Source organism: Ranitomeya imitator, chromosome 3, assembly GCF_032444005.1.
Source record: "Ranitomeya imitator isolate aRanImi1 chromosome 3, aRanImi1.pri, whole genome shotgun sequence".
NCBI lineage: Eukaryota > Metazoa > Chordata > Amphibia > Anura > Dendrobatidae > Ranitomeya > Ranitomeya imitator.
The window spans coordinates 693,217,811-693,361,989 of record NC_091284.1 but is presented as its reverse complement, the minus strand read 5'-3'; the positions used below and the strand labels follow the sequence as shown (position 1 = coordinate 693,361,989).

Here is a 144,179-nt window from a genome sequence, read left to right as displayed (position 1 = left end):
TCTACCTCAGTGTACTGAGCATACAGATGGAGTGGCCTATATCTTAGCAAACAGCAGGGCACAGCTATGATTGTTCTATATACAGCAGTTAATAAATTCATCTACGACAGTCGTGCCTCAGGAGATCTACACTTCAAGCTCGACTACATTTATCCAGTTAGTGCGACGCACCCCGCTGATTGCTGATGGACCTATTATCAGCATTTAGCCATATCTTCTCGCCTTTGCATTAAAACTACATTTCTTAGCAGTCACTGAGCTCTAGTAAACAGAACACGTCTTCTGTCCTGTGCTGAAAATCGTAATTTATCTTATGTATTTTACCCTCAGCTCAACATATAGATTTCCAGTAATAAATCCATCTCACTCCACACTGTAATCTATGCATGTATTTGTCAGTGTCACATATCCCCAAATGTATAACACAGGAATATGGTAATGCTTCTCTCCTCTGTAGTTCCTCGATACAGTACTGCCAGCAATAATGCTTAGAATATACATTCATGTCAGCAATGTATTTCAGCTTGGCCTGATACAGCTGATTATTGTTTACAGGCAAATCCAATGGAAATAAGTTGTATTCCGGTATCAGAAAAAAAATGTATGACTCTTTCTCTATCACAAAAATTAACTTCAGTCCAAAGCAAGAAATTACAGATTATCACTATGGTTACACGGTTCAATTAGATTCAATCTTTTATTTGGCAGATCTAATTATCACATTTTACTGGCCTCTGTACAGTGTGTATTAGGTTCTCTGAGTACAAAACAACAGCATTTACCATGTATAGAGCCCTAGACAAACAACTATGCCTCCATGGGAGAGGTTGTGGGATGAGTGGAAGATTGTATCTCAAATATAGACTAAGAGGATGAGTTAATGCCATCCGTGCAGCCAGTTCTGGTGCCCACAGAGGTCCATGTGAGGAGGGTGACCAGTAACCAATATACCAAGATACCAATGTAACCAGCATTTGCCTGCCCAGCTTATCTCTGCTCCATACGATTACTGGGCACACCACTGGCTACCACGGAAGGACATTGTGGGTAGGGATCTCTGTCTACTTCCATATATTTCATGATTCTCATCTTTTCCTTATTGCTGGAATTCAATCTCAGCTCAGTACCTGTGGTACAGAAGATGAAAGCCAGAAACTCTTAACAGTGAGCAACGGGCTGCAATATTCTTCAATAAAAATGGATACCGTAATTGTTATTTCTTTTCTGCATTTATCTAATAATAAATGTTAATATAAATGAAATGATTATATTAAAATGGCACCTAAAATACTACAGCTTTTCTCACAAAAAAAGACCTCACATACTCATGCTTGCATAAAAATAAAACAGTAATGGCTATGAAGGTGGGCATATGGAAACAAAAAAATTCTTCCGAACAAGAGCATCATCAATATTTCCATCAGTAAAAATAAGCTCAAAATTGTTAAACTAACTAAACCTGATGTCTTTTGATATTTCATTGCTCTTATAATCATGAACAAAGTGGTAGGGTCTGGGTCCAGAGACCCTAACTGGTCGCTCAAAGCCTTTCCTCGTCCTCAAGAGGTGCAGCTGCTTCAAAAGTGCACGTACAATACAGACGTATAGACGTACTCCGAAATAACAAAAAGATTCTAAAGCAAGTCTAGTGTTTTTGAAATTTCATTTCTCTTCTAATTACAAGCAAGGCGGAGCAGGTACAGGTCCTGAGACCCTGACAAAGCCTAGACTTACTATTTACTCCATACCCGTCAGCTTCATAGAGCTTTCTAAGCAACTGGTGGGGTCTCAGGACCTTCTTGTAATTATAAGAGCAATGAAATATCAAAACATTATAAACTAAACTTAATGTTTTTTTGATATTTCATTGCTTTTGTAATTGAAAACCAAGTGTTGAGGGTCAGAGTCCTGAGAGCCCTCCAGTCACTCAAAACCCTGCCGAAGCCTATGCTTTCTATTGAACCAGTACCCCGCTATGTGTGCTCAGCCAGGAGCTGTGTGTTCCAGTCTCCTGATCTGTGCACCTCTTGGAGGTTGATAAGCAATCGGTGAGATTCTCAGGGCCTGGACCCTCACCACTCTGCTTGTAATTATATGAACTTTGAAATACCAAGAACATTATAAAGTTAAGTTAACCTAACTCAAAATTTCTTAAAATGATATGTGATAGTGGGTTTTCTAACCTTGACCACCCCTTAGACTCCTGTCCTGACAGCATTGTGCCTCCAGCAAGAACTTCCAGACTAGTTAGTATCATTGATCTCTGCTGGAAAGCCCATGAAAGAATTATATCAGATACCTTCTAAAACATATGACACCTCCACAAAGTGTCTTCTCTACTCCAAGTCTCCTGTTAGATTTGCTAGCTTTGCCTTCCCTTATATACAGTAGATATATGTGTGTGATGTCCATAATACAATGCAATTGCCATATCTAAATATTATTTAAATAGGTTTTATACATATTTTTATTTCATATTGTATCATGGTATTGTACGTTGTTTCCTATGCAAAATTCTTAAAAAGTCATGCTTTCCAGAACCAGAAGACAACCATTAACAAGATTGTGTCCATAAATAGTGCCAACCAGAATGTACCCCCATAACAGTCCCAAAAGTTACCAATTATCGGTGTTAATGTGCTTTTACTAATATTAACTATGAAAAAAATATTTAAATTACAAAAAAAGGATCTCAGGGTTTAATGATTGTTTTCATGTATGGCTCATTTTTTTCAGTGATGAGTAAAACAGTCCTAGTTTCATCAGAGATTTTGTTCACAGATTGATCAGATTTTAATCAGTGTCATCTGGTCAGTTTTTCTTGGATGAGGAAAAAAATGTTTTTCTACCTTATTCAATCTAAAAGTCTGTGAAAAACACAGCTCAATATTGGACATTTCATTGGTCGGCGAAAAAATTTAGATATGTGAACAGTCCCATAGACTATCTTAGGTACGAGTTGTATCTGTTAAAAAAAACGGATAGAATTCATACATGAAAAATGGACGCCTGAATGAGCTCTTAATCTCTTCAAATTTTTGGATCCGTATGATCCTCATGACGCAGAATACCTTCCGTTGAGTGCAAAACACTTCAATATGGTACATAGCTAGGACGAGACCCCTAAACATAACTTAGTGAGATATTCTCTCTGCCATTTCATGGATAGGTGTAATGAAGGGTTAATCTAAAAGACTACATTATTTTCAGTCACATCTTTTTGCCACAACGTTATATTTTCATCAAGTTATTTTTCATTTCCAGGGTACAGAACCTGCTCAGATCAGCATTTTTTAGTAACTGGATTACTGCTGTCTCTCCCTAGAGAGAACGCACTGCTTGTTCTGTATTGACCAGGGAATATTACTGCAGGCTCATTTCACAAACATTGTTTTCTGCTAATACCATTTAAAATTAGATTTATCAATATGTTTAAAAGCATATATATCTTTGTGTACTTTTTTTTTTTTTTTACAAAGGCAGACCAAAAGTTTTTAGCACTATCGCAATGTGATATCCTTGAATATCGAAATGAAATTGCAGGATGCAATTAATCAAAACCACAGAAAGAAAATGTAATGTTACTATCACCAATGAACCTTTCTGCACAATTACATGTCACATTTTGGAATTGAATGTAAATCTTGGCAAAAATTTTCATTTTTCCTTCAATCTTCTCTTTTCTATAAGACCTGTTCCTGGTTTGGATAAAAAAAAAAGTGGAATAAAATTCATATGATTTATAACATTGTGATTGCAATATTTTCATTGAAGCAACTTTAAAATCACATAAATGAAAGCTTTGTTCACGCTGCGTAATTTTAAAATGTGCTTTTTGGGTTAATTTTTTTAAGGAAAATTAGGATAGCAAAGAGTTGACAAATTAAAAGAAAATACTTGGTTCTAGTCCGAGGTTTAGCAAAAGTAATATATATATATATATATATATATATACATTTTTCTAGTATATATTTTTACAGTGGATAAAACTCCTATGTTTCTTTCACACGTGTGAATGTTTACGATTATTCTTTGAGCTTATAGTTACATGCACATATACAGTTGTGCTCAAAAGTTGACATACCCTGGCAGAATTTTGCTTTCTTGCCCTTTTTTTCACAGAATATGGAATGATAACACAAAAACTTTTTTCTCCACTCATGGTTAGTGGTTGGGTGAAGCCATTTATTGTCAAACTACTCTGTTTTCGCTTTTTAAATCATAATGACAACCCAAAACATCCAAATGACCCTGATCAAAAGTTCACATACCCTGGTGATTTTGGCCTGATAACATGCACAGAAGTTGACACAAATGGGTTTGAATGGCTACTAAAGGTAACATCCTCACCTGTGACCTGTTTGCTTGTAATCAGTGTGTGTGCATAAAAGCTGAATGAGTTTCTGGGATCCAGACAGATTCTTGCATCTTTCATCCAGCCGCTGATGTTTCTGGATTGTGAGTCATGCGGAAAGCAAAAGAATTGTTAACAGATCTACGGGAAAAGGCAGTTGAACTGTATAAAACAGGAAAGGAATACAAAAAGATATCAAAGGAATTGATAATGCCAGTCAGCAGCGTTCAAACTGTGATTAACAAATGGAAAATCAGGGACTCTGTGAAAAGAAAATCATGGTCAGGTGGACCAACAAAAATGTCATCAACAACTGCCAGGAAAATTGTTCGGGATGCAAAGAAAAACCCACAAATAACATCAGCTGAAATACAGGACTCTCTGAAAACTAGCAATGCGGCTGTTTCAAGATGCACAATAAGGAGGCACATGAAGAAAAATGGGCTGCATGGTCGAGTCACCAGAAGAAAATCATTACTGCGCAAATGACACAAATTACCTTGCCTACAATACGCAAAACAGCACAGAGACAAGCCTCAAAACTTCTGGAACAAGGTAATTTGGAGTGATGAGACCAAAATTGAACTTTTTGGCCACAACCATAAACGTTACATTTGAAGAGAGGTCAACAATAGTGTTGAGCATTCCGATACCGCAAGTATCGGCCGATACTTGCGGTATCGGAATTCCGATACCGAATTCCGATACTTCCCGCGTATCGGATACCGGAATCGGAAGTTCCCAGAATTCAAAGTGAACGCAGCAGCCAATGAGGAATGAATGGAAGTGTGGGCACATCCTGTTTAGCATGGTGGGCATGTAAGTACTGGCAAGCCTGTGATTGGCTGCTGAAATGATGTCACTCTGCACTATAAAAAACGCTGCCGCCATTTTGCGCTCACTCTGCTGTGATTTCAGTTAGGGACAGGACGCTGTGTTCTAACTGAGGGCCAGTTGAGATAGCTAATTGCTTTATTTTGCTTTTCCAAGGCTAATTTAGCAAACGCTGTGTTCACTGTTCAGTTCACCTTGCTCTTGCCTTGCAGCGCTGTTTTAACAGCATTTTGCAAGGTCTCTGTGTGTGTGTGTGTGCAGCTCACTCTGTAGTCTGTGTGCAGCCATATACCAGGTTGTATTCAGCTCAGGGGGGGTTCACACTGCCTCACACAGTTCTATCCATTGTCCTTTTTTGCTCATAGTGCAGCCTGCTGCACATTTTTTCTAAAATTTCCTATTAGTGTCTTTCCACCCGTCTCCAGCCAAATAGTGGAAAAACACTACATAGGATAACCTAGAGGGGGGTTTTTGGGCCTTGCAGCACCGTTTACGGCTGTCTGCACAGTCTCCGTGTGAGCGCAGCTCGCCCTGTAGTCTGTGTGCAGCAACAGCCCGTTGTATTCAGCTCAGGGTTTGTCACTGCCTCATACTGTAAAATAACTTGTCCTTTTTTCAAATAGTGCAGCCTGTTGAAATTTTTTTTTAAAATTTCCTATTAGTGTCTTTCCACCCGTCTCCAGCAAAATAGTGGAAAAACACTAGATAGGATAACCTAGAGGAGGGTTTTGGGCCTTGCAGCGCCGTTTACGGCTGTCTGCACGGTCTCCATGTGAGCGCAGCTCGCCCTGTAGTCTGTGTGCAGCAACAGCCCGTTGTATTCAGCTCAGGGTTTGTCACTGCCTCATATCGTTAAATAACTTATCCTTTTTTTTTCAACTAGTGCAGCCTGTTGAAAATTTTGTAAACAATTTCCTATTAGTGTCTTTCCACCTGTCTCCAGCAAAATAGTGGAAAAACACTAGATAGGATAACCTAGAGGAGGGTTTTTGGGCCTTGCAGCGCCGTTTACGGCTGTCTGCACGGTCCCCGTGTGAGTTAAACTCGCTCTGTAGCCCGATCTGCACAAAAAAAAACCAGTAAAGTTCACCAAACACCACTTAACACTTGTGTAGGCCACATTTTATCAATAATAAAGTCTAGTCCACACTTTACAACATTAGTGTTTCTTACACCTGTTAAGAGGAGCATTTCAGGAATAAGCACACTAAGGCCTTAGTACTTTTCTGCTTATCTTTATCTGTCAACCAAGATGAAGAGGGCAGGGAGTAAGGGTCGTGGGCGTGGGCGTGGAGCAGGGAGAGGAGCAGGGAGAGGACGTGGTGATTCTGTGCCTGCTGCGGGCACCGGTGACTCATCATCACCCAGTTTCAGCAGGGAACAGTCCTTCATGCGCAGCTTTGTCGGAGAGCGCCGTGCACCGCTGCTGCGTGAAGATCAAATTGAAGCCGTTGTCAGATGGATGGCAGCTAACGCATCGACTTCAATGAGTGCCACATCCTCTCAGACACAGACCACTGGAGAGCAGCCATCTGTCTCTTCACCACCTGCCAAATTGGCCAGGCAGTCAGAGAGCCCAGGACAGGAGCCGTCTCTACTTCTGTTCTCTGAATCTCTTGGCTTGGAAACAGGGGGCCAGCCAAGCAGTATTGGAGAAATGGAAGAAGAGGCAGTGTGCAATGATGCCCAACAGCTTTGTCTCTCTGACTCTGAAGAGGCGGGTGGGTCAGTGCCTGCGGTGACCACAGCGCAGTACGCATCTGATGATGAAACTCAGGTGCCGCTTTCTGGTGCGTACTGTGCTGCCGAGACTACCCAGGAGGAGCAGTTGGTGGCAGAGAGTAGTGGAGATGATGAGGTCCTTGACCCATCGTGGCGTGAGGAACAGGAAGGTGGTGGGAGCAGCTCAGAGGAAGAGATTCCCCTAACGGGCCAAAGAGGGAGAGGGAGGGGGAAGACTGCGGAGCCTGTAGCCTCCACTTTGGCACCAGTTAGGAGCCTGTATCTTTCAAAAGCCAAAAAGGGTGCTCCCAAGACTTGCAGTGCCTGGTCCTTTTTTGACACAGTTGCAGATGACATTTGTTTTGTCAAATGCAAGCTGTGTCATCAGAAAGTAAAAAGAGGTAAAAGTGTCAGCAACCTCAATACCACAAATATGTGGAAAAATGTGCAGACCAGGCACACGGTGGAGTTCCAAAAACACACTGAAGACCTAGGCCAACCAACAGCGGCAGCTACCACCTCTTCAGCTCGTGTTGCTTCTTCCTCCAGCTCACGCACAGCTGGTTCGGCTTCCTCCTTGGATCACCATGGAAGAACCTCTGGCACTGTTGTCCAGAGACCTAGTGTAATTCCACCCACAGCACCACATTCCCAGTCATCCTCACACTCCCAGCCTAGTCTACAGCCATCGGTAGTACAGGCATGGGAGAAAAGGCGGGCATTCTCGGCAAACCACCCCCGAGCACAGGCTCTGAATGCAGACATTGCCAAACTTCTGTCGCTGGAAATGCTCTCATTCAGGCTGGTGGAGACTGACAGCTTCCGTGACTTGATGGCATTGGCAGTCCCACAGTACAAGGTGCCCAGCCGCTTTTACTTCAGCAGGCAAGCCGTCCCTGCCCTGCACAAGCATGTGGAGGGACAAATAAAACACGCGCTACTGAACGTCATCAGTAGCAAGGTCCACCTCACCACCGATGCGTGGACCAGTCAACATGGACAGGGGCGATACCTTTCCGTCACTGCCCATTGGGTTAATGTTGTTGAGCCGGGTACAGACCGTGCGAGTGGCGCAGGACGTGTCCTGCCCACTCCAAGGATTGCAGGAATCTAGTCTGTACGCATTGACTCCTCCTCTTACACCAGTTCCTCAGATTCATCGCTGCAGGATCCGTCACAGTACACCTCCACATGGACCCGTGAACGTTTACCTATGACCGACATGAGCACAGCCGTGGCCAAACGTCAGCAGGCCGTCTTGAAATTAGTTTCTTTGGGGAATCGAAGCCACACAGCACAGGAGCTCTGGAATGCCATAAAGCAGGAGAGCGATGTGTGGTTTGTGCCAGCGAATCTCCAGCCAGGCATGGTAGTGTGTGACAATGGCCGAAATCTGGTGGCAGCTTTAGGCCTTGGCAACCTCACTCACATCCCATGTCTGGCACATGTGCTCAATTTGGTTGTGCAGAGTTTTCTGAGGGACTATCCGGATCTTGATGCACTTCTGCACAAGGCCCGCCTAGAGTGTGCTCACTTGCGGCGTTCCAGCTTGGCAAGATCCCGCATTGCTGCTCTGCAGCGTCGGTTTCGCCTTCCTGAACATCGCATCATATGTGACCTACCTACCAGGTGGAATTCCACGTTACATATGTTGGAGCGGTTGTGTGAGCAGCAGCAAGCAGTAATGGAGTACCAGCTGCATCAGGCACAAAAAAGTCACAGTCAGCGCCGCTCAGACTTCACAACCACAGAGTGGGCCACTATGAAGGACGTCTGCCAGGTTTTGCGTCCTTTCGATTATTCCACGCGGATGGCAAGTGCAGATGATGCACTAGTCAGCATGACTGTCCCCCTTATATGCTTGCTTCAAGAAACCCTGCAAGGGATAAGGGATGATGTGGAAGAGGTGGAGGATGAGGAGTCACCTTTTCCATCAGCTTCTGGGCAGTCAGCGCCACGTGGTTCCTCACAAAGGGGTCGGCAGGGGACCCTTTGTGAGGAGGATGAGGAGGAGTCAATGGACGAGGAAGAGCTACGTCCAGAGGAGGCAGTTACACCATTGTCCAGAGGTCAGTGTATACAGCGAGGGTGGGGTGATGATGAGCGGGCAGAGATCATGTCTCAAGCAGGGGACAGCGTTTCTGGGCCAGTTGGCAGTCTGCAGCACATGATTGATTTCATGTTGCAGTGCCTGAGAAACGACCGCCGCATCGACCACATTCTCAACGTGCCTGATTATTGGGTGTACGCCCTCCTCGATCCTCGCTACCGTGACAATGTCCAAAACCTCATCCCGGCGTTGACATGGGAGTGTAAAATGCGGGAGTACCACGACACACTGGTGAATTCCATCATCTTCTCCAGTCCAACTGAGAGGAGTGCTGCTAGTGCTTTACAAAGCAGCTCAGTGCGTCGAGGCAGTGGAGGAGGAGGCTCTGCACAAAGAGGGAGCAGAAGCAGTGCCTCTGCCCAAGGCAAGCCCAGTATGGCACAACTGTGGAAAACTTTTGTGTGCCCGCCCCAAATGTCTACACCATCACCGGCGGCTCCAGTCAGCAGGAGGCAACGGTTCCGTCAGATGGTGACAGACTACATGGCTTGCCCTCTTAGTGTACTCCCAGACGGCTCTTCCCCGTTCAAGTTTTGGGTCTCTAAGCTGGATACATGGCCAGAGCTAAGCCAGTATGCATTGGAGGTGCTGGCTTGCCCCGCGGCTAGTGTCTTATCGGAACGTGTCTTTAGTGCCGCAGGTGGTGTACTAACAGACCGTCGCATGCGAATATCCTCCGATAACGTTGCTTACTTTCCTGAAAATGAACCAGGCCTGGATCTCGCAGGAATTTGCCACTCCTCTGCCTGATTAAGTAATTGGGTGTCATCCAGGTCTCCTGATGTGTTCATCTTTCTACCACCTGAACTGCTATTCCTGGGCTCCAACACCGCCAGTTGCGGCTCAGAAGTGCAGGCTGCACAGTCAAAACATACGACCCAGTGTTATTGGGTTTCAGTAACATCAGCTGATCCCCAGCTGTGTAGCCGGCAATGTGTCCTGCGACCGCCACGCTGGCACAACAACCTAAATGTAAGGGAACCTGTCCCCCCCCCCTCGGCGTTTGTTACTGAAAGATCCATCTTGTGCAGCAGTAATGTTGCACAAGGAAAAGGTAGCTCTTTTAGTTTAGCTCCTTGCACACGCAGAACTTAACACTTATAAAATGTGTTCACTGATACCGTTATACCGTCCCGGAGCTGGGACTTTCCTTCATAATGTGACGCAGCACAGGCGTCATTCCTACCCCCTTGGTGCCATGTGCTGCCTCCTCAGCGTTGTTTTAAGCTGTCACGGAGCCTGCGCTGTTCTGTTATCCCTTGGCCATGGCCAGTTTGCGCTGTCTGTCTTCTGACATAATTTGGTGTCAGGATGGCTGCGCCTGTGCGCCCGCGCTGCACGAGAACCCGCCTCGCAGTGTCTTCTTATTGAATCACACTGCGAGCCTGGGATCCATGGGCATGCGCAGTGCATATCTTCACCTCGGGCTCTCGCCCATCTCCCTCCGCCTTCTTTAGACTGTGCGCCGTCAGCTGATCCCTAATAGCATGCCACGGCCGTGATGCCGCACAGTCTGAAGAAGAGGGAAGGAGGGGAGTGAGAGTCGAGGATATGCACTGTGCATGCCCATGGATCCAAGGCCCGCAGTGGGATTACATTAGACGACACTGCGAGGTGAGATCTGGAGCAGCGTGGACGCAGAGGCACTGACAGCCTGACACCAAATTATGTCAGAAGACAGGCAGCGCTAATTGGGCATGGCCAAGGGATAACAGAACAGCGCAGGCTCCGTGACAGCTTAAAACAACGCTGAGGAGGCAGCGCAAGGCATCAAGGGGATAGGAATGACAGCTGTGCTGCGTCCCATTACGAAGGAAATTCCCACCTCCGGGACGGTTTTACGGTATTACGTGACACATTTTTTGTGTTAACTTCTGTGTTTGCAAGGAGCATAATTAAAAGAGCAACCTTTTCCTTTTGCATCCTTAGTGCTGCACAAGATGGCTCTTTCAGCTACAAACGTCTTGGGGGGGGGTTAAAGGTTCCCTTTCATCTTGCCCCAATCAGGCTTCGGCCTACACTCTGTTCCTCTGCTCCTCCTGCTGTCCCTGGGCTCTAACACCGCCAGTTGGTGCCTGGAAGTGCTGTCTGCACAGTCAACAGTCGCTCCTCTGTTATTGGGGTTCAGTAACGTCAGCTGATCCCCAGCTGTGTGTGCGGCAATACCTCCAATCTGCTCCTCCTGCTGTCCCTGGGCTCTAACACCGCCAGTTGGTGAATGGAAGTGCTGTCTGCACAGTCAACAGTCGCTCCTCTGTTATTGGGGTTCAGTAACGTCAGCTGATCCCCAGCTGTGTGTGCGGCAATACCTCCAATCTGCTCTTCCTGCTGTCCCTGGGCTCTAACACCGCCAGTTGGTGCCTGGAAGTGCTGTCTGCACAGTCAACAGTCGCTCCTCTGTTATTGGGGTTCAGTAATGTCAGCTGATCCCCAGCTGTGTATCCGGCAACGTGTCATGCGACCGCCACGCTGGCACAACTAACATGTAAGGGGACCTGTCCCCCCCCCCCCAGGCGTTTGTTACTGAAAGAGCCACCTTGTGCAGCACTAATACTGCACAAGGAAAAGGTCACTCTTGAAATTATGCTCCTTGTAAACGCTGAACTACACACTCATGTAATGTGTCCCCTCACACCGTCCAACCGACCCGGAGGTGGGACTTTCCTTTGTAATGTGACGCAGCACAGCCGTCATTCCTACCCCCTTGGCACCGTGCGCTGCCTCCTTAGCGTTGTTTGATTCCGTCATGGACCCTGCGCTGTTATATTATCCCTTGGCCATGCACAGTTTGCGCTGCCCGTCCTCTGACATCATTTGCTGTCGTCCTGGCTGCGCCTGTGCGTCCACGCTGCCCAAAATGCCACCTCGCAGTGTCGTCTAATGTGATCCCACAGTGGGCCTGGTATCCATGGCCATGCGCAGTGCATATACTTGCCTCTCACTCCCCTTCTTCACGCTTCTTCAGACTAGGCGGCGTCAGCTGATCCCTAATAGCGTGCCACGGCCTTGACGCCGCACAGTCTGAAGAAGCAGGAAGGAGGTGAGTGAGAGGCGATGATATGCACTGCGCATGCTCATGGATCCCTGACCCGCAGTGGGATTACATTAGATAACACTGCGAGGTTGTATCTCGGGCAGCTTTGACGCACAGGCACTGCCAGCCTGACACCTAAATGATGTCAGAAGACGGGCACCGCTAACTGTGCATGGCCAAGGGATAAAATTACAGCGCGGGCTCCGTGACAAAACCAAACAACATTGAGGAGGTGGCGCACGGCACCAAGGGGGTTGGAATGATGGCTGTGCTGTGTCACATTATAAAGGAAAGTCCCACTTCCGTGACGGTTTGATGGTGTGAGGGGACACATTATATGAGTGTGTACTTCAGCGTTTGCAAGGAGCATAATTTTAGGAGCCACCATTTTCCATGTGCAGTATTACTGCTGTACAAGATGGCTCTTTCAGCAACAAATGCCTGGGGGGGGGTTTAAAGGTTCCCTTTCAACTTGCTGCACTGCAGGCTTCGGCCTACACTCTGCTCCTCATTGATTCCCTGGGTTTCAACACTACCAGTTGCCACATGGAAGTGTTGTCTACACAGAAAAAACACAAGCTGATGTGTCAGTGGGGTTCAGCACCGCCAGCTGTTCCCCTGCTGTGTAGTCGGCAACGTGTCCAGCACAAGCCACGCTGGCACAACAGAACAAAAGCTGCCACCAGTGCAGGCTTCGGCCTACACTCTGCTCCTCTCCTCCTCCTGCTGACCCTGGGCTCTAACACCGCCAGTATTTGCCCTGAACTGCTAGCTGCACAGAGAAAAACACCAGCCAATGTGTTAGTGGGGTTCAGCACCGCCAGCTGTTCCCCTGCTGTGTAGCCGGCAACGTGACCTGCAAACGCCACGCAGGCACATGAACTGAAATTAAAGGGACCCTGCCACCCACCCCAAGGTGTTTCTATGTATAACAGCCACCTTGTACAGCAGTAATGTTGCATTTGAACAAGGTGGCAGATTTTTTCTCCTTGTCCACGTGGAACTCAACACGTACAAAATGTGTCTCATTGATACCATTACACTGTCCCTGAGGTGTGACTTTCCTTTCTAATGGTACGCAGCACCACCCTTGGTAGCGCTGCCCGTCTTCTGACATCATTGGTAGGCTGCCTGTGCCTGTGCGTCCGCCCTGCATCACACAACCCCCCTCGTTGTCTTATATATTTTCGCTGTGAGGGTGTGATTGATGGGCATGTGCAGTGCATATGTTCGCCTATCTTAACTCATCTCCTTCCGCCTTTTTCAGACTGTGAGGCCTCATGGCCGTGATAGGCGATAAGGGATCAGCTGAGGCCGCACAGTCTGAAGCAGGTGTAAGGACATGTGTGAGCGGCAAACATATTTACTGCACAAGGCCACGAATCCCAGCCACGCAGTGTGAATTTTTGAAAACACACTGCGGGTCTGGGTTTCATGGCCATTGCTAACCGCACCGGCCAACATGAAATGAGGTGAGAAGACAGGCAGCGCTCACAGCGCATGGCCAAGGGATCACAATAGCGCAGACTCCTGTACAGCAAATAATGCTCAGGAGGCTGCGCCCAGCACCAAGGCGTTATGTATGCTGACTGCATGCTCGCAAACGCCAGAAGCCTGACAAACAAGATGGAAGAACTAGAAGCAGAAATATCTACAGGTAACTTTGACATAGTGGGAATAACCGAGACATGGTTAGATGAAAGCTATGACTGGGCAGTTAACTTACAGGGTTACAGTCTGTTTAGAAAGGATCGTAAAAATCGGAGAGGAGGAGGGGTTTGTCTCTATGTAAAGTCTTGTCTAAAGTCCACTTTAAGGGAGGATATTAGCGAAGGGAATGAGGATGTCGAGTCCATATGGGTCGAAATTCATGGAGGGAAAAATGGTAACAAAATTCTCATTGGGGTCTGTTACAAACCCCCAAATATAACAGAAACCATGGAAAGTCTACTTCTAAAGCAGATAGATGAAGCTGCAACCCATAATGAGGTCCTGGTTATGGGGGACTTTAACTACCCGGATATTAACTGGGAAACAGAAACCTGTGAAACCCATAAAGGCAACAGGTTTCTGCTAATAACCAAGAAAAATTATCTTTCACAATTGGTGCAGAATCCAACCAGAGGAGCAGCACTTTTAGACCTAATACTATCTAATAGACCTGACAGAATAACAAATCTGCAGGTGGTCGGGCATCTAGGAAATAGCGACCACAATATTGTACAGTTTCACCTGTCTTTCACTAGGGGGACTTGTCAGGGAGTCACAAAAACATTGAACTTTAGGAAGGCAAAGTTTGAACAGCTTAGAGATGCCCTTAATCTGGTAGACTGGGACAATATCCTCAGAAATGAGAATACAGATAATAAATGGGAAATGTTTAAGAACATCCTAAATAGGCAGTGTAAGCGGTTTATACCTTGTGGGAATAAAAGGACTAGAAATAGGAAAAACCCAATGTGGCTAAACAAAGAAGTAAGACAGGCAATTAACAGTAAAAAGAAAGCATTTGCACTACTAAAGCAGGATGGCACCATTGAAGCTCTAAAAAACTATAGGGAGAAAAATACTTTATCTAAAAAACTAATTAAAGCTGCCAAAAAGGAAACAGAGAAGCACATTGCTAAGGAGAGTAAAACTAATCATAGTAACATAGTAACATAGTAACATAGTTAGTAAGGCCGAAAAAAGACATTTGTCCATCCAGTTCAGCCTATATTCCATCATAATAAATCCCCAGATCTACGTCCTTCTACAGAACCTAATAATTGTATGATACAATATTGTTCTGCTCCAGGAAGACATCCAGGCCTCTCTTGAACCCAAACTGTTCTTCAACTATATCAATAGTAAAAGAATAAAAACTGAAAATGTAGGCCCCTTAAAAAATAGTGAGGAAAGAATGGTTGTAGATGACGAGGAAAAAGCTAACATATTAAACACCTTCTTCTCCACGGTATTCACGGTGGAAAATGAAATGCTAGGTGAAATCCCAAGAAACAATGAAAACCCTATATTAAGGGTCACCAATCTAACCCAAGAAGAGGTGCGAAACCGGCTAAATAAGATTAAAATAGATAAATCTCCGGGTCCGGATGGCATACACCCACGAGTACTAAGAGAACTAAGTAATGTAATAGATAAACCATTATTTCTTATTTTTAGTGACTCTATAGCGACAGGGTCTGTTCCGCAGGACTGGCGCATAGCAAATGTGGTGCCAATATTCAAAAAGGGCTCTAAAAGTGAACCTGGAAATTATAGGCCAGTAAGTCTAACCTCTATTGTTGGTAAAATATTTGAAGGGTTTCTGAGGGATGTTATTCTGGATTATCTCAATGAGAATAACTGTTTAACTCCATATCAGCATGGGTTTATGAGAAATCGCTCCTGTCAAACCAATCTAATCAGTTTTTATGAAGAGGTAAGCTATAGACTGGACCACGGTGAGTCATTGGACGTGGTATATCTCGATTTTTCCAAAGCGTTTGATACCGTGCCGCACAAGAGGTTGGTACACAAAATGAGAATGCTTGGTCTGGGGGAAAATGTGTGTAAATGGGTTAGTAACTGGCTTAGTGATAGAAAGCAGAGGGTGGTTATAAATGGTATAGTCTCTAACTGGGTCGCTGTGACCAGTGGGGTACCGCAGGGGTCAGTATTGGGACCTGTTCTCTTCAACATATTCATTAATGATCTGGTAGAAGGTTTACACAGTAAAATATCGATATTTGCAGATGATACAAAACTATGTAAAGCAGTTAATACAAGAGAAGATAGTATTCTGCTACAGATGGATCTGGATAAGTTGGAAACTTGGGCTGAAAGGTGGCAGATGAGGTTTAACAATGATAAATGTAAGGTTATACACATGGGAAGAGGGAATCAATATCACCATTACACACTGAACGGGAAACCACTGGGTAAATCTGACAGGGAGAAGGACTTGGGGATCCTAGTTAATGATAAACTTACCTGGAGCAGCCAGTGCCAGGCAGCAGCTGCCAAGGCAAACAGGATCATGGGGTGCATTAAAAGAGGTCTGGATACACATGATGAGAGCATTATACTGCCTCTGTACAAATCCCTAGTTAGACCGCACATGGAGTACTGTGTCCAGTTTTGGGCACCGGTGCTCAGGAAGGATATAATGGAACTAGAGAGAGTACAAAGGAGGGCAACAAAATTAATAAAGGGGATGGGAGAACTACAATACCCAGATAGATTAGCGAAATTAGGATTATTTAGTCTAGAAAAAAGACGACTGAGGGGCGATCTAATAACCATGTATAAGTATATAAGGGGACAATACAAATATCTCGCTGAGGATCTGTTTATACCAAGGAAGGTGACGGGCACAAGGGGGCATTCTTTGCGTCTGGAGGAGAGAAGGTTTTTCCACCAACATAGAAGAGGATTCTTTACTGTTAGGGCAGTGAGAATCTGGAATTGCTTGCCTGAGGAGGTGGTGATGGCGAACTCAGTCGAGGGGTTCAAGAGAGGCCTGGATGTCTTCCTGGAGCAGAACAATATTGTATCATACAATTATTAGGTTCTGTAGAAGGACGTAGATCTGGGGATTTATTATGATGGAATATAGGCTGAACTGGATGGACAAATGTCTTTTTTCGGCCTTACTAACTATGTTACTATGTTACTATGTTACTATGTATGTGCACCTGTGCTGCGTCTCGTTAAAAAGACAAGTCACGCCTCCAATACAGTTCTACTGTTCAATGGGCTAAATTGTGTACGTCTTTCATTCTGCGTGTGCAATGAGCAAAACTTAAAGAGCAACCTTTAACTTGTGGAGCTTTACTGCTGCACAAGGTGTGGCTCTTCAACATTGTAACACCTGAGGGTGGGTTAAAGGTTACCTTTGAAATTGGTTCAATTAGGCTTCGGCCTAAACTCTGCTCCTCCTGCAGACCCTGGGCTCTAACTACGCCAGTTGGGGCCCGGAAGTGCTGGCTGCACAGAGAAAAACACTCACCATTGTGTCAGTGGGGTTCAGCACCGCCATCTGTTCCCCTGCTGTGTATCCGGCATCGTGTCCAGCACAAGCCACGCTGGCACAACAGACCAAAAGCTGCCACCAGTGCAGGCTTCGGCCTACACTCTGCTCCTCTCCTCCTCCTGCTGACCCTGGGCTCTAACACCGCCAGTTTTTGCCCGGAACTACTAGCTGCACAGAGAAAAACACCAGCCAATGTGTTAGTTGGGTTCAGCACCGCCAGCTGTTCCCCTGCTGTGTAGTCGGCATCATGTCAAGCACAAGCCACGCTGGCACAACAGACCAAAAGCTGCCACCAGTGCAGGCTTCGGCCTACACTCTGCTCCTCTCCTCCTCATGCTGACCCTGGGCTCTAACACCGCCAGTTTTTGCCCGGACGTGCTAGCTGCACAGAGAAAAACACGAGTCAATGTGTCAGTGGGGTTCAGCACCGCCAGCTGTTCCCCTGCTGTGTAGCTGGCTATGTGTCCTGCAAACGCCATGCAGGCACATGAACTGAAATTGAAGGGAACCAGCCCCCACCCCCCCAGGTGTTTCTATGTATAACAGCCACCTTGTACAGCAGTACTGCTACATTTGTACAAGGAGGCAGACTTTTTCTCCTTGCCCACGGTGAATTAAACACGTACAAAATGTGTCTCATTGAGACCATTCCACTGTCCCAGAGGTGTGACTTTCCATTCTAATGATGAATCTAAGCGATTAGGGCGCACAGCCGTATAGACCAAATAAAGAATACTGAGGGTGCAAAACAACATCCCCTGACGAAGCCCGGTTCGCCGGGCGATACGCGTGGGGCATCACGTCACCAGGTGGTATACATTTGGGAGGTTTCTCCTGCTTACACGTTGTGTCTCAGTTGTACCATTTTGTATAGGCTGCCCTGTATATGTCCTTTTTTGGCTGGTTGCTGCCTTTTGTTCTGGACGTTGTTGTGCGTTTGTTATTTATTATTTATTATTTTTTGCTCGTTTTGGTCTGTGGTTTCGGCCATACGAGCTTTATTCCAGCACTGTTCTTCTGGCACTATAGATTTTTGCGCAACACCCCATGAGCCAACGGTCCTTGTTGGGTTAGTTGATTATACTGAGTCACTATATGCATTTCCTGTGTGTTCATGATGTTGTTTTCATGTTTTTAATTATGTTTTTATTATTTATGTTGTATGTCCTGATCCGTGAATAAAATCAGTCTATGTTTATCTTTTGTTATTTACTTATTTGATGGTGTGCAGCTCCTGTGCAGTAATACTTTTTCTTCTTGGTTTACTTTTCCATTCTAATGATGCGCAGCACCACCCTTGATAGCGCTGCCCGTCTTTTGACATCATTGGTTGACTGGCTGCGCCTGTGCGTCCGCCCTGCTCGACACAACGCCCCTCGGTGTCTTACTGATTTTGACAGCGAGGGTGTGACTGATGGGCATGTGCAGTGCATATGTTCGCCTGTCTTCACTAATCTCCTTCCGCCTTCTTCAGACTGGGCGGCCTCATGGCCAAGGCATGCGATAAGGGATCAGCTGAGGCTGCCCAGTCTGAAGCAGGTGTAAGGACATGTGTGAGCGGCGAGAATATTTACTGCACAAGGCCATGAATCCCAGCACCGCAGTGTGATTTTTTGAAAACACACTGTGTGTCTGGGATTCATGTCCATCGCTAACCGCACCGGCCAACATGAAATGAGGTCATAAGACGGGCAGCGCTAACAGGGCATTGCCAAGTGATAACACAAGAGCGCAGACTCCTGTACAGCAAATAACAACGCTCAGGAAGCTGCGCCAAGCACCAAGGCGTTATTTGGGACACCTGTGCTGCGTCTCCTTAAAAATACAAGTCACGCCTCCACTACAGTTAGACTGTAGAATGGGCTAAATTGTGTACGTCTTTCATTCAGCGTGTGCAAGTAGACAAATTAATAGAGCAACCTTTCACTTGTGCAGCATTAATGCTGCACAAGGTGTGGCTCTTGTACTTTGTAACACCTGAGGGGGGGTTAAAGGTTACCTTTGAAATTGGTTCAACTAGGCTTCGGCCTACACTATGCTCCTCTCCTCCTCCTGCTGCCCCTGGGCTCTAACACCGCTAGTTTTTGCCCGGAAGTGCTAGCTGCACAGAGAAAAACACCCGCCATTGTGTCAGTGGGGTTCAGCAACGCCAGCTGTTCCCCCACTGTGTAGCCGGCAAAGTGTCCTGCAAACGCAACGCAGACACAAAGCTGACTCCAGTGCAGGCTTCGGCCTACACTCTGCTCCCCCTGCTTACCCTTTGCTCCAACACAGCTAGTTGGGGCTGTAGGAAGACAATCTTTAATAGGCAACGCATCCTGGTTCCAGCACCGCCAGCTGGTTCTCGGCAGTGTTTTTGTCACAGGTACTCCCTCGTGCCAAGCCTGGTTTCAGCACCGTCAGCTGTTTCCGGGTTGTGTCAAGCTCACTGAGACGCCTATGCTTGCCCCGTCGTGTTGCGGTCGGGTTAGCCAACTCCAGGGTGCCTCCAGTTTAGGAGCTTCCTATGTGGGCTGCGTGAATTGGTAGTCAAGGCTGGTTCTGTAGTGCCAGTAGGCCAAGCTCCCCCTGTAGGACTGTTGGGGTTCGGTAACTGCGGCTGCCTCGCGGCCTAGCTGTTCTCTCCTCTCCTGTGGGCCTTCGGGTCCACCACCTGGTTCCAGCACCGTCAGCTGGTTCCGGGCCGAGCCTTTGGCTTAGGTGCCTCCTCCTGGGTATCCGAGTTCCGCCAACGCCAGGCGGTCCTTGGTAGTGCTTTTAAGCGCGGGCACCTACAGCTTAGTAACCGGGTTCCAGCACCGTCAGCTGGTCCTCGGTCGTGCCATTGGCTCTTGCACACTGGGGCAACGCATCTCGGTTCCAGCACCGCCAGCTGGTTCTCAGCAGTGTTTTTGTCACGGGTACTCCCTCGTGCCCAGCCTGGTTCCAGCACCGTCAGCTGTTTCCGGGTAGTGTCAAGCTCACTGAGATGCCTATGCTTGCCCCGTCGTGTTGCGGTCGGGTTAGCCAACTCCAGGGTGCCTCCAGTTTAGGAGCTTCCTATGTGGGCTGCGTGAATTGGTAGTCAAGGCTGGTTCTGTAGTGCCAGTAGGCCAAGCTCCCCCTGTAGGACTGTTGGGGTTCGGTAACTGCGGCTGCCTTGCGGCCTAGCTGTTCTCTCCTCTCCTGTGGGCCTTCGGGTCCACCACCTGGTTCCAGCACCGTCAGCTGGTGCCGGGCCGAGCCTTTGGCTTAGGTGCCTCCTCCTTGGTATCCGAGTTCCGCCAACGCCAGGCGGTCCTTGGTAGTGCTTTTAAGCGCGGGCACCTACAGCTTAGTAACCGGGTTCCAGCACCGTCAGCTGGTCCTCGGTCGTGCCATTGGCTCTTGCACACTGGGGCAACGCATCCGGGTTCCAGCACCGCCAGCTGGTTCTCAGCAGTGTTTTTGTCACGGGTACTCCCTCGTGCCCAGCCTGGTTCCAGCACCGTCAGCTGTTTCCGGGTAGTGTCAAGCTCACTGAGACGCCTATGCTTGCCCCGTCGTGTTGCGGTCGGGTTAGCCAACTCCAGGGTGCCTCCAGTTTAGGAGCTAACTATGTGAGCTGCGTGAATTGGTAGTCAAGGCTGGTTCTGTAGTGCCAGTAGGCCAAGCTCCCCCTGTAGGACTGTTGGGGTTCGGTAACTGCGGCTGCCTCGCGGCCTAGCTGTTCTCTCCTCTCCTGTGGGCCTTCGGGTCCACCACCTGGTTCCAGCACCGTCAGCTGGTTCTTGGCAGTGTCTTTTGCTCTTGTACCTTCTGCTCCCCATCCTGGTTCCAGTACCGTCAGCTGGTTCCGGGCAGAGCCTTTGGCTTAGGTGCCTCCTTCTGGGTATCCAAGTTCCACCAACGTCAGGTGGTCCTTCGTAGTGCTTTCAGGCACGGGTACCTCCTGCTTAGTAACCGGGTTCCAGTAACGTCAGCTGGTCCTCGGTAGTTCCATTGGCTCTTGGACCTTCGGCTACCCATCCGGGTTCCAGTACCGTCAGCTGGTTCTCGGCAGTGTCTTTTGCTCTTGTACCTTCTGCTCCCCATCCTGGTTCCAGTACCGTCAGCTGGTTCCGGGCAGAGCCTTTGGCTTAGGTGCCTCCTTCTGGGTATCCGAGTTCCGCCAATGTCAGGCGGTCCTTGGTAGTGCTTTTTAGCACGGGTACTTCCTGCTTAGTAACCGGGTTCCAGTAACGTCAGCTGGTCCTCGGTAGTTCCATAGGCTCTTGAACCTTCGGGTAGCCATCCGAGTTCCAGTTCCATCAGCTGGTTCTCGGCATTTTCTCAGCCTTCTTGTACCTTCTGCTACATTTACAAGTTGAAGACCCTAAAGTCGACGACCCGGAAGACCACCCCTAAGATGACGACGACACCAGAGACGACAACCAGTGAGATGACGACGACCCTGGAGATGACGACCCTGAAGACCACCCCGATGACGACGACGGCGGAGACGACGACGGTGGAGACGACGACGGCGGAGACGACGACCCTGGAGACGACGACCCTGGAGACGACGACATGGAAGACCGAGAAGCAGAAGAACAAGAGGCTGCAGAACAAAGAGCAGAAGAACATTAAGCATAACACTTAATATCAGAGCAAAAGATATTATCTAAATTATATGCAGAAGAAGACTAAGCAGTGTATGGGGGTGAGTCCGTTCCTCCTCGTGGTGCCCCTGGATAAAGCCTGATGCTGCAGGCCAAACTGAACGCGGACAAATGTAACTTTTGTGACAGGCAGAACGGAAGGTGTAATCTTCAAACTTTTATAGATAACAACTACGGGAATGCCTGTCACAAATGTGAATATGATGAAGAAGTAGAATAGGAAGAATATTAACAGTTGAATAAAATGAATATGTAGAATATGAAGAATAATAATAGTTGAATAAAATGAATATGAAGAATGTAATAAAAAAAAATAGGTAGAAGATGAAGAAGAAAATGAATAAGGTGAAGAAGAAGTTGATGTCAAAGATGCTGATGATGACGAAGATGAAAGTGTGGGAAAAGTAAAAAAAAATAAGGTGAAGGGCGTGGAATAGTGAAATATCAATATCTGACAAAATAAAAAAAAATTTACATAGTCAATATCTTTGTCACTCCGAACGTCTTTAAAAAAAAAAAATCATGCTATTCTATTTGATTGGGCTAAACCTCTATGCCTTTAATGTCTCCGCCACCTCCCCAAATACATCCTGCATTATTCTTAGTTGTTTTCCTTCATGTAGAATGAACCTACAAGGAAAGAAAGGGTTTATTTTAATTCCGATATTTTGGTCCCATTGACTTGCATTGGGATCGGGAATTGGTATCGTCGATATCCGATATTTTTTGAATATCGGCCGATCCAATCCGATACCGATACTTTCCGATATCGGAAGGTATCGCTCAACACTAGTCAACAATGATGATGAAAAGGTTGTTCAGGCCAAGAAAGAAAAATTCTGCCTGGGTATGTGAACTTTTGAGCACAACTGTAGATCAAAGGGGTTATTCAATTTGGACAACTCCATATTAATTTATGAAATTAATGGGATAAACTGAAGCACTGCGGTCAGTCAGCAGCACTTTCATTTTGGCGAAACTCATTTTGTTCATGCTCAGCCTTCACATGGGACATGGAAATGAAGTTTAGGTAAAAACCATTCAAGGGCTTTATAGCACTTTCATAGTTAAAAAGTTACATATTTTCTAATAAGCCATTTTTGCACAAAAATGTGGAATTTCTTTTACTTTTCAGAGGGTTTCAATGTGAGGGGCATGGCCAACCAAGGTCAGACAGATTTACTATAGTTTTGGGCTGAAAGGTGGCAGATGAGGTTTAACAATGATAAATGTAAGGTTATACACATGGGAAGAAGGAATCAATATCACCATTACACACTGAATGGGAAACCACTGGGTAAATCTGACAGGGAGAAGGACTTGGGGATCCTAGTTAATGATAAACTTACCTGGAGCAGCCAGTGCCAGGCAGCAGCTGCCAAGGCAAACAGGATCATGGGGTGCATTAAAAGAGGTCTGGATGCACATGATGAGAGCATTATACTGCCTCTGTACAAATCCCTAGTTAGACCGCACATGGAGTACTGTGTCCAGTTTTGGGTACCGGTGCTCAGGAAGGATATAATGGAACTAGAGAGAGTACAAAGGAGGGCAACAAAATTAATAAAGGGGATGGGAGAACTACAATACCCAGATAGATTAGCGAAATTAGGATTATTTAGTCTAGAAAAAAGACGACTGAGGGGCGATCTAATAACCATGTATAAGTATATAAGGGGACAATACAAATATCTCGCTGAGGATCTGTTTATACCAAGGAAGGTGACGGGCACAAGGGGGCATTCTTTGCGTCTGGAGGAGAGAAGGTTTTTCCACCAACATAGAAGAGGATTCTTTACTGTTAGGGCAGTGAGAATCTGGAATTGCTTGCCTGAGGAGGTGGTGATGGCGAACTCAGTCGAGGGGTTCAAGAGAGGCCTGGATGTCTTCCTGGAGCAGAACAATATTGTATCATACAATTATTAGGTTCTGTAGAAGGACGTAGATCTGGGGATTTATTATGATGGAATATAGGCTGAACTGGATGGACAAATGTCTTTTTTCGGCCTTACTTACTAACTATGTTACTATGTTACTATAACACTGATGTCAGTAAGGGCTGTGCATCTTTTAATGAATTTGTTGCATCTTGCTCAACCTGAAATTGGCTTTAAAGTAGAACATAACAAGTTAGTTTAAAGGGAACCTGTCACCAGGCTTTCCCAATATCAATTACGGCCAACAATTTTAATGTCTCTTTTCCAGCAGTCTAGCAAGCTGTCTACAAGTTCCACACGTACTTTTGCATAGCCCAAAAATACTTTTTTATTATCCCCAATACAGCACAGTCTGGACCAATGGACATTGCTTCCGCTTCTCCTTTCTTCTCACACTCGCTCTCCTCCTGCCCTGCTTCACGTGGATGACGCATCATATGTGAGCCAAAGTGTCCTCAATTGCACTCTTGCTCAGACGTACTTTGCTCGGCCCCACCATATATGTATGGGAAAATTGCATAGAAAACATAATATAGACAATTACAATAATCGCCATGGATAAGCATAGAAATCAATTATATGGAGATTACATCCAAAGCAAAACAGATAGGCATGGATAAAAGCTACAAAATTTGTATCCATATAGGCATATTCTTTGGTATGGCCACGTCTATATCCAATACTATGCAGCAACTTTGTAGCTATTTCAGTGGTGTTACCAAGTACAAAGAGTACCTATAAGTAAATATATTTACTTCTAAGTAAATATATTTTTAAAAGTGCTCTTGACATGAAATTCTCACCAGATATCGGTAACAACTAACAACCCATCCAATCCACACAAGCAAAAAAATGAAACTATAGCTGTCCATAAATTAAATTATGTATAATTATATGAAATGACACAGGAAAAAGGTATTAAACACATGAAGCAAGGGAGGTGCAAAAACCCATGGAAAGTCAAGAAAGGGCCGGAACTGTACTTATTAGGCAGAGGCCCGCATGGATGTGATTGGGCCAGGAGGACAAAGGAATTTTTGAATTGCGGTTATGGGATTGGATCATTAGGGGGTAGAGGCAGTAAAAAGGGAGTATAAAAGGAAAACCTGTGGGAAAGGGGCGATTCTAGGGGATCCCGGAGACACGAGTGTATCCCCACAACCCCTTCCTTACCTCATTTATCAGAATAACATGGCTCCTCCTGGGCCAGGTGTGGGCTGCTGCAGGTGAGGCGTGGTTGGAGAAGCAATTGTCCAGACTGCTGGGAGATGTAGTGCCACTGCCTCTTACTGAGGAGTCCAGTCGGCAGCCGAGGAAGATGAGCCCTGACACGTCCCCTCGCTCCAGGCATCGGCTCTGGAACCCCTCCTGGGATCGCCCGAGCAGCAGGCACCTGAGCCCCCATCTGGAAGTCACCCGTGGCCTGAGAGTAATCTTTGTAGGCAGCTAGGGGCTGTGGGACAAAGCAGGTAGCAACACATGGCCTGCCTCTCCTGGGAAACCAGAAGTGCTTGGTACAGTGGCAGGCCCTGTTAGAGGCCAGGTATTCCCTACCGTGTGGGATGTATCGCAGGCGCTGTTTGTTGCTCTTGTCTCTCATTCAGGCCAGCCACTGGATCTTCTGCTTAGCGCAGATGTTGGTCTCAGCATCTTGCTCAGGCTCCTGTTAAACGTGTGGTTACTGCTGACTCTCCAGCTAAAGTCTATGGTAACCAGTGGTATACAGAGGCAGCCGCACTTTCTGGAGTATATGTCCAGAAATCACCTTACTGAGCATGTCAGTGATTTGGCAGCTTGTCATTGGTGATGCTTTCTGCTCTGGTGATGTGGCAGCTCTGGATTGGCCCACATGCGATGCCCCGTCCGACTGGGCGTGAGTGATTGGTGTGGAGCCTGGCACATAAAGGTCTTTCAGCTAAGCATGCAGGTGTGCTAGCATTACTTGTGTTTAGTGTATGTGTGGGTGGATACGCTACTGCTCTGTCTGTGCGTTTTGTACCGTATCAGCTACCATGGGACGTCATTGATCTGTGTCAGCAAGTGTTCAGGGTTGGCCCTGTGCCATTAGAATTATAGCACCTCCAGAGAGGAGATTGGCTATGTGAGTTCAGGGCTGGCATCAAGCCATTAGAATTCCGGCTCCTCCGGAGAGGAGGTTTGCTGCGTGTTCTTGCTGATTGTAAGCTTTTGCTACCTGTTTTCTGTCCCGTGTGTATGCTATACTTCCCTGTGGGGTTAACAGGGTATTGCACAACAGAGCAAGTTCAACCCAAGTGTTTTTTCGCAGTGGTTCTAATGGGGTATTGCACACTTCCTATTTTCCCTGTACCCCTTGGTGGTTAGCTGAGCTGGTACGTACTGTTCCTGTACCTCTCGGTGGTTAGCTGAGTTGGCACCCCTCTCCCTGTGCATCTCTGAGTAGTACCTGGGTTTTGGTTTTCTGTGTTCCATTCACACTGTGTGGAGTTAACTCTGTGTGTTTAAGGAGGAACATTCGCTAGTTTTTTATTGGCCATTATTAACAGTAGCAGCAGTTTTACATCTCTGCACGGTGGACTCCGGGTTGCGATTGCACATTTAATTTTATTTAGTGCAATTTTATTTAGTGTAATTCGCCAACCCTAACTGGCCCTGGGTTTGGATTATAAAGCGCTTTGGTGTACCTTTAACTGGGGAAAAAGTAGACGAGTATACCACGCAATTAAGTTATTTAGGCATTTTTATGTCGTTGAAGCAGGAGGCAGACAGGGCACAATGTTTGCATAAGTTGACATTGAGGGACTTGCAGTCATTATTGGGGAAAGTAATTTTGCCTGTAGATCTATGCCTATGGGCAGGCTTTTTTGTCAGAGGTCAGTAGTAGCAAGTGTGGAGGTATAAGCTCCACACCATTATGTGCGATTTAAAAAGGAACACAGGGATGACTTAGCTGTTTGGGGTACTATTTTGAGAAATTATAATGGTAAATCCATAATTCAGAATGAGGTGCAGGATAAATTAGATTTTGAGTTCTACACAGATGCTGCGGGTAGCTCAGGTTTGGGGGCAATGGTAGGGAGCAATGGTGAGCAGATGAGTGGCCTGATGAGTGGAAAGAGAAAGGTTTTTTAAAGAATTTGATGTTATGGGAGATAATATCGCTTGTAGTAGCGGTCTCCATTTGGGGAGAAAAATTTAAGAACTGCAGGATTAGGGTTCATTGCGATAACATGATGTTGGCAGCTATTATTGATAATCTCACCTCATCTCCTCCTGTGATAAGATTGCTTAATGGACTAGTCTTGTGTTGCCTGGAACAGAATACTTTATTTGTGGCAGTCAATGTTCCGGGAATATAGAATTCCATTGCCGATTATTTATCTCAATTTCAGTGGATTGCGTCCGCAACTTGGTCCCAGATAAAGATGAGCGCACCTTTCAAGATTTGGTTCTGTTAGGATGGCTGAACATCCCAATGTTTGCTGAACATCTTCGCAGGACAGTTCGGTGAACATATCTGAACCCTATTGAATTCAATAGGAGGCAAAACCAAACCCATAGACAAAATAAAAATATTCAGGGGGGCCAAAAAGCTGCCAAAATGTATGGGTCACGGCTTGGACCAGTATTTGTAACTTAAACATTGATCAGTAACAAGTAGATGAGTAACAGGCATAGGCCTGGTGATCTGAGAGCCGTGCCAAATTCAGGCAACAAAGATGAAGGAGATCAAACTTGGAGTCCAAACATTTCCAAAAATGATGGGCCGACACCAGGAAAAGTGGCATAAATTGACCCACAGTAGAAATTTGATAATAGCACAGCAGCAGTGATCCATGTGCCATGCATGAGGTATCAGGGTTTGGGCAAGCATTTACAGTTTTGAATTTAAGTTTAAATTAAGATGAGGTGGGTGAAGGACCAGTGTAGGCCTGCTGTGCTGGGAGCCCTGAAACCTTATGCAACAGCTCAAACTGCTTTTCTACTCAGCCACACTCAGATGCCACAAATAACAGCTTCGTAGACTACTATTGTAAGGTCTTATACTCATATGGACGAATGCAATCCGATAAAAAATCGAATTTGACTCTGACCAATATTAAGCTATGAGTCACAGCTTATGTGATTTTTTTCTCAGCTGAAATCAGACTGAAAAAAAAATCACAGCATACTGTGATGTTCCTCGTATCTCGGATGAGACTCACAAATGAAAGTCAATGGGTGAAAGAAAAACAATTGCACATCACTTCGACAATGCGAGTGCCATCTGATTTTTGCACACCGATGTCCTTTGAAGAGGCAACCATTCATCTGCTGCATACAGTAAATCCACAGGGTCACCAGACGAAATAAAATACCGTAGATAGAATAGATATCTACACATAAAATATATACAGTGGGTATGGAAAATTTTCAGACCCCTTTATATTTTTCACTCTTTGTTTCATTGCAGCTATTTGGTAAATTCAAAAAAGTTCATTTTTTCTCATTAAAGTACACTCTACCCCATCTTCACTGAAAAAAACAGAAATGTAGTAATTTTTGCAAATTTATTAAAAAAGAAAACTGAAATATCACATGGTCATAAGTATTCAGACCCTTTGCTCAGTATGGAGTAGAAGCACCCCTTTGAGCTAGTACAGGCATGAGTCTTCTGGGGAATGATGCAACAAGTTTTTCACACCTGGATTGGGGATCCTCTGTCATTCTTCCTTGCAGATCCTCTCCAGTTCCGTCAGGTTGGATGGTGAACATTGGTGGACAGCCATTTTCAGGTCTCTCCAGAGATGCTCAATTGGGTTTAGGTCAGGGCTCTGGCTGGGTCAATCAAGAATGGTCACAGAGTTTTTCTGAAGCAACTCCTTTGTTATTTTAGCTCTGTGCTTAGGGTCATTGTATTGTTGGAAGGTGAACCTTCGGCCTAGTCTGGGGTCCAGAGCTCTCTGGAAGAGGTTTTCATCCAGGATATCTCTGTACTTGGCCGCATTCATGTTTCCTTCAATGACAACCAGTCATCCTGTACCTGCAGCTGGAAAACACCCGATAGCATGATGCTACCACCACCATGTGTCATAATCTAGCCTCCATCCTAGTTAGGTCAGGGTTAATGTGAGCTGCCTCTTTCTGGTTTTGGGGCAGCTATTTAATTCTGGTGTTTCCTGGGTCTGGTGTTGGTGATACTTTCGTGTTCTCTGTTAGTGGTTGCTGACCCAGGTTACTCATCTGTAATCGTTGTGCCTCTGTGCGTGTGAGCTTTGTTGTGTATGATTCGGTTTTGCCCCCTGACTTCTGCCTCTGTTTTCTGCTCAGTACTGGTCTGTCCTTCCTGGTTCTTTGATTCCTGGCTCATCTCGGTTTACTCTTCTGTCTTGTCCCTGGTACCTCTCTCTAGTCTGGCTTTTGACCCCTGGCTCCCCTCTCACTATGTTATTGTTCGGTGCTCAGTGCTCCGCACTCCCAGCTGATTCCCCGTCCTCACGTGTGGTAGCTCCGCCGCTCTGCGGTCACGTGACTTTCTAGTCGCAGGTCCTGTGCTTACTTCATGCCTTAGCCTCAGATACTGTGTGCACAGCCTGCCCTGCTCCTTTCACTCTTGGCTCTCAGTCTCATGCCCACTGTTTGTGCCATCTGGGTTTTTCACAATGACACTATCTGTGTCATTACACCATGTTTCACTGTTGGGATTGTAATGGGCAAGTGATGAGCAGTGCCTGGTTTTCTCCACACATACCGCTTAGAATTATCACCAAAAAGGTCTATCTTTATCTCATCAGACCAGAGAATCTTATTTCTCATAGTCTGGGAGTCTTTCATTTGTTTTTTTAGCAAACTCTATGCAGGCTTTCATATGTCTTGCACTGAGGAGAGGTGTTATGACCTGGTGGTTAGGAGCACCCGGAATGACCTGATAGTTAAACCTCATACAGGACGAGCTCTGGGATGTGGGAGCTCTGCTGACCGCAATCCCTAATCCTATCACACACACTAGAAATAGCCGTGGAGCACTCCTGACCAGACCTAGGCGCCTCATCACAGCCTAAGAGCTATCTAGCCCTAGAGATGGAAAATAAAGATTACCTTGCCTCAGAGAAATTCCCCAAAGGTAAAGGAAGCCCCCCACATATATTGACTGTGAGTAAAGATGAAAGTCACAAACGCAGAAATGAAACAGGTTTCAGCAAAGGGAGGCCAGACTTACTAAATAGACAGAGGATAGGAAAGGTAACTTTGTGATCAGCACAAAAACCTACAAAAGACCACGCAGAGTGTGCAAAAAAGACCTCCGTACCGACTCACGGTGCGGAGGGGCCACTCTGCATCCCAGAGCTTCCAGCTAGCAAGACAAAATCATGATAACCAGCTGGACAAGAAAACAGTGAACAAATAATGACTATCAGGAACTTAGCTTCTGCAGGAGAAGGCAGGTCACCAGAGAGATCCAGGAGCGAACTGAACAAATGAAAAAACATTGACAGCTGGCATGGAGTAACGATCTGAGAGGAGTTAAATAGAGCAGCCAACCAAAGGATAAACCACGTCACCTGTGTAAGGAACCTCAGAAGCAGCAGCTTCACTCATAGCCACCAGAGGGAGCCCATAGACAGAACTCGCCGAAGTACCATTCACGACCACAGGAGGGAGTTCGACAACAGAATTCACAACAGAGAGGCTTCCGTTGGACCTCTCTGCCATAAAGGCCCAATTGGTGGATGGCTGCAGTGATAGTTGACTTTGTGGAACTTTCTCTCATCTCCCTTCTGCATCTCTGGAGCTCAGCCACCGTGATCTTGGGGTTCTTCTTTACCTCTCTCACCAAGGCTCTTCTCGCATGATTGCTCAGCGTGGCTGGACGGCCAGGTCTTGGAAGACTTCTGGCGGTCCCAAACTTCTTGCATTTAAGGATTATGGAGGCCACTGTGCTGTCATGAACCTTGAGTACTGCAGAAATTCTGTTGTAACCTTGCTGACACACCGTACATCAGACTGAAGCAATACAACACTGGCTGGCACCACCCTGAGGACACTAACAGATACGAATGCACCTCACATCACTATCAGGGCGACCCATCACCAATATACTCTGCTGACAACCGGTTCACGAAACGATTTGTCAAGTTCTTCACACGACGTGAACTGGTTGCCAAGGGACTCATGAAATTCACTGACCAAGCTGAAGGTTTCAGAGCTTGGAAAGCTTCCTTCCAAAATGTCACTAGAGACTTGGGGCTACAACACGGGGAAGAGATAGATCTGTTAGTCAAATACCTGGGAGAAGAGTCAGTCAAACACGCAGTAAGGATAAGAGACATTAATATAAACTGCCCTGTGACTGGCCTCAAAGAGATCTGGAAGAGGCTGAATGTGTGTTATGGCTTAACAGAGGTAATAGAAAGAGCCTTGTTCAAAAGAATCGATGACTTCCCTAAAATTTCTAACAGAGGTCTCCAGAAACTTAGAGAACTAAGCGACCTGCTAATGGAAGTCCAAGTTGCCAAATACAAGGACGACCTACAAGGACTTGCATTCTTCGACAGAGCCAGAGGTGTTAACCCTATAGTCCAGAAGTTGCCCTACAATCTACAGGAGAGATGGATCACACATGGTTCCACGTGCAAATACAAACACAGTGTTCCATTCCCTTCCTTCTCCATTTTTGTAGACTTTATACACCAACAAGCGAGAATTAGAAGCGATCCCAATTTTGACTTCGCAATTCCATATGCCACACCCTCACAACCTGCAAATCCACGCAGAACATCTGTGGCAGTACACAAGACTTATGTTTCTTCTCCAGGTTCTAATTACAGGTCTGATGGCTGCTCCCAATCAGAGACAAAGGAGCAGGACCCTGACAAGCAGTGCCCACTTCATCAGGAGCCTCATCCTCTCCTGAAATGCAGAGCCTTCAGAGGAAAATCTATGCCAGATCGCAGAAGCTTCCTGAAAGAAAACGGTATCTGCTACAAGTGCTGCTCGTCCACAACTCATCTCGCCAAGGATTGCAAGGTCAGTATAAAATGTACAGAATGTGGCACCACAGATCATAACACTGCTCTACACCCTGGCCCAGCTCCATGGAGTACACAAAACACGCCAGCTGACAGTGAGCATGGTGGGGAGGAAAGAAACACTGATACATCTACGCCAGAGATCACTTCACAATGTACAGAAGTCTGCAAAGGGACAATAGACAGTAGGTCCTGTTCAAAAATATGCCTAGTCAGAGTGTACTCAAAAGGCCATAGTAATCGATCCTTGGCTAGATCAACATTCTTTGACCTATTCAACATCAAAGGGCCAAGCATTCCCTACTCACTAAAGACGTGTGCAGGTACTGTGACAACAGCAGGCAGGAAAGCTAGTGACTACCAAATCGAGTCCTTAGATGGACAATTCTGCCTACCACTACCTACGATCATCGAATGTAACCAGATCCCAGACAACAGATCTGAAATCCCTATGCCAGATGTAGCAATCCATCACTCTTACTTGAAACGCATAGCACACCTTATACCCGAACTCGACCATCAGGCCCAGATAATTCTGCTTTTGGGGAGTGATATGCTGCAGGTTCATAAAGTGAGACATCATATCAATGGATTCCACAATGCTCCCTATGCCCAAAGTTAGACCTAGGATGGGTTATAATTGGTAACGTATGCTTGGTACGCATGCACGCCCCATCTTCTGTGACAAGCATGCTGACAAACACATTGGAGAAATATAATCGGAAAGCTTCTTCCAGCTCCATCTGGGAGGATATAGTGCAGGGGTCGCCTTCATCGTCAATCCACTTCAGTGTAATATGCTGCCCCTGGTGTAGGCTGAACATCTCCCTCACTTCGTCTGTTTCAACCTTGTAACAATGAGTTCCATGTCAGGGAACAGGGAACTGCCACACAGCATCCAACTGCCCAATCATTTAATAGACTTTACTCACGACAGCAGTATAGTGTCGGGAAGCTATGAGGATCAGTTAGGGTGCACAGAACTAAGCAGGACAACCAAGTGGCAATGTTGGTAGAGGACAAGTTGTTCGTAGAGATAATGGGCAAGGGACTTGTTAAAGATGAGACCAACAGCTGGGTCGCACCTCTTCCTTTCTTAACCCACAGACCACACCTACCGTACAACAGAAATCAGGCATTACAACGTTTCTCCTCTCTCAAACATAATCTTCAAAATAAACCAGAGATGAAAGATCACTTTTTCTCCTTCATTTCAAAGATTTTTGAAAACTGTCACACAGAACTAGCTCCCACTTTCAAAGACTCTGAAGAATTTCTGGTTCCTACCAATGTTTGGAGTATATCACCCTAAGAAATCAGGCCAGATTGGAGTTGTGTTTGATTCCAGTGCTAAGTTTCATGATGTCTCCCTGAAAGACGTTCTACTGACAGGACCAGACCTCAATAACAAACTGCTGGGAGTACTTATGCGCTTCCATAAGGATTCAATTGCCTTCATCGCTGACATCCAGCAAATGTTCCATTGTTTCCTTGTGAGAGAGAGAGACAGGAACTTCCTAAGATTCTTCTTTTACAGAGACAATGATCCTACTAAAGAAGTCACAAAGTATCACATGAGAGTGCACATCTTTGGCAACAGTCCTTCACCTGCAGTCGCCATTTACGGACTCAAAAGGTCAGCTCAGGAAGGAGAAGCAGAATACGGAGCAGATGTCAGACAATTCATAGAAAAAGACTTTTATGTTGATGACTGTCTGAAAGCCATGCCTTCAAATGAGACTGCCATCAGTCTTCTCGGGAGAGCCCTGGACATGCTTGCCTGCTCGAACCTTAGGCTTCATAAAATAGCCTCAAACAGCCAAGAACTCATGGAAGCATTCCCTTCTCAGGACTTATGTAATGGTCTCAGAGACCTGGACCTGGGATCAGACCCTACTCCAATGCAATGCAGCTTCGGGCTTCTCTGGAATCTACAGTCAGAAACTTTCACCTTTCAGGTCAGCCAGGAAGAAAGGCCTTTCGCATGTAGAGGCATCCTGTCTTCCACCAACAGTCTGTACGATCCCTTGGGTTTTGCAGCTCCTGTTACTATACAAGGCAAGGCCCTACTAAGAGACTTAACTAAGGAAACATCTGACTGGGATGCACCTCTGCCACCTGATAAGAGGATCCAGTGGGAGGGGTGGAAGAACTCGTTAGCAGCCCTCTCCAACCTGAACGTGCCAAGGCCATACACCCCTGTGCCATCTACAGAAATACAAAGCCAAAGACTGTACGTATTAGCAGATGCTTCTTTCAAAGCGATTGCCGCTGTTGCCTACCTCAAAACTGTAGACTCCAAATGTCAGTGTCACATTGGGTTCATTATGGGGAAGGCCAAACTCGCACCACAACCAGAGCACACTATACCCAGGTTAGAGCTTTGTGCCGCTGTCCTAGCTGTTGAGTTAGCGGAGTTCATCACATCCGAAATGGATATTGACCTGACACAAGTCACGTTCTACTCAGACAGCAAAGTAGTCCTGGTATATATCCACAAGAAAACCAGGTGATTCTATGTTTATGTCAATAACAGAGTGATACGAATCAGGAGATCAGTTCATCCGAAGCAGTGGCATTACATACCCACGGACCAGAATCCAACAGATCATGCAACTAGGGCAGTTGACACAAGTCGACTAGGAAAACACAACATGGCTCTCAGGACCAAAACTATTGTACATTGAGGAATGATTTCCACACACCTTTGAACTAGTAGGAGAGGACTCAGACGCTGAAATCCGCCCTCAGGTGTCTACACTTCATACAATGACCTCTGTTATCCAGCTTGGATCTTGCAGGTTAGACAGATTCTCAAGTTGGAAGTCACTTATTTGAGCCATTACCTGCCTGACTCATGTAGCTCGCTCATTCAGGACCACCAGAACTTGTGGCACAGAAAAATGTAAAGGTTAGCATCTTTGTAAAAATACCTATGTTACTTCCGACTTAGAATTCTTTAGAAATCACATCATCCTCACTGTTCAAAGAGAAACCTACCTTGCAGAAATCCAATGTCTTATTAACAAAGCTCCAATACCAGTGAGCAGCGTATTGAGAAAACTCGACCCATTCATCGATAACAGCGGCCTGCTGAGAGTAGGAGGCCTACTCAAAGAAGCTAAAATGGAGTTTGTGGAGAAATTCCCTCTTATACTTCGCTGAAAATGTCATGTTTCCTACCTAATCGTACAACACTACCATAATCTGGTCTAGCACCAAGGAAGACTATTTACAGAAGGAGCCATCAGAACTGCTGATGCGTGGATTGTCGGTGCAAAGAAACTCATCAGTAGTGTCATCTACAAATGTATTACCTGTTGTAAGCTTCATGGTTTGACTCAAACCCAAAAGATTGCTGACCTACCAGCAGATAGACTCAGCCCAGACCCTCCTTTTACCAGCGTTGGTCTCGATGTGTTTGGTCCTTGGTCAGTTGTTACACATCGTACGAGAGACAGCCAAGCCAATAGTAAACTTTGGGCAGTCATGTTCACTTGCATGTCAATCAGAGCCGTCCACATAGAGGTCATCGAGTCCCTTGACACGTCAAGTTTCATCAATGCTTTAAGACGTTTTATTGCCATCCGTGGTTCTATCAAGCACATACGTTCAGACAGAGGTACTAACTTCATCGGTGCAGCAAAGGAATTAGGAATACCTTCAAATCTAGACTATAAGATTCTTGAGAGGTCCTCAGTTACCAAAGTTGCACAAGGTCATTCAACCCACCTCACTCTTCACATATGGGAAGATCTTGGTAATGAATGATTGGTCTAGTACGGAGAATTCTTAACTCCACTCTTCTTCAAGAAGGAACAGCCAGGCTTACCCACGAAAGCCTAATAACCTTCATTGCAGAAGCTGCAGCTATAATCAACGCAAGACCCTCGGTTCCAATTCCTAACGACCCTGAAGAGCCCTTGTTTTTGACTCTGGCTACTCTCCTTACCCAGAAAATGGGCCTGTCCAGTGCCCCTCCAGGAGGATTTGACGCTAAGGACCTCTACAAGTGCTAATGGAGACAGGTACAAAGTCTTGCAAATACTTTCTAGGACAGGTGGCGCAAACAATACTTGTCTACCCTGCAGCCACAGACAAAGTCGCAAACTACTAAGCTTAATCTGAGCACAGGCGACCTTGTTCTTGTGAAAGACTGTCAAATTCATCGGAACCAGTGGCCACTTGGTCTAGTTACCGCAACATTCCCGAGCAAGGACGGCAACATCCGCAAAGTTGATCTAAGGATGACCAAACATAATGAACCTAAGACATTTTTCAGACCGGTATCTGAACTGGTCCTATTGTTGCCTTCAGAAGAAAGGAGTAGTGACATCCATTGATGCCAGACGGGGAGTGTTCTGTCTCCGCCATCTAATTTGATTATTTGTTTGCATAATTTGCAGTTTTCTCAGTAGCCAGTATACAGTAACTGATATATTCATACCTTTATTTGTCTGTAGTGTTTTGGCTCCCTCTAGCGGTCAGAGTCATGTTCAGTTTTTTTTTCTATTTTCCATGTCTGATTCTCCTCCCCTTTGCAAGCATTATGGAAGCTCAGCTTACATGTCCCTCCATTTTCTTTTCACTTTGTTCAGTCTGCTTTCAAGGAAAGACGCTTTCACTTCATCCCCCTTGCGATTGCATTGCCGGTATGTCTGTATTGTTTCTGTCGGTAATTTCTGTGCTAATATTAGCCTAGCTTAGTCAGTTGTACTCCAACTTCAGTTACTAGCCTTGTAAATGTTTTCATGCATAATGTACAACATGTTTAGTATTAATTTCTGCTATACCATGCACTGATTGTATGTATATGATTGTTTACAGTTTCACTGCATCAATATACTACTACATTCAATAAAGCACAGACTCAACCACAGCCTCCTTATTGGACTCCGGCATAGCGGTTTAGCTGCCTGTATAGCTACATATGAGCCTGCCTCATTTAGTGAGGACAGAACAATGAGTGTCTGAGCAAAGGGTCTGAATACTTATGACTATGTGATATTTCAGTTTTTCTTTTCTATTAAATTTGCAAAAATGTCTACATTTCTGATTTTTTCAGTCAAGATGGGGTGCAGAGTGTACATTAATGTGAAAAAATGAACTTTCTTGAATTTACCAAATGGCTGCAATGAAACAAAGTGTGAAAAATTTAAAGGAGTCTGAATACTTTCCGTACCCACTGTAGATATAAAGATGTCAGTCACATATATAATTAGTACAGTTCTTGTGTAGCTTACTGTACATGTATTTATTTTACATAATAAATTATTTTTGAAAAAAATGGAGTGGGATCCCCCGACATTTTCTAAAGTAGCAGAAGGAAAGCAGACAGCTGGGGGCAGATGTTTACAGCCTGGGAAGGGGGTAGTACCCATGGAGCTTCCCAGGCTATTAATATCAACTCACAGCTATATACTTAGCTTTTACTGGTTACTAAAATTTAAAAAATATAGTGTACAGTCACCTATAATTAATAACCAGCAGAGGCTAGGCACACAGCTGCATACTGATATTAATAGCCTAGGAAGTGGCTATGGATATTGTCCCCCTCTCAGAATAAAAATATCAGCTCTGAACCGATGAAAAAATGGTGCATCCATAAAAAGCTTCAAATCTGGCACTTAGCTTTGCTCTTCCCACTTGCCCTGGTGCGCTGACAAGTGGGGTGATAGTTCGGGGGTTGATGTCATCTTTGTATTGTCAGGAGACATCAAGGTCAGAGGTTAGTAATGAAGAGGCATCTATAAGACGCCCATTACTAACTCTATAGTGATATTGTATTAAAAACACATACACCCTAAATAAAGTCCTTTAGTTGAATTAATGACACAGACTCCTTTAATGAATCTAGATTAAACCATACTCCTGTCATCACCCAGTCCACTGAAGCCAATGTCTCTTGTAACAGAATTAAAATAATAAACAACAATATTCCTCGCCTGTCTACGGAGAAGATAACAATCTAAAATCTGTCCTGAGATGCATCTAGTTTTGCTACATCTAGATGGCAAGCAGCATTATTGTATGATGTGACTATACAGCTTGCCATCCAGCAGAGACATTGAGCTGTGTATGCTTCCTCAGCTCAATGCCTTACGGTGAACTCCGTTCACTAATGTCACCATGCAGTGTCTTAAAAAAGGTTCTGCAAGTTCACAACCAATGAACTCAATTCAACTCAGCGACATCAGCATGAATGTGGTAAGAGAAGTTATATCAGTGTTTGCGCTGACATCAGTGAGTTGAGCTGAGTTCATTGGCTGTGAACTCAGAGCACCTTTCTGACAAAACTGTGAGCATCTGAACTTTCTCACGCTTGTGGTGACGTCAGTCAGATGAAAGGAGTTTATCAACATGAGCTACCGAGCAGAGCTAGTGCATGCTGCCAAGTGTCTCTGCTGGATGAGCTAGAGGCATCATGGGACAATTGGATTATCTTCTCATCGGAGAGTTGAGGATTAGGTTGCATTATTATTTTATTTTTGTTACCAGGGATATTGGCTTCTGTGGACTGGGTGATGATGTGAGTATGGTTTAATTTGGATACACCTTTTCTAGGGTGGCTGAAAGCTGATGTTTTTAGTTTGGAAGGGGGCAAATATCGATGACCCCTTCCTAGGCAATTAATATCAGTCCACAGCTGTGTGCCTAACCTTTGCTGGTGTTAATTATAGGGGGACCCTATGTCATTTTTTAGAGTTCCACATTTTAATAACCAGTAAAGGCTAAGAAAAGAGCTGTGAGCTGATATTAATAGCCTGGGAAGCTCCATGGGTATTACACCCTTCCCAGGCTAAAAACATCTGCCCCAGCTGTCTGCTTTCCCTCTGCTGCCTTTTAAAATGTCAGATGAGTGAAAAGATTATCAGAAGAGTTGTCCAAGAGCCAATGACCACCTGTGGAGAGCTACAGAAAAACCTGGAATCAGCAGTTGCAAATATTTCAAAGAAAACAATAAGTAATGCACTCAATGTCATTGGCTTATATATAGGCTCACCACACAAAACTCCACTGCTGAACAAAAAGCATGTTCAAGTGCATTTAAACTTTGCTTAGCAACATTTAGACAAGCCTGTGAAATACAGGGAAAATATAGTCTGGTCAGAAGTGACCAAAATTTAACTCTTGGGATGTCATGTTAAACCATCATATCAACAGTGAAGTTTGGAGATGGAAACATCATGATTTGAGGCTGTTTTGCAGCATATGGCACTGGAGAACTCCATTTAATTGAAGGAGGGATGAATGGACAAATGTCAAATGTCAAGACATTCTTGATAAAAAAAAATTGCTTCCATCTACCAGGATGATGAAGATGAAAAAACGTGTACACATTTTAGCAAGTTAATGATCGCAAACACACAGCCAAGAAAATTCTCAATTGGTTTCATAGAAAGAAAAAGAAGCTGTTAGATTGGCCAGCCAATCACCTGACCTGATTCAAAAAGAAAATGTATGGAAGGAACTAAAACTCAAGAGTTCATAGAAGGAGCCCACAGTACCTTTAGAATTTGAAGAGTGTTTATGTGGAAGAATGGCCCAAAATCATATCTGAGCAATGCATGTAACTAGATTCTCTATACAGCATGCCAGATAGGGAAAATGCAATCAGTATACCATATATACTCGAGTATAAGCAAAGAATTTCAGCCCATTTTTTTAAGCTGAAATTGCCCCTCTCGGCTTATACTCGAGTCATACCCAGGGGTCGGCAGGGAAGGGGGAGTGGCAGCTGTCTAATAATACTCACCTGCTCCTGGCGCGGTCCCTGGTTCTCCGGACGCTGACAGCTTCTTCCTGTAGTGAGCAGTCACATGCAGGGCCGGCGTCAGCACCCGGCGTACCGGGGCAAATGCCGGGGCCCTGAACAAATGGGGGGGCCCACTCGTGGCCAGGATACCAGGGAGCCCGGGCTGCTCCCTCAGCAGCTTTGCCACTACTTGAGCTGAGCCGTCACTTAAATAAACATGGCCGCGCACACTGCACGCTGCTGCAGCGATGTCTCTGCTTCTGCTAGTAATGACGCGGCCGGGCGGACACACGAGCAAAGTTAAAGGCACAGTGTCTGCCTGACTGCATCATTAGTAACAGACACAGCTGCAGCGTGCACTGTGGGTGGCCATGTATGTTTAAGTGACGGCCATCGATCAAGCAGCGCTCCCTCCACAGCCACATGCCAGAGGAGGGGGGAGTCTGGAGTGATACGGGAGCAGTCTGCTGAACGATCATTTTCCTGGTGTGTCTGGACTCTGGATGGATAAAGCACTGACTGGAGATTTGGCCCATAATCAATAAATTAAGGTAGAGAACTGTGAATGTTCCCAGATAAGAAACGCTTCCATAGCAAAAGTCAAAAATGGAGCAAGAGGGTCGACCATCCCACAAGCTTTGGCAATATGTGTATATGTCTGCGTATTGTGTGTGTGTGTGTGCATGTCTGAGTGCTGCGTGTGTGTGCATGTCTGAGTACTGTATGTGTGTGCAGCATGTCTGCATACTGTATGTGTATGTCTGCGTATTGTGTGTGTGTGTATGTCTGCGTATTGTGTGTGTGTGTATGTCTGCGTATTGTGTGTGTGCATGTCTGAGTACTGTATGTGTGTGCAGCATAAACCTATAAATGACAGAGAGCATAATGCCCCATAGCAAATAAATATAATAGACAAAACTACCATAAAAATAAAGTCAATGGGGCTCTCGGTAGGACACGCCACATTGGGTATCCGCACATAATGGGTAAGCATTAGACAGGTTGCGGGTAATACTTTTTGCGGACACTGTATTCGGGCATGTGCAATATAGATCGGCGCCGCCAAGGCTGGGTTGTTAGTATCATGATAGTTATCCATGTCACATTAACTCTGACGCCTGGCTTTGTTGTGTAGTACATGTAGATGTATGCTACCTATGTCTCACTAGGGATGGGCGCCTGATTCTATAAGCCTCCCTTTTATTTTTAGGCTTTGGTTGTATAGTTTCCCTGCTATTTTATCATACTGTCTGTTATAGATGTACACACATTTGTGCTACATAGCCCTAGAATTGCACTCTGCATATATCATTCTGTATGGCACCCACTTTTCGTGCCTACATATATGTGCATATTCCTATGTGTGTGTCCTATTCTTTATCATTCACCGTACCCTCATATTTGTATGTTTCGTTCTATATTTTTGTTTAATAAAATTGACTTTATTTTTATGGTAGTTTTGTCTATTATATTTATTTGCTATGGGGCATTATGCTCTCTGTCATTTATAGGTTTATAGTACTGGGGAGTTTTGCCCCTGTTAATCCCCGGTGGAATGCAATGGGCATGTCCTATAGAAGGGATCGTTTCACTTCTGGTTACGTCCTTAGTGTCGGTTTTTGTTTTGATATTATATGTGTGTGCAGAATGCCTGCGTACTGTATGTGTATGTCTGCGTATTGTGTGTGTGTATGTCTGCGTATTGTGTGTGTGCATGTCTGCGTATTGTGTGTGTGTGTGCATGTCTGCGTATTTGTGTGTGTGCGTGTGTGTGTGTGTGTGCACATGTCTGCGTACTGTAGATGTGTGTGTGTGTGTGTCTGCGTATTGTGTGTGTGTGCATATCTGCCTATGTGAAGGATGAGGGGGAAGGCTAGGCCCTATGTAGTATATCTATATTTCTCCTGATCTGTGCATCATGAATCGTGGTATGTGGGCCCACTGAGACTCTTTTGCCCGGGGCCCACAAAATCCTGGAGCCGGCCCTGGTCACATGGTACCGTTCATTACAGTAATGAATATGGACTCCACTCCCATAGGGGTGGAGCCGCATATTCATTACTGTAATGAGCGGTACCGTGTGACCGCTCACTACAGGAAGAAGCTGCCGGCGCCAGGGAACAGACGTGCAGGGACCACGCCCTATGGAGCATCTTATGGGGTCATAATCTGCATTTGTGGAGCATTATAGGAGGCAAATTACAGGGAGAAGGACTTGGGGATCCTAGTTAATGATAAACTTACCTGGAGCAGCCAGTGCCAGGCAGCAGCTGCCAAGGCAAACAGGATCATGGGGTGCATTAAAAGAGGTCTGGATACACATGATGAGAGCATTATACTGCCTCTGTACAAATCCCTAGTTAGACCGCACATGGAGTACTGTGTCCAGTTTTGGGCACCGGTGCTCAGGAAGGATATAATGGAACTAGAGAGAGTACAAAGGAGGGCAACAAAATTAATAAAGGGGATGGGAGAACTACAATACCCAGATAGATTAGCGAAATTAGGATTATTTAGTCTAGAAAAAAGACAACTGAGGGGCGATCTAATAACCATGTATAAGTATATAAGGGGACAATACAAATATCTCGCTGAGGATCTGTTTATACCAAGGAAGGTGAGGGGCACAAGGGGGCATTCTTTGCGTCTGGAGGAGAGAAGGTTTTTCCACCAACATAGAAGAGGATTCTTTACTGTTAGGGCAGTGAGAATCTGGAATTGCTTGCCTGAGGAGGTGGTGATGGCGAACTCAGTCGAGGGGTTCAAGAGAGGCCTGGATGTCTTCCTGGAGCAGAACAATATTGTATCATACAATTATTAGGTTCTGTAGAAGGACGTAGATCTGGGGATTTATTATGATGGAATATAGGCCGGACTGGATGGACAAATGTATTTTTTCGGCCTTACTAACTATGTTACTATGTTACTATGTTACAAATGTGTCCATGGAGCATCTTATGGGGTCATAATCAACATTTGTGCAGCATTATATGGGGCATATTTTGTATGGAGCATCTTATGGGGCCATCATGAACTGTATGGAGCTTAATATGGGGCTCCTGATTCAATATGGATATTCAAAAACACTTAAACTACTGATGTCTCAATTAATTTTACTTTTATTGGTATCTATTTTTATTTTTGCATTTTACCAGTAGCTGATGCATTTTCCACCCTAGGCTTATACTCGAGTCATTAAGTTTTCCCATTTTTTGTGGCAAAATTAAGGGGGTCGGCTTCTACTCGGGTCGGCTTATACTCGAGTATAAACGGTATATCTTTTAAATGACTACATATTCCTAAAAAGCAAGATGGTTATAGATGAAGGAATCTTCAAAATGTTCCATGAAAATATTGGTGCTATATTGGAACCCATTGCTGTGCCCTCCTCTTGTTGGAAGAACTGATCTTCAAATACAAAGATGTTTCTTGTAAGGATAAGACACAATATGTCAATGCAAAAGTTCTTTTGTTCTCGAGAAAAGGTATGTGTATGTTTAATTCTTTGATAGCGTTGATACTGATAGAGTGAGCAATGCTGACTCTCGGCACCAAGATCTCAGGAGATGAGATCTCAGCGCTGAGATCTCATCTCTCAAGATCTTGGTGCTGAGATCTCCATCTGGGGCCCCCTGAAGAAGCCTACTCGAAACGCGCGTAGGGGCTGGCGGTTCCCCATCCACACTACGGCAAACATGGGTGAGGTTCATTCTCTTTAAAATCTTTATTATCTTTGAACGGTAGCTTTAGTTTCAGCGGCTATTTGTAACACTAATAGACATGGTGCTGCGAACTTAAACCTCTGGCCGGTACACATTATGTTTGTGTGGGTGTAGGAACACTCTTACCTGGATCCTTTTACAAATAATGAGAGACCCTCTTTTTTGTATAACTAACTTCTGTATTGATACACTGAGACTGTTTTTATGATTATGTACTTAATAAATGTTATATGCTTTTATTCATGAATGAGCTTTTCTGACTCCATTTGCTTTATTGTCTATAGACTACTGGGAGTTGCTCCGTATTAGGTTATATGTTGCTCTGATCTATATATTCATAGTACTGGATATGCATGTGACCATACCATAGAAAATACTGTTCTTACATGAATACAAATTTCATAGCTTTTATCCATGACAATCAGTTTTGCTTTGGATGTACTATCCATATAATTGATTTCAATGCTTATCCATGGCGATTATTGTAATTGTCTATATTACGTGCTGTATGTGATTTTCCTATATATATACATGTATTGTTAATACTTTATTTCTGGTTCTACCATCTGGAAACTACTATGCTAGTTTTTTCTATCTCTCTGTACCTAGATAAACCTTAATAACAGCTTTACATGGCCAAAATGTTGGTCTTTATTTCTGTTTTGCACGGGCTGAATTTAAGAATAAAATATCAAGAATATATTTTCATCATTTGTGTGCCAAAGTATTTTATTCTATTTGTTGCCATACCTCCCTATCCATCAGTGTACCTACCAAGCAATGTAGCGTTTAATAGTCAAATAATTTTTATGAAAGTGGGAGAGAAATTAAACAAAATATATACCGTATTTTCCGGTGTATAAGATGACTTTTTAACCCCTGAAAATCTTCTTAAAAGTCGGGGGTCGTCTTATACGCCGGGTGTCGTCTTGTACGCCGGGTGCAGACCAATGTGTATATGGTGGGTAGGGGGTAGTGGTCCCGATGACGAAAGGGGGCATCTCACAGGAAAGCGTGAGTGGAATATCCCCCTATTACCTCATTGTGGCAGCGTGGGTGCTGTGCTGGTGAGCGGCGGTGGCTCCTCTTTGTGCCGTGTGGGTGCTCTGTGCTGTGGGGCGGTGGCGGCGTATCTTCATGCAGAGTCAGGGCTCCTCCGGCATTTCCCAATTCCTCAAAGCCCGGAGGCACCGGCAGCTCCATTGCAGCTCCATTGCTGCGATGCGGTGGCCTCCGGGAAAATGGCCGCTGGGTGCGGCGCATGCTCAGATTCAGATCTCGTCCCGAGATCTCGGGAGACGAGATCTGAATCTGAGCATTCTCTGCCCCCAGCAGCCATTTTCCCAGAGGCCACCGCATCGCAGCAATGGCGCTGCCGGTGCCTCAGGGGTTTGAGGAAATGCTGGAGGAGCCCCGACATTGCATGAAGATACGCCGCTCCAAAGCACAGAGCCCTGACGCTGCACGAAGAGGAGCCGCCACCCCACAGCACAGCACCCACGCGGCACAAAGAGGAGCAGCCTCATTACAATGAGGAAATAGGGGGATACTCCACTCACAAGTACGTAGCATTTACTGATCGTCTGCACATACCCTTATATTTAGTAAGGTACTGTTGCTTTTTAGGGTCAGATAATTTTTGTCAAGGGGGGTGGGAGATTAAACAAGAAAGTGTACATATAAAATATCATAAAAGGTTAATATTTTGTATAAAAGCTTTACTAGTCCAATTTAATAACCGTACGTGCCCAAACAATACTGCTCGCTTTTGCTGTATCTTTTTTTCTATTCCCTTAAACTATTATTTTGCTGAAGTACTCTTTGAATTTTTGACAGCATTCAGTCTTTTTGGGTATAAGTCTATCAGCATAGCGCATCTACAACCCCTGGCAAAAATTATGGAATCACTGGCCTTGGAGGGTGTTCATTCAGTTGTTTAATTTTGTAGAAAAAAAGCAGATCACAGACATTGCACATAACTAAAGTAATTTCAAATGGCAACTTTCTGGCATTAAGAAACACTAAAAGAAATCAAGAACAAAAAATGTGGTAGTTAATAATGGTTACTTTTTTTAACCAAGCATAGGGAAAAAATTATGGAATCCATCAATTCTGAGGAAAAAATTATGGAATTACCCTGTAAATTTTCATACTGAAAAATAACACCTGCAACAAATTAGATCTGCTCCTTAGTCTGCATCTAAAAAAGAGTGATAACACATTGGAGAGCTGTTGCTCCAAGTGGACTGACATGAATCATGGCTCCACCATGAAAGATGTCAATTGAAACAAAGGAGAAGATTATCAAACTCTTAAAAGAGGGTAAATCATCACACAATGTTGCACAAGATGTTGGTTGTTCACAGTCAGCTGTGTCTAAAATCTGGACCAACTACAAACAACATGGGAAGGTTGTTAAAGGCAAACATACTGGTAGACCAAGGAAGACATCAAAGTGTCAAGACCACAAACTTAAAGCAATATGTCTCCAAAACAGGCAATGCACAACAAAACAAATAAGGAACAAATAGGAGCAAACTGTAGTCAACGTCTGTGACCGAACTGTAAGAAACTGCCTAAAGGAAATGGGATTTACATACAGAAAAGCTAAATGAAAGCCATCATTAACACCTAAACAGAAAAATACAAGGTTACAATGGGCTAAGGAAAAGCAATTGTGGACTGTGGATGACTGGATGAAAGTCATATTCAGTGATGAATCGCGAATCTGCATTGGGCAAGGTGATGATGCTGGAACTTTTGTTTGGTGCCATTCCAATAAGATTTATACAGATGATTGCCTGAAGAGAACATGCAAATTTCCACAGTCATTGATGATATGGGAATGCATGTCAGGTAAAGGCACTGGGGAGATGGCTGTCATTACATCTTCAATAAATGCACAAGTTTATGTTGATATTTTGGACACTTTTCTTATCCCATCAATTGAAAGGATGTTTGGGGATGATGAAATAATTTTCCAAGATGATAGTGCATCCTGCCATACAGCAAAAACTGTGAAAACATTCCTTGAAAAAAAGACACATAAGGTCAATGTTATGGCCTGCAAATAGTCCGGATCTCAATCCAATTGAAAATCTTTGGTGGAAGTTGAAGAAAATGGTCCATGACAAGGCTCCAACCTGCAAAGCTGATCTGGCAACAGCAATCGGAGAAAGTTGGAGCCAGATTGATGAAGAGTACTGTTTGACGCTCATTAAGTCTGTGCCCCAGAGACTGCAAGCTGTTATAAAAGCCAGAGGAGGTGCAACGAAATACTAGTGATGTTTTGGAGTTTTTTTTTGCTTGTTTGTTTTTCATGATTCCATAATTTTTTCCTCAGAATTGAGTGATTCCATATTGTTTTCCCTATGCTTGGTTAAAAAGTAACCATTACTGACTACCATATTTTGTGTTCTTGATTTCTTTTAGTGTTTCTTAAAGCCAGAAAGTTGCAATTTGAAATGACTTTAGTTTTGTGCCATGTCTGTGATCTGCTTTTTTTTCTACAAAATTAAAGAACTGAATGAATATCCTCCAAGGCCGTTGATTCCATAATTTTTGCCAGGGGTTGTAAAATTGGCAATCTTTGCCCAATTTTCCTTGCAGTTATGCTCCAAGTCTGTCAGATTGCGAAAGTGTTTCCTGTGTACAGCGCCCTCTTCAGGTCTACCCACATATTTTCAATTGTATATAAATCTGAGATCTGGCTGGGCCATTCCAAAACTTTGATCTTCTTCTGCTGAAGCCATTCTTTCATTAATTTGGAGTTATGCTTAGGGTGAAGTTTCTTTTCATCTGCAGCTCTGCAGCAGAGTTCTGGAGGTTTTTTTTTGTAAAAGTGATTAATATTTGGAATGATTCATAATTCCCTCCACCTTAACTAAAGCCAAATTACAGTTGCTAAAAACAGCACCGTCCAGTTCTAAGTATTGTAAATGTTATGCCAAATTTAAGCCTCTTCTAGGTGACTGTCCTCACAGTGTTCCATGGTGTATCTAATGGCTTGAAAAAATATTTGCACCCTTCAATTGACTAATAGCTTTAAAACAGTTGGATCTCTGCTGTGGGCCGAACATTGGTTTGGACGATTGTTTGGTCAGCAGTAGGGTTGAGCGACTTTTCATTTTTTGAGGTCGAGTCGGGTTTCACGAAACCCGACTTTCTCAAAAGTCGGGTCAAGTGAAATCGGCCGATCTTATTGAAAAGTCGAGGTCATTTGAGGACATCCAGCAGAGGGCGCATCACCGGGACTGAAGGTAACTATAGGTCATTGACCTACATTACCTTCATTCCCCAGGGTTTTACAGGCACGAGCACAGCTGCATTATAGCAGAGCTCCTGCCTGTAAAATATTTTAACCCCTTCAGATGGATTTACATCGTGGGACGTGACAGATCATCGGAAGGTATGTATATTGTTGTTTTTTTATTTTTCCTTTATTACAGAGCGAGGGTCTTCAGGTGGATTGAAAGTACAATAAAATATTACAAAAACCTGTGTGTTTATTTCATTGAAATACTTTTTAATAATGTGTGTGTGTTTTTTTTAACTCTTTCATACAATTGGATTAATAATGGATAGGTGTTAGAATTGACGCCTCTCCATTATTAATCTGGCTTAATGTCACCTTACAATAGCAAGGTGACATTAACCCTTCATTACCCCATATCCCACGGCTACATGGGAATGGGAAGAGAGTGGCCAAGTGCCAGAATAGGCGCATCTTACAGATGTGCCTTTTCTGGGGTGGCTGGGGGCAGATGTTTTTAGCCAGGGGGGGGCAATAACTATGGACCCTCTCCAGTCTATTAATATCTGCCCTCAGTCACTAGCTTTACTACTCTGACGGAGAAAATTGCGCGGGAGCCCACGCCAATTTTTTCCGCAATTTAACCCTTAAATTTAATAGCTAGAGCGCCAAAATTTTGCACATACACACTACTATCATTAGTAGTGTGTAATATGCAAAAAAAAAGGGGGATATGAGATGGTTTACTGTATGTAAATCATGTGTCATATCATGTCGGGTTTAGGCAGGAGAAATGAAAAGCCGGCAATTGAATTACTGGCTTTTCAACATTATCGCACTGAAGTAAATATAAATATAAATATATATATATATATATATATATATATCACGAAACCCGACTTTGCTAAAAGTCGGCGACTTTTGAAAATTGCCGATCTGTTTCGCTCAACCCTAGTCAGCAGCCATCCTGGCCACATCACCCATATGCAGGAGTGCTCACTCGGCCAACCACTCTTGTGTACTTTATGAGAAAGCAGCCAACAAATATGTCTGCTGGTGGCTTATCTCCAGGTGAATAAGACAGTCGGCAGTTTGAAATCGGACATGTCAAACTTCTTTCCCAACAATGAGTGTGTGTCGATATCAACGGGATAGACTAACATTAGGCCTTAAGAAATATGTTAGAGTCTGTGGCTTATTGTATGCAGTGGCATATCTTTCATGGAAAAAGGATCAGGCGTGATAAAGTCCAACATGCTGGACCATTTTTTGCTCCTCATTATCCGCTGTCCGGGCATAATTGGAACGTCTGCATTTACTATAGATGATTGGCGAGCCATGCAAAAATGAAGTTCCTAGAGAGACTTGTAGATTGGCCCACTCTGGCTGCCCATTCATTACAGGATACAATTCAAAGTAGTTGTTCTCACCCACAAAGCTCTCCGCAGTGGGGCACCCCCTTACATCTCCTCCCTCATTTCTGTCTATCGGCCTAACCGACCGCAAATGACTTTCGACTAACCTCTGCACTAATCCGTACCTCCCACTCCCGACTCCAAGACTTCTCCCGCGCTGCGCCAATCCTCTGGAATGCTCTACCCCAAGATATTAGGACCATCCACAATCTGCATAGTTTTAGGCGCTTGCTCAAAACACATTTGTTCAGACTTCAGAGCGGCCTATCACGTTCCCTAATCAGTCATTTTATGTTTGTGTGTGTAGCCCATTCACTATCTCCATCTATCCCCCACCCTCTGAAGATGGCTGGACCATCATTGTAAATACATAATTGTAAATACACTCCTGTGCTTTGTATCTCCCCCACCTCATTGTAGATTGTAAGCTCTCACGAGCAGGGTCGTTTTATCTTGCTTTATTTATTGTATTGTTAACGTTGTTACTTATGTCTGTTGTGTTTGATACTGTTAAAATGTAAAGCGCTGCAGAATATGTTGGCGCTATATAAATAAAGATTATTATTATTATTAATTCAATTGTAGTGCAGAGGATATATAAAAACAAAAGCCCATCCACCTATCTTGTCCATACACCTTCAATAGGGATTGATGGGTCACTTGTTTTTCCCAACACTTGATTCAGGAGAAAGCAAGAATCCAGTTCCAGATTTCAATGATTGCTTATTTCCCATGAGAGCAGAATATCAGATATGTTGAAATTCAACGTGGCTGATCTATTTGCCCCCAAACGTCTGCTGCCGGGGAAAGAGTCAGTAGATCTCCATCTATAATAAATTCAAGTCAGTCATATGAAAAATTGGTGAGTTCCACTGCATTTTAATGCCTCATGCAGACATCAGTAATTCGCCAGAGCCTGCATCTTTAATCAGCTGTCATGTGCCTTTAAAAGCCGCTTTAACAATCGGAGTCCCACCTTTGGATGTTAACCAGTTAAATACTGCTGTCAAGCTCTGACAAAGGGACTTAATATGCGCAGGAAATCCCGCTCATTTGCACCCCTTTCACATGATCTGGGGCCACCAATGGGTTCAAATCACTCCCATTTTGCCCCATTGCAAATAAAACAATTAAAAAAATCAGATATCTGGTATTGTTGAGTTCATAAATGTGTAGTCTATCAAAATATAAAATAGATTAACCCCTTAACGACCGCCAATATGCCTTTTAACGGTGGTAGTTAAGGGTACTTAAATCACCCCAGAGTTGGATTTTGTCTGGGGTCTTGGCTGCCGGGGGGAGCCAAGACCCCAGAGAACATGATTCGGGTCGGTTTTTACTGACCCCCGGGTTGCGATTGCCGGTAATTAACCGGTTACCGGCGTCCGCAAAAAACCCCCGCAATTTTCCATTTAACTTCTATATAAGGTCCCCCCCCCCGAAACTTACCAGTGTCCGTGGGTCCTTCTGCCTCCTCCCCCCATTGGCGCCGCCATCTTTACCCAAAAAAATGGCGGGCGCATGCGGTACTGAGAAGATCTCAGGGTCTCAAAAGTCCGATGTGCCATGTAATTTCTCTGTATTGACCGCTCACGTGACCGCTCACCTGACGCGACGTCATCGAAGGTCCTTCACTCACTACATTCTCAGGAACGGAGGTGGACGCTTGCAGCGGTGACAGCCAGGGTTCTTCGGAGGGGTGAGTGTATCCATATTTTTTATTTTTATTCTTTATTTTTTACATTAATATGGATCCCAAGGCCTGAAGGAGAGTCTCCTCTCCTCCAGACCCTTGGAACCATATGCACCGCACACTCCAATACCGATTTCCGATATCACAAAAATATCGGAACTCGGTATCGGAATTCTGATACAGCAAGTATCGGCCGATACCCGATACTTGCAGCATCGCAAAGCTCAACACTAGTGCTGATGTAAATATGACATGTGGGAAATGTTATTTATTCACTATTTTGTGTAATATACAGTACAGATCAAAAGTTTGGACACACCTTCTCTTTTAAAGATTTTTCTGTATTTTCATGACTATGAAAATTGTACTTTCACACTGAAGGCATCAAAACTATGAATGGACGCATGTGGAATTATATACTTAACAAAAAAGTGTGAAACAACTGAAAATATGTCTTATATTCTAGGTTCTTCAAAGTAGCTACCTTTTGCTTTGATGACTGCTTTGCACACTCTTGGCATTCTCTTAATGAGCTTCAATAGGTAGTCACCGGGAATGGTTTTCACTTCACAGGTGTGCCCTGTCATGTTTAATAAGTGGGATTTCTTGCCTTATAAATGGGTTTGGGACCATCAGTTGTGTTGTGCAGAAGTCTGGTGGATACACAGCTGATAGTCCTACTGAATAGACTGTTAGAATTTGTATTATGGCAAGAAAAAAGCAGCTAAGTAAAGAAAAACGAGTGGCCATCACTACTTTAAGAAATGAAGGTCAGTCAGTCCGAAAAATTGGGAAAACTTTGAAAGTGTCCCCAAGTGCAGTGGCAAAAACCATCAAGTGCTACAATGAAACTGGCTCACATGAGGACCGCCCCTGGAAAGGAAGACCAAGGGTCACCTCTGCTACTGAGAATAAGTTTATCCGAGTCAGGAGCCTCAGAAGTAGCAGGTTAACAGCAGCTCAGATAAGAGACAAGGTCAATACCACACAGAGTTCTAGCAGGAGACACATCTCTACAACAACTGTTAAGAGGAGACTTTGTGCAGCAGGCCTTCATGGTAAAATAGCTGCTAGGAAACCACTACTAAGGACAGGCAACTAGCCGAAGAGACTTATTTGGGAATAGACATTAGACCAGTGGAACTCTGTGGTTTGGTCTGATGAGTCCAAATATGAGATCTTTGGTTCCAACCACCGTGTCTTTGTGCGACGCAGAAAAGGTGAACGGATGGACTCTACATGCCTGGTTCCCACCATGAAGCATGGAGGAGGAGGTGTGATGGTGTGGGGGTGCTTTGCTGGTGACACTGTTGGGGATTTATTCAAAATTGAAGGCATACTGAACCAGCATGGCCACCACAGCATCTTGCAGCAGCATGCTATTCCATTCGGTTTGCGTTTATTTGGACCATCATATATTTTTCAACAGGACAATGACCCCGAACACACCTCCAGGCTGTGTAAGGGCTATTTGACCAAGAAGGAGAGTGATAGGGTGCTACGCCAGATGACCTGGCCTCCACAGTCACCAGACCTGAACCCTATCGAGATGGTTTGGGGTGAGCTGGACCGCAGAGTGAAAGCAAAAGGGCCAACAAGTGCTAAACATTTCTGGGAACGCCTTCAAGATTGTTGGAAGACCATTCCCGGTGACTACCTCTTGAAGCTCATCAAGAGAATGCCGAGAGTGTGCAAACCAGTCATGAAAGCAAAAGGTGGCTACTTTGAGGAACCTAGAATAAGACATCATTTCAATTGTTTCACACTTTTTTGTTAAGTATATAATTCCACATTTGTTAATTCATAGTTTTGATGCATTCAATGTGAATGTACAATTTTCATAGTCATGAAAATACAGAAAAATCTTTAAATGAGAAGGTGTGTCCAAACTTTTAGTCTGTACTGTATATCTCTGATTTAAGGCCATAAAAATTCAAAGTTTGAAAATTGCAAAATTGTAAATTTTTTTGCCATATTTAAATTTTTTTCATAAATAAACGCAAACAATATCAAAGAAATTTTACCACTGACATGAAGTACAATATGTCACGAAAAAACATTCTCAGAATTAGCGGGATCCGTTAAGTGTTTCAGAGTTATAACCTCATAAAGTGACAGTGGTCAGAATTGTAAAAATTGGCTTGGTCATTAAGTACCAAATTGTCTCTGTCACTAAGGGCAGTCCCACACGTCCAGATAATTCCGGTACCAGAAAAATCGGTACCGGAATTATCCGTGTCCGTGTGCCCCTGCATTTCTGTGGCACATCAGTGTGGCACACGTACGGCACACGTGTGCCGCCCGTGTGCCCACTGTGTACCACACGCACCATGCAGAAGACAGCGCTAAAGTTTAGCGCTGTCCCCTGCATCTGGTGCTGAAGCCCCATTCAGCACTCAACAAACAAAAAAAGGAATATTCATATCTTCTCTACAGCAAACGCTGCTGCAGGGAAGATATGAATGGTGGCTTCAGCACCAGTGGGGGGGACAGCGCTTACTGTAGCGCTGTCTCCTGCACGGCACATGGACTGCACACGGACAACGTCCATGTGCGGGACATGTTTTACACGGACCCATTGACTTTAATGGGTCCGTGTAATCCGTGCGCTCCCACGAACATTGACATGTCTCCGTGTTTGGCACACGGAGACACAGTCCGCAAAAAATCAATGACATCTGCACAGATGCATTGATTTCAATGTGTCTACGTGTGTCAGTGGCTCTGGTACGTGAGGAAACTGTCACCTCACGTACCGGAGCCACTGACGTGTGAACCTGGCCTAAGGGGTTAATCTAATCTGTAAACAGCGTAATGAGAAAAAAATCAAAAGGTGAGATTTTTGGGGCAATGAAAGGCGATAAAATATCATATCTACCCCAAATTAGTATCAATAATAATGTCAGTACAGAGCACAATAAATAAGCCATCACCCAGCTCCAGATCAAAAAAATGGTCTCGGAAAATGGCAACAAACGCATAAACTTTTTTCATACAAATTTGGGAATTTTTTTCAAATTAAAAAAATAAAATGTACATGTTTTGTATCTGCGTACTCGTACTGACCTGGAAAATCATATTGCCAGGTCAGTTTTACCATATAGTGAAAATGGTAAATAAAAAAAATAAATAAAAAACAATTGTTGAATTGCACTTATTTTTGCAATTTCACTGCACCAGTATTTTTTTCCCTGTTTTCCAATACATTATATTGTAAAAATCAAATACTAGACAAAAAAGGCGGAAATGGCAATAATGAATCGGACCCTTGGTTTTTCTAAAGAATAGAAAGGCTCAGTAAGATGCAACACTCATAATTAGGCATGATTAATTGAAGGCTGCATTTTAATTTATTTCCATTATTTTTCCACTGCTAATTGTCTTGTTTAAATCATTGAATGAAGTGTCACAAACATATGCCCTGAGAAAACGTAATGTCATTTACTACATCACTACATTCAATCATTTAAAGAAACTACACTAAAATAAATAATGGTCACTAAAAAAAGAAGAGATCAATAGAAACAGGAATACCAGGGGCAATGTACGCTATGCACCATGATGGAAATGAGAGAAATAATTCAATTACATCCTCTACAGCCTCATTACACAAAATTATGTTAAGAGGTATAGGAGTGGGTTTTACAGAGAGGCAAGCTGCAGATATACTGAGTACACCCACCCTCAACTGTCACCCCCTCCTTAAATAGGACTCTCTTGAGCAAAGACATATGCTGGGATGTGCAGAAGTTTGCAAACAAGACAGAAAACTTACTGGGACAGAATGTGGTCCAGGTTTTCAGCATTCTCAAAGCAGATGAAGAAGCATCCAGGAGTAAGTCCTGCACTTTTCTTACCTTTAAGTAATTTACCCGTTACCTTGTTAGTTAGTAGAGAAGGTTTTTGGAATATCTGTACATAGTGACAATTCTAAGTACTTGTTATTGATTCACAGTATATTACAGCAAATGCAGCTGCTGAGTTTTCTTGCACTTGTATGGAAGATTGTAACTGTCCTTTTCAACAGGTGTCCCATTTCAATAGGTGGCCCACTCTCTCGTTATACCGCCTACATGATACATGTTCTTTACATATTTCAATGTAATTTAGCAGATACCATGGAGTGGTCACATAGTAACCCCATTTCACAGGAAATTTTGCTTTATGTAGTAGATATAAAAGCACTGTACACAAGATGAATTGCCAAATGGTCTTATCCTACATTGATCATGACTCAGTTCAACTGGTGAACCTCCAATCTCTTGCACCACCAGAATGATAGGATGAATAATATGAACAGTGATCATTTTGATGAGACCACTATGGACCAGATGGAGAAATATCTAGTGATGTGATGCTATGAGCCATATCTCTTGAACAAGGGATGCCACATGATTGTTGGTATGACCCAAGGTTTTTGCTGAAGGCTTGAATGTACAGATGTAATCCCCAATGAAAAATAGTTTAGTAATAAAGATTTTTCTGGCTTGTGTTTCGTAATCCTGTGCCTACTCTTGTTTCAAGGATCTAGGTGTTAGGGCTCCTGCAGACGACCGTGTAACTCGGTCGAGTGCTAGCCATCCTTTTGACTGGTAGCACTCATCGCCCTGTTATTCTATGGGGTCATTCACAGGTCCTATTTTTTCCTTGGACGGAGTTAGTTCAGGGAAAAAATCACAGCATGCACTATTTGCCTCTGAGAATCGGATGGCAATCGCTCATTCAACTCAATGGGTCAATGGAAAAAAAAATCAGACTGTACTCAGATGACATTCGAGTGTGGTACGATTTTCATGAACTGACATTATAGATTAGGTGGATAAAATGTGTTTTTTCTCCACCTCTGATAAAATTGGATCACATTCAGATCAAACTCTTGATCAGAGCATGATTAGCACAATCGGACTGATTTTCTAAGATGTGGAGACAATGGATGTCTGCACCTGCCAATAATGAATACAAGTTAACATGCAATAACCTGAAGTGCAGCCTGACAACCAGAAACAAACTATTTAGTCACCCACTTTAAAGCCATATATCTATATTAGAGAACTACACAAATAACGCTTCTCTTGTGTGCTGTTTCCATAATTGGATTCCTCTGTTACAAACAAGATAATCCAGTAAAATTACCTGCAGATTTAGTAGCATTGAATGGCAGTGAATGGCAGAGAATGGGAATTACTTGAAGCACTATATTAAGTTTAGGGGATCCTAGTCATGCAGTTCTAACATATATATATTTTTTAAATTGCTTTAAAACAGATCTTCAAAAGGGGCATTCTTATTTGAAATACTGATGAATAGCCAAGGTCCCTTCTGCGACACCAATTAATCAGGAGAATGGGCATCCAATAGCCATAGGTCAAGTTCACACATTCAGTATTTCAGCTCGGTATTTGTAAGCCAAAATCAGTAGTGCAAGTTGTCTGTCCAGAGAGCAAGAGAACTAGAACTCTAGTGCTACCTATTGGAAGTAGCAATCCTAAAAGTTGATATCGACCCTCTAAGGAGCCTTGTCACATGACTTAGGATAAAAGCCAAAACCAAAATCTTAATTTGCAGACACTGTATTTTGGGGTACTGCCTCTTGTCAGTGCAAAGTCTAAGATTTGGTTTGGCTGAGTGAGAGGCGTAATCCAAGGGGTAATGTTTCTCTTTGTGGAGGGAGACATGTCAAGCTTGACATGCCAAGATGAGGAGACTAGGCAATGCTTCTCTGGGAAATATGGAAATTGTCTCTTCAGCGAGGACTAGAACTCTAGTGCCACCTATTTTAAGTAGCAATCCTAAAACTCAATATCGACCCTCTAACGATCCTTGTCACATGAATTAGGATAAAAGCCAAAAGCAAAATCTAAATTTGCAGGCACTGTGTTTCAGGGTACTGCCCTTCGTCAGTGCAAAGTGTGAAATCTTTTTACGTAAAAGAGCCACCTTCAGCAGCACTAAGGCTGCATTCTGTGAAAGTGGCTCTTATGTTTAGTATCCCTAGTAATGCTTAAATAATCACTGTTATAAATTGCCCGCCATACCTCTATTGTGTCCCGGAGGTATGTCTTCTCTCCCGACGTCAACCGCCTCCGTTGATCATCTCCCTCTTGGGTCTGTGCGCTGCCTCCTGTGTTTCTGTTGCATGCCCGGCGCCTGCGCTCTGCCAACATTTCTCGTCGGATGTAAGTTAAAGGGCAGAGTGCTCGGCGCATCCCCAAGAAATGTTGGCAGAGTGCAGGCGCCGGGCATGTAACAGAAACACAGGAGGCAGCGCACAGAGGCAAGAGGGAGATGATTGACGTCTCGGAGGCGGTTGACACCGGGGGAGAAGACATCCCTTTGTTACACAATAGAGGTATGGCGGGCAATTTATAAAAATAATTATTTCAGAATTCCTAGGAAAAATAAACATAAGAGCCACCTTCACAGAATGCAGCCTTAGTGCTGCTGAAGGAGGCTCTTTAACTTAAAAACGCCCTGGGGGGTGACAGGTTGCCTTTAAGTTAATTTTCAGCATCTAATAAAATGTTAGGTGAAAAATATTTTTTACTCCATTTCACCTTAACATTTTTTCAGTGACATACAGAAAATAGTAATTTTTGTAGAATTTTTCCCAAATTCAATACAAAGACTGATTGTTCCAGTGTAAAAATAATGTATAATGGGATTGTAAATGACCAATAGAATGACTAGATAAAGGAATAATTCAAAACAATCTTTCATTTACATCCCATGGTGTAGTGTATTGCTAGTTTTCCATCATTATTGTGTATGTGTATATCTTCCTTATAGATGAAAGCGAGTCTTTGTATGTGCTCTCATGTGCTTGGGATTGCTTATGTTTAACACCACAGGGCAAAAGGTCCATAATTTGGAAGATATCCAAAAGAAAAGTACACTTCCCAGGACCCCTTTTCCCCCTGGATACATCCCTGAGTATTCCAACTAATCTCTTCAAGAGCTTTTACTGAATAACTACCTCTTGTATCTTGTGATTGTCTCGGTGTGCGGAACTTAGTAGCATAATTCATCAATTCTCATCCAGGGAGGCATTACACCGTAACTGAAGTGCTGCAAAAAGGGGATCCTATGATCTCAGTTCTCCGGCGCTTTATTATAGTGTTCATTATGCTGAGTTTGCAGCTTGGTACAATGATTGAATTCATTAGATACTGCCATAATTTATGCATTTATTTTACTTATGTATATAGTGCCACATATTCTGCATCACATTACTGACATCATCATCACTGTCCCCATTAGGGCTCACAATCTAAATTCCCTATCAGTATGTCTTTGGAGTTTGGGAGGAAAGAGGAGTACCAGGAGGAAACCCACGCAAAAATGGGGAGAACATACAAAGTACTTCCATACAGCATATTGTTCTTGGTGCTAACCACTGAGCCACCAATAGATGCACACAGTGATGACAAGAAGTAGGGATAAGAAAATTAGTGCTGTCATAGCTAATACCTGAGAGTGTACCATAGTGATGTCTTGTAGGCCCTGAACTGTGTCAGGGAAGGGCTAATGTAACACCCCAGGAAGCCAGTTGTTACAGTGATGCTGCCTTCCTTTCGGGGAGGGTACTGCCATGCCTGGAAGTGAGGAGGATCCCTTTAACAGGTGGTACATACATGCAACATGTTCTGATTCCAGGCCAGAAGGGGGAGCTCTGAACCCGGTTACAGGGGAGCTTCCCTAGATATATGTTCTGGCTTGGAGGAGGAGTTAGGCTGTCTGTAGCAGACAGGGAGAGAGACAGTTGGAGGAGAGTGGGAGAAAAAGCTGGAGCCGTGCAGCCATGTGGTGCTGCAGCTTCAGGACAGAGAAAGGAGAAGCAGACAGCGTTGCATCTGTAGAACGTGCCAGAAGGAAGAAGCACAGGAAAATTAAGGAGCAGGAAGGAAGCTTCGACTGAGCTCCTTCCACGCTGAAGCGCTGGAGCCGGGCACCGGGAGCCCGAGGCTGTGTGGAACTGTATGTCCCATAGCAGAACCAGAGGGAAGAAGACTTCAGGTCGTCTGTCCGCATCCACACTCGAAGATACAGTGGATCGCCCCCAGACACAGGGCCACGAGTTCTCGGTACCGGGCCTCTCTGGTTCGGTTCTGAGGCTGTCACGGTGGCTAGACTCGGTCCGCGACCCTGCTAAGGGGCGTCCAATAAAGGTGATACAGTCTGTCAGGGATTCGTGACGCCACCTGTGGTGTTCGGTCAGGGTGACCGACGCTGCTGTGGGGTCCGCTGGGGTGATGGAATGGCAGCTGGATGGTATACCTTCCCACAGGTGAAGTACGTCCCCAGTGCTTCCCAGTAAGGTAGATGGTGACGGTGTGAGGTGCAGTCAATAATGAGGACACAAGGTTGCAGTCTCTTTACCTCTTTACTGTCGACTTCAGGATCCTCAATCCAGAGCACGTTTAACAGGGCTATATGAGACCGGCCGGTCCGATGGGCACATCCAGAGTTCCCTTTGCAGGTGGAAATCAGTGCCTACCACTAGCGACTGTGTGTTGTAGTGCTACCCTGCTGAGCATTCGGAATAGTCCTCACAACTGCTGTTCTCATTCGTTCGTTCTTTCTAATTCTCTCTCGCTTGTTCCAGATGTTACTAGTTTCTCGTCCCCCAGGTATGTTATGGCTAGGACGCACCCGTATGACGGGAAGGCTCATTGCTCTTGCGGCACCCTAGAGATGCCCCTCTCCACGCGTTGCCCCCTATGTCTTCATAGGAAATTTAAGGTAGACAGCCAACCTATAATTAACTGTCCTGCGGAGATCGAAGTAAGGCCTAGAGTCAGTTACTCCCGCGGTGTTCCGGCCTCCGCCTATGTGCCTCAGTAGGATGTTGCCTCGGTCTCACGGCACGACTCCTACTGGTTCTCCTTTGTGCTTGATCTCATTTCTCACTGTTCCACAATATCCTTCCCTTCGTGTCACTTTCTTAGGATACCGCCGCCGGGTGTGCAGGCGCGGTTCCGTAACGTTCTGCTCTGTTCGCTAGGCACCTGCCAGGTTCCCACGCCTGACAGGAACCCCCCTTTGTCTTCTCCCTGCAACACCCCCTGCCACGGGATGTTGCCTGAATCCAACCCAGTCAGCTTCTGACTAACTTCCTATCCAACCCCTAGTTTTACCAGTGTGAGGAGTGGCCCAATAAATAAAGCCTTTTTCTCCCCCTAGTGGCCGGAGTGTGAAGTGTAATGTGTGCTGGTGATACCTGGTCAGTAGAATTCCTTCAGTGCCATCAGACGTACCATCACTCCCCTTAGTGGCAGAGTGTCATACTGCAATGACCAGATCTCTGGGGCGCTGCAACAGCAACATACAGAGCCCGGAGTCGTCATGATAGAGACCCTGTAATAAGGCTGACATTGCCTACCATGCGGGTACTGTCTTAGGACAGGGGAAAAGAGGACCTTGTGTGGAGCCATAAGCAGCAAGGGACTTACCTTACAGAGCAAGAAGGAAGGCTCACAACTTCACCTGAAAGGGGGTTCCATAATCGCTTCCAGGCTGACCAGACCTCACCAACACCTGTTACCGGTACCCTGGACTGTGGCTGTGAATCACCAGTAAACAGGTAAAGAGACTTCAACCTTGTGTCATCTGATTATTTCTGACACCACACTATCCCTGCCAAATGAACCGGGAGCCCTGGGGACCCAGTTTCACCTGTGGGAAGCCATACCATCCTTGCTGCAGTACCATCACTCCCCAGAGGACCCCTTTAAGCAGTGTCAGTCACCCCTGAATGAAATACCACAGGTGGCGTCACAGACATTCTTATTTCTAATAACCCCTTTAAAGAACTTCCCTTTTATTTGGATGCCCACGGCCACAGACCGGGTCGCTGTCACTGTGACCACCCCTTAAATGACCACCGGACCCGGTACTGAGTAACCCCTAGGCCCAGGCGGGGCGCTCTACTAACAACTACCTGGGATTTTAGATTATTTAAATTGTTTGTGCAGGATGGAGCATTTACCATGGTTGTCACAGATGATGGTAAATTTGAAGTCTTTTAAGACCAGGAGCGGGGAACCTCCAGCACCAGGGCAGATTCCCAGGGACCACAGTGCTCAGGCCTGCAACTCTGTTGTGCAAACTCTTTAATTCCTTCTTGCACTGCAAGCACATACTCGCTGTGTTCACAACTGAATGCTGCGGTGCATGTATTGAAGGATTAAGTTCTGGCCAGTGTCAGTGTCTGGGCACACTTTGTGGAAGAAGTTGGCTCACAATGTACTCCTGTCCCACAGATGAAGACAGCAGCAGCCTCACTGTTTCCTATAATGTATATGTTCAAGCCCATGTCTCCTGTAATGTATATGCTCCAGCATCACTGTCTACTGTGATGTCTAAATTCCAACACCAGTGGCTTCCATTATATATAATCCAGCCCAAGCATTTCCCATATACTGGACATATTCAAGTGCCAGTATCTCATATGTAATGTATATATTTCAGCCCCAGTGTCTTGTATGTGATGTATAGGCTCCTGCTCCAGTATCTCATTTGTGATATGTATGCTCCTTCCCTAGTGACTATCAATGTGATAATGAGATACATATGCCCATGCCCCAGCATCTCCTATCTGATGTATAAGCTACAGCCCCAGTGCCTACTACACTGTGTGCAGAATTATTAGGCAAGTTGTATTTTAGAGGATTATTTATATTATTGATCAACAACTATGTTCCCAATCAACCCAAAAGACTCATAAATATCAAACCTTAACCCCTTCATGACCTTGGGATTTTTCGTTTTTCCGTGTTCGTTTTTCACTCCCCTCCTTCCCAGAGCCATAGCTTTTTTATTTTTCCGTGAATTTGGCCATGTGAGGGCTTATTTTTTGCGGGACGAGTTGTACTTTTGAACGACATCATTGGTTTTAGCATGTCGTGTACTAGAAAACGGGAAAAAAATTCCAAGTGCGGTGAAATTGCAAAAAAAGTGCAATCCCACACTTGTTTTTTGTTTGGCTTTTTTGCTAGGTTCACTAAATGCTAAAACTGACTTGACATTATGATTCTCCAGGTCAGTACGAGTTCATAGACACCTAACATGACTAGGTTATTTTTTATCTAAGTGGTGAAAAAAAATTCCAAAGTTTGCTAAAAAAAAAAAAAATTGCGCCATTTTCCGATACTCGTAGCGTCTCCATTTTTCGTGGTCTGGGGTCGGTTGAGGGCTTATTTTTTGCGTGCAGAGATGACGTTTTTAATGATAGCATTTTGGTGCAGATACGTTCTTTTGATCGCCCGTTATTGCATTTTAATGCAATGTCGCGGCAACCTAAAAAACGTAATTCTGGCGTTTCGAATTTTTTTCTCGCTACGCCGTTTAGCGATCAGGTTAATGCTTTTTTTTATTTGATAGATCGGGCGATTCTGAGCGCGGCGATACTAAATATGTGCAGATTTGATTTTTTTTTATTGATTTATTTTGATTGGGGCGAAAGGGGGGTGATTTAAACTTTTATATTTTTTTTATTTTTTTCACATTTTTTTTAACTTTTTTTTTTACTTTTGCCATGCTTCAATAGCCTCCATGGGAGGCTAGAAGCAGGCACAACGCGATCGGCTCTGCTACATAGCAGCGATCTGCTGATCGCTGCTATGTAGCAGAAATGGAGGTGTGCTGTGAGCGCCGACCACAGGGTGGCGCTCACAGCCACAGGTCATCAGTAACCATAGAGGTCTCAAGGACCTCTATGGTTACAATGGAGACGCATCGCCGACCCCCGATCATGTGACGGGGGTCGGCGATGACGTCATTTCCGGCCGCCCGGCTTTGTCTCATGTCCCGGCTTTGATGCGGGCTCACCACGGAGCCCTGCATCAAAGCAGGGGATCTGACCTCGGACGTACTATCCCGTCCGAGGTCAGAAAGGGGTTAATATTTTTGAAAGTTGGAGTGTTTTTTTTTTTAGATTTAGCTATCTTAGGAGGATATCTGTTTGAGCAGGTAACTATTAGGCCGGCGTCACACTTGCGAGTTTTACGGACGTAAGCTCCCTGGCTTTCTAGGTAATTTCCCACGATCTATGAACAGCCAGCAGAGGGCGCCTCACCGCAAATGAAGCTAAATATAGATCATTGATCTATTTTTAGCCTCATTCCCTGGGGTTTTGCAGCGAGGAGCAGCCTGCATTAGCACAGCTCCTTGCTGCAAAATGTTTTAACCCCTTCAGAAGGATTTACATCGTTGGACGTTACAGATCTGCGGAGGGTAAGTATATTGTTGGTTTATTATGTTTTTTTACTCACAGAACGAGGGTCTTCAGTGACTGGATTGGGCGTTGAATAAAATACTGCAACAACCATTGTTTTTATTTCATTAAAATAATTTTAAATAATGTGTTTGTGTTTTATTTAACCCTTCACTACAATTGGATTAATAATGGATAGGTGTCATAATTGACGCCTCTCCATTATTAATTAGGCTTAATGTCACCTTACAATAGCAAGGTGGCATTAACCCTTCATTACCCCATATCCCACCGCTACACAGGAATGGGAAGAGAGTGGCCAAGTGCCAGAATAGGCGCATCTTCCAGATGTGCCTTTTCTGGGGTGGCTGGGGGCAGATATTTTTAGCCAGGGGGGGGCCAATAACCGTGGACCCTCTCCAGGCTATTAATATCTGCCCTCAGTCACTGGCTTTACTACTCTGGCGGAGAAAATTGCGCGGGAGCCCACGCCAATTTTTTCCGCCATTTAACCCTTTATTTTAAGAGCTAGAACGGCCAAATTTTGCAGATACACACTACTGACATTAGTAGTGTGGAATCTGCAAAAAAAATGGAGAGAAGACATGGTTTACTGTATGTAAACCATGTCTCAAATCATGTCGGGTTTTAGGAAGGAGAAAGAAAAAGCCGGTAATTGAATTACCGGCTTTCAAGCTGTATAGCGCTGGAATAAATATTAATATATATACATATATGTGTCTCACTGACATATATATATATATATACCGTATATACTCGAGTATAAGCCGACCCGAGTATAAGCCGACCCCCCTAATTTTGCCACAAAAAACTGGGAAAACTTATTGACTCGAGTATAAGCCTAGGGTGGAAATGCAGCATTTACCGGTGAATTTCAAAAATAAAAATAGATCATTATTTCCCCATAGCTGTGCCATATAGTGTTCTGCACCGTTCATATTTCCCCATAGCTGTGCCCCATATAGTGCTCTGCACCGTTCATTGTGCCCCCTAGCTGTGCCATATACGGTGCTCTGCACCGTTCATTGTGCCCCATAGATGTGCTGTGCCATATACGGTGCTCTGCACCGTTCACTGTGCCCCATAGCTGTGCTGTGCCATATACGGTTCTCTGCACCGTTCACTGTGCCCCATAGCTGTGCTGTGCCATATACGGTGCTCTGCACCGTTCACTGTGCCCCATAGCTGTGCTGTGCCATATACGGTGCTCTGCACCGTTCACTGTGCCCCATAGCTGTGCTGTGCCATATACGGTGCTCTGCACCGTTCATTGTGCCCCCTAGCTGTGCCTTATACGGTGCTCTGCACCGTTCACTGTGCCCCATAGATGTTCCACATAAGTTTGTGCCGCCGCTGCCGCAATAAAGAAAAAAAAACACATACTCACCTCCCTTGATTGCAGCTCCCGGCGTCTCGTTCCGGCGCCTCCATCTTCCCGGCGTCTCTGCTCTGACTGATCAGGCAGAGGGCGCCGCGCACACTATATGCGTCATCGCGCCCTCTGCCTGAACAGTCAGAGAGCAGAGACGCCGGGAAGATGGAGGCGCCGGCCGGGAAGATGGATCGGCGCCCGGCGGCTGGAACGAGGACAGGTGAATATGCTATACTCACCTAGTCCTGGCGATCCTCGCGCTGTCCCCTCCTGTCTTCGGTGCCGCAGCTTCTTTCTCTATCAGCGGTCACCGGCACCGCTGATTAGAGAAATGAATAAGCGGCTCCGCCCCTATGGGAGGTGGAGCCGCTTATTCATTTCTGTAATGAGCGGTCCCACGTGACCGCTGAAGAGAGGAAGAAGCTGCAGCGCCGAAGCCCGTGGGACGGCAGGGACAGCGCGAGGATCGCTGGGACTAGGTAAGTATGCGTCAGCGCCCTCACCCCCTCACCCGCCGACCCCACCGCTACCGTGACTCGAGTATAAGCCGAGGGGGGCACTTTCAGCCCTAAAATTTGGGCTGAAAATCTCGGCTTATACTCGAGTATATACGGTACCTATTCTATGTGTACACATTTATTCTACCTATTCTACTGTAAGCTGTCAGTGTGATTTTACTGTACACCGCACTGAATTACCGGCTTTTCTCTCTAATATATGTGTCTACTGACATATATATATATATATATATATATATATATATATATAGACAGTATATATATATTTTCTTTTCTTTTTGGGACACATGGATCACTTCTATAGCGGTATGTTGGTTTTGCTAGCCTGCGAGAAAACCACGCAGTACGGATGCCATACGGATTACATACGGAGGATGCCATGCGCAAAAAACGCTGACACACCCTGCCTACGGAGGAGCTACGGACCACTTTTTTCGGGACTTTTCAGCGTATTACGGCCGTAATATACGGACCGTATTGTTTTACGCTGTGTGTGACGCCGGCCTTACTGTGCAGAATTATTAGGCAACTTAATAAAAACCAAATATATTCCCTTCTCACTTGTTTTTTTTTCACCAGGTAAACCAATATAACTGCACAAAATCTAGGCATAAACATTTCTGACATGCAAAAACAAAACCCCCCAAAATTAGTGACCAATATAGCCACCTTTCTTTATGCTGACACTCAGCAGCCTTCCATCCATAGATTCTGTCAGTTGCTTGATCTGTTTACGATCAACATTGCGTGCAGCAGCCACCACAGCCTCCCAGACACTGTTCCGAGAGGTGGACTGTTTTCCCTCCCTGTAGATCTCACATTTTATGAGGGACCACAGGTTCTCTATGGGGTTCAGATTAGGTGAACAAGAGGGCCGTGTCATTATTTTTTCTTCTTTGAGACCTTTACTGGCCAGCCACGCTGTGGAGTAGTTGGAGGCATGTGATGGAGCATTTTCCTGCATGAAAATCATGTTTTTCTTGAACGATATTGACTTCTTCCTGTACCACTGCTTGATGAAGTTGTCTTCCAGAAACTGGCAGTAGGTCTGGGAGTTGAGCTTCACTCCATCCTCAACCCGAAAAGGTCCCACAAGTTCATCTTTGATGATACCAGCCCATACCAGTACCCCACCTCCACCTTGCTGGCGTCTGAGTCGGAGTGGAGCTCTCTGCCCTTTACTGATTCAGCCTCTGGCCCATCCATCTGGCCCATCAAGAGTCACTCTCATTTCATCAGTCCATAAAACCTTTGAAAAGTCAGTCTTAAGATATTTCTTGGCCCAGTCTTGACTTTTATCTTATGTTTCCTCTTCAAAGGTGGTCGTTTTTCAGCCTTCCTTACCTTTGCCATGTCCCTGAGTATCGCACACCTTGTGCTTTTTGTTACTCCAGTAACGTTGCAGCTCTGAAATATGGCACAACTGGTGGCAAATGGCATCTTGGCAGCTTCACGCTTGATTTTCCTCAGTTCATGGGCAGTTATTTTGCCCCTTTTTTACCCAACACGCTTCTTGCGACCCTGTTGGCTATTTTCCATGAAACGCTTGATTGTTTGGTGATCACACTTCAAAAGTTTGGCAATTTCCAGATTGCTGCATCCCTCTGCAAGACATCTCATAATTTTAGACTTTTCAGAGCCTGTCAAATCTCTCTTCTGATCCATTTTGCCAAAAGAAATGAAGTTGCCTAATACCGTATATACTCATGGAACATTTTGAAGATTCCTTCATCTATAACCATCTTGCTTTTTAGGAATATGTAGTCATTTAAAAGATATACCGTATACTCGAGTATAAGCCGACCCGAGTAGAAGCTGACCCTCTTAATTTTGCCACAAAAAATGGGAAAACTTAATGACTCGAGTATAAGCCTAGGGTGGGAAATGCAGCAGCTACTGGTAAATTTCAAAAATAAAAATAGATACCAATAAAAGTAAAATTAATTGAGACATCAGTAGTTTAAGTGTTTTTGAATATCCATATTGAATCAGGAGCTCCATATAATGCTCCATAAAGTTTATGATGACCCCATAAGATGCTCCATATTAAAATATGCCCCATATAATCCTGCATAAAGGTTAATAATGGCCCCATAAGATGCTCCATAGACACATTTGCCCAATATAATGCTGCATAAATGTTGATTATGGCCCCATAAGATGCTCCATAAAGATATTTGCCCCATATAGTGCAGCACAAACCTTGATTATGGCCCTATAAGATGCTCCATACAGACACTTGCCCCATATAATGTTCCACAAACGTTAATTATGGCCCCATAAGATGCTCCATGAAGATATTTGCCCCATATAGTGCTGCACAAACGTTATGGCCCCATAAGATACTCCATACAGACATTTGCCCCATACAATGCTGCACAAACGTTAATTATGGCCCCATAAGATCTCCATAAAGATATTTGCCCCATATAATGCTGCACAAACGTTGATTATGGCCCCATAAGATGCTCCATACAGACACTTGCCCCATATAGTACTGCACAAACATTGATTATGACCCCATAAGATGCTCCATACAGACACTTGCCCCATGTGCTGTGGCTGCGATAAAAAAAAATCAGATACTCACTTCTCCGTCGCTCAGGCCCCCGGCACTTGCAATATTCACCTGACTTTGTTCCGGCGCTGCTCCATCTTCAGGGTCTTCTGCACTGACGTTCAGGCAGAGGGCGCGCACTAAGCACGTCATCGCGCCCTCTGACCTGAGCGTCACTGCAGCAGACGCTGGAGATGGAGCGGTGCCCGGAACGGGGAGTAGGTGTATATCGCGCTGCGCAGCGTTTCCCTCCCCGTAATACTCACCTGCTCCTGGCACGGTGCAGTCCCAGCTTCCCCGGTGCTGCAGCTTCTTCCTGTACTGATCGGTCACCGTTACCGCTCATTACAGTAATGAATATGTGGCTCCACCCCTATGGGAGGTGGAGCTGCATATTCATTACTGTAATGAGCGGTACCATGTGACTGCTCAGTACAGGAAGAAGCTGGGACGCCGGTGAGCTAGGGACCTGCAGGGACTGCGCCAGGAGCAGGTGAGTGTAATTAGACATCCCCCGCTCCCCCTCCCCTGCCGAGCCCTGGGTATCACTCGAGTATAAGCCGAGAGGGGGACTTTCAACCCCCAAAAATGGGCTGAAAATCTCGGCTTTTACTCGAGTATATACGGTAATTAAACACACCTTATATAGGGTTTTGATGTCATTGGACAACACCCCTCCTCATTACACAGATGCACATCACCTGATTTACTTAATTGGTAGTTGGCTCTCAAGCCTGAACAGCTTAGAGTAGGACAACATGTATAAAAAGTATCATGTGATCAAAATACAACTTGCCTAATAATTCTGCACACAGTGTATGTGATGTACAGTGCCTTGCGAAAGTATTCGGCTCCCTTTAACTTTTCAACCTTTTCCCACGTATCACACTTGCAGCTGTAATCACAGCAAAAGGTGGCACAGCAAAGTATTAAGTTAAAGGGGCTGAATAATATTGCATGCCCCACTTTTCAGTTTTTGAATTTCCACAAAAATGTAAAATAACCAATACATTTCATTCAACTTCACAATTGTGTTCCACTTGTTGATTCTTCACCAAAATTTTACATTTGGTATCTTTATGTTTGAAGCATGATAACTGGGAAAATGTTGAAAAGTTCCAGGGGGCTGAATACTTTAGCAAGGCACTGTATATACTCCAGCCCCAGTGTATCTTTTGTGATTTATATACAGCAGTATCTGTGTCTCCTATGTTATGTATATACAGCAGTTTCCTTTATGATGAATAATCTGAAGCCCCAGTGTCTCCTATGTGATGTATATGCTCCTGCCCCACCATGTCCTATTTGACACATGTATGAGTCTTAACATATACTTATAATAGATGGTAAAATCCGATTTATCAGAGAGAATGTATATATTCACCACCACATGTGTACACAGGACATAAAATGAGGCATATTGGCTAAGATAAATAGCAAAAAGAGAAAACAAAATTTGAAGCTCAAAGTGAGTGAAGAAAATACAACTTTATTAATTACAAGAAATACATTAAAATAAGGTGCAAGTGGTAACAAATAACCAGGAAAGAAACAGATGCAATACACAAGGGACAAGCTGAGATCACATGCTGGAGTTATATATTAGCAGCAGGGTGGATTACAATATCATAAATGGTAAATTATAAAAAGTACATATGTGCATGCTTAATAAAGCATATGAAAGGTTGCTGCAAGTTAATAGAGAACCAAGAGCCAACTGAAGATGTGTCAGAAGGTATAATTCAAGTAAGGTTTTTAAAGTGCATATGCATGTAATACCATATTAAGGCAATAGGACAGTCTGGTGTGTATCAAGGTAGTCACTATAGTAGTGTAGAGAAACAAATTGCTGCTGTATATACCAACTTGAATATTACCTGCTATGGAGTGAAAGCGGGGGTCATCAGCTGTCCCCTTGATTCGTCCACCCCGACACACGTTTTGACATCTGAATTCGTCAGTGGGTGTATGTAATCTCAGGTTGTCCCATGTGTAGTGTATCCATTTGTTCCCTGGTTATTTGTTCCCACTTACACCTTATTTTAATGTATTTCTTGTAATTAATAGAGTTGAATTTTCTTCACTCACTTTGGGCTTCAAAAAATTTGTTTGTGATGTATATGCTCCAGCCTCAGCGTCTCCTATCTGTTATATATGCTACATGCCCAGTGTATATTATGTAATGTATATGCTCCAGCCCCAGGGTATCCTTTGTGACTTATATACAGCAGTAGCTGTGTCTCTTATGTTATGTATCTTCAGCAGTTCCAGAATCTTTTTTATGATGTATATTCTGCAGCCCCAGCGTCTCCTGTGTGATGCATATGCTCCAGCCCTAGTGTCTACTATGTGGTGTATATATTCTTGCCCTACCATGCCCTATGTTACATACAGTGGGTATGAAAAATATTCAGAACCCTTTAAATTTTTCACTCTTTGTTTCATTGCAACCATTTGGTAAAATAAAAAAGTTAATTTTTTTTTCACATTAATGTACACTCTGCACCCCATCTTGACTGAAAAAAAAGAAATGTGGAAATTTTTGCAAATTTAATAAAAAAGAAAAATTGAAATATCACATGGTCATTAGTGATGAGCGAGTATACTTGTTACTCAGGTTTCCCCAAACATGCTCATGTGGTCTCCGAGTATTTTGGCGAGCTTGGAGATTTGGTTTTCGTTGCCACAGCTGCGTGATTTGTGACTGCTAGACAGCCTGAATACATGTGGATGTTGCCTGTTTGTTAGGGAATTCCCACATGTCTTCAGCATGTCTAACAGCCGCAAATCATGCAGCTGCGGCAACAAAAACTAAATCTCCAAGCACGCCAAAATACTCGGGGACCACCCGAGCATGCTCAGGGAAACCTGAGTAACGAGTATACTCGCTCATCACTAATGGTCATAAGTATTCAGAGTAGAGTTGAGCGACCTTGACCTTTTTAGAGTCGAGCAGGGTTTCGCGAAACCCGACTATCTCAAAAGTCGGGTTGAGTGAAATCGGCCGATTATGACGTAAAGTCGGGATCGACCGAAACACGAAACCCAATGCAAGTCAATGGGGCAGCATAGTCGGCAGTGAGTGGGGGCCAGGAAAACACCTAGAGTGCCCATTTTAATGTCAAAACCATCCATTCTTCTTAATGAAGCTTGTCAAGCGTAATTTACCTTATAATAATTGGAAGGCATTTGAAATTGGGGGTCATTTGGCTAAAGTTGTGGTGGGTAGGGCTGGTTCAAGTAATTAGTGGGCCCAGGAAATCTGGACCACGTCACGGCAGTGGAGCAGGGAGAGGTAAGTATTTCAACTTTGCAAGTGCTGTGAACCTGAGCAAGCAGGGGAGGCCCACTCGTTGGCATTGGCACTGGCACAGGGCCCCTCAAAGTACAGCGGTGTGTTTGCATGGCGGGGGCGCCTCCCACCGGCAGCAACACTTTTGCGTACCATGAGAGGCCCTGTGCCAGTGACGTCGCCAACTAGTATTCCTCCCCCCACCTGATGAAGGAACCTGCACTTTCATCTGCACCTTCCTGTTTGTCCCCGTGTAAGGTGGTATGGTATGCGGGAAGGGGGACCTGACTTTCAGCAGGGTCACAATCTTGCAGTGTAGCGTGCACGGGAAATGTTGCGTTATGGGTCAATGTACCAGCAGACTCATCTATCACTGGCTGGGCAATGGGCAGGATGAGGAGGAAACACAGATATAGGCCCAAAGAATAAAGTGGGCTAAATGCAGTTCAAAATTGGTAACACAGGACTAATCAGGGGGCATTGCAGTGGAGGACAACTGGAATGAGAGGCTGACACAGAGAGTAGGCCCAAATCAGTAAGTAGTCGAAATGCAGTTCAAAATTGGCAACAGTAGTAAACAGGCGGCACAGCTTTGCTCAGTGGAGGAGAACAGCAAGGAGTGGCAGACACCGATAGTAGGCCCCAACCCAACTAGTAGGCCAAATGCAGTCTAACATTAACAACTACTTAATGAGCGCCTGAAAACAGAATTTCAGGACAGGAAACCAGGAGAACAGCAAGGAGCGGCAGACACCGATAGTAGGCCCCAAACCAACTAGTACGCCAAATGCAGTTGTTCCGTTTAACCACAATTTAATGAGAGCCTGAAGATAGAAGTTCAGGAAAGGCAACCTGGAGAACACCTTGGAGTGGAACACACCATCTCTCTACACCCCATACCCAATTTGTAGGTCTAATGCAGCGTAGTTTCCAACAACTACTAAACGAGAGCATGATGATCGAAGCATTGGCGAGGAAACCTGGGGAACACCTTGGAGTGGAACACATCATCTCTCTACACCCCATACCCAATTTGTAGGCCTAATGCAGCGTAGTTTCCAACAACTACTAAACGAGAGCATGATGATCGAAGCATTGGCGAGGAAACCTGGGGAACACCTTGGAGTGGAACACACCATCTCTCTACAGTGGAACACACCATCTCTCTACACCCCATACCCAATTTGTAGGCCTAATGCAGCGTAGTTTCCAACAACTACTAAACGAGAGCCGGAAGATCGAAGCAATGGAGAGGAAACCTGGGGAACACCTTGGAGTGTAACACACCATCTCTCTACACCCCATACCCAATTTGTAGGCCTAATGCAGCATAGTTCCCAACAACTACTAAACGAGAGCCGGAAGATCGAAGCAATGGAGAGGAAACCTGGGGAACACCTTGGAGTGTAACACACCATCTCTCTACACCCCATACCCAATTTGTAGGCCTAATGCAGCGTAGTTTCCAACAACTACTAAACGAGAGCATGAAGATCGAAGCAATGGAGAGGAAACCTGGGGAACACCTTGGAGTGGAACACACCATCTCTCTACACCCCATACCCAATTTGTAGGCCTAATGCAGCGTAGTTTCCAACAACTACTAAACGAGAGCATGATGATCGAAGCATTGGCGAGGAAACCTGGGGAACACCTTGGAGTGGAACACACCATCTCTCTACAGTGGAACACACCATCTCTCTACACCCCATACCCAATTTTTAGGCCTAATGCAGCGTAGTTTCCAACAACTACTAAACGAGAGCCGGAAGATCGAAGCAATGGAGAGGAAACCTGGGGAACACCTTGGAGTGTAACACACCATCTCTCTACACCCCATACCCAATTTGTAGGCCTAATGCAGCGTAGTTTCCAACAACTACTAAACGAGAGCCGGAAGATCGAAGCAATGGAGAGGAAACCTGGGGAACACCTTGGAGTGTAACACACCATCTCTCTACACCCCATACCCAATTTGTAGGCCTAATGCAACGTAGTTTCCAACAACTACTAAACGAGAGCATGAAGATCAAAGCAATGGAGAGGAAACCTGGGGAACACCTTGGAGTGGAACACACCATCTCTCTACACCCCATACCCAATTTGTAGGCCTAATGCAGCGTAGTTTCCAACAACTACTAAACGAGAGCATGATGATCGAAGCATTGGCGAGGAAACCTGGGGAACACCTTGGAGTGGAACACACCATCTCTCTACAGTGGAACACACCATCTCTCTACACCCCATACCCAATTTGTAGGCCTAATGCAGCGTAGTTTCCAACAACTACTAAACGAGAGCCGGAAGATCGAAGCTCAGGAAAGGCAACCTGGGGAACACCTTGGAGTGGAACACACCATCTCTCTACACCCCATACCCAATTTGTAGGCCCAATGCAGCGTAGTTTCCAACAACTACTAAACGAGAGCCGGAAGATCGAAGCTCAGGAAAGGCAACCTGGGGAACACCTTGGAGTGTAACAAACCCTCTCTCTACACCACGGAAGGGCTGATTCTTAGGAAGGAAGGCTGTCGGAAAGAAGCAGGGCGCGTCCGAGGGTGATTATATTCTTATTAGGTATATACTCACCCTCGGACGCGCCCTGCTTCTTTATTTGTAATGAATGTTTATTTGCAATGTGGTTTTGACTTACTCTATTTTTTTGGTAAATAATGATTTTATTATTTTCATTGTTTTGCATCTTCTTGGCAATAATATAAAGAAGACGCGACAGGACAACACTCGGTGGATGCCATATCTGTGTTTAAAATTGAAAAAACCTTTCAGTTAACTACTTGCAGGAGAAAGTTATTGTAGCTGGTGGCCATTTTTAGTACTGTACCAGATTTTTGTTGTATGTGTTTGTTTTTAATGTTAAAATGTCTGCATTTGATATCTCTCCAGTATTTTCTTTTTTATAAGCAAAATACTTATTTTTATATTTTCTGATGTTGGTTCCAGGGGTACACGGGCAGCAGTGGTGTGGTCAGTGGAGGCCTAGTGGAAGGAGTGACCGCAGACAGGCATCGAAGGCCTAAAATAATAACACATGGCTGTAGGCAATTTTAAATTGGTTCCAGGGGTACACGGGCAGCAGTGGTGTGGTCAGTGGAGGCCTAGTGGAAGGAGTGACCGCAGACAGGCATCGAAGGCCTAAAATAATAACACATGGCTGTAGGCAATTTTAAATTGGTTCCAGGGGTACACGGGCAGCAGTGGTGTGGTCAGTGGAGGCCTAGTGGAAGGAGTCACCGCAGACAGGCATCGAAGGCCTAAAATAATAACACATGGCTGTAGGCAATTTTAAATTGGTTACAGGGGTACACGGGCAGCAGTGGTGTGGTCAGTGGAGGCCTAGTGGAAGGAGTGACCGCAGACAGGCATCGAAGGCCTAAAATAATAACACATGGCTGTAGGCAATTTTAAATTGGTTCCAGGGGTACACAGGCAGCAGTGGTGTGGTCAGTGGAGGCCTAGTGGAAGGAGTGACCGCAGACAGGCATCGAAGGCCTAAAATAATAACACATGGCTGTAGGCAATTTTAAATTGGTTCCAGGGGTACACGGGCAGCAGTGTTGTGGTCAGTGGAGGCCTAGTGGAAGGAGTGACCGCAGACAGGCATCGAAGGCCTAAAATAATAACACATGGCTGTAGGCAATTTTAAATTGGTTCCAGGGGTACACGGGCAGCAGTGGTGTGGTCAGTGGAGGCCTAGTGGAAGGAGTCACCGCAGACAGGCATCGAAGGCCTAAAATAATAACACATGGCTGTAGGCAATTTTAAATTGGTTACAGGGGTACACGGGCAGCAGTGGTGTGGTCAGTGGAGGCCTAGTGGAAGGAGTCACCGCAGACAGGCATCGAAGGCCTAAAATAATAACACATGGCTGTAGGCAATTTTAAATTGGTTACAGGGGTACACGGGCAGCAGTGGTGTGGTCAGTGGAGGCCTAGTGGAAGGAGTGACCACAGACAGGCATCGAAGGCCTAACATAACAAAAATGTCAATACAATGGTATTGTCAGTGGCAGGCATTGAAGGATGTCAGCGCATAGACTAAACATTGGTGAAGCTGTGAGATAATTTTGCAAGTGGTAGAGCACTGTTTGAGCTGGGGTGGGGGGAAACTGTCTTGTGGCCGGCGGTACAGGCCCAGGGCCCCTCATATTACAACGGTGTGTCTGACGTTGGGTGCGCACCACCACCGCCAGAGACACTTTATTGTACTAGGAGGGACCCAGTGGCAGTGCCGTCGACCAAAAGCGGGCTCACCCACCTCTTCAGACAAACTGCACTCTCACGGGTGCTGTCGCCAAGTGTCGATACCACAGCCCCGTGTGGGGAGTTTGGCCATTTAGTGAGGTGTAAACATGTCGTATGCTGGACAATCAGGTGCAGAAAATTATGAGATTGGAAAAGGCATTCAGAATAGTCCACAGGCAAGACCTTTTCATAGGAAAGCTAGGTGTCAGCCGGGCAAGGTGGGGCAAAAGATTTCGAAATCCAGTTGTGGTTCATTTTAATGAAGGTTAGATCATCTACATTTTGGGTAGCCAGACGAGTCCTTTTTTCTGTTAGTATTGAACCTGCAGCACTGAATACTCTTTCTGATAGGACACTAGCTGCCGGGCAAGCAAGCTCCTGCAATGCATATTCTGCCAATTCTGGCCAGGTGTCTAATTTTGATGCCCAGTAATCAAATGGGAATGACGGTTGAGGGAGAACATCGATAAGGGATGAAAAATAGTTTGTAACCATACTGGACAAATGTTGTCTCCTGTCACTTTGAATTGATGCTGCAGTACCTGTCCTGTCTGCGGTCATAGCAAAATCACTCCACAACCTGGTCAGAAAACCCCTCTGGCCAACGCCACTTCTGATTTCTGCCCCTCTAACTCCTCTGGTCTGCTGGCCCCTGCAGATTGTGTGAGAACGATCACGGGCGCTGTGTGCAGGGAATGCCAGAAGCAAACGGTCAACAAGAGTTGATTGTTTGGTTGCTAATATTAGTTCCAAGTTCTCATGTGGCATTATATTTTGCAATTTGCCTTTATAGCGAGGATCAAGGAGGCAGGCCAACCAGTAATCGTCATCATTCATCATTTTAGTTATGCGTGTGTCCCTTTTGAGGATACGTAAGGCATAATCCGCCATGTGGGCCAAAGTTCCAGTTCTCAAATCTGCGGTTGTGCTTGGTTGAGGGGCAGTTTCAGGCAAATCCACGTCACTTGTGTCCCTCAAAAAACCAGAACCCGGCCTTGCCGCGCCACCAATTTCCAGTGGCCCCGGAAAAGCTTCCTCATTAAAAATATAATCATCCCCATCATCCTCCTCGTCCTCCTCCTCCTCTTCGCCCGCTACCTCGTCCTGTACACTGCCCTGGCCAGACAATGGCTGACTGTCATCAAGGCTTTCCTCTTCCTCAGCTGCAGACGCCTGATCCTTTATGTGCGTCAAACTTTGCATCAGCAGACGCATTAGGGGGATGCTCATGCTTATTATGGCGTTGTCTGCACTAACCAGCCGTGTGCATTCCTCAAAACACTGAAGGACTTGACACATGTCTTGAATCTTCGACCACTGCACACCTGACAACTCCATGTCTGCCATTCTACTGCCTGCCCGTGTATGTGTATCCTCCCACAAAAACATAACAGCCCGCCTCTGTTCACACAGTCTCTGAAGCATGTGCAGTGTTGAGTTCCACCTTGTTGCAACGTCTATGATTAGGCGATGCTGGGGAAGGTTCAAAGAACGCTGATAGGTCTGCATACGGCTGGAGTGTACGGGCGAACGGCGGATATGTGAGCAAAGTCCACGCACTTTGAGGAGCAGGTCGGATAACCCCGGATAACTTTTCAGGAAGCACTGCACTACCAGGTTTAAGGTGTGAGCCAGGCAAGGAATGTGTTTCAGTTGGGAAAGGGAGATGGCAGCCATGAAATTCCTTCCGTTATCACTCACTACCTTGCCTGCCTCAAGATCTACAGTGCCCAGCCACGACTGCGTTTCTTTCTGCAAGAACTCGGACAGAACTTCCGCGGTGTGTCTGTTGTCACCCAAACACTTCATAGCCAATACAGCCTGCTGACGTTTGCCAGTAGCTGCCCCATAATGGGAGACCTGGTGTGCAACAGTGGCAGCTGCGGATGGAGTGGTTGTGCGACTGCGGTCTGTGGACGAGCTCTCGCTTCTGCAGGAGGACGAAGAGGAGGAGGAGGGGGTGCGAACGGCTACAGCCAATTGTTTCCTAGACCGTGGGCTAGGCAGAACTGTCCCAAACTTGCTGTCCCCTGTGGACCCTGCATCCACCACATTTACCCAGTGTGCCGTGATGGACACGTAACGTCCCTGGCCATGCCTACTGGTCCATGCATCTGTTGTCAGGTGCACCTTTGTGCTCACAGATTGCCTGAGTGCATGGACGATGCGCTCTTTAACATGCTGGTGGAGGGCTGGGATGGCTTTTCTGGAAAAAAAGTGTCGACTGGGTAGCTCGTAGCGTGGTACAGCGTAGTCCATCAGGGCTTTGAAAGCTTCGCTTTCAACTAACCGGTAGGGCATCATCTCTAACGAGATTAGTCTAGCTATGTGTGCGTTCAAACCCTGTGTACGCGGATGCGAGGCTAAGTACTTCCTTTTTCTAACCATAGTCTCATGTAGGGTGAGCTGGACTGGAGAGCTGGAGATCGTGGAACTAGCGGGGGTGCCGGTGGACATGGCAGACTGAGAGACGGTGGGAGATGGTATTGTTGCCACCGGTGCCCTAGATGCAGTGTTTCCTACTACGAAACTGGTGATTCCCTGACCCTGACTGCTTTGGCCTGGCAAAGAAACCTGCACAGATACTGCAGGTGGTGCGGAAAATGGTGGCCCTACACTGCCGGAAGGGATGTTGCGTTGCTGACTAGCTTCATTGGCCGAGGGTGCTACAACCTTATGGGACGTTTGGTAGTTAGTCCAGGCTTGCAAATGCATGGTGGTTAAATGTCTATGCATGCAACTTGTATTGAGACTTTTCAGATTCTGTCCTCTGCTTAAGGTAGTTGAACATTTTTGACAGATGACTTTGCGCTGATCAATTGGATGTTGTTTAAAAAAATGCCAGACTGCACTCTTTCTAGCATCGGATACCTTTTCAGGCATTGCAGACTGAGCTTTAACCGGATGGCCACGCTGTCCTCCAACAGGTTTTGGCTTTGCCACGCGTTTTGGGCAAGATACGGGCCCGGCAGATGGAACCTGTTGCGATGTTAATGCCTGCTGCGGCCCCTCCTCCTCCGCTTCAGAACTGCTGCCGCCTGCACCCTGTTCCCCCAATGGCTGCCAATCGGGGTCAAGAACTGGGTCATCTATTACCTCTTCTTGTAGCTCGTGTGCAACTTCGTCTGTGTCACCGTGTCGGTCGGTGGTATAGCGTTCGTGATGGGGCAACATAGTCTCATCAGGGTCTGATTCTTGATCAGCACCCTGCGAGGGCAATGTTGTGGTCTGAGTCAAAGGACCAGCATAGTAGTCTGGCTGTGGCTGTGCATCAGTGCACTCCATGTCAGATTCAACTTGTAATGGGCATGGACTGTTAACTGCTTCACTTTCTAAGCCAGGGACGGTATGTGTAAAGAGCTCCATGGAGTAACCCGTTGTGTCGCCTGCTGCATTCTTCTCTGTTGTTGTTTTTGCTGAAGAGGACAAGGAAGCGACTTGTCCCTGACCGTGAACATCCACTAACGACGCGCTGCTTTGACATTTACCAGTTTCACGAGAGGAGGCAAAAGAGCTAGAGGCTGAGTCAGCAAGATAAGCCAAAACTTGCTCTTGCTGCTCCGGCTTTAAAAGCGGTTTTCCTACTCCCAGAAAAGGGAGCGTTCGAGGCCTTGTGTAGCCAGACGACGAACCTGGCTCCACAGCTCCAGACTTAGGTGCAATGTTTTTTTTCCCACGACCAGCTGATGCTCCACCACTACCACTACCCTCATTACCAGCTGACAATGAACGCCCCCGGCCACGACCTCTTCCACCATACTTCCTCATTGTTTTAAAAACGTAAACAAACTAACGATATTTGTTGCTGTCACACAAATTACACAGTGAGCTATAACTTCAGTATGATTTAGCTACCCCATTACAGGTGAGTGAGACCACAACGAAAATCAGGCACAATGTTACACACTCTGTTGTTGGTGGCAACAAATGAGAGAGATGCCACACACGCAGGACTGTCACTGAAGCACAAATGTAAATATTAATCTCCCACTGATTTGATTTTTTTTTTTTTTTAAGGGAGACTTTAGGAAAAAAAAATAATAGAATAAAATGATTTTTTCAGGAAGAATTTAGAAACCAAATAAAATAAAATGATTTTTTCAGGGAGAATTTAGAAAACAAATAAAACAAAAAAAGGCTTTCTATGGTCCACTGAGTGAGAGATGACGCACACAGGAGTCAGGAGTGGCACACAAGCCCAGAGGCCAATATTTATCTCCCACTGATTGATGTAGTGATTTTTTCAGGTAGATTTTGGAACCCAAATCAAGCTAAAAAAAATAATAGGCTTTCTATGGCCCACAATTGGAGAGAGAGAGAGAGATGGCACACCCAGGAGTCAAGACTGGCACACAAGCAGAAAGGGCAATATTAATCTCTCACTGATTTGTTTTTTTTTGTTTTTTTTTTCAGGGAGACTTTAGGAAAAAAAAAATAGAATAAAATGATTTTTTCAGGAAGAATTTAGAAACCAAATAAAATAAAATGATTTTTTCAGGGAGAATTTAGAAAACAAATAAAACAAAAAAAGGCTTTCTATGGCCCACTGAGTGAGAGATGACGCACACAGGAGTCAGGAGTGGCACACAAGCCCAGAGGCCAATATTTATCTCCCACTGATTGATGTAGTGATTTTTTCAGGTAGATTTTGGAACCCAAATCAAGCTAAAAAAATAATAGGCTTTCTATGGCCCACAATTGGAGAGAGAGAGAGAGATGGCACACCCAGGAGTCAAGACTGTCACACAAGCAGAAAGGGCAATATTAACCCCTTCATGACCCAGCCTATTTTGACCTTAAAGACCTTGCCGTTTTTTGCAATTCTGACCAGTGTCCCTTTATGAGGTAATAACTCAGGAACGCTTCAATGGATCCTAGCGGTTCTGAGATTGTTTTTTCGTGACATATTGGGCTTCATGTTAGTGGTAAATTTAGGTCAATAAATTCTGCGTTTATTTGTGATAAAAACGGAAATTTGGTGAAAATTTTGAAAATTTCGCAATTTTCACATTTTGAATTTTTATTCTGTTAAACCAGAGAGATATGTGACACAAAATAGTTAATAAATAACATTTCCCACATGTTTACTTTACATCAGCACAATTTTGGAAACAAAAATATTTTTTGTTAGGAAGTTATAAGGGTTAAAATTTGACCAGCGATTTGTCATTTTTACAACGAAATTTACAAAACCATTTTTTTTAGGGACCACCTCACATTTGAAGTCAGTTTGAGGGGTCTATATGGCTGAAAATACCCAAAAGTGACACCATTCTAAAAACTGCACCCCTCAAGGTACTCAAAACCACATTCAAGAAGTTTATTAACCCTTCAGATGCTTCACAGCAGCAGAAGCAACATGGAAGGAAAAAATGAACATTTAACTTTTTAGTCACAAAAATTATCTTTTAGCAACAATTTTTTTATTTTCCCAATGGTAAAAGGAGAAACTGAACCACGAAAGTTGTTGTCCAATTTGTCCTGAGTACGCTGATACCTCATATGTGGGGGTAAACCACTGTTTTGACGCACGGCAGGGCTTGGAAGGGAAGGAGCGCCATTTGACTTTTTGAATCAAAAATTGGCTCCACTCTTTAGCGGACACCATGTCACGTTTGGAGAGCCCCCGTGTGCCTAAAAATTGGAGCTCCCCCACAAGTGACACCATTTTGGAAACTAGACGCCCCAAGGAACTTACCTAGATGCATAGTGAGCACTTTGAACCCCCAGGTGCTTCACAAATTGATCCGTAAAAATGAAAAAGTACTTTTTTTTCACAAAAAAATTCTTTTAGCCTCAATTTTTTCATTTTCACATGGGCAACAGGATAAAATGGATCCTAAAATGTGTTGGGCAATTTCTCCTGAGTACACCAATACCTCACATGTGGGGATAAACCACTGTTTGGGCACATGGTAAGGCTCGGAAGGGAAGGAGCGCCATTTGACTTTTTGAATGAAAAATTATTTCCATCGTTAGCGGACACAATGTCGCGTTTGGATAGCTCCTGTGTGCCTAAACATTGGCGCTCCCCCACAAGTGACCCCATTTTGGAAACTAGACCCCCCAAGAAACTTATTTAGATGCCTAGTGAGCACTTTAAACCCTCAGGTGCTTCACAAATTGATCTGTAAAAATGAAAAAGTACTTTTTTTTCACAAAAAAATTCTTTTCGCCTCAATTTTTTCATTTTCACATGGGCAGTAGGATAAAATGGATCATAAAATTTGTTGGGCAATTTCTCCCGAGTACGTCGATACCTCATATGTGGGGGTAAACCACTGTTTGGGCACTCGGCAGGGCTCGGAAGGGAAGGCGCGCCATTTGACTTTTTGAATGGAAAATTAGCTCCAATTGTTAGCGGACACCATGTCGCGTTTGGAGAGCTCCTGTGTGCCTAAACATTGGAGCTCCCCCACAAGTGACCCCATTTTGGAAACTAGACCCCCCAAGGAACTTATCTAGATGCATATTGAGCACTTTAAACCCCCAGGTGCTTCACAGAAGTTTATAACGCAGAGCCATGAAAATAAAAAATAATTTTTCTTTCCTCAAAAATGATTTTTTAGCCTGGAATTTCCTATTTTGCCAAGGATAATAGGAGAAATTGGACCCCAAATATTGTTGTTCAGTTTGTCCTGAGTACGCTGATACCCCATATGTGGGGGTAAACCACTGTTTGGGCGCACGGCAGGGCTCGGAAGGGATGGCACGCCATTTGGCTTTTTAAATGGAAAATTAGCTCCAATCATTAGCGGACACCATGTCACGTTTGGAGAGCCCCTGTGTGGCTAAACATTGGAGATCCCCCAGAAATGACACCATTTTGGAAACTAGACCCCCAAAGGAACTAATCTAGATGTGTGGTGAGGACTTTGAACCCCCAAGTGCTTCACAGAAGCTTATAACGCAGAGCCATGAAAATTAAAAAAAAAAATTATTTTCTCAAAAATGATCTTTTAGCCTGCAATTTTTTATTTTCCCAAGGGTAACAAGAGAAATTTGACCCCAAAAGTTGTTGTCCAGTTTCTCCTGAGTACGCTGATACCCCATATGTGGGGGTAAATCACTGTTTGGGCACATGCCGGGGCTCGGAAGTGAAGTAGTGACGTTTTGAAATGCAGACTTTGATGGAATGCTCTGTGGGCGTCACGTTGCGTTTGCAGAGCCCCTGATGTGGCTTAACAGTAGAAACCCCCCACAAGTGACCCCATTTTGGAAACTAGACCCCCAAAGGAACTTATCTAGATGTGTGGTGAGCACTTTGAACCCCCAAGTGCTTCATAGAAGTTTATAATGCAGAGCCGTGAAAATAATAAATACGTTTTCTTTCCTCAAAAATAATTATTTAGCCCAGAATTTTTTATTTTCCCAAGGGTTACAGAAGAAATTGGACCCCAAAAGTTGTTGTCCAGTTTCTCCTGAGTACGCTGATACCCCATATGTGGGGGTAAACCACTGTTTGGGCACATGCCGAGGCTCGGAAGTGAAGTAGTGACGTTTTGAAATGCAGACTTTGATGGAATGCTCTGTGGGCGTCACGTTGCGTTTGCAGAGCCCCTGATGTGGCTTAACAGTAGAAACCCCCCACAAGTGACCCCATTTTGGAAACTAGACCCCGAAAGGAACTTATCTAGATGTGTGGTGAGCACTTTGAACCCCCAAGCGCTTCATAGAAGTTTATAATGCAGAGCCGTGAAAATAATAAATACGTTTTCTTTCCTCAAAAATAATTATTTAGCCCAGAATTTTTTATTTTCCCAAGGGTTACAGAAGAAATTGGACCCCAAAAGTTGTTGTCCAGTTTCTCCTGAGTAGGCTGATACCCCATGAGTGGAGGTAAACCACTGTTTGGGCACACGTCGGGGCTCAGAAGGGAAGTAGTGACTTTTGAAATGCAGACTTTGATGGAATGGTCTGCGGGTGTCACGTTGCGTTTGCAGAGCCCCTGGTGTGCCTAAACAGTAGAAACCCCCACAAGTTACCCCATTTTAGAAACTAGACCCCCCAAGGAACTTATCTAGATATGTGGTGAGCACTTTGAACCCCCAAGTGCTTCACAGACGTTTACAACGCAGAGCCGTGAAAATAAAAAATCATTTTTCTTTCCTCAAAAATTATGTTTTAGCAAGCATTTTTTTAGATTCACAAGGGTAACAGGAGAAATTGGACCCCAGTAATTGTTGCGCAGTTTGTCCTGAGTATGCTGGTACCCCATATGTGGGGGTAAACCACTGTTTGGGCACACGTCAGGGCTCGGAAGTGAGGGAGCACCATTTGACTTTTTGAATACGAGATTGGCTGGAATCAATGGTGGCGCCATGTTGCGTTTGGAGACCCCTGATGTGCCTAAAAAGTGGTAACCCCTCAATTCTAACTCCAACACTAACCCCAACACACCCCTAACCCTAATCCCAACTGTAGCCATAACCCTAATCACAACCCTAACCACAACCCTAATTCCAACCCTAAGGCTATGTGCCCACGTTGCGGATTCGTGTGAGATATTTCCGCACCATTTTTGAAAAATCCGCGGGTAAAAGGCACTGCGTTTTACCTGCGGATTTTCCGCGGATTTCCAGTGTTTTTTGTGCGGATTTCACCTGCGGATTCCTATTGAGGAACAGGTGTAAAACGCTGCGGAATCCGCACAAAGAATTGACATGCTGCGGAAAATACAACGCAGCGTTTCCGCGCGGTATTTTCCGCACCATGGGCACAGCGGATTTGGTTTTTCATATGTTTACATGGTACTGTAAACCTGATGGAACACTGCTGCGAATCCGCAGCCAAATCCGCACCGTGTGCACATAGCCTAATTCTAACGGTATGTGCACACGCTGCGGAAAACGCTGCGGATCCGCAGCAGTTTCCCATGAGTTTACAGTTCAATGTAAACCTACGGGAAACAAAAATCGCTATGCTGCGGAAAAACTGCACGGAAACGCAGCGGTTTACATTCCACAGCATGTCACTTCTTTGTGCGGATTCCGCAGCGGTTTTACAACTGCTCCAATAGAAAATCGCAGTTGTAAAACCGCAGTGAAATGCGCAGAAAAAAACGCGGTAAATCCACCATAAATCCGCAGAGGTTTAGCACTGCGGATTTATCAAATCCGCAGCGGAAAAATCCGCAGAGGACCAGAATACGTGTGCACATACCGAAACCCTAACCCTACCCCTAACCCTAGCCCTAACCCTAGCCCTAACCTTAACCCTACCCCTAACCCTACCCCTAACCCTACCCCTAACCCTACCCCTAACCCTACCCCTAACCCTACCCCTACCCCTACCCCTAACCCTACTCCTAACCCTACCCCTACCCCTAACCCTACCCCTACCCCTAACCCTACCCCTACCCCTAGCCCTAACCCTACCCCTAACCCTAACCCTATTCTAACATTAGTGGAAAAAAAAAATGTCTTTATTTTTTTATTGTCCCTACCTATGGGGGTGACAAAGGGGGGGGGGGTCATTTATTATTTTTTTTATTTTGATCACTGAGATATAATCTATCTCAGTGATCAAAATGCACTTTGGAACGAATCTGCCGGCCGGCAGATTCGGCGGGCGCACTGCGCATGCGCCCGCCATTTTGGAAGATGGCGGCGCCCAGGGAGAAGACAGACGGGACCCCGGCTGGATCGGTAAGTATGATGGGGTTGGGGGGGACCACGGGGGGGGATCGGAGCACGGGGGGGGAGTCGGAGCGCGGGAGGGGTGGAACGGAGCACGGGGGGCGTGGAACGGAGCACGGGGGGGCTGGAACGGAGCACGGGGGGGTGGAACGGAGCACCGGGGGGGTGGATCGGAGTGCAGGGGGGGTGATTGGAGCACGGGGGGGTGATTGAAGCACGGGGGGAGCGGACAAGAGCACGGGGGGAGCCGGAGCACAGGACGGAGGGGAGCCGGAGCAGTGTACCGGCCAGATCGGGGGGCTGGGGGGGGCGATCGGTGGGGTGGGGTGGGGGCACATTAGTATTTCCAGCCATGGCCGATGATATTGCAGCATCGGCCATGGCTGGATTGTAATATTTCACCAATTATAATAGGTGAAATATTACAAATCGCTCTGATTGGCAGTTTCACTTTCAACAGCCAATCAGAGCTATCGTAGCCACGAGGGGGTGAAGCCACCCCCCCTGGGCTAAACTACCACTCCCCCTGTCCCTGCAGATCGGGTGAAATGGGAGTTAACCCTTTCACCCGATCTGCAGGGACGCGATCTTTCCATGACGCCACATAGGCGTCATGGGTCGGATTGGCACCGACTTTCATGACGCCTACGTGGCGTCATGGGTCGGGAAGGGGTTAATCTCCCACTGATTTGTTTTTTTTTGTGTTTTTTTTCAGGGAGACCTTAGGAAAAAAAAAAATAGAATAAAATGATTTTTTCAGGAAGAATTTAGAAACCAAAGAAAATAAAATGATTTTTTCAGGGAGAATTTAGAAAACAAATAAAACAAAAAAAGGCTTTCTATGGCCCACTGAGTGAGAGATGACGCACACAGGAGTCAGGAGTGGCACACAAGCCCAGAGGCCAATATTTATCTCCCACTGATTGATGTAGTGATTTTTTCAGGTAGATTTTGGAACCCAAATCAAGCTAAAAAAATAATAGGCTTTCTATGGCCCACAATTGGAGAGAGAGAGAGAGAGATGGCACACCCAGGAGTCAAGACTGGCACACAAGCAGAAAGGGCAATATTAATCTCCCACTGATTTGTTTTTTTTTGTTTTTTTTTCAGGGAGACTTTAGGAAAAAAAAAATAGAATAAAATGATTTTTTCAGGAAGAATTTAGAAACCAAATAAAATAAAATGATTTTTTCAGGGAGAATTTAGAAAACAAATAAAACAAAAAAAGGCTTTCTATGGCCCACTGAGTGAGAGATGACGCACACAGGAGTCAGGAGTGGCACACAAGCCCAGAGGCCAATATTTATCTCCCACTTTTTTTTTTTGTTCCAGGGAAAATTTATAAACCCAATAAAAAAAATAATAAATAGGCTTTCTATGGCCCACTATCTGAGAGACAGAGAGAGATGGCACGCTTAGGACTGGCACACAAGCCCAAAGGCCAATATTAATCTCCCTTTTTTTTTTTAAGGGAGAATTTATAAAACCAAAAAAAAAATAAATAAATAGGCTTTCTATGGCCCACTATTTGTGAGAGAGATGGCACGCTCAGGACTGGCACACAAGCCCAGAGGCCAATATTAATCTCCCACTTTTTTTTTTTTTTCCAGGGAAAATTTATAAACCCAATAAAAAAAAATAAATAAATAGGCTTTCTATGGCCCACTATCTGAGAGAGAGAGATGGCACGCTTAGGACTGGCACACAAGCCCAAAGGCCAATATTAATCTCCCACTGATTGATTTATTGATTTTTTCAGGTAGAATTTAGAACCCAAATAAAGCAAAAAAAAAAATGGGCTTTCTATGGCCCACTGAGTGAGTGATGATGCACACAGGAGTCAGGAGTGGCACACAAGCCCTGAGGCCAATATTTTTCTCCCACTGATTGATGTAGTGATTTTTTCAGGTAGATTTTAGAACCAAAATCAAGCAAAAAAATAAATAGGCTTTCTATGGCCCACTGAGTGAGTGATGATGCACACAGGAGTCAAGAGTGGCACACAAGCCCTGAGGCCAATATTTTTCTCCCACTGATTGATGTAGTGATTTTTTCAGGTAGATTTTATAACCCAAATCAAGCAAAAAAATAAATAGGCTTTCTATGGCCCACTGAGTGAGAGATGACACAGACAGGGATGGCACTCTAGCAGAAATGTCAATCTTAATCTCCCACAAAAAAAAAAACAGGGAGTGTCCTTCAATTACTATCTCCCTGCAGTAATCTCAGCCAGGTATGGCAGGCAGCAATAAGGAGTGGACTGATGCACAAATTAAATAAAAAGTGTGTACAAACCAAAAAGATAGCTGTGCAGAAAGGAAGGAACAAGAGGATTTGTGCTTTGAAAAAAGCAGTTGGTTTGCACAGCGGCGTACACACAGCAATGCAGCTATCAGGGAGCCTTCTAGGGCAGCCCAATGAGCTACAGCGCTGAGGGGGAAAAAAAAAAAAAAGTAGCTTCCACTGTCCCTGCACACCGAAGGTGGTGTTGGGCAGTGGAAATCGCTACAGCACAAGCGGTTTGGTGGTTAATGGACCCTGCCTAACGCTATCCCTGCTTCTGACGAAGCGGCAGCAACCTCTCCCTAAGCTCAGATCAGCAGCAGTAACATGGCGGTCGGCGGGAACTCCCCTTTATAGCCCCTGTGACGCCGCAGACAGCAAGCCAATCACTGCAATGCCCTTCTCTAAGATGGTGGGGACCAGGACCTATGTCATCACGCTGCCCACACTCTGCGTTTACCTTCATTGGCTGAGAAATGGCGCTTTTCGCGTCATTGAAACGTGACTTTGGCGCGAAAGTCGCGTACCGCATGGCCGACCCCGCACAGGGGTCGGATCGGGTTTCATGAAACCCGACTTTGCCAAAAGTCGGCGACTTTTGAAAATGAACGACCCGTTTCGCTCAACCCTAATTCAGAGCCTTAGCTCAGATACTCATATTTAAGTCACATGCTGTCCATTTCCTTGTGATCCTTCTTGAGATGGTTCTACTCCTTCATTGGAGTCCAGTTGTGTTTAATTAAACTGATAGGACTTGATTTGGAAAGGCACACGCCTGTCTATATAACACCTTACAGCTCGCTCACAGTGCATGTCAGACCAGATGAGAATCATGAGGTCAAAAGAACTGGCCAAAGAGCTCAGAGACAGAATTGTGGCAATGCACAGATCTGGCCACGGTTACAACAGAATTTCTGCAGTACTCAAGGTTCCTAAGAGCATAGTGGCTTCCGTAGTCCTTAAATGGAAGATGTTTGGAACCACCAGAAGTCTTCCTAGACCTGGCCGTCCAGCCAAACTGAACAATTGTAGGCAAAGAGCCTATAGCGATCCGAGAAGAACAAGAGTGGACCCTCTGGACCGTGGGGAGACCTACCCCTGGGCGAGCGACCTAAGATGGAAAACGACCCCTATACAGGGACCGCTAGGAGCAGGCCCAGAGGTCACTTACCCACGGTGAAGATACCAGAAGGGACGGCTCCAGGAAGAAGGGAAGGAGAAGGCTGGATACGGGAAACATACAGGAATCCGAGGATGAAACCGGAACACTGGGAAGCTGAAACGAAGAGGACGCTGAGGAACCAAACAAAAGAACAAAGGAAGATAAACACCAAAGGCAGGACGACCAACAAGCGAAAGGAACAAAACCAAGAGAGGGCAGGAACAGAGGGGAAGCGAATCCACAGATGAAAACGGAGAGCACGTAGCAGAGGGAACCTGAGAGAGCCAAAGGCAATAGCAAAAGAGCTAAAACAATCTGGCACCAGAGAACCGGAGAGCCTACCTCTTATAGTAGAGGCAGGAACAGGATTGGGTAAGTGAAGACTGACCTCATGACCTCAGGAAGAGGTAACAGAGAACCTGCACCTGCGTCCCTGAGGAAACCTAGAGCGCCTGCGCAAAGAGAGCGCACCAGCCGAGGACCCGGACACCGGAAGTGCAGAGGGAGCACAGAAGCGCACGGACCCGGAAGAGGAACGCCGGGAGCGCGCTGCAGCAGAGGAGGATCCGGCGCTAAGAGGACCAGGAGCAGGACGGGCGGGAGCAGACCCGGAGACAGAGCGACGAGAGCCGCGGCGCCCAGGCAGAGCAGCGGAGGAGCGACGATGCCGAGAAGCGGCATAGGTAACAGTACCCCCCTCCTTACAACCCCCCCCACGTAAAGCAGCAAAAAATTTATTAAGAATACGAGGAGCATCAATGTTTTCCAAAGGCTCCCAGGACCTCTCCTCAGGACCAAAACCTTTCCAATCAACCAAGAAAAATTTCTTTCCCCGAATCTTCTTAACAGCCAAGATATCCCTCACCTCAAAGACGTTGTCAGTGCTGACTGGTTGAGAAGGGGTACAAGAGGAGGGGTGAAAACGGTTAAAGATGGCTGGTTTGAGAAGAGAGACATGAAACGTATTGGGTATACGAAGCGAAGCAGGCAATCTCAGCTTGTAAGCGACATCGTTGACTCGACGCAGAATCTCAAAAAGACCAATGAAACGTGGACCTAGTTTGTAGGAAGGAATCTTGAGTCTGATGAATTTTGAAGAAAGCCAGACCATATCACCAGGAGAGAAAGGAGGAGAATCTAAACGCCTCTTGTCTGCTTGTCTCTTCATTTTAGAAGAAGCTTGTTTTAACGTCTCTTTGACCTCGTCCCAGATCGAAGAAAACTTGAGAGCCATAGAGTCAGCTGCTGGAACACCAGAGGCAGGAGAGACTGGTAGGGGAACACCAGGGTGCTGTCCAAAAACAATGAAAAACGGAGTCCTTGCAGAGGACTCGCTGGAATGGTTGTTGTAGGCAAACTCTGCCCAAGGAAGCAAATTGACCCAGTCATTATGATGAGCATTAGAGAAATGCCGGAGATAAACAGCAAGAGTCTGGTTGGTTCGTTCCGCCTGACCGTTGGTTTGCGGGTGATATACGGAAGAGAAGTCCAGGTTCACCTTCAAAAGTTTGCACAGGGCTCTCCAAAAGCGAGAAGTAAATTGTACCCCTCTATCTGACACGATGTGCTGAGGAAGTCCATGGAATCTAAAGATGTTTTGAATAAAAATGTTTGCCAACTTAGGAGCAGAAGGTAAACCGGCCAGCGGAATAAAGTGAGCCATCTTTGAGAATCTGTCCACTACAACAAGGATGACTGTACACGCGGAGGAGCAAGGAAGATCGGTGATGAAATCCATGGCAATATGCTGCCACGGTGCAGATGGAACTGGAAGAGGAAGCAGATTCCCAAGTGGTAGTCGTCTAGGTACCTTGTTCCTGGCACATGAGGGACAAGAAGCTACGAATTCCTTAACATCTAGACGTAGAGTGGGCCACCAATAGTACCGAGAGATGAGAAGGTAAGTTTTCTTGGTACCTGCATGACCAGCCAACTTGGAAGAGTGGCCCCAAGATAAAACCCTTCTAGTGTCTTCATCCGAGACTAGCGTCTTGCCCGGTGGAGGACGGAACATCTGAAGTGGAGCGACGGTTACAATTTTAGTAGGATCAATGATGTATGCTGGCTCCTCCACAGCATCTGACGATAGAAATGACCTGGACAAGGCGTCAGCTTTTATGTTCTTGTTGCCGGGCCGGAAACGAAGTTCAAACTCGAAACGAGCAAAAAACAAAGACCATCTAGCTTGACGTGGGTTTAATCTTTGCGCAATTTGTAGGTAAGTAAGATTCTTGTGATCGGAGAAGATTACAAAAGGATGAACAGACCCTTCAAGCAAGTACCTCCACTCCTGTAAGGCCAATTTGATGGCCAACAACTCTCGATCTCCAATGGTATAGTTTCGTTCAGAAGTCGAAAAGGCCTTAGAGAAGAAGCCGCATGGAGCCATTCGACCCTCTGGGGTCTTTTGAGAGAGCACGGCTCCTGCACCTGTGGAAGAGGCGTCAACCTCCAGAATAAATGGCTTGTTCTTCTCCGGGTGATGCAAGACAGGCGCGGAAGAAAAAGACTTCTTAAGTAGAGCAAAGGACTCCTCTGCCTCAGGAGTCCACTCCTTGGAACTGGAACCCTTGCGAGTGAGAGAAGAAAGAGGACGGATCACGGAAGAGAAATGCGGGATGAATTGCCTGTAGTAATTGGGGAATCCAATGAAGCGTTGGATGGCTTTCACTCCGCAGGGCCGCGGCCAGTTAATAATGGCATTCAACTTCTCAGGATCCATTTTAAGACCAGAGTCCGAGACAATGTATCCAAGGAATGGCAAAGAGGTCTGCTCGAACGCACATTTCTCTAACTTGGCATACAAGTGGTTGTCTCTTAGGCGTTGCAAGACCGCACGAACACTCCTGCGATGCGAAGGAAGATCAGAAGAAAAAACAAGAATATCATCCAAATAAACCAAAACACAAGAGTAGAGAAGATCCCGGAACACGTCATTAACGAGTTCTTGGAATACTGCGGGAGCATTGCAGAGGCCGAAGGGCATAACTAAGTACTCGTAATGTCCATCCCGGGTGTTAAAGGCAGTCTTCCACTCGTCGCCTGCGCGGATCCGGACCAAATTCTAGGCACCTCGTAAATCAAGCTTAGTAAAAATACGAGCACCTCGAAGGCGGTCGAAGAGCTCCGGTATAAGAGGCAGAGGATACCTATTTTTGACCGTGATACTGTTCAATCCTCGATAGTCTATACATGGTCTTAAGGAACCGTCCTTCTTCTTCACAAAGAAGAACCCAGCTCCGGCAGGAGAAGCGGACTTGCGGATGAATCCTTTAGCCAGGTTTTCTTGTATGTATTCAGACATAGACTTGGTCTCAGCTGCGGAAAGTGGATAAATTCTCCCTCTGGGTGGAGAGCAACCGGGAAGAAGATCCACCGGACAATCGTAGGAACGATGGGGAGGAAGACTCTCAGCCTCCTTTTTATCGAAGACGTCAGCATACGACCAGTAAGGAGTAGGCAAACCAACAGGAACTCCAGTAGGCTGAGAAGGGGAAACTGGACATATAGGCTGAAGACAGCGACCATGACACGAAGGGCCCCACCGAAGCACGTCGCCTGTGCGCCAATTCAGGGTAGGTTCATGAACTCGAAGCCAGGGGAGACCAAGCAAAAAGGCGTGAGAGAGGTTAGGTAAAACATAAAAAGCGATCCTTTCTTGATGCAGAGCCCCGATTTGAATCTCCACCTCCTCAGTAACAAAAGAAATCTCCTCCTGTAAAGGTCTTCCATCCACAGAAGCAATCAGGCGGGGAGAGTCCAAAGAGATTACAGGAACGCGAAGCCGCCGAGCCGCCTCAAGGCTGATAAAATTGCCTGCTGCGCCTGAATCCACATACGCCACCTCGGAAGATCGAAACTGATTGGAGAAAAAAAGTACATTAAGAGTCAAAGGATGAGAGGAAACACGGACACCTAGGGAGGCCTCTCTTACCTGTCCTAGGCGGAAGAGTTTTCCGGTCTATCAGGACAGCTGCGGAGCAAGTGAGCGGCACTGCCACAGTAAAAGCAGAGGCCCTGGGTGCGCCTCTCCTTGCGGCGTTGTTCCGCCATTTTTACTCGATCCACTTGCATGGGTTCAGAGGTTGGCACAGAAGAAGGAACAGAAACGGAAGCACGAGGGCTGCTAGGCTGACGGAAGGTAGAAAGGATGGGATTAGGTCTCTTCTCTCTAGCCGACACACGAGACCGCTCCTGAAAGCGGAGATCAATCCGGGTAGCGAGGGAGACCAGATCCTCAAGAGAAGTTGGGGTATCACGACCGGCTAGCTCGTCCTTAATCCGGCTGGTCAAACCCCGCCAAAAAGCACCCACAAGTGCCTCATTGTTCCACCCCAGTTCCGAGGACAGAGTACGGAAGCGAATGGCATATTGTCCAACAGAAGAGGAACCTTGACATAAATTAAAGAGAGACTCGGTAGTAGAGGCAAGACGACCGGGCTCATCAAAAACTTAACGAAAGGTCTCAAGAAAATCCTCCAGGTGGCAGACTACGGGGTCGTCACGCTCCCACAAGGGATTCACCCAAGCCAACGCCTCTCCCTCCAAGTGAGACACTATAAACGCCACCCTAGCCCGATCTGAGGGGTACTGAAGGGGTAGAAGCTCAAAATGGAGACGGCATTGATTTAGAAACCCCCGACAAAGCTTAGGATCGCCGGAGTACCTGGGAGGTTTGCCCAAGCGAGGGGGAGGAGTAGACAGGGGAGTGGAGGCGAGAGAGGGTGCTTGCACAGCTGCGGCGGGGGCAGACTGGAGACTGAACAAGCGGTCATCAATAGAAGTCATATAGCTCAGCATGCGGGCCTGAGTATCCCGTTGCTGAGTAAGCTCCTGTTGGAGCGGCATTGACAGGGTCAGAGGTCTGAATGGAGGTTAAGCGTGACTCCAAGGATTTCAAAAAAGCCATTATGCGCTGCTGATTCTCACGCAAAAGGGCTAACTCCTTCTGAGCCGAAAAATGGGTACCCGCGGGGTCCATGGCCAGATTGTACTATAGCGATCCGAGAAGAACAAGAGTGGAACCTCTGGACCGTGGGGAGACCTACCCCTGGGCGAGCGACCTAAGATGGAAAACGACCCCTATACAGGGACCGCTAGGAGCAGGCCCAGAGGTCACTTACGCACGGTGAAGATACCAGAAGGGACGGCTCCAGGAAGAAGGGAAGGAGAAGGCTGGATACGAGAAACATACAGGAATCCGAGGACGAAACCGGAACACTGGGAAGCTGAAACGAAGAGGACGCTGAGGAACCAAACAAAAGAACAAAGGAAGATAAACACCAAAGGCAGGATGACCAACAAGCGAAAGGAACAAAACCAAGAGAGGGCAGGAACAGAGGGGAAGCAAATCCACAGACGAAAACGGAGAGCACGTAGCAGAGGGAACCTGAGAGAGCCAAAAGGCAATAGCAAAAGAGCTAAAACAATCTGGCACCAGAGAACCGGAAAGCCTACCTCTTATAGTAGAGGCAGGAACAGGATTGGGTAAGTGAAGACTGACCTCATGACCTCAGGAAGAGGTAACAGAGAACCTGCGCCTGCGTCCCTGAGGAAACCTAGAGCGCCTGCGCAAAGAGAGCGCACCAGCCGAGGACCCGGACATCGGAAGTGCAGAGGGAGCACAGAAGCGCACGGACCCGGAAGAGGAACGCCGGGAGCACGCTGCAGCAGAGGAGGATCCGGCGCTAAGAGGACCAGGAGCAGGACGGGCAGGAGCAGACCCGGAGACAGAGCGACGAGAGCCGCGGCGCCCAGGCAGAGCAGTGGAGGAGCGACGATGCCGAAAAGCGGCATAGGTAACAGAGCCTTTGTGAGAGAGGTAAAGAAGAATCCCAAAATCACTGTGGCTGAGCTCTAGTGATGCAGTAGGGAGATGGGAGAAAGTTTCACAATGTTAACTATCACTGCAGCCCTCCACCAGTTGGGCCTTTACTGCAGAGTGGCCCAATGGAAGCCTCTCCTCAGTGCAAGACATATGAAAGCCTGCATAGAGTTTGCTAAAAAACACATGAAGGACTCCCAGACTATGAGAAATAAGATTCTCTGATCTGATGAAATGAAGATAGACCTTTTTGGTGATTATTCTAAGTGGTATGTGTGGAGAAAACCAGGCACTGCTCATCACCTGCCCAATACAATCCCAACAGTTAAACATGGTGGTAGCAGCATCATGCTATGGGGATGTTTTTCATCTGCAGAGAGAGCACGACTGGTTGTCATTGAAGGAAACATGAATGCGGCCAAGTACAGAGATTTCCTGGATAAAATCCTCTTCCAGAGTGCTCTGGACCTCAGACTTGGCCAAAGGTTCACCTTCCAATAATGACCCTAAGCACACAGCTAAAATAACAAAGGAGTGGCTTTAGAACAACTCTGTGACTATTCTTGACTAATGTATATATTTTTGCACAAGTGTGTCCTGTTACATTTATGTTCCCACCCCAGCATCTCCTATGCGATGTTTATGTTCTTGTACCAGCAACTCCTATGTAATGTATATGCTCCAGCCCGTGTCTACTACATGATGTATATGTTCTTGCCCCAGCATCTCCTATGTTATGTATATGGTTTTGCCCCAGTGTCTCCTATGTGATGTATGTGCTGCAGTCTCAGTGTCTACTATGTCATGTATTTACTCCAGCCTCAAGTGTCTTATGTGATGTATATGCTTCACCTCCAGTGTCCTCTATGTAATGTATATGTTCCAGCCCCAGAATCTCCTATGTGATGTACTTTATGTGTTTCAGTTCCCTTTTCTCCTATGTGAAGCATATGCCGGTGTTCTTCTATAAATGTAACATCAGCAGTGATGAATTTCCCCTTTTGAGGAGACCTGCAGTGTAATGTACATCTGAGGTTAGAACAACTTACTGCTGCATGTTCTTTACCACATTTATTATGACAAAGAGTTGAGTTTGCGCCAGAAAGACGCAAATCTGGAAAAGCAGTTATGAGTAACAGCATGATCAATACCACCTGACATCACACATCTCACCAAACAGAAGCAGTTCCAGCCATCACATTAAAGGTGAATTAATTACCGTAATTGTTTTACCAAATATAGCAAAATAATTTTCAAGTTGATAATTTTGTGTGGCACCGGAATCATGGTATAAATATCCACCTGTCCCTTGACAGAAAAAAGGTTCTCCACTCATGTTTTAGACAGTCATAGACTGTTCAAATGGTCAGGTTAAAACAGTTAAGCAGAATATTTTTCCAAAGGTTATATCTGTTCGAGGATTAATAAATAGCTGTGGCCGATACTTCACCCAACATCTTGCACTTGAATCTTTATTCATGGTGAAGTTAAGGGAAGTACGAGTGGCACAGGCCAGAAATTTAAGGGTGCTTTTTTTGGTTCGGGCAATAGCAAAATCCTCTAGGAAACTGCACTACGATAGAAGACATTGATTTCATAGTGCAGAGATAATAAACATTATTATTGCCTGTGGCGACAGATCGGCCTTTGGGTCTACAAGCTACAAGCTCAGCACCCTTTATGGTGTGTTTGAGTAAAAGTACACCTTTTGAATTAATACTAGACTATCTAACCACTTACAATGTATGGAAAGGTTATAATGGGCTCATGGTTTATGCACATTTTGTTTGGAAATGTACATACACCTGCATGGCAAAGCTCCAAAATACAGCTAAAGGGCAGGAATTTGAATGATACACAATGTCTTTTTAAGCAGATTCCACTCCAAATAATGTCAGAAAAAAATGCTAACTGAATGCTCAAAAGGATTAACATATGCATTTCTATGTCAAAATAACTTGTTGACATGTTCAGTCTTTTTAATGTCTTTCAATCAGTTTATGTATCCAAATACACTAGTCAATTAAAAGGAGAGAGCTGACCATTCTTCAGGCATTTTCCACTCTGAAGACGCTCTATATTTTATAATAGAAGTCAATGGGAAGGTTCAAAAAGTGCCCAGAACATACCCGACAGTCGAGTGTTTTTCCAGTGCTTTTGCTAGAAAAACTGGGAGCAGTTTCTGCAATATTGAATGGAATAATAAAAAAGAACAAAAAAAAATTGGAAAATGCCAATAAAGAATACACAGTAAAAATATGGGAAAATGGTAATAAGGCCTTGCATAAAACATCGGATCGCATCCAGACCAATGCTAGTTCATGGGGCCATGCGCATGTCCAATTTTTTCTCGGACAGGGTCTGTTCTAGAAATCAAAAACAACATGTCTGAATATAAGTCAATGAGTGTGTGGAACATCATCGGACTTCATTTGGGTTTCATGTGAGTGCAGTCTGATTTCCGCAGAATCAAACAATAGAGAAGATGGAGATATTTTGTTCTTTGTCTTCTCCTCAATGTGTACTCGGATTCTCTCATCTGAGAGAATCGGATCACACTGTGATGACACTGATCATACTTTGCTCAAAGTAAGATCAGAGTGTTATTTGTATAATAGGCCTGATTCTCTCAGATGAGAGAATCTACGACCTTCTGCACCGGTCCTAACTGATGCAGCTTGAGTATCGAATACCCTTTTATGACTTTTTACCCTTTTAAAATTTCCCAAAACTGGAACGACGAAACAAATCACTATACGCATTTTCAACATGTTTAACATATAGCTTTTGACAATAAGACAATTGTATGCACAAAAAATACGTCTTCACCAAAAACACCGACCAGTCTACTTGTTCTAAATAGTTTACGGCCCTTCACATTTTTATTATTTCCACAGTTTGTATGGGAGAGCTATTATGTGTGCAATTGGTCCACTCTAAATGAGGCAATCAGCAGCAGTACATAGCCTTGCAGGGGAATCCAGCTTAGTTAAGGTCAAGTGCTTGTGTATAGTATCCGATTGAGGGCAAAGCTTTCTGTCCCCTGGGACAAACACAGGCAAAGTAGACCCGAAGACAGCAACAAAAGCCATTATTCTGAGAAATGGAGAAACAAAACTCTTATTAGTGCGGTAAGGAGGTAGGGGTTTGACCCATCATGTGCTGGACAGACTGGGGATGCGGCTGTGATGTTGTATTGCTACTAACATTAGTATACGATTTTTTGTCTTGTTTCATTTTGCAAGCAATTACTCTCAGAAAAGTTTAGAAATAGATGTTAAAAAATACATCTAGATTTTGGCACAATTGTTTTGTTAAACAATATATAATGTGGTTCAAAAACTTAGAAGGAAGGGAAATGTTTTTGAACTAGATTTCTTCTTGTATTTTTTATTTAAAGAAATTATTCATCTTTTAAATACAGAATTAGTAGAAATAAAAACTGTTGTTGCTCACACTTTGCAATGTGTTACAAATTCCTTATTAATTCAGAACAAACAGGGTGAGAGTTCCCTGGAGTCCTTCAATACCTATTCTCAAGGGATGTAAGCATGTACAATTAATTAATTAATTAATGTGCACCCAACATTTTTTCAGGTGGGTTCACTCCAAAACCCAACTGAAAAAGCGCCCAGATAATGGTCATAACAGAATGAACATATGCATTTCTAGGTAAAAATGACCTTGTTGTTCATTTGTTCAGTTTTTAGAGTGTCTTTTAATTTCTTAACATCTCCAAAGATGCAAAGCAATTAAAAAAGTAAGCAGGCCATTCTTCAGGCAATTTACAATATGAAGACGCTCTATACTTTATAATACAAATCAGTGGGAAGTCTCAAAAGAGACCCAGAAGACGACTGGTTGTGTTTTTGAGGGTTTTGCTAGAAGTTTTGGTTTAAATGGAGTTAAAAAAAAATCCAGAAAATGCCAGTAAAAAATGTCACAAATATGTCTCAGTTAAAAAACATTATAAAAATCGCGCGGGAAATGACAAAAAAAGATACTAAAGAAAAGACGCTTCAAGATAAAAAAAAACCTACCCATGTTACCTGAAGTGTCTTCCTTTTGAAAAACTCAGTGGTTTCACCAGCTTGGAAAATGTATTACTTGCACATATCCCAAGGACTTGTGCAGACATCTGTTTTGGTCCGCTTGTGAGCCATCAAAACATCAGCTCACATTTAGACCAATGTTATTCAATGAGGAACTTGTAGCAAAGCCAGGTAGGCTAGGGTTAAGACCTAGCTATACAGGATCTGATTAGGTGTACCTGGCTGGCTCTTAAGGTACCATTACAGTCAACGACTTACCAACGATCACGACCAGCGATACGACCTGGCCGTGATCGTTGGTAAGTCGTTGTGTGGTTGCTGGGGAGCTGTCACACAGGGGCCTGATCGTTGGTCGCTGTCACACATAACGAGATCGTTAGCGGGATTGTTGCTACGTCACAAAAAGCGTGACGTTGCAACGATATCGTTAACGAAATCGTTATGTGTGAAGGTACCTTTAGTCAGACTGAGGGGGAAGCTGAGCAGACTGGATTATGTTGGAGCTGAAGAGAAAGACAAGCCAGTGTCTCTCTCTGAGAAGAGACTGCACAGACCGTGTGCACCAAACTGCAAATATTACAATACCTGATTGGTAGGACTAAACTGGGACTAGCTCAGTGGTGTCTGAGGTAGCCAGGGTCTATATTATTTAGTTAGCACCTGGAGAAGGCTAGGGATTTATGTTTATAGTTTTGTTTTGGTACTGTGCAAACACTGAAAATAAAAGTCACATTGCTTTGATACAAGAATCCAGTGCCTGTGTGAACACCACATACTGTTGAGCATGAATCTCCATATTCTGCACATGTCCAATTTTTCCCATGTTCTGATAAAAAAAAATCACAGCAAGAGCGATTTACCTCTGATAATCGGATGGCATTCACCCATTCATGTATGTGGGTCCATGGAAAACATTGGACCAGACTCGGATGACTTCTGAGTGTGATCCGGTTTTCATGGACAGACTGAATGTAGAAGGTGGTGAAACGTTTTTTTTTGTTTGTTTGTTTTTTTTAATTAAATCTCCACAATCAAGAAAAACAGATTCCACTCTGATCAAACTCTGTTCACAGTCTGATAAGCATAATCAGACCGTTTGTCTTGGATGAAGAGAAAACGATCATCTGCCCTGAGGATGGTTTTACGCACAATTTGAACAATGTCAGGGCATATTTTTCATGCAGTTTCTGGAGCCAAAACCAAAAGAGTTAGAAGCAATGGGAAACATGAATCAATCTAGAAAAAGAAGTCCATCTTAACCCATTGCTGGCTTTTAAGAATCCTCGATGTGGTAGAGAAATGTTTCGGATAAAATAATTCACAATTTTATTTCAGTATCATTAGAATCATTTCAAGAACATTTCCATTCAAGCAAAATAATTATAGTAATAACCTATGTGTCTCAGATATGTTACTGTCCTTAATTAAGTTGTCCACTATTTGGACAACTTCTCATACCCCTCGCTAGGCCCAGATAAAATAATAAAGCTTATACTCACCTCCCGTGCGGTGTCAGCACTGGCTCTCCCCGGGGCTCTCGTGCGGTGTTATGACAAGTGATGCTGGCGCCCAATCAGCGCTGGCATCACTGTCTCCGTCTCATATCAACTGGAGCAAGATATGGAAGTCTGAGATCAGCTGTAGCCCAGACTTCCTCTTTATGTTCCATTTGTCCGAAGGTGGACACAGTGATGGCATTGATGATTGGATGCCGGCATCACGTGTCACAACACCGCTCGAAACCCGAGGGAAACATGAGTGCTGACACCACGGAAGGGTGCCAGCACAGGAGGTGGGTATAGGCTTTATAATTTTATGAGTGCCAAATATTTTGATCAAGAAGGGGTTGTCCTAGTAGTGGACAACCTCCTTAATCATTTTATGCTTTAATGGAATTGTACCTGAAGCAATTTTAATGATACTAAAATAAAATTGAGGAATTATTTTAAATGGTTGGGATTTCTCTATTTCCTAAGTAAAAATAAATAAATATGTCTTGCATAATTGACTTTTGGTTTTGGCTCCAAAAATGTTTTTTTTTTAAATACACAATCCTAAGGGGTACGTGCAGATTATACAGATTTCACATAGGTAAGGTGCTGCTACATTGATATGAATAGACATCATAGCATTTTGACTATATAGAGGGGAAAATGATGTTGTTTAAAAGGAGGTCCATTAGAAATATTTTCACATAAGGTAATGATTGGCTTTATTCACACATTGAACACACATGCAACATGTATGACCTATTCATGCTGTTCATTTGAAATAGAGACCCATTCCATTGGACGAATTAGTTCAGTCCTCAAATCGGAAAAAAAGTAACATGTCTCCACAATAAAAAAAACAACCAGGGCCCAGATTCACAAAAACTGATATTTTCCACACGAGTGTTGATGAACCATATGTTGGAAGAATATATATCAAACTCAACAATAGGCGTGGGCCTCCTAATCAATTTGGTGCATTTTCAGCAGGTTTATGCACCACAACAAATGGACCCTGGTCAAGGACCACAATATATTTTTGTTGCAATTTCCACAGTTTTTTGCATAAATTGTGATTAGTTTTTCAGCTGTGTTTGGCCACACCCCCTCCCACTTTTTAAAATGTTGGCAGAGATGGCTCATGAATGGTGAAAAAACACCAAAAGTCACTTGGTATAAACTGCTTGATGACTTGAGTCCTGTGACAGAGTCACGGGTAATGTAAAAGAGGGGAGATATGCTTCACTACGCCTAATGGCGTCAGTGATGTAAAATCCAGAGTTTTATTTCCTCCAGCACAGTAAGTGTTGCGAGGGTTAAGTTAATGTATGTTTTGGGCTGGTTTTTAGTGGAACATTCATAGAGTGGGTGGGAGAGTGTCCCCCAAATCACCACCTACAGAGCTAGCACCACTATGTGCTGACAGGACTTTGGTGAGGTCACAGTCATGTGATCAGTCATGTGGTTGAGGAGTCATATGGTCTGAGCTTAAATGGCTGAAGGAAAGAGCTTTCAGAGTTCATTGTGCACACCTGGAGAAGGAGCACTGCAGGAGAGTGCTGCATGGACTAGTGAAACTGAGCAGTGTGTGTTCTGTCAGCCGTGAGCAGGGGGAACCCCGTTCACAGAAGGACTATATTTGTTCTGCCACCATTTTGTTTTGGTTTTGTTTTTTTATGTTTTGCCCAGAGGGCTGTATTTTCTTTATTACACCTTGGTTTATGCTGCCTACGCTAAACCAAAGGAAGTTCTTAAAGCCGAAGTGTACCCGTGTCTACCTACGTGTGCAACCAAGTGAGCAGCTCTACCACAGGTGGTGGAGAATACAGGCAGTTTTTCCAGTGAACACATGGGTTGGCCACAAGCCAGCATGCGACATCAGGCAAGATGGGTAACCTGCTAAAACATCTACTACAAGCATAGCAGCAACAGTAATTGCAGCACCAACAATTACAGCAGCAACAGATGACGCAGCAAGAGACAAACAAGATGCTTATACAGCAGATACAGCAGCAGCACGAGCAGTACCATAAGCAGATTCACTTGCTTGCAGAGGCGGTTTGTGGAAGGCCGGCACCTACCCCAAGTCCAGGTGACGTCCAGAAGATGGTAAGATGAGCAATGCAGAAAATGCAGTGGTCAGTGGTGCTGGTCCCCTACTTGACTGGTGAACCCTAGAAGGCCTATTATAATCTGGCTTTACAGGATGTGCAAGAGTATTCCAAGTTAAAAATGGAAATTATGGCACACATGGGAGTGACTATGTCAGTGTCAGTGTCACAAGGGGTTCACCACTGGGCATATTATGGGATAAAATGCCTTGGTCCCAAATGTTTGACCTACTACATCTGGTGCAAAAATAGCTGTAGCCAGAATCCTCTACTCTAGCCCAGATGGTTGTTCGGGTGGTTATGGACAGATTCATGCACTCCCTTCCTAGACTGGTGCAGACCTGGGTTGCCCAGGGAGATCCCCAAAATGCAGATGAACTGGTGGGCCTAGTGGAATCGTTTCAGGTGGTAGAGAGGTCCCTAAGAAAACCAGGGGGTTGTGCATCCCCATACTGGGATACCCAGTGGAAACCTGAGACCCAAAAGAGGCAAAGTAGAGCCACCACTGGGGGGAGTCCTAGATCCCAAAGGGGGCTGTCAAAGGGGCTGTCAAAGGCAACAGGGATAGACTTGCTTTGATGGAGATGTCGCGGTTCAAGACATATAGCCGCCCTTTGTCCCCGAAGAGATGAACTGCAGTCTAAGGATGCGCTGCTCCTACTATGCATATCCCGCCTGCAATGTGGACTATCAGCCTGGAGAGGGGCCGCAGTCATGTCCTGTGACCATAAACGAAGTGCTGGTGTCAGGGCTGTTAGACTCAGGGACCTTGGTGACCCTGATAAGGATGCCAAGGACTATCCCATTGCCAGAGTGACTATAAAAACTAACTGTGGAGTTGAGTCGCGTGAGGTCAGGGTGTTTAAGGACTTACTACATCCGGTGATAATAGGGCTGGACTTTAGCCTATTCTAGAACTTGTGGGATTCCAAGTGTCCCAGACAGAAGTCAGTCCAACCCTGAGGGAACTCCATCGCAGTTGGAAGTGGATGAATTCCCCTTGTGTGTCCTGGCTGATGACGAGGATGAGACGGTGACCAGTGAGGCCAAGATTCCTGAACTGGAGGATTCTGGTGGAAATATTAGGACTGGTCAAATGTGGAATCTTACCTTAAAAGGGGAGTTGGAAAATGTGACCATGACAAATGAGGTTGCCCAAGAGCTGGGGGCTGACACCAGATTTCAACATTTTGCATTAAATGGACAGCTGTTGTATCGGGTCACTAAGCTGAGAGATGAAGTGGTAGAGCAGTTGTTACTACCGGGTCCCTATAGGCAAAGAGTCTTAGACCTGGCCCATTCCCATATATTGGGTGGACATCTGGGAGTAGACAAAACACAACAACGGGTCATAAGGAGGTTCTACTGGCCTGGGTGTCACCGGGAGATTAACTATTGCCAGTCCTGCCCTGATTGTCAGCTTAAAGCCCCCGTGTCCCATTTCCGAAGTCCCCTGGTGCTATTGCCCATTATAGAGGTCCCATTTGACAGGGTTGCCGTGGACCTTGTGGGGCCCCTGGTTACGTTCACCAGAGGGCTCCAATACATTCTAGTGGTGATGGACTATGAGACACAGTGCCCCGAGGTGGTACCCTTAGAAACTCCTCTTCCAGGAGCATAGCCCACAACTTAGTCCACATTTTTTCTCAGATGGGCCTACCGAAAGAGATCCTGATGGACCAAGGCACACCATTTGTGTCCAAAGTGATGAGGGAGTTTTTTAAGGCTCTCCAGGTTACACAACTCCGCATGTCAGTGTACCATCTGCAGACGGACGATATGGTGGAGAGATTCAACAAGATGTTGAAGTCCATGCTTAATTAGGTCATGGAAAGAGATGACCGAGACTGAGACTGCCTACTGCCGTACCTGTTGTTCTCTATCAGGAAGGTTCCTTAGTCCTCTACGGGATTCTCACTGTTCGAGCTGTTGTAAGGATGACACCCCCTGTGGACTTCTAGATGTTGCAATGGAGACCTGGGAGGCAGAAGTTCCACCCCACCGGAGCATTATTGAGCATGTGGCCCAAATGTAGGACAGGATCACAAGGGTGATGTCGATTGTGCCTCCTTCAAGCACAAGAAGCCTAGGTGAGGGTCTATAATTGAGCTGCGAGGCTGAGACAGTTTAGCCCTGGAGACCGGGTGTTTGTGTTGATTCCCACTATGGAAAGAAAATTCCTGGCCAAGTGGCAAGGGCCATACGAGGTAGTTGAGAAGTTGAGTGACATCAACTACAAGGTCCACCAACCAGGGAGAAGGAAGCCGCACCGTGAAACACATTAATCTGTTGAAACAGTGGTGAGACAGGGACCGGTAGAAACACCATGCCTAGGGGCCAGTCCTGAAACTAGGGTCGAGGATGTCACAGTGGCAAAGACAATGTCACTGGCCCAAAAACAACAGTGCCATGAGCTGTTTCAACAGAATCGGGACCTATTTACGGAGCTACCAGTTTGTACGCGGGTTGTGGAGCATGAAATCCTGAATGAACCACATGTGAGGTTGAACCAGAAGCTGTATCGGATTCTTGAAGCCTGCAATGAGGTGATCTCCAAGGAGGTGAGGAGAATGTTGAGCCTGGGTATTATCGAGGAGTCAAAGAGTGGTCCAGCCCTATTGTCCTTGTGCCGAAGCCTGATGGAGAGTGGCACTTCTGTAATGATTACAGGAAGCTGAATGAGGTGTCTAAGTTTGATGTGTATCCAATGGCCCGGGTAGATGAGCTTATTGAGAGGCTAGGGTCGGCCAGATACATCACCACCCTGGGCCTAACGAAGGGGTACTGGCAGATTATCCTGTCCCCAAGTGCTGAGTTGAAAATGGCCCACTCTACACCTGATAGATGCTTCAATTATACCAGAATGCCGTTCAGTCTACAAGGAGCCCCAGCTACCTTCCCGAGGACTATGGACCAGATCCTAGCCTCACAAGAAGTACGCCTTCTCCTATTTGGATGACATCATTATTTTCAGCCCAGAGTGGGGATGTCACCTGCAGAATGTCCAGGCGGTGCAGGGTGCACTGAGGAAGGCAGGGTTTACCATAAACCCAAAGAAGTGCGCCCTCGGAAAGAGGAGGCAAAATACTTCGGCTACATAGTCGGAAGCAGTGAAATAAAGACGCAAATAGACAAAGTGGAGGCAATCCAAAAGTGGCCACAGCTGATCTCCAAAAAGCAGGTCAGAGCATTCCTGGGCATTGCAGGATATTACCGCCGGTTTATCCCAAACTTTGCCACGGTAGCCGCCCCTCTGACGGACCTCCTTAAAGGGACAAAATTGCCAATGGTCAAATGGTCCTCTGAACCTGATGGCATTCCAGGGGTTGAAGCTCATCTTGTGCAGATAGCCAGTCTTTGTCACACCAGATTTGATAAGGAGTTTGTACTCCAGACAGATGCCCCTAAAGTTGGGTTAGGAGCTGTGCTGTCCCATGTAGTAGATGGCGACGAACACCCAGTCCTATACCTGAGTAAGAACTCTCCTCCTGTGAAAAGAACTATGCCATCATAGAAAAAGAGTGCTTGGTCATCAAATGGGCGATTGACAGCCTGAGGTACTACCTGCTAGGCCATAAGTTCAGGCTAGTATCAGATCATGCGCCCCTGAGATGGATGAGGGAAAGGAAGGGGAAGAATGCCCGGGTGACTAGATGGTTTTTAGCACTACAGGATTTTAATTTTCATGTGAAGCACAGGCTAGGGAAGCTGCATGGGAACACAGATGCCCTGTCCAGACTCCTCTGCTTAGAGAGTGAAGGTGCCAAAACCCACGACTTTGGGCAGAGGGGGGGGGGGGGGAATATATGACAGAGTCACTGGTAATTTAATTGAGAGGAGATATGTTTCATTATGCCTAATGGCATCAGTGATATAAAATCCAGAGTTTTATTTCCTCCAGCACAGTGTTAGGTGTCGAGTTCCTGCCGCTGCACAAGGGAAATCTTGTACCATGTCCGCTGTGGTCTCCCATTCTTCTCCAGCCACAGTAGAACCTGCTCAGCAGAGACGTCAGTCCCAGCGCCTGGCTTGGAAAGATACTGCACGTTTGGTTACTGCTGCCCCTCCAGGTTCAGTGTACATAAACTCCTATAAAACTAAATTGTAATTTAAATATTTAAAAGAATCACCTACCCAGTGTAAACAAAACAAGTTAGATACCATATATAAATGACCAAAAAATTTGCCTACAAACTCCCTGCAATAGGCCTAACTGATAGCCTACCTGTGGAGGTTGGCACCCTAAAGAGCGATTTGGCGCCCCCACTCTCCGTAGTCTATCCCTATCTTCCCTACCACAACCCTTGCCATAAGGTTGGAAAACAATGTATAAACGGAATAGGGATGAAGAGAGTCTTTTAGATATATACGCTCAGTAGACCTAGTTCAGCAGGAATATCGTATAGCAAAATAAAAGATCCAGCAACAAAAATATCTGTGATCAACCGTTGATAATGCTCCCAACAAAAAGACACAAAAACACTTTCCACAATAGTACATATGATATAAATTTCCACAATACAGTGCATATCATATGAATGCCCTTCTCGGTCTTGATACCATTACATCTGGGGGCATCCAAAAAAGATCTGCTGAAAAAAACGCCGCAATGACAAATATCACAGTGGAAAGAGATGAATACTAGATAATACTGGGAGTAAACTTATCTGATCCGGATATACCCCGACGCGTTTCCCCTCAATCTGCGGTTCATCACGAGGTAAACAGATGCCATGTATGCTGACCGGTCCGGATGAAAAAGATAGAAAAATGACTCGTCCCAGCGGTCATAACCGGTGGACTTAAATAACCACCCTGATTACTGTTACTATCACACACTCCGCCCACCAATGAGGCAGGTATATTTATGTATGCGCTTCAGTATGTGGAACGCATACATCACTTCCCCATTACATTACAAGTGCTTAGCTGCTTAGCTGCCTGGAACGCACGCCGACGAGCGAGCATGGCTGTGGAACGCAGGTATTTCGGAACCCGGTAAATATACCTGCCTCATTGGTGGGCGGAGTGTGTGATAGTAACAGCAATCAGGGTGGTTATTTAAGTCCACCGGTTATGACCGCTGGGACGGGTCATTTTTCTATCTTTTTCATCCGGACCCGGTCAGCATCTATGGCATCTGTTTACCTCCTGTTGAACCACAGATTGCGGGGAAACGCGTCGGGGTATATCCGGATCAGATAAATTTACTCCCAGTATTATCTAGTATTCATCTCTTTCCACTGTGATATTTGTCATTGCGGCGTTTTTTTCAGCAGATTATTTTTGGATGCCCCCAGGTGTAATGGTACCAAGACCGAGAAGGGCATTCATATGATATGCACTGCTATTGTGGAAATTTATATCATATGTACTATTATTGTGGAAAGTGTTTTTGTGTCTTTTTGTTTGGAGCATTATCAACGGTTGATCACGGATATTTTTTGTTGCTGGATCTTTTATTTTGCTATACGATATCCCTGCTGAACTAGGTCTACTGAGCGTATACATCTAAAAGACTCTCTTCATCCCTATTCTGTTTATATATTGTTTTCCAACCTTATGGCAAGGGTTGTGGTAGGGAAGATAGGGATAGACTACGGAGAGTGGGGGCGCCAAATCGCTCTTTAAGGTGCCAACCTCCACAGGTAGGTAGGCTATCAGTTAGGCCTATTGCAGGGAGATTGTAGGCAAATTTTTTGGTCATTTATTTATGGTATCTAACCTGTTTTGTTTACACTGGGTAGGTGATTCTTTTAAATATTTAAATTAAAATTTAGTTTTATAGGAGTTTATGTTCACAAAGTTTAATTCAATTTCTTCATATATCAATTTTTGTTTATGATTTGTCCCTCCAGGTTCAGCCATTATAACCAGTACTGTTCGGCGGCGAGCAGGCGCTCCTGGAACTAGGTCCTGCTTTTCTCCTTCTGAGCATGCCCAGGGGAGGAACTCTCATTGGAGGTCACGGGTTACACGCTCAGGTCCTGTAAGACCTCCTATTGGTCCACTAGGAAGGTCCTGGAGAGCTACAACTATAAAAGGTTTGCATGGCCGCACGGCCATGCGCTAGTATCATTTGTGTTTGGCTGTTGCCAGTGGATACTCTACCACTCTGTATATATGTGGTGCGAGTCTGTTTAGCTTTGGGGCTGTACACTCAGGCAGGCAGCTAGCTTCAGTTGGGCAATTAGCCTTGGCTTTGCATCTGGTTCCTTCATGTGTGTGGTTAGCACAGAAGAGTTCCAGAGCAAGCACAACCTGTTATGAACTGGTGATTCAGAACCACAATGGACCTAGTGGTTAAAGGGAACCTGTCACCCCGTTTTTGAAAGATGAGATATAAATAGTGTGAAATAGGGGCAGATCTGGGCTTTATATTAGTGTCCTTTTGGTGCCTTTATTCCCCCGGGATGCTGCTGAAATACCTTTGTGAAGTGTCCGTTTTGTCCTGTCAGTCAAGTTGGTCAGGTCGAATGGGCGTTGTAAAATAGCGGTTCCTCCCCCTGATTCTCGGCTTGTCTTTCGTAAACGCGATCTGTGAATAGCACAGATCGCGCTTTTTCTTAGCGCCTGCGCAGTGAATTTGCCTCCGGCGCCTGCGCATTATGTTTTGCCCATCTGTGGGCAAAGCATAATTGACATCATTGCGCATGCGCGGGCCTTCACTTTAGCCGGGGTGCCCCGGAAGTTGTCATATCGGCAAAGTGTTATTCTGGATGCCGTATCTCATCCCACACTGCGAGCGTAAGTTTTGTGCCAAGATCGCTCGCCTGCCTTACGCTCGCAGTGTGGGATGAGATACGGCATCCAGAATAACACTTTGCCGATATGACAACTTCCGGGGCACCCCGGCTAAAGTGAAGGCCCGCGCATGCGCAATGATGTCAATTATGCTTTGCCCACAGATGGGCAAAACATAATGCGCAGGCGCCGGAGGCAAATTCACTGCGCAAGCGCTAAACATAACGCCAACGGCGGAACTAAACTTCGCAGGGAATCGCATGAGGTGGGGGAGGAACCGCTATTTTACAACGCCCATTCGACCTGACCAACTTGACTGACAGGACAAAACGGACACTTCACAAAGGTATTTCAGCAGCATCCCGGGGGAATAAAGGCACCAAAAGGACACTAATGTAAAGCCCAGCTCTGCCCCTATTTCACACTATTTATATCTCATCTTTCAAAAACGGGGTGACAGGTTCCCTTTAAGAGCACACAAAGTGACCTGATAGTTACTAACATAGGACGAGCTCTGAGACGTGGGAACTCTGCTGACCGGAATCCCTAATCCTATCATACCACACTAGAGGTAGCCGTGGAGCGCTCCTGACCAGACCTAGGCGCCTCGGGCACAGCCTGAGAAACTAGCTAGCCCTGAAGATAGAAAAATAAGCCTACCTTGCCTCAGAGAAATTCCCCAAAGGAAAAGGCAGCCCCCCACATATAATGACTGTGAGTAAAGATGAAAATACAAACACAGAGATGAAATAGATTTTAGCAAAGTGAGGCCCGACTTACTGAATAGACCGAGGATAGGAAAGATAGCTTTGCGCTCAGCACAAAAACCTACAAACAACCACGCAGAGGGGGCAAGAAGACCCTCCGCACCGACTAACGGTACGGAGGTGCTCCCTCTGCGTCTCAGAGCTTCCAGCAAGCAAGAAAAACCAATATAGCAAGCTGGACAGAAAATATTGCAAACAAAAGTAACACAAGCAAAACTTAGCTTATGCAGGGCAGACAGGCCACAAGAACGATCCAGGAGAGAGCAAGACCAATACTGGAACATTGACTGGAGGCCACGAACAAAGAACTAGGTGGAGTTAAATAGAGCAGCACCTAACGACTTAACCTCGTCACCTGAGGAAGGAAACTCAGAAGCCGCAGCCCCACTCACATCCACCAGAGGAAGCTCATAGACAGAACCAGCCGAAGTACCACTCATGACCACAGGAGGGAGCTTGACCACAGAATTCACAACAACAACCCTAGTTAGGGTATTAGTTTCTGTGTACAGCGCATCTCTGTGAGGCAACAGAGGTCGCTTTCATTTCACACGGGGTGAAGTTTAACCCACGTGGGAAATCAGTGTCCATCTGCCATTACTTTGCAGCAGGTATCTCTGCACAGTGGACCCCGGGCTGCGAACGCACCTCGTATCAATCTCTCTATTATTTGGTGGGTTCCACTATCCCTAACACACAGTAAGTGTTGCGATTTTTAAGTTAACGTATGCTATGGGCTGTATTCAGGTGGACATTCATAAAGAGGGTGGGAGAGTGTCCCCCTATATTTCCACCTACAGAGCTAGCACCACTAAGTGCTGACAGGACCTTGGTGAGGTCACAGTCACATGGATGAGGAGTCACATGGTCTGAGCTTAAAACGCTGAAGGAAAGAGCTTTCAGAGTTCAGTGTGTGCGCCTGGAGAAGGAGCACTGCAGGAGAGTGCTGCATGGACTAGTGAACCTGAACAGTATGTTTTCTGTAAGCCGTGAGCGGGAGGAACCCCGTTCACAGAAGGACTGTGTTTGTTCTGCCATCATTTTGTTTTGTTTTCCTATTTTGCCCAGAGGGCTGTATTCTCTTTACTACACCTTGGTTTATGCTGCCTACACTAAACCAAAGAAGTTCTTAAAGCCGCAGTATACCCATGTCTACCTCCGTGTGCAGCTGAGTGATCCGCTCTACCACTGTCCATAGACTATAATGTGCACACGTACGGTAAAAACTAAATTGTGAATTAGGAAGCAAGCAAAAACATGCCTGCCAAAAGACTTTATTCATAGTTATATAGGAACATTGTAAGCCCTCATTAACACTTGTGTATTTTGGTCAATATTTTGGATCATTATTTCTAGGTCAAAACCAAGGATAGGACCTACAGAAAAATATATCTCTTTTTTGTGTTCATATACCATTTCATCTGTGTCTACAAGTTCAAACAGGGGTCTTAAAGAGCACCTATGTCATGATTCATGCTGCCCGATCCACAGGCAGAATGAATTAAACATTGGCTCCCTCATAACCAGAAGTGGGTGAAAAATAAAGAAGTGGTGACGTGTTTCTATTATACTTCTCCTCTGATTGTTCCACTCCTGGTTTTGGCTTACAAATACTGATGTAAAATACTGACCAAATACTGAATATGTGAAAGTGGCCTAAAAGTGAAATTGGGCACAAGATTGTGAACTGAGCTTCTATTTGACTTTTTGATATAATTAACACTTTTCTTGGAGTGATCTTTTAAGTAAACCGCACTGTTTAGGTTTTTCGCTTACAGGAATATGATTTATTTCAACTCGGCAGTGTCAATGCCTGTATGTAGCCACTGGCTTCTCCAAATAGCTTCATGACATTATCAAAATAAAACCCTCACACAATATTCTTGCTTGGGGCTAACAATTTCGATTGTGACTGATCAGTGTAGAAAAAAAAAGAAAAATAAAGTTCCCGATGGCAAATAAAGGAAAAATTTGTTTTCAAGGTATGTATCTGTTACTGTTAGTCTAGTAAGTAAATGTAAAACCCGCAGGAAAAGCGTAACCTTGGGCAAAGCTCGAAATGCAGCTGATGTCCAGAGTTATAAAGATCTGTTTGACCCTAAGTTTAATTTACCTGAAGGTGCCATTCCCTAGTTTCTACTGTTCTGTAATAGACAACAACTGAAGGCTGTATTGAGCGTGGTAGCGTGGCAACAGGGCAGCGGCAGTGCTACATTAAGCTATCAAGAATTTCTCCATCTGGCAACCTCTTCTGTTGGTAACTGGAAGTATTTGCCAATCAGAGTATGTTCATATATGGCATTTTTGCAGCATTTTTTTCAGCAGCCAAAACCTTCACTCTTTGCAGTAAAAATACTGTCTGTAAAATGCATCAAATAGCTGCATTTTTGCTGCATTTTTCAGATTACATGTGTGAGTTGTCTATAGTAAATGTCAATAAATTAGTGTTATAATGGAAAGAGGCCATAAAGATAAGCAAGTAGTAGCACATAAGAAAATAGCCTAACTACACCACCCCATTCCTGATGCTTGCTCCTACCTGTGACTTGCAGGAGAAAATAAACTTGTGTTTTGTGTTCCCTCCATCCATGGACCACATATCACACTCAGTTAATATCTATGTAATAATTGCTATTATATTTCAGGTATTAACTAGATGGGATATGACACTGTAAAAATTGAAAATTAAACAGAGAACATGCATATGCAACTGTAATATATAGTGACTTGTGAAAGTATTCAACACTCCCCCATTGGATTTACACCTATTTTGTTACATTACAACCTGTGTTTAAATATTCTTGTATTCCGATTTGTGTGTGATGTACCAGCACTAAATAGTATAAGTTGGTGAAGTTGAGTAAGAAAAATATAAGCTGAAATTAAATTTATGGGATCAAAAATAGGCATGTGCATATGTATTCAACATTTTTGGTATGAAGCTCTAAAAATTTCTGGTGCAAGCTATTACCTTCATAAGTCACATGCAGTGAAAGGAAGTCCATCTGAGTACAATCTCAATGTCACATGATCTGTCAGTATATACAAACCATTTCTGAAAGGCCACAGAGGCTGCAACACTATGAAGACCAAGCAGATCTCCAAACAATTCAGTGACAAAGTTGTTGAGAAGTACAAGTCAGGGTTGAGTTATAAAAAAAGATACCAATCTCTGATGATCCACCGAGCACCATCAAATCCATTATCATCAAATGGAAAGAACATGGTACCACAACAAATCAGACAAGAGAGGGCCATTCACCAAAAATCTCAGCCCAGGCAAGGAGGGCATTAATCAGAGAGGCAGCAAAGAGACCAAAGGTAACCCTGAAGGAGGCGCAGAGTTCCCAAGTAGAGGCTGGAGTATCTGTCCATACAAACACAATAAGCCGTACACTCCATAGAAATGGCCTTTATGGAAGAGTGGGCAGTAAAAAGCCTTTACTTACACACAAAAACTGGAAGGCTCATTTTGAGGTTGCCAAAAGACATTTGAAAGACTCCCCAAATGTATGGAGGAAGGTGGTATGGTTAGATGACATCAAAATTTAACTTTTTTGCCACCAACGTAAACGCTATGTCTGGTGCCAAACCAATACAGCTCATCACAAGAAGAACACCGTCCCCACAGTGAAACATGGAGGTGGCAGCATCATGCTGTGGGGATGTTTTTTCGTAGCAGGGACTGGGAAAAGTCAAGGGGAAGATGGTGTGAAATACATGAGAATATTCTTGAGCAAAACCTGTATTAGTCTGTTGATGAAGTTAGACTGGGACGGAGATTCACTTTCCAACAAGACAATGACATAAAGCATACTGCTAAAGCAACACTACAGTGGTTTAAGGGGAAAAGTGTAAATGTTTTGGAGTGGCCTAGTCAAAGCCCAAATCTTAATCCAAATGAGAATCTGTGGCCAGACTTAAGGATTGCTGTTCAACAGAGAAAACCATCTAACTTGAAGGAGCTGGAGCAGTTTTGCCTTGAGGAATGGACAAAAATTCCTGTTGCAAGATGTGGGAAGCTCATCGAGAATTATCCAAAGTGACTTGCAGCTGTAATTGCCGCAAAAGGACACTCTACAAAGTACTGATTTTAAGAGGGTGAATAGTTATGCACACTGACGTTTTCAGTTATTTTGTCCTATTTTCTTCACAATAAAAAGGAAACCAAATGTTCACAGTTGTAGGCATGTTCTTTACAAGTTCCAGGTTGTGAAGTAGCAAAATATGAAACATTTGAAGGGGACTGAATTCTTTCGTACGCCACTATACAGTTAGGGCCAGAAATATTTGGACAGTGACACAAGTTTTGTTATTTTAGCTGTTTACAAAAACATGTTCAAAAATACAATTATATATATAATATGGGCTGAAAGTGCACACTCCCAGCTGCAATATGATAGTTTCCACATCCAAATCGGAGAAAGGGTTTAGGAATCATAGCTCTGTAATGCATAGCGTCCTCTTTTTCAAGGGACCAAAAGTAATTGGACAATGGACTCTAAGGGCTGCAATTAACTCTGAAGGAGTCTCCCTCGTTAACCTGTAATCAATGAAGTAGTTAAAAGGTCAGGGGTGGATTCCAGGTGTGTGGTTTTGCATTTGGAAGCTGTTGCTGTGAGCAGACAACATGCGGTCAAAGGAACTCTCAATTGAGGTGAAGCAGAACATCCTGAGGCTGAAAAAAAAGAAAAAATCCATCAGAGAGATAGCAGACATGCTTGGAGTAGCAAAATCAACAGTTGGGTACATTCTGAGGAAAAAGGAATTGACTGGTGAGCTTGGGAACTCAAAAAGGCCTGGGCGTCCACGGATGACAACAGTGGTGGATGATCGCCGCATACTTAATTTGGTGAAGAAGAACCCGTTCACAACATCAACTGAAGTCCAGAACACTCTCAGTGAAGTAGGTGTATCTGTCTCTAAGTCAACAGTAAAGAGAAGACTCCATGACAGTAAATACAAAGGGTTCACATCTAGATGCAAACCATTCATCAATACCAAAAATAGACAGGCCAGAGTTAAATTTGCAGAAAAACACCTCAAGAAGCCAGCTCAGTTCTGGAAAAGTATTCTATGGACAGATGAGACAAAGATCAACCTGTACCAGAATGATGGGAAGAAAAAAGTTTGGAGAAGAAAGGGAACGGCACATGATCCAAGGCACACCACATCCTCTGTAAAACATGGTGGAGGCAACGTGATGGCATGGGCATGCATGGCTTTCAATGGCACTGGGTCACTTGTGTTTATTGATGACATAAGAGCAGACAGGAGTAGCCGGATGAATTGTGAAGTGTACCGGGATATACTTTCAGCCCAGATTCAGCCAAATGCTGCAAAGTTGATTGGACGGCGCTTCATAGTACAGATGGACAATGACCCCAAGCATACAGCCAAAGCTACCCAGGAGTTCATGAGTGCCAAAAAGTGGAACATTCTGCAATGGCAGAGTCAATCTCCAGATCTAAACCCAATTGAGCATGCATTTCACTTGCTCAAATCCAGACTTAAGACGAAAAGACCCACAAACAAGCAAGACCTGAAGGCTGCGGCTGTAAAGGCCTGGCAAAGCATTAAGAAGGAGGAAACCCAGCGTTTGGTGATGTCCATGGGTTCCAGACTTAAGGCAGTGATTGCCTCCAAAGGATTTGCAACAAAATATTGAAAATAAAAATATTTTGTTTGAGTTATGTTTTTTTGTCCAATTACTTTTGTCCTCCTAAAATGTGGAGTGTTTGTAAAGAAATGTGTACAATTCTTACATTTTCTATCAGATATTTTTGTTCAACCCTTCAAATTAAACGTTACAATCTGAACTTGAATTCTGTTGTTCAAATCCAATGTGGTGGCATGCAGAGCCCAACTCGCGAAAATTGTGTCACTGTCCAAATATTTCTGGCCCTAACTGTATATTGTATTATTGTGCAAGACAAAAAAATTAATGTAACTTGAATGGTTTATATAAAATATTTCACTTTATTGAAGTCCATTACAACCCTCTGCGGTAAAACACAATAGATGTAAGTTTGGTATGTGACATATGAACATTTTGCAACTCTCAACTATTTACAGTTGCTTGCAAATCTGTTGCAAAGAAGCTGCTGCTAAAAATAAGTAATAAAAAGTCAGAATCCACTGAGAGCTTATAATAAAACCTATGGTTCTGTAACTTAATTATTTACAGCTGTGACGTCAAAGTCTTCAATAACACAATTACATGGTGGAAAGAAAATTAATTTCATTCTTTCAATTGTAAAAGAAAGTTTCTTTGATATACAAGTTTTCTCAAGGTTAACTTCATTCTGACGCACATACGCTGTATACATAGAAAAAGAGCAGCACTGTATTTTCAGTGATTGGGTGAAGAAAACCTCAGGAAACAACTGAGAGTTCGTTTGATCAGCAGCATTTAAGGGTGTGCTTAGGCTACATTCACATTTGCGTTGTGCGGTGCTGCGTCGGCGACGCAACGCACAACGCATGCAAAAACGCATGCAAAACGCAGCTTTTTGTGAAGCATGTGTTCATTTTTTCATGATTTTTTGCATCATGCAGCGTTTTCTGTTGCGCCAAAAAGACGCATGCATCACAAAACGCAAGACAACGCATGTCCATGCGCCCCCCATGTTAAATATAGGGGCGCATGGTGCATGCGTCGCCGCGGCTGCGCCTGACGCAGCCCCGCACAACGCTAATGTGAACGTAGCCTTAGAGAGGCCAACTGTGCTGCCCATGTGCACAGAACGATTGTTGGGAGACTATCTTGTGAACAAAAGACTGTCATTGGTCTCAGCAGCACTTATTCTCTTTATGCCGGATGATATACTGCTGAGAATGAACTTAGCTTCTTCACCACATGCACCGTACATGTACGGCGCAAGTCGTAAGCAGGTGTATGGAGCGGGCTTGGAGAGATGAGCTCGCCCCATACCCATCAGGTCATGGCTTTATTTTATCTCAAAGACCTGCCTCTAACAATCATGGGTGAAGTGGAGCTCCAGCTGCAATTATAACCTATTAAATGCCGTTGTCAATCTCTGACACTCGCATGGGGAGGGCCCATTGGCACGCCGTGACGTGATCCTGGGTCACCAAATGGTTGCGATGACGGCAGGGGGTCTGGTGAAGACATTTGTGCTTGTCATTATGGACCTTTTATGAAACCCTGCCTGTGGCCGAGTTTCAAAGGAGACCATGATTTTGACTATATGCAGCCATGCTGTGGCAAATGTCAAATCTATCCCAAAATGGTATCAATAAAAACATTGTTTTTCTCCATAAAAAACTAAGTCATCACCCAGCTCCATTAAAAAAATGAAAACGAAACCACTCAAATATTTTAAAAAAAGTAACATGCTTGGTATTGCTGTAATTGTACTGATGAGCAGAATCATATTGCGAGGTTATTTTTACCACAAAATGTACACCGTAAAAACAATTCCCAAAAAGCAATGTCCGAATTGCATTTTTTTTCACAGTTTCTCACCACTTAGAATTTTTTTTTCCGTTTTCCAGTACACTATGCTCTGAAATAAATGGTGTCATTCAAAAATGCAACACGTTCCGCTAAAAAACAAACCCTCCATATGTCTATGTGGAAAGAAAAATAAAAGAGTTATGGCTCTGAGAAGAAGAAGAGTTAAAAATAAAAATGTGAAAAAAGAAACTGGCCCCATCGTGAAGGGGTTCAAAATAATTTCACCTCATTGAAATTAACTCATTTATTGGGTGACTGGCAATCTGTTTACTCTGTCTGTTTATAAGGAAAAGAGTAGGGGCGCTCGTTCCGTATAATCATGCAGTGTAAATGCAACTCCCCAAGATACAAAGAATCAAAAAAAGGCAGCACCCCAAAGTGATGTGAAAAAAATTTGATCTCTCTCCTCCCCCATATGTGTGACTTTTCAGTTGAAATTCATAGAACGGCTATGTCTTTACTGATTATATGATTCAGGTCTTTTTGATGACCACTAGCATTTATATTGATGCCATTCACTATAACTAAGTGTTAGGGCTAGCGGAACGCACCGAGTAAATGGAGATGTTTATTGATATTGGTGCGTTCGCAGCCCGGGGTCCACCGTGCAGGAGTACCTGCTGCTAGCAAACGGCGGAGCTATATGGCGGTATAGACTAACTCAGTTAATTCACTGAGTAGCCGTGAAAGGAAAGCACTGTGCCCTGTTAGACTCCACAGAGGCACAGGCTAACTGCCCAAACAGAGAGCAGTCAGTGGTCACACAAACACACAAAACTCCTCGCCGGAGGAGCCAGCATTCTAGGAGCTTATTTCAGCCGGGTCCCTGAATACACTCAGACTCAATCTCCTCCCGGAGGAGCCAGCATTCTAGGGGCTTATTTCAGCCGGGTCCCTGAACACACATACATGTGACCACACTGGCGCAAAGCACATAACATAAGACAATACTAGCGCATGGCCGTGCGGTCATGCGCAGTTTATATAGTTGCAGCACAGGAAGCTGCTACTGAAGTTTTTGTCCTTTCAGGACCTTCCAGAAGGACCAATGGAAAGTGCTGCAGTACCTGAGCATGTTTTGCCCTTTCAGGACCTTCCAGAAGGACCAATGGAATGTACTGCAGCACCTGAGCATGTGACCGAACATGTGGCCCTCGACCTCCAATGGGAGACCCTGCCCTGGGCATGCTCAGTGTGAGTAAACAAGGACTTAGTCCCAGAGAGGCTCGCTCGCCGCAGATCAGTGCAGGGTACCATAGGAAAGCCAGAAAAGGCAGTAGTGACCCTATGCACTGAATCAGCCCCAGCGAGACGCTGGAAGCGACGTCTCCGCTGAGCAGAGCCCACTGCGGCCGATACCGAATGGGAGACCGCAGCAGACACGGATCGAGATTCCCCCTGTGCAGCAGAGGAAACTCGACTCCTAACACTAAGATTGCTAACTTCTTCAGACTAGTCTCAAGCTTGATTATGAGCAGGATGTCTACTCTCAAAGAAATACAATTCACAATTTTGAATTGGTGAGTGTTGACCAATCCATACACAATGCAATTTCTAAGAAAATATTACACACAGAATACAATTTTCTGCCCTTTAGAGTTGTGGAGAAATGCTTAAATATGTTGGAATTTTGGCATACTATGAACCATAATGTGGCATTGACACATCATGGCAGCTCATTGCACCAAATAGTAAGTAGCAATGCCCGATATCTGTAAGATGGCTGTCATTGCAGTAAGATTTTGAGCTTAGCACTATCCTGAACATATTTGGCCACTGCTTGACAAACAGTGCAGTAAAAAAATAAAGGTCCCCTATGGAAAGTACAGTGGGAAACTCCATTTTTAGAAGGAGTTTTACTTTAATAATAAAGCATTGGACCTATCTCTGTAAGTTAGAAGTATCCAGTCTACTTTTATGTTATAGTCAACCACACACTGCACTAATCTTATTTTGTGGATTACTGAAATGCCATAGAGTAAGTTTGCATTTGCAGGTCCCTAGTACAGACCCATCTTAGTGTATAGATCCATCTTAGCGCACAGACTTACGATTCTACTGTAGCAGAGTTAAATTATTATAAAATCCTTTAAAGATACATGGGAAGGGAAGGCAATGTGGCCACCACATAGTAAGGGTTCCATGGGTCGAGGTGTTGCTCTGCAACCCTAAACACCAGTTAAACCGGTCTCTAGGTTTTGTCTTTGTGTGTTGTCTCTTTTCTTGATTCTACTCTCTGACCACTTATTGCTGGATGACACAGTAAATCAGGACCCAGTAACCTCATAAAGGAGGAGTCACTCAGGGGTACAAAAATAAAGGGTTATTTACTGAATGAATGGGTAGAACTTATTACAGTAGCAGGTCACGCGACACAGTTCAATGCAGCAGTCGCAGGACATCTGGGGCTCTGTTCAAAACATTTGGGGCTAGAGCCACTGATCTTTGATGCTAGCGACGTCCCTGCTTTTAAGACTGTCTACCTGCATTTCCAGATCTCCTCCTTAGCACACACTACCAAATTATGGTCTAGCAGTGTCACCTACTTCTTTACCTAATGACTAACTTCAAAGGGCTAAGCCCAGCAAGGAACTGCCCCATCATTCATTTACAACTGCTCCTACCATTCTCCATAGCTCAGAACAGCAAAATAATACTAATTCCCATAACTATATTGCACAAACAACAGCACATCAAAAATTACAATTTAAAAGTCTTCAGGGGGAGTCGGACAACTTCTCACTTCTTTACAACATATACACTAAATTGTGCCCATGTTACAACACTGTCAGAACTGACTGTTTTACATCTGCCGTGGAAAGCTAAACAGAACAGATAAGATGCCTAACCCAAAAAGAGGGGGTTAGGCATCATATGTACAAAGTACAAGGTACTAAAGGAAAACTGAAAAAAATGGGCTGGCACACCTGTTGGTATAATTGCAATGTATAGGTGAACATTCACATTGTGGCCATTATCATACAAAATCTAGTATAGAAACAAAGAAAAAATATCCTGCAGTTAATAAATAAATAATATTAGTACATGTAAATAACATACGGTACTTAGTTCATACTATTTTGAAAAAAAAAAGTGTAATGACCATCCCACCACGACAACGTGTACCTAATCAGGATTGTCCCTAATGTTAAAGGGAACCTGTCACCAGGTTTGGCCGGTACGAGTTATGGCCGCGGCCTTTCTGGGCTTATATACAGCATTCTATAATGCTGCATATAAGTCCCCGAACTGGAAGAGACGAAAAATAATTTTTATCATACTCAGAGCAAAATCCTGCAGTTCACAGGCGTTGGGCCTCTCTGACCTTTCCCGATGCCTGCGCACTGCAGTACTTTGCTCTGCCCTCAACAGGGCAGATAAGTATGCCTGCACTGGAGCATGGTGCCTAGGAGACTGTGTGGATGATGCAGGAACGCGTCATCCACTCGAACCAAGAAGGAGGGCGGCATCGCAAGAAGATGGGAGGCGCCCCTCGGGCCGGACTGCGACACCTATCCTACCAGACCACTCTGCAGGGGAGTGTAATAAAAGTTATTTTTGTTCTCTTCCAGGTCGGGTTGGGGCCTTATACACAGCAATATAGAATGCTGTATATAAGCCGTGAAAGGTGTTGGTCGTAACTCGTATGGGCCTAGCCGGGTGACAAGTTCCCTTTAATGTCTCACCAATCCATGTGCCACCCCTTATGTGTACATTACCTTTCCTATTATCCATATACCATAGAGCCTAATGGTGGGTAATACCCAAATATTTCTGGTTCTTGTATTATTACTCAAATGGTGAATTGCTTCTTTCAAAAGTGGCACTGGGGTGTATGTACAAGTATGTGTGAAAAGTGTGTGTGATATATAGGAATTTAGATTGTGAAGCCCAGCATTGATAATCTCCATACAAAAGTGCAGAATATGCCGGTACTATACAACCAATAAAAAAATGAGACACTCTGATTTTGGAAAAATAATAATGTCTCTTCATATTATATTTGATATACCGGTAACCAAAAATTGTATTTGATACATCGTTTGAAACGATAAAATAATTTTACTTTCTTGTACTCTCTGCAGTTGGTGCCTTTGCTCGGATTCACAGCTTTGGGTATTACTAATGCATCAATCTACCTGATGAAGACTGCCCTTTTCAACCAAGAAATAAGGTACAGTAAAGCCAAAAAACCCACTAGGGATGCACATTTCCTATTCTGCCAATCGGTGCTAGTCCTAGTGGTCGAACACCCACCAGTCAGCAAATTGTCACCTTTCCTGTTGATAGGTGAAAACTTGCTTTCACTTGACAACCCCTTTTAACATGACTGAAAACCAATTTTGATGTCACAGCAGTTTACATGACTGACAGCCCCTTGTGATGTCACACCACCTTATTAGTGATGAGCGAGTGTACTCATTGCTCAGGTTTTCCCGAGCACACTCGGGTGACCTTCGAATATTTGTTAGTTTTTGGAGATTTAGTTTTCATCACGGCAGCTGAATGATTTACAGCTATTAGCCAGGCTGAGTACATGTGGGGGTTGCCTGGTTGCTAGGTAATCCCCACATGTAATCAAGCTGGCTAATAGCTGTAAATCGTGCTGCTGTGGCGATGAAAACGTAACCACCCGAGCGTGCTCGGGAGAACCCGAGCAACGAGTACACTCGCTCATCACTACACCTTATATGACTGACAACCACTTGTGATTAGACAGGAGCTTAAGCTCTGAGATCTTCTTGTGATACCACCAAAGTCTACATGACAGAGGGCAATTTGTTTTGTAAAAGTGGCTAACACAGGTCAGATGATAACTTATTGATCGGTGACCAACTGATGGAACCTGCACCGATTGTCATAACAGGGAACTTTTTTGTAACAGATAAAAGTTATCCATCAGGAATACAAATATCCTATTCTGACAATCAGTGCTAGTCCCAGTGGTCGGACACCCACAGATCAGTAAGTTAGCACCTTTATAAATGATAAACTGTTTTCACTGGACAATCATCTTAACACCAACTGTGATGTCATAGCAGCTGACATGATTGGAGACCCATTGCAATGTCCTAGAAGCTTACATGACTGGTAGCCCTTTGTGATATTACACCAGCAGGATTTGTCTGAGATCCTGTTGAGCTGTCACATCAGCTTACATGACTGACAGCTTTCTGTTATATCAGAGCAATTTGGCAGACTGAGATCCATTTGTGAGGTCACAGCAACTTACCTGAGATCCACTTGTGAGATCACAGCAGCTTACCTGAGATCCACTTGTGCGGTCACAGCAACTTATCTGACTGAGATCCACTTGTGAGGACACAGCAACTACCTAACAGATCTGCTTGTGAGGTCACAGGAGCTTACCTGAGATCTGCTTGTGAGGTCACAGCAGCTTACCTGACTGAGATCCGCTTGTGAGGTCACAGAAGCTTATCTTGCCTGAGATCCACTTGTTAGGTCACAGCAGCTTATCTGACTGAGATCCACTTGTGAGGTCACAGAAGCTTATCTGCCTGAGATCCACTTGTGAGATCACAGCAGCTTACCTGACTGAGATCCACTTGTGAAGTCACAGCAGCTTATCTGCCTGAGATCCACTTGTGAGGTCACAGCAGCTTATCTGACTAAGATCCACTTGTGAGGTCACATCAGCTTACCTGACTGAGATCCACTTGTGAGGTCACAGCAGCTTATCTGCCTAAGATCCACTTGTGAGGTCACAGCAGCTTATCTGACTGAGATCCACTTGTGAGGTCACAGCAGCTTATCTGACTGAGATCCACTTGTGAGGTCACAGCAGCTTATCTGACTGAGATCCACTTGTGAGGTCACAGCAGCTTATCTGCCTGAGATCCACTTGTGAGGTCACAGCAGCTTATCTGACTGAGATCCACTTGTGAGGTCACAGCAGCTTACCTGACTGAGATCCACTTGTGAGGTCACAGCAGCTTACCTGACTGAGATCCACTTGTGAGGTCACAGCAGCTTATCTGACTGAGATCCACTTGTGAGGTCACAGCAGCTTATCTGACTGAGATCCACTTGTGAGGTCACAGCAGCTTATCTGACTGAGATCCACTTGTGAGGTCACAGCAGCTTATCTGCCTGAGATCCACTTGTGAGGTCACAGCAGCTTATCTGACTGAGATCCACTTGTGAGGTCACAGCAGCTTATCTGCCTGAGATCCACTTGTGAGGTCACAGCAGCTTACCTGACTGAGATCCACTTGTGAGGTCACAGCAGCTTACCTGACTCAGATCCACTTGTGAGGTCAGAGCAGCTTTTTTGAAATCTGCAGCACAACACTTCTTTCAGCATATTTGAAGCATTTTTTCACCCATAGAAAGTCATGAATAAGTGCAACAAAGCAGAAAAAAATTACAGCAAAGATGCTGCCATCAGTCTTTGCAGCGTTTTTGGTGACAAAAAATGCAGGTACAGCAGGATGTGAAACCCATTTATTTTTGTGATTCCCCCAAGTTTATACCATAATGTTTTTGTATCCTCACTTGAGCATAGATATTAGTATTAGTAAAGTTTAATTAAATTAGTCATATTTGTTTAAGTAAACAGCGCCCTACCAATTCAGTGCCCTACCAATGTGTGATAGTAAGCAGTGCCCTACCAACTCAATGCCCTACCAATGTATGAAAGGAAACAATGCACTACCAACTCAATGCCATACCAATGTGTTAGGTAGACAATGCTCGATCAATGCAACTTCCCCCTGCTCTTTTTACATTTGCAATTGTGTAATTTTCATGAACTCACTAGCCTTAGTTTACCATGGCGCTTCATACATGAATCCAGCTGTTTTGTTCAGAATAGCCACTATTTTTTCAGACATAAAAAAATTTTTCCACTAAATAATTTAAGCTCATTGCTCTTTTTTCCAAAAATCTTTTATGGTTTCGCATATGTTTTGCTTTGGTGACCTAAGACCTTGTATTATTCATGCTTGCAAGGTAGAAACGAAGCTGCACTTTGGGATCTGAAAAATGTAGCACAAAACAACAACAAAAGCAGCAAAGCCTGTGTTTTGGCTGCAGCTTTGTTACTGCCAAGATATCATGTTTTGGTTGCAGAACAAAAAAAAGCAAAAAAAAAAAAAGCAAACATGTAAACATAGCCTAATGTGATGAGTGCATGCACATGTGTTCTATTTGTGTGTATATTTAGTGTTTGTAATTGGACATGTGTATAATGTGTTTGGGTGTCTGCTCATATGTTTTCTTTGTGAATATATTGTGAGGGTATGCACAATGACAGCCAGGGTGGACTTTCATTCCTAGTCCGGTCCTGAATTGGATGCAGATACTTGTCAATGTCAGCACTCAGAACTTCCTATGCATTGATGGGGATTTCTGCCACTTTGTATCATGGTCACACCGACTCCATCTGCTGCATGAGCTGCTATGTAATACTTATTGGGTTTGATTCTATCAGCTTCAAAGAACTGCCGTGAAAGAAACTTCTCGGGCAATCTTAACCCAATCAGTGTTCCAAATCTCGCAAGATCAGTCCATTAATGTCCTTTATCTGTTCTATTGCTGGGGAGAAAAATAATAATTTCATTTGACTTATATCTTCTGTTCTTGCTGTTTTTTTAGTTGGGTAAAGAAGGAAGAACCTGAGCCTTGGTATAAATGAGGTCCAGACCTTCGAACGAGAGGTGAAGACCTAAGAATGTTTTTATAATGAAAACAGGTAGAATGGATTGAAATCTAAATGACTGTACTTGTACGAATTGTAGAGGTAGATTACTCAGCAGATCGGATGCATGTGCGGCTCGCACATCAATGTCCTAAAAGCATCTCATTCTCTCTAGTAATTCCCTTACTTATCCTTCTGAAACCTCCAGCTAAAATAAGGTATTAGACAAGCTGTCATTGCACCTAGTTTTCTCATCTCACCGCAAGGTTCAGCAATAATCTACCAGTGGTTTTCATAGGGCTAGTAGTAAGACTTGTATCTCACTATGGGGCCAAATTATATTCAGATCACGCTCAAGGACACAGAAATTTCCTTCCACATAACAAATTATTACACTGAGGAAGCACAGCTCACCTTTAGGTGTTAACAGCAGAATCTTATATTTTCATTATAATCTTTCTTTAAAATGTTATACGTTTACTGTAAAAAATAACTGGTCACTACAATAAAGCTAAAAAATAATAATAATAATAGTAATAATAATAATAATAATAATTTTGTGCAGCACAGTACCAAAATGTACAGGGTACAATGACATGAAATTACCGTGAGATACAATCTCACAATAAAATATAAGGAGAGAGGGTCCGGTTGGCAAACTTATGCTTGTTCCTATTGTGTCATTGTCTTTACGTGTAGATTGTATCTATTGCACTATTCAACCAGTAATTACCAGCAAACAAGTTTAAATTATGATTTGATCAATAAAGACTAGGAAACTTATTCAAGTAGAATTGTATCTCCTCGAATATTACAAGAATTCTGAATACTGATCTTTTGCAATTTGCTCCATGTGAATTCAACGAAATAGAGACCAATTGACTACCATTTTAATGAGCCATAAAGGGCCGACAAAAGGTGAAAAAAAATTAATACTCATTTCACTGTTTTCCTGTGCAGTCACCCCACAATCTGCCATCTACGCTTCCGCACCTTTGCTTTTTTATTAACCCTGTCTTGCACATCCTCTTCAGCCTCCTTCACTAGGGCTTCTAGTGCCAAGTAGGCCTCTCATGCACAGTACCGGTAACAACATCAAAACTTGTGTCCCCCAAGGTGCTGAGTAGGTCATGGTCGATGGACATCATGACGTAACACCATGCACCATGGTGGCATAGTGCATAGTGAAAACACAAGCCTTCTTGGTGTTAGAATCCCTGGCGCAGAATGAAATAGATCAAAGAGAATGCATGCGAGATGATGGGACATTTTTTGTAAATTTTCCCAAATTCAAATGTCGCCAGTTTTGATCATATTTTGTATTCACAAAGACAGAATTGGTTGAGTGGACTATCCATCCAGTGTGGTTCTCTGTGATCTAAAATTAAACAAGGAGGAAGTGTACACAGCAATAGTACAGAAAGAGATGAACCGTTGGTATAGTTGACATGATAGTTGTCGTGGTGGGCTCCCTTTGAAGAGGTGGGTTTCTGGAGTTCTCTTTCAAATCATTATGCACTGGTCTTATAGAATAGTGGTGAGCATTTCAAAGAAGAGGGGCAGCACAGGAGAAGTCTTGGACATGGAAATGGTAGGTGGTTATAATTAGTTATGAGTTCTTCGCCAAGTGGACAGCACAGCCAGACACCTAAGGAGAAATTACAGAAGATACAGAGACGTTTAGCCTGAATTGTGAAGCTGAATTGCAATCTATAAAGCCCTTGACAGAGACAAGGGGTCATAGTAAAATGGTTAGTAAGATAAGTCTGGCCACTGCATTCATGTTACTGTATATTGAAGCTTAGGTAATAGGAGACCTGTGTAAATAAATGAGAAAATAATGTAAAAAAAAATAGAAAGGCAAGAAAAATCACAAAATTTCTAATATCCATTTAACATCAGTGGCAAACACAGACGAAAAAGGGCCCCTGTGCAAGAACAATATATGGTCCCCTTGCAGTCCAATAGTTCTCCAATGATTGAAGCTCATTGCTGCTCTGAAGGTGGTTTTGTTCCTCATGAGCCCACATGTGGCTGCATAGGTGGCACCAATGGTATATCCACCATCTCCTAATTCTCGAATACTGTGCAGAAGTTGTTCAAAATGAAAGTGGTTGTCCCACAAAGGACAATTCTCACCTATCCACAAGTGACATAAGTTATCATGTACATGAAGAATAACACTATTATTAACCTTTATATGATTTTCGCCTCTCTACAAGTGTCAATCTGTCATTAGTATGATTTTGATTACAGTGATTGCCTCAAAAGGTTGTTCAACAAAATATTAAGTTAAGGGCACCATCATTTCTGTCCAGGCCTATTTTATGAGTTTTATTTTTTTTTAATTCTGTGGAAGCATGGTGGAAAAGCAATGTCTGACTATCATGTGTTCATTTTGATAGATCTTTTATTTATTATTACTTTTGACAGATTCAAGTTATTTCTGTGACCATTGTGGGTTTTTCTGTCATTAAACCATGTGTGTACATTGCATTTATACATCCGAGTAATATTTACTGTATTATTTTGTTTCTGTTTTTTTAGGATGAGAATTCCTCATTAAAGAACATGATGGGTCCCTGGTAAACAACTACACAGAATAATAATGCACTTGTTTCTACAAGAAATCACTGTATCCTCTTAATTCTGGGGTCGTTATGTTATTTGGCCATTCCAGAAATAACAACTTCAATTTATTCACGTGATATATATATATATATAGAGAGAGAGAGAGAGAGAGAGAGAGCATATAGTCATACAGCCTGAAAAAGAGCAAAAGCATTCAATTAGTTTAATTTTTCGGTTTGTATATGTTTTTCAAAATAGGTTTTTGCATTAGACCCTGTATAGCGATAGTTCAATTTCAGTAAATTGCTTTATTTTGGACTATTCCTTGTTAAAATATGCAGAGCCATTTGGTAATATACGGGATGCCAAAACATGGCACAATTGCACACAATGGCACCGCTGACTTGTAACAGCCTACAACTATATTGGCTTCCATGCGATTTAATACTATACAGACTGTTCAATTACTGGAAATAATGTCTCTATCCTTTCTTATATCTTTCTTTATATTTGTTTTGAATTCAGGTGATTTCTGTGCCTGATTTTATATATAAAAAAACAAGAAGCATAACTAGAGCAGTCTATGTAAATGTCTATGTATACGGGTAATTATGGAATGCGATCCTTTATTAAGTCTACATCTCTTCTAGGGGCATCAAAGAGGCTGAATGCAGCTTTTCTGCACTAGTTTTGACCCTAATAAATTTTATTAGAGTAATGGTAATCTGTTGGCATCTGCTTTTTTCACCCATTGTCATGACTGATCTCAAAAACCTAGAAGTTGCACCTAGAATCTAATTGCTAAGCACGCGCCTTTTCCTTAGAGGACACACGGTAGTATTCTGGATTAGTGCATGGGTGGAGAGCTCATATAAGCAAGAGAAAAAGGAGGAAGATTCCAGCTCCGATATATTCCAAAAGTGTATTTCCAAAATTTAAAACATGAATCCACACAGGTGATTAAGGCAATGCGAGCGTTTGAAACACATTGCCTTAATCACCTGTGTGGATTCATGTTTTACATTTTGGAAATACATTTTGGAATTTTTTGGAGCTGCAATCTTCCTACTTTTTCCCTTGCATTGATACATGTGGTCACATGGCTTCCCTGCTCTTGCACGCCTAAAACCAATAAAGTGAACTGGTTTCAAAACCCTTTTTTATCTATGCTCATATAGGCTGCTTGCTTTGCTTGATCACTAGAACTGTGCCACGCTCCTGTGGCAACTGCAGTTTTCCTTCTACCTTCACCAGAAGCTATATCACCACAGAATCTAGCAGAATCGGGCTAGAGAAAATCAGGCCAATTATGTTGTTCAGAGTTTCATGGTAGTGACATAGTCTTACTTCTCCCATTGTCTATGTCCTCCACTATGGGGCAGTACCCTGTGATCCCTCCTGGTCAGAGTAAGATTCTTCTTAATTCTCCAGGACCAGTTTGACATGTTGCCCTGTAGCCCACTCCTTGCTGGCTGCCTACAGGAATCACACCTCCATCAGCTCCATTTATGTTACAGCGGGTACTCAATAAGCGTGAAGAATCTTTCTTAGTATAATAGTCACATGGGTCAAGGTGTGTTGCTGTGACTTCCTTTCCTGTCTCTGCACTCAGGTCTTTGGATGGTAAACATCTTGCATAGAACTCTTCTGAACGTTAATCTTTAACTCCCAGTTACTGCACACTTCCCACTTATGGCCAATTAACTAACAGCATTTCTTATCTCCTTCAAGATCTGTCCATTACTCACTAGTAGCCAGAAAAGATCTATATATATATCTTTATACCGTGTTAGCCAATAGATAGAAAAATATTTAGATTTGAGAGTCCGCAGTGGTTGATACCATTTAATGGCTAACTGAAAAGATGGTAACAAATTACAAGCTTTCGAGACTACACAGGTCTCTTCATCAGGCTTGGACTAATACAAAATCTGAAGAATCACATTTATACACAACACAGGAGAGAGCTAATGCAATAGATAAGACAAGTAACTGAAGCACATCTATCAGTATGGGAGAGAGATAAATAGTGGTGGCTGTAAATACTGGAACAGTTCATAGATAAAGAGTGTGAAAGTTTTATTGTCCTCTGTCTGGGGTCTGGTTCTGTGTTGTGATGCCCCCACAAGGTCTGAGGAGCAAATAGTTCTATTCTTTTTTTTCTTATTGCATGATGATGAGAATTCATCCTTGTTCTAAGTTCCCCCATGTGAGTTGGGGGGATCTTTATCTTGTCCGTGGTCATTATAAATGGACAGGTTTTACATTTATTCTGGTTGCAGGGAAAGGTTCTTGTAGCTGTAAGAGAGGACAGGAAGCTTCTGACAATGATGCTTCTTAGGCTACTATCACACTTCTGTCGTTTGCCCAACGTCGCAATGCGTAGTTTTGGAGAAAAAATGCATCCTGCAAAGTTGCCCGTTGCGTTTTTTTCTCCATAGACTTGCAATAGCGACGCATTGCGACGTATGGCCATATGTTGAATGCGTCGTCCACTGGATGCGTCGGGTTTTGGAGGATCGTCATCTCGGAAAAACGTTCAAGGGAACGTTTTTCCATACATCGCATCCAGTGTTTCACACTGTGCATGCCCAGCAGGAAATATCGCTCTCACGATCTTTCCTGCTCGGCAACACAGATGGAAATGTGAAAGCAAACACTTCCGTCGGTACGTCGCGCCGACACTTCGTGATGGCCCCGTACCGACGGAAGTGTGAAAGAAGCTTTAGAGTTGGGGCTGCCTAAAACACAGTAGTTGGGGATTTGGAAATATGGATTGTAATCGGGCATCTTTTTGTAGTAAAGGTTGAATAATCCAGAAAATTCATGTCCAATTGCACAGCATGGAACCTACGGGAGACAAGGAAAACTTATGACCCTACTGTTGTCAGACTTTGACCATGCTATAAAGCTACATTGAATTGAGAGCAACAGACCAATATTAACCAATTAAAGAGTAACAGACTAGTAAAGCTTCTGTGGGTACAATTCCAGTAGCTTATAACATATTTAATCAGAGAAAACTCACAAAAATAATTTAATAGAGAAATTTGTGATACCGTATTTTAATCACAGTGGCTTGTGAAAGTATTGAGCCCTTTGGCATTTTTCATGTTTTGCTACCTCACAACCTGGAAGTTCACTGTTTTTTTGAGGGTTTTCATCAGTTCATGTAAAGAACATGTCTACAACAATGAATAATTGTTTTTCTTATTATTGAGAAGCAAACAACAAATAGCTCCTAAAGTCAGTACTTTGTAGAGCCTCCTTTTGCAGCAATTACAGCTGCAAGTCACAGTAATTGAAGAAGGAAATTGAAAGTTTTCTGTTGAAGGAAAGTAGACAAGAATTATCAAAATGTTATTGGTAAGACATGCTTTCTTTTAATTAGCAACAGACATACAGTACAGACCAAAAGTTTGGACACACCTCATTTAAAGATTTTTCTGTATTTTCATGACTATGAAAATTGTAGATTCACACTGAAGGCATCAAAACTATGAATTAACACATGTGGAATTATATACTTAACAAAAAAGTGTGAAACAACTAAAAATATGTCTTATATTCTAGGTTCTTCAAAGTAGCCACCTTTTGCTTTGATGACTGCTTTGCACACTCTTGGCATTCTCTTGATGAACTTCAAGAGGTAGTCACCGGAAATGGTCTTCCAACAATCTTGAATGAGTTCCCAGAGATGCTTAGCACTTGTTTGCCCTTTTGCCTTCACTCTGCGGTCCAGCTCACCCCAACCCATCTCGAATAAGTTCAGGTCTGGCGTAGCACCCCATTACTTTCCTTCTTGGTCAAATAGCCCTTACACAGCCGGGAGATGTGTTTGGGGTCACTGTCCTGTTGAAAAATAAATGATGGTCCAACTAAACGCAAACCGGATGGAATAGCATGCCGCTGCAAGATGCTGTGGTAGCCATGCTGGTTCAGTATGCCTTCAATTTTGAATAAATCCCCAACAGTGTCACGAGCAAAGCACCCCCACACCATCACACCTCCTCCTCCATGCTTAACGGTGTGAACCAGGCATGTAGAGTCCATCCGTTCCCCTTTTTTGTGTCACACAAAGACACGGTGGTTGGAACCAAAGATCTCAAATTTGGACTCATCAGACCAAAGCACAGATTTCCAGTGGTCTAATGTCCGTTCCTTGTGTTCTTTAGCCCAAACAAGTCTCTTCTGCTTGTTGCCTGTCCTTAGCAGTGGTTTCCTAGCAGCTATTTTACCATGAAGGCCTGTTGTCCAAAGTCTCCTCTTAACAGTTGTTGTAGAGATGTGTCTGCTGCTAGAACTCTGTGTGGCATTGACCTGGTCTCTAATCTGAGCTGCTGTTAACCTGGGATTTCTGAGGCTGGTGACTCGGATAAACTTATCCTCAGAAGCAGAGGTGACTCTTGGTCTTCCTTTCCTGGGGCGGTCCTCATGTGAGCCAGTTTCTTTGTAGCACTTGATGGTTTTTGCAACTGCACTTGGGAACACTTTCAACGTTTTTCCAATTTTTCGGACTGCCTGACCTTCGTTTCTTAAAGTAATGATGGCCTCTCGTTTTTCTTTACTTAGCTGCTTTTTTCTTGCCATAATACAAATTCTAACAGTCTATTCAGTAGGACTATCAGCTGTGTATCCACCAGACTTCTGCTCAACACAATTGATAGTTCCAACCCCATTTATAAGGCAAGAAATCCCACTTATTAAACCTGACAGGGCACACCTGTGAAGTGAAAACCATTTCCGGTGACTACCTCTTGAAGCTCATCAAGAGAATGCCAAGAGTATGCAAAGCAGTCATCAAAGCAAAAGGTGGCTACTTTGAAGAACCTAGAATATAAGACATAATTTCAGTTGTTTCACACTTTTTTGTTAAGTATATAATTCCACATGTGTCAATTCATAGTTTTGATGCCTTCAGTGTGAATGTACAATTTTCATAGTCATGAAAATACAGAAAAATCTTTAAATGAGAAGGTGTGTCCAAACTTTTGGTCTGTACTGTAGATGAGAGTTGATTGCGATTTAGTGATGTAGTCATCTTAAGTCTGCTTGCTGTGGTATAGTCAGTAAGAATTTCAGCTATGACCGGGGCATAGCTTAGGAGAAAGTCAAGGTTGGAATGGCTTCTGGGACCCCAACCTTGGCTACTTTACAAGACACCATAACACCAATATTAAAGATTGTGAAGGACCCAAACTGTATGTAAAAGATATACCAAGACTACTGCTGTTCATGCCGGTCTTGATGAGGAGATGAGCTGGATTCAGAGGCTCATGATTCATAAAGAGACATACACCTTTTCATTAATCAATAGCGCAGAACAAGTGGCGTGAACCTCTGTATGTGCCTCGCCTCAAATCCCACTCTAGTTCCCACTGGAGTAAGTTTTGTGGAGTAGCAAATGCTGCCATTCATCATGAATTTGACTAGCCCCAGCCCTACCCTACCCCATCTCCACCTAGTTTGTCAGAGCTGGGTAAAAATGGCACGACAATGCCAAAAGACACATAATTTTATCATAGCTGCCAGTTTCACCAACATTATGTGACATTTCTAAAGCTTATTAGGCTAGGTCCAGATTGCGTTAATGGGACCGCGTTAACGAACAGCGTTGCACGGTGAAATTAACGCCGTGCAACGCATCCGTTAGTGCGCCCATTGACAGCAATGGGAACGTGCATCGCTAGTGCGTGCTGAAAATGGCACGCGATGTGCCGGTGTTTTGTGACGCGCCTCGGACGCTGCTTGCAGCGTCTGAGGCGCGCCCGAGGTCCGTTCCCCGCTCTCGCAGATCGGGGATCTGCGAGAGAGGGGACGTTAAACGTGACCCCGAAAAAGAACCTAGCCTTACTCCAGAATACTGATGTAAAAGCTTTGATAAATCAGGCCCGTTGTCTGTAAAACCATATAAACATTAAATGACAAAATAAAACATACATGGATAACAAGAAATGGAAGCTACCTGATCTGAGGGGACAAAATGTACAGTACCAACTTGAAAACATATTCTAAAATCATCAGTCAATAAAAGAGGTAACATCTTCAAATAACAAAACCAAGGAGACGGTAGAGTAAAACACATTACCAGGAACTCAGAGCCCTGGTAACCACCTTGTCTGCTTCTCCCACCTCTATGTGATTTGTCTTTTAAGTGCAATTTGAGTCATGCTCTAGCTTTTAATATTAGTGTTATAATGTTAATTTGTTGTATAGTTGGTTGATTAGTTTGGAAAGTTTTATTGGAATTCTGCGATAATATAATACATCAGTATTAAAGAGGACCCCTCATCAAATTTTTACTGTTCAACTGGACACACTGTGTTTTTGTTGTTTTTTTATTTTGTCTCTCCTTTGCAGAAATATTAGCAATCAAAGTAGTTGGCAGCTAATCACGAGTTAATTTTCATCCAGTCCAAGTAGGCATTATCGCAGAGTTTTCACTGGGGGTGTACAATAACAAATTGTATTGGGGCAGCACGGTGGGTCAGTTGATAGCACTGCAGCCTTGCAGCGCTGGAGTCCTGGGTTCAAAACCCCACCAAGGACAACATCTGCAAAGAGTTTGTATGTTCTCTCCATGTTTGCGTGGGTTTCCTCCGGATACTCCAGTTTCCTCCCACATTCCAAAAGACATACTGATAGGGGATTTAGATTGTAAGTCCCGTCAGGGACAGCGATAATAATGTGTGCAAACTGTAAAGCGCTGCGGAATATGTTAGCCCTATATAAAAAAATAAAGATTATTATTTATTGTTATAGCGCCATTTATTCCATGGCGCTTTACATGTGAGGAGGGGTATACATAATAAAAACAGGTACAATAATCTTAAACAATACAAGTCATAACTGGTACAGGAGGAGTGAGGACCCGGCCCACGAGGGCTCACAATCTACAAGGGATGGGTGAGAATACAGTAGGTGAGGATAGAGCTGGTCGTGCAGTGGTTTGGTCGATCGGTGGTTACTGCAGATTGTAGGCTTATCGGAAGAGGTGGGTCTTCAGGTTCTTTTTGAAAGATTATTATTATTGTGGTACCGTGTTAGCCAGAAAAATAGATGTGAATACTTTTCTTCCCAATGATGACAGAAGTATTCTAGGAGTGATACCTTTATTGGCTAACCAGAAAATTATATGTTTGCAAGCTTTCAGAGCACAGTGGCTCCTTCTTCAGGCAACATTTGTAATCTTGCCTGAAGAAGGAGCCACTGTGCTCTGAAAGCTTGCAAACATATTATTTTCTGGTTAGCCAATAAAGGTATCACCCCTAGAATACTTCTGTCATCATTGGGCAGAAACGTATTCACACTGGGGGTGTGTATTTCTTCCCTGTGTATGATTTTGACCAATCATAAGCAGGCAGCAACACAAAGGGAAAAGAATAATACTCTTCCACCGTATCTTAGTACAGGTTGCTCCTTTTTGAGATGCAATAACTCTGTTAGCACCCATTTGGACATAATGCAAATTAATTAATTTGATGCTAAATACTTTGATTGGTAATATCTCCATAAGGGAGAGGCAAAATAAAAAAAATACATCATGTGTTCAGCATGAAACAATTGGTGAAAATTATTCTTTAAATAGGACATAGTGAAGGGCATTATTAAACATTTTGCTTTTGGACCCAGGAGCTTTAAGAGCTTCTAACTGTAGTATTCTCAGTAAGAAGAGCTTCAAGTGTTGTGGTATAATTAGGAGAATTACAGCTCAGCTCTGTAGTAGATACTGGGAATAGCACAGGAAGAGCAGGAGAAGTGTCATCTGCACCACTAACTGTGTTAGTAACTTTGGACTTAAGATCCTACCTTCTGTTTTCCTAGAATGTTGTAAATTTGCAAATATAATAATGCAAAATCTTCATTAAGGGTCTTTAAATTATATTGATTATCATATGGGCCAATGTGAAATTTTGGGCCAGCCTGTGCTATAGTACACGGTGCAACCTCTACTTCACTAATATAATATATATCTATGACATGGCAGGAGATGAATTTGATTTACCATGGCTCTTGTATTTTATGATAATGATGATGATTGATGATCACTATGATGATGAAGGCCTCACTAATCTTATGTTCTCGTCTTGTTTCTCATAAACATTACACCTTGTGTAGTTGTGTAGTTGGATTTTATCTGTTGTCTATAATTAGTCACCCTCATAATTACTGAGGTCATCCATTTGGCATGTCCATCACTGTTTATTAACCCAATTCCTAATTTCTAGTTGATCACACACATTCGCCAATTTTAGGCTGCCGTCACACTAGCAGTATTTGGTCAGTATTTTACATCAGTATTTGTAAGCCAAAACCAGGAGTGGGTGATAAATACAGAAGTGGTGCATATGTTTCTATTATACTTTTCCTCTATTTGTTCCACTCCTGGTTTTGGCTTACAAATACTGATGTAAAATACTGATCAAATACTGCTAGTGTGACGGCAGCCTTAATGGTCTTAGTGGTCTAATTGGCAAAATAATTTTTCTAAGGGCAGCTTGTCTCCCATAACAAACTTTACAAACATTGGGGGAGAATAAGTATCTGACATATAGGATTTCTGTGCCCTGTTCTTTTCCCAACCGCCACCCTTCCGTCTACCCTGACAAGAAGCGTAATCTGCCTAAGGCCGAGAAGTAAACGTCTTTATAGGGCAGAATAGCTTTATAGTTTTCACTCATTGAAGGGTTTCACCAACACCTATGCTACTGTATGTGAGAAAGCAAAGCTCTTCTTACCAGAACCCTTCCAAAGAACAGAGCTTAGATACCGGGGGCTGTCAGCAATGGGACACATATTGAATGAAGTAAGCTGGAAGGCTGCCAATGTGTAAAAATTAAATATACTTTACCAGTACATGCAAAAAAAATCTCCAATAAATATGATAGAATGATAATGCATTTTACTGTTCACACTTGTTTTTTATATCTGTATGTCAGAATGTTTGATGTTATTATTTAAGGGAACATGACAGCTGATATATGCTGCCTCATCCTTGGACCGCATGCATCAGACATAGGCTGCATGATCTCAGCCAGGTATGTTTGAGTCTGAAACACTGTGGAATTTCACAGAAATAAATACTTTAGAAACCATCAAGGACCAGGCCACAAAGGAGACTAGTCGGACAGGTGGGTCCATAGTGACTTCTTCCCGCCCACTCCCCTAGAGTGACAGGTTTAGCCTGTGTGCATGTAGGGAGAAGCTTGCCACTCCAGGACAGCAGGTGGGGAGAAGACTCTCAGGATCTGCCTGTCCGACTAGTCTCCAGTGTGGCTCTGTCCTCGACGACTTTTAATGTTTGTTTTTCTCTTAAATGCTGCAGTATTTCAGAGTCAAACTCACATGGCAGCGCTCATCCACCCAGTAATGATAGAAAAACTAGTGTGAATAGGTGCATACCAGGAGCAACTACCTCCATACACAATATACAAAAAAGGTTGCACTCTATCGTGCCAAAGCATGTTGAATATGAAATACCTGAAACATGAATAGCAAAATGGCTTTTTGAACATTAGGAAAAATATTTATGAGACGCTTTGCACAGAATTTGGCCAAATAGTGTGAGCCCATCAACCATCGTCAAGGTGGCCTCATTAATCTGATGGGTTCCTGACCTCCCTATCCAAATGCGAACACTTACCGAAGGCTAATGTCTGTATGCTTGGGTGAATGTGGACACCTCTCTCAGCAAAGCCTACATATGGGTTGGCCGGAACCAAGTGTGATTAGATGTAATTAAAAACCACATGGTGAAGGGAGGAGTGCTCAGTCAGTAAGCTAACATAGAAATGACAGAAAAACGACTGGCACATCCAAACTAGTGTGAATAAGTGCATACCAGGAGCAGCTACCTCCATATACAATATACAAAAAAAGGTTGCACTCTATCGTGCCAAAGCATGTCGAATATGAAATACCTGAAATATGAATAGCAAAATGGCTTTTTGAACATTAGGAAAAATATTTATGAGACGCCTTGCACAGAATTTGGCCAAATAGTGTGAGCCCATCAACCTTCGTAGTTTGGATGTGCCAGTCATTTTTCTGTCATCTCATATTCGACATGCTTTGGCACAAATAGAGTGCAACCTTTTTTTGTATATCTCATCCACCCAGTGTCTGATTCAGGCAGCATGTATCAGCTGTCAGGTTTCCTTTAACAGTTTAATAATTAAAAATGAGTGAGTAATTGTTGTTCGCTAACATGAGCAATGAACTGAATGCAATCAATAAAGGTTGTTTTAAAGAATTCTCCTCTTTGGTATCTGTCTGTTTTTCCAGGTTACCCATCTATCTGACATTGATTCCACTGCTAGATGAAAGAGTTAATTCACTCAGGACCTTTGATGTAATGGAAGCTTTTTTTACATCTGTTTATGTGAGAGGTCACCGTTTCCTGCTTTCCATGACTCTATTTCTAATGTGTTACTTGTTAATGCCAAAGGACAATGCACATGCAGCAGCTGCCAGTGAAGATTTCAGTATAAGGGTGTATTCACACTGCATTGAAGGAGGCAGGCACGTTGCGAGGGTTTTAAAAGATCAGCTTCAAGCCCCAAAGTAGATGGCTCCACACACAAACCCCTCACTCCAGCAACCAATTATTAGTTAATAGATACATGTATAATTACCGTATACTGCTGGTAATAACCTTAAAACATACTATACAAAGACCAATATTACAACAACTACTACAGTGAAAGAACCAAATAATACGAATACACAATGTCCACTACCTTTACCACTACATAGTGAATACATAATATAGTAATATGACCATTACTGCTACACAACAAAACACAATAATACCAATGATGCCACCATATACAGTAACTTACAAATAGTAATTGAAATACATTAAACTGATGGTAAATTAAAAAATAGAAAAAACACTGTATCACCACCATGCAGTGACCTGTGCAGAATTATTAGGCAAGTTGTATTTTGATCACATGATACTTTTTATACATGTTGTCTTACTCCAAGCTGTTCTAATGACATCAAAACCCTATATAAGATGTGCTTAATTATTAGGCAACTTCCTTTCCTTTAGCAAAATGGGTCAGAAGAAAGATTTGACGGGCTCTGAATAGTCCAAAATTGTGAGATGTCTTGCAGAGGGATGCAGCAGTCTTGAAATTGACAAACCTTTGAAGCGTGATCACCGAACAATCAAGCGTTTCATGGCAAATAGCCAAAAGGGTCGCACGAAGCGTGTTGGGCAAAAAAGGCGCACAATAACTGCCCATGAATTGAGGAAAATCAAGTGTGAAGCTGCCAAGATGCCATTTGCCACCAGTTTTGCCATATTTCAGAGCTGCAACGTTACTGGAGTAACAAAAAGCACAAGGTGTGCGATACTCAGGGACATGTCCAAGGTAAGGAAGGCTGAAAAACGACCACCTTTGAACAAGAAACATAAGATAAAACGTCGAGACTGGGCCAAGAAATATCTTAAGACTAACTTTTCAAAGGTTTTATGGACTGATGAAATGAGAGGGACTCTTGATGGGCCAGATGGATGGGCCAGAGGCTGGATCAGTAAAGGACAGAGAGCTCCACTCCGACTCAGACACCAGCAAGGTGGAGGTGGGGTTCTGGTATGGGCTGGTATCATCAAAGGACTTTTAGGACCTTTTCAGGTTGAGGATGGAGTGAAGCTCAACTCCCAGACCTACTGCCAGTCTCTGGAAGACAACTTCTTCAAGCAGTGGTACAGGAAGAAGTCGGTATCGCTCCAGAAAAACATGATTTTCATGGAGAACAATGCTCCATCACATGCCTCCAACTACTCCACAGCGTGGCTGGCCAGTAAAGGTCTCAAAGAAGAAAAAATAATGACATGGCCCCCTTGTTCACCTGATCTGAACCTCATATAGAACCTGTGGTCCCTCATAAAATGTGAGATCTACAGGGAGGGAAAACAGTTCACCTCTCAGAACAGTGTCTGGGAGGCTGTGGTGGCTGCTGAACGCAATGTTGATCGAAAACAGATCAAGCAAATTACAGAATCTATAGATGGAAGGCTGTTGAGTGTCATCATAAAGAAAGGAGGCTATATTGGTCACTAATTTTTGGGGTTTTGTTTTTGCATGTCAGAAATGTTTAGTTCTAAATTTTTTGTAGTTATATTGGTTTACCTGTTGAAAATAAACAAGTGAGATGGGAATATATTTGGTTTTTATTACCGTATATAATCGAGTATAAGCCGACCCGAGTATAAGTCGACTGTTAGGGACTGGCGGAACGCACCAAGAATCAGATGTTATGGTATTAGGTGCGTTCGCAGTCGGAGGTCCACCGTGCAGGTGAAAACCCTGCTGCTAGTAGAGACAGACGATATGGCGGTACAATAAGTATACACACATGGGTTAACTTCACCCTGTGTGAAGGAAGCGAACCCTGTTGCGTCACAGGGCCGCGGTACCGCACATAGAGCGCAAGCAAGAAGTCTCAGAACACAATCCTAAGACACAGGATTTGAGTTCAAAGACCTCATGCGCTCGACACCACAACTGGGGTGTCAGAGAGACAGAAACAATAATATAAAAAGGCACGAGTGTGCGTGCAGTGCCGCACAAACGGACGCCGCTAACCACCCAGGCTTGGGTAAGGAAAGTGCACGGCGCCGTACAGGCAGTCACAGCAACTAGACGCTGTTATGTGTGTTTTGTGCTGATGGCTAGTCGGGCGCTAGATAGCTACCATCATCCGCAAACAGACAACAACACTAGGGAGGGATATTTAGGAGCTTTCATCCTTCGACATACATCCATCTACACACACACATATATTTTCAAGACAATACTAGCGCATGGCCGTGCGGTCATGCGCAGCTTATATAGTTGCAGCACAGGAAGCTGCTACCGAAGTTTTGCCCTTTCAGGACCTTCCTGGAGGACCAATGGGACGTGCTGCAGTACCTGAGCATGTGACCCTCGATCTCCAACGGGAGATCTTGCCCTGGGCATGCTCAGTGTGTGCAAATAAGGACTTAGTCCCAGAGAAGCCCGCTCGCCGCAGATCAGTGCAGGGTACAACAGGAGAGCCAGAAAAGGCAGCAGTAACCCTTTGCACAGAATCAGTCCCAGCGAGACGCTGGGAGCGACGCCTCCGCTGAGCAGACCCCGCTGCGGCCGATGTCGAATGGGAGACCGCAGCAGACACGGATCGAGTTTCCCCCTGTGCAGCAGAGGAAACTCGACTCCTAACACCGACCCCCCTAATTTTGCCTCAAAAAACTGGGAAAACTTATTGACTCGAGTATAAGCCTAGGGTAGGAAATGCAGCAGCTACCGGTGAATTTCAAAAATAAAAATAGATGCTCCATACCGTTCATTATTGCCCCATAGATGCTCCATATAAAGCTGTGCCACATATAATGCTCTGCACCGTTCATTATGGCCCCATAAATGTTCCATAGAAAGCTGTGCTATATAGAATGCTGTGCCATATAGAATGCTCTGCACCGTTCGTTACTGCCCCATAGATGCTCCATATAAAGCTGTGCCCCATATATAATGCTCTGCACCGTTCATTATGGCCCCATACATGCTCCATATAAAGCTGTGCCCCATATATAATGTTCTGCACCGTTCATTATGGCCCCGTAGATGCTCCATAGAAAGCTGTGCCATATAGAATGCTCTGCACCGCTCATTTTGGCCCCATAGATGCTCCACATAAAGCTGTGCCATATATAATGCTCTGCACCGTTTATTATGGCCCCCATAGATGCTCCACATAAAGCTGTACCATATATAATGCTCTGCAACATTTATTATTGCCCCATAGATGCTCCATATAAAGCTATGCCCCATATATAATGCTCTGCACCGTTCATTATGGCCCCATAGATGCTCCATAGAAAGCTGTGCCCCATATATAATGCTCTACACCATTCATTATGGCCCCATAGATGCTCCATAGAAAGCTGTGCCATATAGAATGCTCTGCACCGTTCATTTTGGCCCCATAGATGCTCCACATAAAGCTGTGCCACATAGAATGCTGCTGCTGCTGCAATAAAAAAAATCACATACTCACCTCTTCGCTCAGGACGCCGGCGCTTTCAATATTTACCTGCTCCTCGTGCGGCTCCGTCTCCAGCACTGATGCTCAGCAGAGGGCGCGCACTGACTACGTCACTGCGCCCTCTAACCTGAGCGTCACTGCCAGAGGACGCTGCAGACGGAGCCGCACCGGAGCGAGGAGCAGGTAAATATTGCACAGCGCTCCCCTTCCCGTATACTCACCTGCTCCTGATGCGGTCCCTGCAGTCCCGGCTTTTCCCACCGCTGCATCTTCTTCCTGTATTGAGCGGTCACAGTTACCGATCATTACAGTCATGAATATGCGGCTCCACCTCTATGGGAGGTGGAGCCGCATATTCATTTCTGTAATGAGCGGTACCATGTGACCATTCAATACAGGAAGAAGATGCAGCGCTGGAAGAAGAAGGGACTGCAGGGACCGCGCCAGAGCAGGTAAGTATAACTAGACAGCCCCCACTCCCCCTCACCTGCCGACCCCCGGGTGTGACTCGAGTATAAGCCGAGAGGGGGACTTTCAGCCCCCAAAAATGGGCTGAAAATCTCGGCTTATACTCGAGTATATACGGAAAGTTGCCTAATAATTCTGCTCAGTAATAGCTACTTGCACAAACAGATATCCTCCTAAGATAGCCAAATCTAAAAAAAAAACACTCAAACTTCCAAAAATATTAAGCTTTGATATTTATGAATCTTTTGGGTTGACTGAGAACATAGTTGTTGATCAATAATAAAAATAATCCTCTAAAATACAACTTGCCTAATAATTTGGCACACAGTGTAGAAGTAGATACCAGTCCTACAGAACATATAAGTGATTACGGTTTCAGTTATATACAATATAGTGACTTATAGCTGATGTCTTTTCTGATTGGGATCATTCACTTTTCTCGTATTTTTCCATCTTGCCCACACCATTATGATGACATCTTCCACCCTCTTCCCGTCTTCAGAGCTTATAAGAAAGAACATTTGACTTCTTATATAGTCATAGCCAAAAGTATTGGCACCCTTGAATTTGTTCCAGAAAATGAAGTATTTCTCTCAGAAAATTATTGCAATTACACATTTATTTCCCTTGTTGGTATTGGAACAATACAAAAAACAGAGAAAAGAAGGCAAATTGGACATAATTTCACACAAAACAGCATAACATTTTGTTGCCCACTCTATGGAATAAATAACTGCAATCGATCGCTTCCTATAACCATCAACAAGCTTCTAACACCTCTTAACTAGAATTTTGGGCCACCTTTCATTTGCAAACTGCTCCAGGTCTGTTTATGCTCCTAGGTGGCACACAAGGTTCGTGGACCCACTGTGTCACAGACAAGAATTACCCTGGAGGGGAGTGACTAAGAAGCTACCTTGGTGATCACTGGAGCCTCTAGTGGGGAAGTCAGACTTGTGCGGCAAATAGCTGCCAAGTGCCATTCCAGGGCAACATCAAGCAGTAGCTGCTGACACCATAAGGGCAGAGGAATTACTTCAAATTCTCAGACAAAGCAGGACAGCCACTTGGGACAAGTTCAGACAAAATGGTCTCTTGGGACAATTTAAGACAAGATGACCACTTGGGACAAGTTCTCACTTTGCCCTCAAAAGAGGGCCACTGGGACAGGTGTTCCTAGTGATGACACAGCGGTGCAGATTGGATGGCCTCAGGGATAAGTTTACAGATCTGGCCTGGGTATTAAGCCCCCAGGATGGCAGACAGATACCGCCGATGTGGCCACATTGTACAGGTAGTACAGATGCAGGTTCGGGATTTGGACACAGACAAAGTGGTCGCAAGAAACAAGGACTAACTATGGCGGACTAACAGTAACACAGAATAAGGGATGTGGGCTATATGAATAAGGCAAAGGAAAGGGGATCTGGCAGCCTATAGTTTCACACCAAACCACCTAACAGAATTATAAGAGTTGCGCAGGCACCTCCCAGTAGGGCAAGGTGCCTTAAATACAAGATGTCTCATAGCAATTGTCTGGGAGACACTTTGCAGGAGAACACACATTAACCTAATTGCCTCCCAGTATTTGCTGGTAGCATTAACCAAATGAGTGTGCTGCCCCTTTAAAAACAGGGGATCACGTGCACCTGGGCCCTAGGCACGCCAACAAAACACAGTGTGGCATGCACAAAGGAGGAAGCAACCCCTGAAGAAGCCAACGTGAATCGCGTTAGGGCAGTGTTATGACCTGGTGGTTAGGAGCACCCGGAATGACCTGATAGTTAAAACTCACACAGGACAAGCTCTGGGATGTGGGAGCTCTGCTGACCGCAATCCCTAATCCTATCACACACACTAGAAATAGCCGTGGAGCGCTCCTGACACTCCCTAGGCGCCTCGTCACAGCCTAAGAGCTAGCTAGCCCTAGAGAAGAAAATAAAGCCTACCTTGCCTCAGAGAAATTCCCCAAAGGAAAAGGCAGCCCCCCACATATATTGACTGTGAGTAAAGATGAAAGCCACAAACGCAGAAATGAAACAGGTTTCAGCAAAGGGAGGCCAGACTTACTAAATAGACAGAGGATAGGAAAGGTAGCTTTGCGATCAGCACAAAAAACTACAAAAGACCACACAGAGTGTGCAAAAAGACCTCCGCACCGACTAACGGTGCGGAGATGCCACTCTGCATCCCAGAGCTTCCATCTAGCAAGACAAAATCATGATATCCAGCTGGACAAGAAAACAATGAACGAATTAGATACTATCAGGAACTTAGCTTCTGCTGGAGTAGACAGGTCACAAGAAAGATCCAAGAGCGAACTGAAGCAATGCAGAAACATTGACAGCTGGCATGGAGTAACGATCTAAGTGGATTTAAATAGAGCAGCAAACCAAAGGATAAACCCCGTCACCTGTGTAAGGAACCTCAGAAGCAGCAGCTCCACTCACAGCCACCAGAGGGAGCCCACGGACAGAACTCACCGAAGTGCAATTCACGACCACAGGAGGGAGCTCGACAACAGAATTCACAACAATACCCCCCCCTTGAGGAGGGGTCACCGAACCCTCACCAGAGCCCCCAGGCCGATCAGGATAAGCCAAATGAAAGGCACGAACTAAGTCGGCAGCATGAACATCAGAGGCAAAAACCCAGGAATTATCTTCCTGACCATAACCCTTCCACTTGACCAGGTACTGTAGGTTCCGTCTTGAAATACGAGAATCCAAAATCTTCTCCACCACATACTCCAACTCCCCCTTGACCAACACCGGGGCAGGAGGATCAACGGAGGAAACCATAGGCGCCACGTATCTCCGCAACAACGACCTATGGAACACATTATGGATGGCAAAAGAAGCTGGAAGGTCCAAACGAAATGACACAGGATTAAGAACTTCAGAAATCTTATATGGCCCAATGAAATGAGGCTTAAACTTAGGAGAGGAAACCTTCATAGGAACATGACGAGATGACAACCAAACCAAATCCCCAACCCGAAGTCGGGGACCAACACAGCGCCGGCGGTTAGCGAAACGTTGAGCCTTCTCCTGGGACAATGTCAAATTGTCCACCACATGAGTCCAAATCTGCTGCAACCTGTCCACCACAGTATCCACACCAGGACAGTCCGAAGGCTCAACCTGCCCTGAAGAGAAACGAGGATGGAAACCAGAATTGCAGAAAAAAGGAGAAACCAAAGTAGC

General features: G+C 44.3%; 1 long non-coding RNA gene across 2 annotated transcripts; it reads left to right on the top strand.

Annotated features, from left to right (window-relative positions):
* Window positions 1–54,195: 54,195 nt before the first annotated feature.
* LOC138672275 (uncharacterized) lies at window positions 54,196–127,183 on the top strand. Of its 2 annotated transcripts, none has more exons than XR_011319685.1 (4): window positions 54,196–54,288; window positions 120,323–120,411; window positions 123,855–123,916; window positions 126,445–127,183. It is a non-coding gene; the product is annotated as an uncharacterized lncRNA (long non-coding RNA). The 2 variants fall into 2 exon arrangements; XR_011319686.1 differs by having other exon boundaries at window positions 123,855–123,951.
* Window positions 127,184–144,179: the final 16,996 nt, after the last annotated feature.